Here is a 139,441-nt window from a genome sequence, read left to right as displayed (position 1 = left end):
ATGTATAATTAAGAAATACAGGTAGTAGTTAGTCATCTATAATGACCAAACTTGTAGTCATATTAGGTATGTTTTCAAGGTTAAACATAAATACTTAGACGATCCTTAAACACTTCAAAGACCTACAGAATATGGCATTTAAAATGTTTTAATATAAGGCTTTTCTTGACAATGGGACACGTCAGCTCCTGGTGGTGTCAATTCACCTCAGAGACGAAACTCATATGGAGTTTGCTTTCTTTATGGCAAAAGCTAGCCACTGGGTAAAAATACTGCCCTTGCCCCAATTGCTGACAGTATGCCATCCAATCTGAACCAGCAGGATGAAAAAGAAAGTGACTTTCAAACTTTGCAAGACAAGTTAGGATAGTCCTTCAAAATTCTCTGCTTGTCAGAAATATATCAGATATACTAGGTTTATAGGCCAAAGATGGATGCCCCAACATTACAAAAGAACTTTGGGTGACTGTCCAGGCAGCCAGATGTCCCCATCATTAGGTAATATTATAGTCTTCTGCGGTCTTTAATGGAGTTAAAGATTAAATAATTAAAGTTAAGAGTTTTCCTTAGTAATGATAAAAATAAATTAGGTATAAAACTTTAGACTCACCAAAATAAGACAGATAATAGAATATTTTCTCTAAATTTGCCAAATACAAATGAACTGGATATTATAGCTATAATTCTTTTTGGGGGGATGATTTTTGAGACAGGGTTCCTCTATTCTGGAATGAGCTCTGTAGAGCAGGCTGGCCTCAAATTAATAGAGATCTGCTTGCTTCTGCCCCTACCCCGAGTGCTGGGATTAAAGGTGTGCACCACTACCTCCCACCTTTATAATTCTTACTTGATAACAGTTTTTGTTGTATATAACTTTACTATGTTAAAGTTAAAACTTTCCTTTTTTAATTAGACAAAAAAAGGGGAAGTGCTAAGGAACAATTTTTTGTACACTGTGAATATTTGTTGTTCTCATCGATTTTAATAAAAACTAACTGATCAATAGTTAGGCAGGAAGAGGTTAGGTGGGAGAGTCAAACAGAGGATACTGGGAAGAGGGGCGGGGTCATCAGGAGTCACCAGCATGATGCAGAGAAAGCAGAAAATGAATAAACCATACTGGAAAACAGTACTGCCACGTGGTAGAGTGTAGAGAAGAAATTTTAATTTAAGATGTAAGGACTAGTTAGTAAGAAGCCTCAGCTATCAGGTGAGCATTTATAATTAATAGATCTCTGTGTTGTTATTTGGGAGCAGGCTGGCAGGACAGAGCTGACTGCAGGACACCGTGAAAGTCCACCAACACCCCATTGTGGGTGCTTAGGTTCAAACTCTGGTTCTCTGAGAAAGCAGTAAGTGCTCTTCACTGCTGAGCATCTCTCTGTCCCTGGGTCGGGCTTCTTTTTCTCAATGTAACATTTTCATGTCGTTTTCTGTTGTCAAGGCTGAGCATGGAAATTTTGTATCTTGTACATGAAGGAAACTTGGGAGGGGGAGGGTACCAACTTTGACAGTGATCCTAAAAGTTTATCTGATGTTACTAAAACAAACTGAAGTGTCATTATAAATTTTGTGAAGCTAGCAATAGGGATAAAAAAAACCACCAAAAATATAAAGATTAAAGACTGGGTTATCTCCAAGAGAAATATTATGAAATCATTTTCATCTTAAAGGGTGATTCATTTTGAAAAATTATAGCAATATACAGTGATCCATTTCAGTCATCCACTTGTCCCACAGGTATCTTTCCCTGCTGACTATGCTTTGAACCGAGGCTGCCAACAGGGCAGTAAATAGGGGTAAGCTATCTATGACAGCAGTGTTCTCAGCATAAGACGGAGCAGGCCTCGAACACACATTATCTGTATCAACGGCTACTTTTCTTAATGCAGTTATGAAATATCTGACACAAGCAATTTAAATAAGAAGGTAGGGCTGGAGAGGTGGCTCAGTGGCTAAGAGCACTCACTGCTCTTCCAGAGGACCCGAGTTCAATTCCCAGCATCCACATCAGGTGGCTCACAACCACCTGGAGCTCCAGCTCCATGGGGATCTCACACCACTTGTCTCTGCCCTCATACACATACTTAGACAATACACATAATTAAAAAATAATAATTAAAAGAAAGAAAGAGGTAAGGGTTTCTTTTCGGCTCATCGTTGGTTGGTACAATCCACCATGCCGGGGACTGAGTGAAGACAGGTGTGTGAGGCAGTTGGTCACATTTCTTCCTTAGTCAGTAATAGAGACAAATACCATACCCATGTTCAACTCGCTTTCACTTTATTTTACTTTATTATTCAGCACAGGACACGCATCTAGGTTAGAGAGATGGCTCATCAGTTAAGAGTACTTGCTCTTCACTCTTAAAAACCAGAAACATCAAAAGGCAGGCACCCCAGGGCTTAGCAGAAGCTGGACTATTTCCTAGATTCTGCCTTCCTTCTCCTCGTGATCCAGGATGGCTTATCAGCCTCCGTTGTCATACTCCCATTCCATCCAACAGAAAGGACAAAGTAACACTTCAACAAAGAACACTTCATGGAGAGTTGGAGAGATGACTCAGTGGTTAAGAGCACTTGCTACTTTTCCAGAGGACCCAGGTTCAATTCTTAGCACCCGCATGGCAGCTCACAACTGTAACTCCAGTTCCAGATTTTCTGGCACCCTCACACAGACATAGGTGCAAACAAAACATCAATGCACATAAAATAATAAAAAAGAGACACTTTGCAGATGTTGTACATATTTATTCCTTACAACAGACTGTCTGGAAGAATTCAGACATTATGATACTCAGTTACAAAGCAGGAGGAGGAGGGCTGAAAAAACATAGTGTTTATTCTCTGCAACTACATATCCAAATGAAATCACTTCTTTATTTTTTTTTTCAGGTAGGAGCACTGAAAGTTACTGAAGTCCTTGCACTCTAAGAAATTATACCTAAACTGAATACATAAAAGTCAGCTGTGCAAAGCAGGAAGAGAGCATATTCCAGACAGAGAAGAGGTGCGAAGGGTCTTGGTGAGCTCCACACAATCGGATGATTATAAAGAGAAGGCTATGAGCCAGGAGCAGTGTGTGCACTGTAATCCCAGAGCTCCGAGACTGACACAGGGTGACTGCCGCAAGTGTGAGGCCAGCTTGGGTGACCTAGTGAACTCTGTCTCAGAACCCAACACAGACACCAGACCAGATGATGGAGAAGATTAGAGATGAATTAGTATAGTGCTGTATGAAAAATGTGGGGAAATGAGATTGATTCATGGTTTTAGCTGCGTTTGTTTTGGCTTTTTGAGACAGGGTTTTTCTATACAGCCTGGCTGGCCTCTAATTTACAGAGACCCATCTGCATCCCCATCCTGTGTGCTGGGATTAAGGGCTTGTGCCACCATGTCTGACAGTTGAATTTTGATATTTTGAAGGGAAGTGGTACCCGTAGAAACAGTAAGTAGATAGATTACAAATTTAGTTGGAAAGCAGGATTGAGGGCAAGTGAGAGGGCTCAGCAGTTAGTTACAGGCTCTTGCTTTGCAACCCTAATGTCCTGAGTTTGAGTCCCCAATGCACCTAAAGGTGGGAGGAGAGAACTGACACCACAAAACTGTCTAATAACACACACACACACACACACACACACACACACACACACACACACACCATCCACACACAAGACTAATAAATTAAAAGCATAGAAATAGAGATTTAGAGTTGAGAATGTAGCTTAGTTGGTAGAGTGTTTACCTAGCATGTATAAAATCCTGAGTTGGATTCTAGCACCATATTAACCAAGTATGATGGCACAAACCTACAATCCCAGCACTCAAGAGGTGGGCGAAGGAGGCTCAGAAGTTCAAGGTCATTGTCTGCCACACAGCCACTCTAAGACCAGCTTGTGCTACATAAGTCTCCCATCCCATTTTTTTAAAAAGTAAATAACTAAATAAAAGCAAAGCAAGGCTTACAAAATGGACACAGAAAAAAGCATTAGGAAGTAAAATCTAAGGAGCTGGCATGAACAGTTGATTTTGTGAGGCTGTTGACCAAGGAATGGGACACAGGGGCAGCCTGGGTTTACAAGACTTAATAGAAGTACGTGTTTGATAAGATTAAATTTTGAGCCGTCCAAGTGTGTGGCCTTGGAGTGGACGTGTTGAGATTAGAATTGAGATAAAGATCTGGAAAGCAGAAGATAAATCTTGTGTGTAGAGATAAATTTGACATCTGAAGCTGGGCAAGTGAATAAAATGACCTGGGAGGAAGACAAAGCTGGCGGGTTGGCAGATGCCTGCCATTCAAGCCCAGTGCCCGGGAAGTAGAAACAGGATCAGGAGCTGAAGACCATCAGCAGTTCTATAGCAAGTTCAAGGCCAGTCTGGGATGTGTGGGGCACCGTCACAAAAGCCTGAAATAAATGAACCATTGTCGAGTTCACAGACAATCACTGTAGGAAATGTTTGACAGTTTTTGTTTTGTTTTGTTTTTAATCTAATTACTTAGCTGGGTGTAACATGAGGGGCCGGCTTGTTGGGGTTTCTTGTCCTGCCCGGTACCCCCACAGCCGGCAAGTCCCAAAGAAAATTACACACAAGACTCCATAATATTATAAACTGATTGGCCCATTAGGTCAGGCTACTTATTAGCTCTTATAACTTATGTTACCCCATTATCCTTATCTACATTAGCCACATGGCTCTGTACCTTTCTCAGCTGGGCAAGTTACATGCTGCCGCTTCGGTGGTCTGCACAGGAATGGCAGAGGAACCTCCCTGCTTCCCAGAATTCTCCTGTTCTCATTGCATCACCTCTACTTCCTGTCTGGTTTTCCCGCCTATACTGCCTGCCTGGCCAATCAGCGTTTTATTAAAATATGATTGACAGAATACAGACAATTCTCCCGCATCAGCTGGGCATGGTGGTGCACACCTTTAATTCCCGCACTTGGGAGGCAGATACAGGAAGATCCCTGAGTTTGAGGCCAGGCTGTTCTACAAAGTGAGTTCCAGGAAAGGCAAGGCTACACAGAAAAAAACCCTATGTCAACAAACAAAAACCGAAACCAAAACCAAAATCCAAGCACTGAGAAGAAAGAGGCAGGAGGATTGATTCAAGTCATCCTTTGCCCCATGAAGAATTTGAAGCAAGTATGGGCTACATGAGACTCTATCTAAGAGAAAAAAAAAAAGAGCAAATGGGAGAAAGAAAATAGCTCTAATCTGAAAACCATCAAAAATGTGCCTAAGAGGTAACATGGAAGATCATGAATATTCAGTATTAAGAACTCTTCTCTTTTTCCAAGGCTAAGACTGGCTGTGAACTAACTGTGTGACTAGGCTAGTGTCAAACTCAGAGCAATCTTCCTGATTCAGTTTCCTGAACGTGAGCCACTGCTCCTGGGTGGGACAATTATTATTACTATTATTAGAATATGTGCATATCTAGTGTATATTAATGTGTGTGTGAACACATATGCTACAATGCAGATGTGGCAATCGGAAGACTGCTTTATGGAGTTGTTTCTTTCACCTTTATGTAACTTCCAGGGATAAAACTCAGGTCACCAGGTTTGCTTCCCAAGTACATTTAGCCTGCAGAGCAGTTTTGCCTGCCCTGGAACAATTATGGGTAAAGCAACAACTTGGGGGACTCTCAAGACATGGTGTGGAATGAGAGCCAAGTTCCAAAGATATCCCCTGAGTTCTTTGATTTATAAAATTTTCTCAAAATGACAGATTTTAAATTATATTTTATTTCTTCTGTGCACTGAGGGAATGTGTTTGGGTCAGAGAAGAACACACAGAATTTGCCTCTCCCCTTTCACAGTGTGGGTCCTGGGGGTTGAGCTCTTCCATTCAGGATTGGCAAGCGCCTTTATCTGCTGATTCTCCTCAAATGACAAAGTTTAGAGATGGAAAGTGGATCTATCATTTAATGCCTATTGTATTTACGTTAAGTTGAACTAAATGAGCTTGTTTGTAATTCCAGATAATTAAATATTAAAACATAGTGTAGTTAAATATACTGGTAAAGCTGAAACCTATTTGAGGATGGAATAGCAGGTAGACAGAGTTTTCCATCTAGACTGCCCAATCAGCCTTGTCCCACCAGCCACTCCCCAAATAACCACACAGAGAATTATAAATTCCTAGCCAATAGCTCAGGCTTATTTTTAGCTAGCTCTTATAACCTAAACCTTTCTATTCATCTATGTGCTGCCCCAAGGCTCACTTCTACAGATTTCTCTTCCTGCTTACTCTGCTTCTCGTGGCATCTCCCCCAACTCTACCCTTCTTCCCCCAGCATTTTCTCTTCCCAAAAATCCTGCCTATCCATCAGCCAATCAGCTTCTTTATTAACAATGAGAGCAGCACATCTTCACAGCGTACAGAAGAATTGGTCCACAGCAGTAGCAGCTGTTCTTCCCCTTGCTGTGGTCTAACACCTGACTGAAAGCAGCTTAGGGAGACAGGATTTACTGTGGCTCACTGTAAGAGGGATTATAGGCAGTCTACCAGGACAGGAAGGCATGGTGGCAGGAACATGAGGTGCCTACTCACACTGTATCCACAAACAGAAAAGAGAAATGAAGGTTGGAACTCAGTGTGCTTGCTTTTCATATACTCAGTGTAGGACCCCAGCCTATGAGATGGTGCCATCCACATGGGAAAAAATACACATCAAGGTTTAGAATAGTGACTGCCCCAAAGGAGAGAGAAAAATGCGCTTAGACTTCCAGTAGATCCACAACTGAAAATAAGCACAGACTTATTTTAATTATATTAAAATAATTAATTATATTTTAATTATTTAATTATAAGATTTATGAGAAAGACTACATCCTACTTGTACACTGAGGAGGAAATCTAATAAAGATGAGACCAGATATAGAAGATCTAATAGACGGTAGGGCTGAGAATGGAGAAGTAGGAAAATCATTAAGAGATAGGAATTAGTCCAAAGGCAAGGTGCCATCCAGTGTGAATAACTGCACAAGCAAAAATGAAAAAAAAAACTCACAATCAAGGCAAATAAATAGTAAAACACTGGATATACAAATAAACATTGACCAAACCAAATACGACAATAGATTGTTGAATCACCTCTGCGGCAATTGGTCCAAGAGGGTTAGGAATTCTGTCAGTGATCTTGAGTCATCCATTCAAATTCAAAGACAAGACCAAACTAAATAAGCTCTCCATGCCAACCATGTAAGATGGCTCACTTCTACTCATCCTAGATCCAGCCTTCTCACATTCTCTGAATCTGATGTTTAATCCCATGACACCTAATGCCTTCTCTGCTCTCACTAGATAATTTCCTGCTCTCCTTTCAGCCTCTACCAAAAGCAAGTGGTGACAACCAACTAGCGTGACAGACGCTGTGTGCAGTAAATGGCCTCTGTTCTCATTCAAACAAGCTTCATTTACTTCCAGATGAGAATGGTTGAATTCAGGGTTTTGAAGGCAGACCTAGAGAGGACCCTATGAGGAGATGCAGAGGTGAAATGTGGTGGTTTGTTTGAAGATGGAAGAGGTTAAGAACTTGGAATCAGGCCAGGCGGTGGTGGCACATGCCTTTAATCCCAGCACTTGGGAGACAGAGACAGGTGGATCTCTGTGAGTTTGAGGCCAGCCTAGTCTACAGAGCAAGTTCCAGGACAACCAGGACCATCCCACAGAGAAACCCTGTCTCGAAAAATAAAACAAACAAACAAAACTCTGGAATCAGAAGTTGTGGGGTGGGAGGTAAATAGAATTAGAAAATTATGAAGGAAAGCATCTTTAAAAAGATTTCCAGGTAGTAACTTTGACAAGAGACAGTTGTGGAATATTTATACACTGTGTGAAGGTGTATTGCTGTGATTGGTGTAATATAAAACTGAATGGCCAATAGCTAGGCAGGAAGTATGTGTGGGATTTCCAGGGAGAGAAAAGAAGGAGGAGGAGGAATCTAGGTATGTGTGTGGAAGATGCCAGGAGACACAGAGAGGGAACAAGAGGTGCAAGATAGAAGAGAGGTAACGCCATGTGATAGAATATAGATCAATATAATTGGGTTAAGTTATAGGAGCTAGTTAGGAACAAGCCTAAGTTATAGGCCAAGCTTTCATAATTAACATGAAGTTTCTGTGTCATTATTTGGGAGCTGGCTGGTAGGACAGAAAAGACTCATTACAAGAGACTCTCCTGAAATCCCAGCATGCATAAAGGCCAGCCATTCCAACCTTATATAGAACATTGTGAACCTGGGTTTTGGTGGCACACACCCGTAATCTCAGTATTCAGTTGGCTGGATCTCAAATGTGAAGACAGCCTGGAATACAAAGTGAGTTCCAGATCACCATGGATACATGTGGACCCTGTTTTTTTTTTTTTTTTAAAAAAAGGAAGGTGCTGGAGAGATGGCTCAGTAGTTAAACACACATGTTTTTTGCAAGGACCCTGCTTTAGCTCCCATTATTCACGTGATGGTTCATGATAGTCCAAAACACCAATTCCAGGGGGTCCAACACCCTCTTCTGACCTCTGTGGCATGCACATGGTGCACACACAAAACATTCATATACATAAAATAAAAATAAATATAAAAACCAAATAAGTGTCAGGGATAAGACTTGACAAAAATACTTCTTGCCAGGGTAGAAGCGTTGGGATTAGAAATATAGTAAAGAATATGAAGACTCAAAAGAAAATAATAAAATGGAGAAACATATAGGATAGTATCAGGAGGGAATTCCAGTGAGTACTGAAATTCGCCCATGTTTAATTTCCAATTGCTTTAAATATCCCTGACCCCTAAAGGGAGTAAGACAAAAATTATACATTAACATGATACAAGGAAATGAACAGACCAGTTGAAGGTCATGGGCTACATCCATAGTTAAACATTCTGTTGCTAGAACAAAATAAGTCACACCCCAGATCAAAACATTCTGTAGGCAAACCTCTATCCTTAAAGGAACTGGAACTGAGTTGGATCCATAGACTTTTGTTTGAGGTAGGAGCATCCCTACTTTTCTATTCCTGGAGTATAAGGTCTGGCTAATAGTCACACCTGTTGATGACAATAATCTTGAGAGAGCAGAACTCTCTGACCTACATCTAGGTGGGACCTTTGCTTGAGGTAGAAGCACAATAATCTTGAAGGAACTAGAGGTAAGTTCCAACTCTCTGACCTTTGAACAACGTGAAAATAGGCTCACATTTTTGGGCCTCCACAAATAAGTTGATCTCACTCAAACGAGGATTATATCAGGTATTTAAAAATAACAGTTGGCTATTATGATTATTTTGTATATAATTTGTTTTGCTTATATCTTATTCATTTCTGAGACAGGAGAACCCAGGAGAGGATGACCTTGAATTTCTGATCATCCTATTTCCGCCTCTCAAGTGCAGGCATGTTCTCCCACATTTGGTTTTACATGTTGCTTGGAATTGAACCCAAGGCTTCCTGTGTGCTAGACAAACATTTTACCAACTGAACTACATCACCAGCCCTTATTTATTTGAGGCTTATTTATTTATATGCAGAGTGGACTGCATGTCATGTAGTCCACTCTGACCTCAAACTTGCTGTGTAGCTGAGGCTGATCTGATCCTCCTTTCTTTACCTCCTAAAAGCTAGGATTACAGGTATGCACCACCATGCCTGATGTCTGTGATACTGGAGATTAAACCCAGAGCTTTGTACATGTCAGGCAATTATTTGGTTAATTAAGTTATATCATCAAAGGTTGGAGAGATACCTCAGAAGTTAAGTGCATTGGCTGCTCTTCTAGAGGTCCTGAGTTCAATTCCCAGTAACCATAAGGTGGTTCACAACCATCTGTAGTGAGATCAGCTGTCCTCTTCTGGTGTGCAGGTGTACATACAGATTGAGTACTCATAAGCATAAAATAAATAAATAAATTTTTTAAAGTTTTATTATCAGCTCCCTTAAATTTTTTTTGTGTGTGTGTGTGTCCCAGGTGATGGTGGCACACACCTTTAATCCCAGCACTCCAGAGGCAGAGACAAGCAAATCTCTGTGAATTCAAGGCCAGCCTGGTCTACAAGAGCTAGTTCCAGAATAGGCTTCAACGCTACAAAAACAAAACAAAACAAAACAAAAAAAACCTTGTCTGAAAAAAATAAAAACAAACAAACAAAAGCCAAAAAAAAAAAAAAAAAACCCTTTTCCTTGGTGGGTGAGAAGAGTCGCCATAAAGACGAGAGTCAGGACTCACATGGACTCACATGGTAGGAGAAAGCTGTCTTCTAAAAGTCGTCCTCTGACTCAGCACATGTACATACTAAACAACAAATAAGTGTAAGCTGGACATCATGGCGCATGCCTTTAATCCCAGCACTAGGCAGAGGCAGGCGGGTCTCTGTGAGTTTGGTGCTAGTATAGTTCACAGAGTGAGTTCCAGGCCAGGCAGGGTTACACAGTGAATCCCTGTCTCAAAACAAGCAAACAAAAGCAAAAATAAATGCAAAAAGATTAACAACAACAAAAAACTGCCCCTAGCGGGGCGGTGGTGGTGCACACCTTTAATCCCAGCACTTGGGAGGCAGAGGCAGGCAGATCTCTGTGAGCTGGTGTCCAGCCTGGTCTACAAGAGCTAGTTCCAGGACAGGTTCCAAAGCTACAGAGAAACCCTGTCTCGAAAAACAAAAACAAAAACAAACAAACAAAAAAACAACGAAAAAAACCTCTGCCCTGATCAATTTGGATATGTCTACAGTTCACTGTGACATGTATAGTCATAGATATTGGAATGCTCTACCATTCCAAAATAAGTACCATATCTTTGAAAACTCCTTTTCTCTCTTGGCTGACAGTTCTTCTAGTGATTTATTTTACTTTATGTGTTAAGGGTATTTGCCTACACGTAAGTATGTGTACTACGTGTGTATATGTACTATAGGTACATATGGGTACTACATGTATGTATGGGTACTACATGTAGGTATGTGTATTACACATATGTATGTGTACTACGTGTGTATATGTACTACAGGTACATATGGGTACTACAAGTATGTACTACATGTAGGTATGTGTATTACACGTATGTATGTGTACTACATTATGCAGTACTTTCAGTTCTCCTGAAACTGGAGTTACAGAAGGTTGTGAGTCTGACACCATGTGGATGTTGGGAATGGAACCTTGGTCCCCTGAGTGTTCTTAACTCCAGCCCTATCTGTCCAGTCCTAGCTGATGTTGCTATATAGGGAAAGTAAGAGTGTATAGACGCCTGCAGGAAGAAACTTGGTGGTATTTTCCTGAGGCAGTAACATTCACTTTGTGTCCTGTGTGATGTGTAGGAAGGAATGCTTCTCATTGTTTCTTTCTCTTTCTTTCTTTCTTTCTTTCTTTCTTTCTTTCTTTCTTTCTTTTCTTCCAAGACAGAGTTTCTCTGTAGCTTTGGAACCTGTCCTGGAACTTACTCTGTAGACCAGGCTGGTCTCGAACTCACAGAGACTGGCCTGTTTCTGCCTCCCGAGTGTTAGGATTAGAGGCATGCACCACCACCGCCTGGCAGTTTCCCACTGTTTTAAATTGACTTCTGTACCCAAGATCATATTGGCTTGTGTGTCTGTTGGAGGGAAAAGGGAGTGGGGGCAGTGAGTGGGGATGAATTCATTTTGGCTGCATGGGAGCTGCAAGGTTGAAGGCGTGCATCTCACGATGATCTTCTTGCTGGCAGAGTCTTAAGCACAGGACATTGCACAATGAAAGATAGGAAGTAAACAGGTCTATGTTGTGAGCATCTTAACTAGTGCTGGGGATGGAACTCAGGAGTGTGTGCTTAGGATGCAAGAAACTTTACAATAGGTCTTTCTTGTTAAAGTCCTTTTTTTCTTCTCTCTCTGAAAGACATGGTCTCACTATGTAGCTCTAGCTGGCCTGAACCTCATAGAAATCCAATTCTCTTTGCTTCATGCCGATAATATCAGCACTTAGGAGGCTGAGCAGGAGTTTGAGGCCAACCTGGGCTACACAGTGAGTTTCAGGTTAGCGTGGGCTACAGAGAAAGATCTTGTGGTGCGGGAGAATTATCTGTATTCTGTCAATCATATTTTAATAAAACACTGATTGGCCAGGCAGGAAGTATAGGCGGGAAAGCTAGACAGGAAGTAGGGGTGGAGCAAAGAGACCAGGAGTATTCTGGGAAGCAGGAAGTTCTCTGCATTCCTGCCCAGATCACCGAAGAAGCAATATGTGAGCTGACAGCTGGAAAAGGTACTGAGCCATGTGGCTAACATAGATAAGGATAATGGGGTAATATGTGTTATAAGAGCTAATAAGTAGCCAGAGCTAAGAGCCAAACAGTTTATAATCTTATGGAGTCCTGTGTGTGTCATTTTCTTTGGGGCTTGCCAACTTGTTGGGGTACTGGGAGGGACAGAAACCCCAACAAGCAGGCCCTTCATGTTACAACCTTGTCTCAATGTGCTTTCTCCAAAACAGTGTTGGTCAAAGGAGGGTAATAGGGAAAACCACAGATAATTTTGCTCAACAGAATTAGAGAAAGGGTTTGCTTTTAAAGAAAGGTCAACCGAGTAGGGAACAGATATATTCTTAGGGTTTACTAATAGCTAACAGAAGAACAATGATGACGTAGAAAGTGGGGGCACCGGGGAGAAGGCAGGCATTTACCCAATATCAGCAATAATGAAAGCAACAATGCTGACCCAAGGAGGCACAGAAAGGGGAATCTGTGAGGGACAGGGCAGGGAAAGGAAGGAGAAGGAAGAACCACAGTAAGAGTGGCTAAGAGGGTGGTGGGACGGCTGTCCATGGCTGCCCTGTGGAGAAGTCTCCTTTTCCGTAGAGTGATTTCCCACTGAGGCTGAGGAGAAGTGGATCTGTTTGGGTTTCTAAGAGCTGGAACTAAGAAAAGAAAATTCGACATAGCAGCAAGGGTTATAGTTTGGTTCATTGACTAGCACACAGGACCTGGGTTCAGTTCCCAACATAGCGCATAAAGCAGATGAGATGATGCCCACCTGGAAAGCCAGGGCTCAGGAGGGACAGGCAGTAGGAGCAGAAGCTCACAGCTGTTCTCATCTACAGAGCAAATGTGAGGCTAGTCTGGGCTACGAGAGACCCTGTCTCAGTACTGTATTTATTTATTTATTAACGGATTGATCGACCGAGACAGGATGTCTCTTTGTAGTTGCCCTGGCTGTTCTGGAACTTGCTTTGTAGACTAGGCTGTCTGTCTCAGTATTAAAAAAAAAAATCTGAGCAGTGGTGGTGCATACCTTTAATCCCAGCACTCGGGAGGCAGAGGCAGGCAGATCTCTGTGAGTTCAAAGCCCGCCTGGTCTACAGAGCGAGTTCCTGGACAGACTCCGAAGCTACAATGAGAAACCCTGTCTCCAAAAAACCAAAAACCAAAACAAAACATGAAACAAAAGAGAGAGAGAGAGAGAGAGAGAGAGAGAGAGAGAGAGAGAAGGAAAGGAGTAGGGGTGATGTTGGCTCCAAAATCTATCAGTTATGGAACATCTGACAACCCTCTTGCAACAGGTTTAAAGTTCTGACTTTCGCCTTAGAGCCGTCGGGACTTGGGGTTGCTAAGAGTCACCCTCTGGGTTCTTGCCTCTTACCTCACACACCTCACAGAAGCCTTCAGGACTTCATGCTTATAGCTTCTGGGAATAGCAAGGCACTGTCACTGACTGACTGATGTGCTTGGCCTGCAAAAGGTGTCACCTTGAGTACTGCCTAAGTGACAGCTGAGATTTTGCCCTAGCCTGCTTCTTTGAGGGCAGGGTGCCAGTGGGCCAGAAGCTGCTGCTCTGGTGGATGAGCCAAAGACAGTAGGAGCTCAGATGGCTGTCAGAGTATCTTCAAGACAGTCTCCAACTGTACAATTCCACCTGCACGCAAAATGACACACCCTCTAGTACTAGGCCAGTTGCCATGGTTACCATCAGACTCACAAACACAGTGGAAGGATACAAAGTCCAAATTCCCAGAGCAATATCCACTGAACCTAGTGTAGGCATGACTATTCCCTCCAGTTATTGGCATATTCCTTCCAAAAAATATTTTTTCTTTCTTTTCTTTTCTTTTTTTTTTTTCTTTTGGTTTTTCAAGATAGGGTTTCTCTGTAGTTTTGGAGCCTGTCCTGGAATTAGCTCTTGTAGACAAGGCTGGTCTCAGGTCTCAGAACTCACAGAGATTCACCTGCCTCTGCTTCCCGAGGGCTGGGATTAAAGGTGTGTGCCACCACTGCCCAACTCCAAAAAGTATTTTGCTCTGCATTCATTAACCCTGAAGCACTAAAAGCTGGGGAGTTGATTTTTTTTCTCCCTCTCACCCCTCCCAAAAGGATTTCTCTGTGTAACATTCAGCATTATCTATGCCACCTACGCCAGGTCCAGGAAGTTGAGTTTGAAGTGTGTCGTTTAGTCGTGTTCCTGGTGAAGCATGAAAGCCTCCTTCACTGTGTTCACCTGCCCCCTCATCTTGTTACTGGTTCCACAATTCTGAGAGGCAAAAAGAATCAGGTCACTCTGGGGGTTTGTCCCCATGGACTGCCCTAGTCACCCTCTTTCCAGGCTATATCAGGTACCCCCAAAGAATCACAGGCTCAGTGGACAAAAACAACAATTTAGTCTACAGATCTGCTGGACAGTGGCGGCGCAGGCCTTCATCCCAGCACTCTGGAGGCAGAGACAGACGGATCTCTGTGAGTCTGAGCTGGCCTGGTTTGCAGAGTGAGTTCCAGAACAGGCGCCAAAGCTACAGAGACACCTTGCCTTGAAAAAAAAAGTTAGTGTACAGGTCATTCTTGACTTTATTTACCATTCTGGAGTAAGGCTACACTTTCTTTCCCAAACACACAGTAAGTGAGTGGTGCTGTCAGCTGTAATACTAGCTTCTCCAGAAGCCCAGGGGGAAGAATTGAAAGTTCAGGTCTTCCCAGACCACAGAGCGGTTCTTCGCCTCAACATTAAAAATAAATAAATAAATAAATAATAGGAAGGCTAGGAATATAGCTCAGTGACAGAGGACTTACCTAACATGCCCAAGACCTGTGTTCACACTCCAGTGCCAAGTACAAAAGAAGGAAATCAGCATTCCCAGGGCCTAACCAAAGGACCTGACGAAAAGAGGAACTGAGTGTGGACTGCCATGACCGCCATTTCAAAGTTAGCCACGGTTCTTAGCAGGCCAGTGGAAACTGGCCTGTTTGGAAATTCTGGCCATTCTCTCTACAATCCAGACTTCTCAGGAGGTTTGATGGAAGACTGATGAGCTTTTTTTGGTTTTGGGGATTTTGTTTGTTTGTTTTTGTTTTTGAGACAGGGCTTCTCTGTGTAGTCCTGGCTGTCCTGGAACTTACCCTGCAGAGCAGACTGGCCTCAGACTCAGAATCTGCCTTCCTCTGCCTCTTGAGTGCTGAGGTCAAAGGTATGGGCAGCCACTGCCTGGCCTTTTTCACCTTTTCTTTTCCTTGAGATGAGATCTTGTTATATAGCTCAGACTGCCTTGAACTCACTACGCAACTCAGACTGGCCTGGAACTGGGGGCAGTCTTCTTGCCTTAGGCTTCCCAGAAGTTGGCATGAGTGACCCTGTTTTGGTTTTTCATTTGGTTTGTCAAGAAGCTTACTCTAAAACAAGGTACTGAGGCAGGGTCTCAGTACCAAGGCTGGCCTTGAACTCCTGATCCTCTTGCCTGCACCTCCCTGGTGCTGGAATGACAGGTGTCTCGACTTTAATTTAAAGACATTATTTCTGACCTTGTTCTTCACAAAGTCATCAGACACCGACTTACCCAAACAGCAGCCTCTCAAGGACACCACTGAAATAAAGAGGTGGAGCTCCAAGGTTGCCTGTTCCAGATTCTGGAGAGTTCAGCAGTTAAGAGTGCTTTGTGTTCTTTTAGCAGCCGAGAGTTCAGCCCTGAGCATCCACTTCAGGAGGCTCACAACCACCTGTAACTCCAGCTCTGGGAGATGCTACACCTCTGCTGGCTGTGGCAATCACCAGCACACATGTATGCAAACACACACACACACACACAAACGTAAAGAAAATAAAAAAAAAACTATCTCACAAAAGTGCAGAGAATGGCATTACTACTGATCTACCAATTGCACTTCTAAGAATTTGTCCTAAATAAATGCACACACTAAATCCCACATGTACGCAAAGACTTGAGAAAGAGAGAAGGCGCTGGGCATAGTAACCCCAGCACAGAAAGCGAGACAGGAGAATCAGGAGTTTCAAGTCATCCTCTGGTACACAATGAGCTTGAGGACATCCTGGGCTGCATGAGGTCCTGATTTTATAATTAATTACTATATAGAGTATATCTTAATTATTTTACGTGCACTGGTGTTTTCCAGCATGTATGCCTGTATGAGTGTGTCAGATCCTCCGAAGAGTTGTAAACTGCCATGTGGGGTCTGGGAATTGAACCCAGGGCCTCTGGAAGAGCAGCCAGTGCTCTTAACCATTGAGCCTTCTCTCCAGCCCATGTACAAGAGGACATTTTTCTGTGGATTTTTTTTTCCTGAATTTGGAAAATGAGCTACCTCTTTGAGTTTCAGGAGCATATACCATTAGTACATGAATATGTTTGTTCCTGGGCCTCAGATTATAGAAGGATGGTGGTAACTTTCTCTCCTTCTTGCTTGCATTGATCCTCTAACCAGATTCAGAAGTCTTCCCATCTTATTTATGTATTTAAATATGTATCTTATTTGGAGTGTAGGCATGGAGGCCAGAGCAGGTAGGGACTGGAGCCCACAGAGCCAGGTCTCTCCTTCAGCCTCCTAAGCCGGCTGGCCTCATCTGTCTTCAGTTAGGCTCCTATGCGGCCCTCTCCTCCATACCACTTTCCGTCCTAGTTTGATGACATATGCACCCTTTCCTTTTCGCCCTCTTGCATTGCTCAGACGTCTCCTTCAGCATCACCCCGAAAGGGGGACAAAGAAGTGAAATGTTAGGATAGTGTGTATGCCATATTTTAAATAAAATTATTCTTAATTCTGAAGTTCATGAGTAACGAACCATTGTCTTTTGTGGAGAAGTTTAATTCATTCTGACTCACAAGGTTTTGCTCTCCTTTTTTTCTCCCTTTGAAAGATTTTCACCTCCCCCTTCCACCTTTCCTTTTACCCAGTGTTTAGAAAATTTCGACTGGGTAATACCAGGAAGGGACAATCAGAACTGTCAAGAATTCAAGCCGAGCTTGGGCTACATAGTGAATTTTAGGTCAGCCTGGCCTATAGAGGGAGATCATGCTAAGAAAAAAAAAAAGTAACAACAACCCCTCCCACTCCTGTAATAAAATTTTAAGATCTATTTTTTTTTTTCCCCTCAAGACACTTTCATTCCTAAAACAATTTTGTCCCTGAGGTTCCTGAGATAGGTTTCATGTAGCGCACGCTGGCCTCCAATTCTTTGTGTCCCTGAGGATGACTCAGGTACTTCTGATCCTCCTGCCTCCACTTCCCAGAGTGCTGACACTGCAACTGTGTGCCTCCACACTCAATTATGTGGTGGTGGGGGGCTCTACTGGGTGCTGAGTGAAGGCTAGACCCTCACTCTACCAGTGGCGCTGAGCCCAGCCCATTCCCTCCTTTCTCTTTCTCTCTTTGTCAAGTCTCTCTCTGTATCCCTGCCCCTTTTCTTTTCCTCCTTACAGAATGTGAGTACGCGGGTGTAAAATCTTACCTGCAAGGATATAAACTTACTTTTCAAATTTTTTGCTCTGCTCCCTGGATTATTTTTGCTATCTCTAAAATCTTTTTGCCTCCTCCAGCTTGTTTGTTTTTGTGTCCATCTTTATTGTTGGAAGCTTTCCTGTAAGCCTTGGAGGCCTGTTGATCCGTGGCTGTTTGTTCTGGCTCTTAGTGGACTTGTTGCGAATCTGATTGGAGGCTGGGTGTGAGGGGGCAGGCTTGCTGCTTGTGAGTTTTTTTTTTTTTTAGGTGGAAGAGGTAGCTAAGCAGCTTGAGTGGGGGTGTTCCCGCACGTGCTTGTGTCTGTAGGTATTTTCTCTCTAGCAATTTAGATTCGGGAAAGAGAGTCACTTATCTCCTGCCAGGAAGAATAACCCCGACTTCTGGTGCTGCGGCCCAGAGAAAGGAAGGAAGAGAATATTTAGGGATCTGCCCACCCTGCCTCAGGCCAGACAGATAAAGGACTTGTGGGGAGGGAAGCAGGGCCCTCTCTCCCTCACATCCTCTTCCTCTCTCCCTCTTCTCTCCATCTGCCCCTCTTTACCACTCTCCCAGGCTTCTTTTCTGCACCCCCTTCCTTTTGTAACTTATTATGTAGTCCAGGCTATCCTCAAACTTTCAATCCTTGTGCCCCAGTCTCCCCAGAGTTGCGGTACAGTGTACCCCCCCATGTCCAGCTTACCCTTCCTGTTTGCAGGGTCTCATTCCTAATAGAGTCTTCCAGCATTCAGTTGCTGAGTCTTCCCAGGACGCGTGGTTTTCCTCGGCCCTCCTAGCAGTTGCCTTCCTCTGTCTTCGTGTTCATGTGGTGTAGGCTTGTGGGTACAGGCGTCTCCTGGTTTTACAGAAAGGAGGTTTGTTTCCGTTTGTTTTGGGGTAGTGTTTTAAAGAGAAGGTTAGAGCCAGTGTGATGATCCAGTGGATAAAATACTTGCCACCAACCCTGTGACTCAAGTTCGATCCCCAGGATCTCATGGCGTTAACTCTTCTTTAAAGTCTGATAGGCTGTCCTGGAACTCACTGTGTAGGTCAAACTGGTGATGAACTTAAGGCAATGTTTGTGTCTCAGCCTACTCGGTGTGAGCCACACCATCCAACATGACTGAAATGAAAATGTGAGTATGTGTTAATAAACATGGATATAAGTCATCATTTCTTGTCACTAAGAGGGACTAGGAATGGGGAGGCCTTGTAGCAATGAGCACACTTGGTGCCCAGATCTTGGCTCCTCAACGCTACTCTTTAACTAAAAGAACTGGGAGTGCCTTGGAGAAGTACTTGATTCTAGGCTGGGACATACTGAACCTGAAATGTCTTGCGGTACCAGGAAATAAAGACATGCTTGAAAAGAGAAGTGGAAATATCAAAAGGACTCATGAACTAATGACCTTTTCACTTCCAACTGCCAAACTTGGAACGATTTGAGAAACAAAATAAATAAAGAATTATAATGTACAGCATGAAGTCAATGTCCATCATAATTATATTGATGTCCATCCCAAATAAATGGGAGTAAGGAAAATGCATTGGCCTCTGGGTTCCAATTAATAGATGCAAAATGAATGAGGGATGTAGAGATTAACAGTGCTCTTCCTGAGGCAGACGCAGCAGGAGGAAGCGTTGGAGGCAAGAGCTGGTGATGCAGGCTCACATCAGGGGCTGCAACAGTGAAGAGAACACATTTGCATACTACTAAAGTATTGCACATGTATGAGTCTGCCACAAGGAAACCTACTATTTTGTACAACAAATGTATGTTAATAAAATAAATAAAATGTCTTAACCAAGCTAGATACTACCAATGCAACAGAAAAAACAGTGCCTTTACTGTCTGGCTTAAACCAGCTCACTGCTTCCATCAAGACTAATGTCACCAGTAGTAAGATATTGATAACATGCATTGAGAAAACAGGCTCTCTTAAATGGTGTTTTTGCCAAAAATCCATAATTTCAATCAAGTGATGGAAAAAATACAAGAGCAACTAAATTCAGAGACGGTCCACATAGTGAGTGTAGATGACCCTCAGTTTATAAGGGGTTACATTTGGATTAAAGCCGCCTGTGATGCTTCATTTAGGGTGTCACCCTGATTAGATTGTAGGACGTCTAGAGAGTTGCTAAAGTATATGTTTCCAGAGAACATTGGCGTGTGGATTAGCCCTCTGTGGTTAGTTAGACCCTCAACGTGATGAGTGTGATCCAGTTGGCTAGGCCCCACACGGAAGAGGAAGGATCAAGAAATGTATCCATGGTCTCTGACTCTTGGTAAAGTGGGCCAGGCCTTCTGGGCCATGCTCCCAGACATCAGACCCTAGGTTCTTCAGCTTCAAACTGTGCTTGCACTAGCAGGCCTCGTTGGCCCCTTTCACCTTTGGTCTCAGGCTGGGGCTGCATGACCAGCTTTCCTTGTTCTGAGACTTTTTGTTTCTTGGGGTAAACAATTTCTCTGGCACTCCAGTTCTCTGTGGCCATTGGAAAATATTCAGCCTCTCTGCGTGAGCCTGTCCCCCAATAAACAACAACAACAACAACAACACACACACACACACACACACACACACACCCCTTCTATGTACCATTATAAGTTGAAAACACAGCAACCTAAAAATGTGTTTATCTGAGGGCTGGAGCGATGGCTCAGAGGTTAGGAGCACTGGCTGCTCTTCCAGAGGTCACGATTTCAATTCCCAGCAACCACATGGTGGCTCACAACCATCTAGAATGTGATTTGGTGTCCTCTTCTGCCTGCAGACACACATTACAGAACACTGTACATAATAAATAAATACTTATATTAAATGAACTTATGTTTACTTATTTGATGAGTATGTTGTATGTTTGTTATATGGAGGTCAGAGTGGCAACTTGTGGAATTGGTTCTCTCTCTTTCACCATTCTTCAGGGATTGGACTTAGGTTACCTTTACCTGCTGAATCATCCTGCCTGCTCTGAGAAATATTTAATATATCTAAGCTATGGAACATCTTAGTTGACAAGACAGAACACTGTAGAATGTCTGGTTTTGTGCCGCTTAGTGTCATAGAACGGTTTCCTACCACATACCACCAGCCCCAAATTAAAATTTTACATCCTCTTCAAATTAAGAGCTGTAAATTGAGCCTTTAATCCCAGCACTCAGGAAAAAGAGGCAGGCAGATCTCTGTGAGTTTGAAGCCAGTCTGGTCTACAGAGCAAGTTCTAGGACAGCCAGGACTGTTTCACAGAAAAACCAGGTCTCGAAGGAAAAATAAAAATTATAAATTGAGCTCTTGTAAATTGGGGACTGTTCAAACCCTGATCAAATGTGCCAAGATCATGAGAGATCAAAGGAGCTATCATAGATGGAAGGAGACTAAGGACATATGACTAAGTGCAGTGTGGGATTCTGGAGCAGAAAAGAGAACATTAGGAGGAAAGGTGGCTACGTTCTGGTCAAGTGCAGTTGTTTGGAGAATTCTGAAAGTTCTCCCTTATGCGTATGTGTTGAAGATATGGTCACCAGCTGGTGGCACTATTTTGAGAAAACTTTAAGAGGGAGGCCTCGCTGGAAGAAGTCAGTCACCTGGGATGTGTCCTTGGAGACTCTTTCTCCTCCCAGACTCCTCTCTGTGCCCCTTCTCATCTTGTTGGCCGTCATGAGGTAAGTAGCCACTTCCACACAGTCCCCATGCCCTGATGTCTTATCTCAGACCCTGAGTGAGGAGCCAGTGTCTAGAACTGAACTTGTGAAAGAAGGCTGGGGAGATGGCACAGATGTTAAGAGCACTGGCTGGTTGCTCTCCCAGGGACCTGGGCTTGCTCCTTAGCATCCACACGGTGGCTCACAACTGTCTATAGTCTCATAGGATCTGATATCCCCTGCTGGTATACAGATATACATGCAGACAAAACACCCATACACATAGAATACATTTTTTTTTAAAGGAACTTTTGGCAGAGACAGATAGATCTCTGAGTTTGAGGCCAGCGTGGTCTACAGAGTGAGTTCAAGGACAGGCAAATACATAAATAAATAAATAAATAAATAAATAAATAAATAAATAAATAAATGGAACTTGTGAAAGAAAGAGTGAGGCAAAATAAACCTTCAGTTCCAACTTTTCCTCTTCGGCTTCTGCCACGGTGTTGCCGTGTCTAGAGCAACAGTGTTGGGTAGTTATTACTGCCTAATAGTACTACCCAATTATTACCCATTAACAAGCCGGTTCTGAGGGCTGTGCTCATGCAAGCTGGAAGTTTGTAACTTCGCTGTCTGTGGGAAATTATCTCAAAAAGTAAAGGCTGTGGATGTTGCTACAGAGAGCTTCCTTAGTATGAACAAAACCCCTGTACTGTATAAAGTATGTGTAGTGGTATGTCAGAACTTGATCCAAGAATGGAGTCATGTAAGAGATTTCTGAGTGATTGTGAGAAAACGCCAAGAAACCAAAACAAGAGTCTTGTGACTTCGGTTTCTTCCAAAACACAGAATTGCTCTTGCATCATGCTTCTGTACCCCTCCCAGCATATCAGCTATGAATGAGTTTACTTCAGATTATTCTTTACAATTGCCTATTGTTACTTGTTTCTATACCTCTATGGAAAAACATGTTTTTGCCATGTGTGGCTTTCAGCTACATGTGGCTTGCCCTTATGATTGTACGTTTTACTCATGTGACTCCTCTTAACCCTATGAGTATAAATTATCTGTTGCTATGAATGAAGTTGACTATGCATGAGATTTTAGTCCACCTCCCAGGTACCACTGCCTCTACATTGGTAAACAGTGGTATGCACTTGTGATCCCAGCACTCAGGAGAGGGAGGTAGGAGGATCAGAAGTTCAAGGATATCCTCAGTTCTGAACTGAGTTTGAGGCAACTGCTCATATTGAGCAATATGAGACCATCTCAAAGGAAAAGGGGGGCAGATGAAGAGGGGAGATCCAGATGAAAATCTGGATACCAAGGAAAGAGCAGGTCCTGGAGGAATGATGCCCCTCCCTCAGAAGGGTTGGCATAAAGTCTGAGTGGTTGTGGGGGGCACACTTACTGACTTGGTGGTGGAGGGCTGATCCAGTTCAAGAGCAGACTACAGCTGTACCCTCAATGCCAACTCAAAGGCTCTTCCATTGAGTCCAGAATCAAGTGATGTTTATTGACTGTGTTTGTGTGTGAGTCATTACTACGATATGATTCAATCGTTAGTTCTAGCTGTGTGGCCTTAGGACAATTACTTACTCTGTCTGAACTTTAATGTCCTCTGAAAATGGAGATAATTATTCCAAGTGTCGAGGAAGAGATTACTATGTATTTGATAAAAATCTGTCTCCATTATGGTAACATAACTAGATAATGTTTGCCTCTTCTAAGTAGAGTTGCCACATAAATGACTGGAGCTCAAGTTGCTATTCATCTGTGCTTGACGTCTTGAAGAAAGAATAGAACCGTTGACATTCAGGTACCCTACCGAAACAAACTTTGATTGGTGATTAAGTCTTGTTGTTCTTGTTTTGCACAGATTCTTACACTGTAGCGTCCTGGAAGATATCATCTAGCCCAAGCTGACCTCAAACCCACCTTGGTTGGTCTGCCTGTCTTAGTCTTCCAAGTGCTGGATTGTCCAGGCTGGCTTTGAACTCACTCTGCATCTCAGGCATGTCTGAACTTGTGTTCCTTCCGTCCCGGCCTCCCATGTACCTTGGATTACATGCCTTTGACACTAGACCTGGCTCTTCCCTTTTTTCATGCATTCCTTTCTTCTTTTTTCCTGGGAAAAAATCTCTAAATTAGCCCATGTTGGCCTCTAACTTGCAATCCTACCTCAGCCTCCCAAGTGCTGGCATTGCAAGTGTGTACCGACACCCCCAGCATTAGGTTTTTCTCCTCTTTACCGAGCTGAACTCTTATTGAGTCACACAGGTGGTTACAACCCAACAGAAAAGTCCCACCACCCAGCTTGTCAGGAAAGATGAGTTGAGTTGAGAACCTATGAGGCTTGCCTTACTTAGCTTCTCTTAGTCTTTGGCCAAGAATAAAGGACATGGTTTGTTTTACATAGAACTCTACTTAGAAGAGGCAAACATTATCTAGTTATGTTACCATAAGAAATAGAGACAGATTTTTATCAAATACATAGTAATCTCTTCCTCGACACTTGGAATAATTATCTCCATTTTCAGAGGAAATTAAAGTTCAGACAGAGTAAGTAATTGTCCTAAGGCCACACAGCTAGAACTAATGACTAATCTTTTCCGAGTTAGGATCCACAAAGAAAAAATTATGTATTCCTAATTTCCTCTCATTGGATAGAACTGTAGGAAAATGATAACCGAGGAAAAATTTTGCTGGCATGGTTTCTTTCTTCACCCCCTTAACTAGTCCGAAGACAGGAAACTAGGAGAAGCAGTGTAACGACGGGTTGTGATTAGAAAATGGAAAAATTGAACCCCAGCTAATAAAAACCTACTACAAGATTGAGTCTTGTAGGGTTGTAGGAACTTGGATTAAGCTATCATGGCTCAGATTCCAAACCTGAACTTCTCTGATTCAATAATTTTTTTTTAAATTCAGTTCAACAAATACGTTGCATGAATCTGTGGTTTTTTTAATATTGTAAACCAGACTATTGATTTATTATAATAAGAATATAAAGCAGGGGAAGTAGAAAAAGACAAGATCTCCTGAGTAAATTTGGAGAATGGGGACCTTGGGAGAGGGTTGAAGGGGATGAGAGAGGCAGGGAGGGGAGCAGAGAAAAATGTAGCGCTCAACAAAAATCAATAAAAAAAAATATAAAGCAGTTTGCTTATTTACCACCTACTTGAGACACTCTTCTTTTGCAGGAAAATCTTCAAGGGAAGCCTAATCATAGACTATTTTCTGATTAATGGCAAGCTGGAGCAAGATGACCAAACTAGGGTGAGCAAATTATGCCCCTACAGCTGGCACACCAATGTCTTAGTCAAAATGAGAGGAAACCATATAATCAGGCTCTCCCAAGATGCCTTCAGTTCCTAAGTATCATATGGGACCACACAAAACTGAAGGTAACAATCTTTCTAATGAGGATAGAGTTTCTAAGAAATGCTTTGTTTTTCTTTTTTATTCTTTCTCTCTCTCTTTGAGACAAAGTCTCTGATAGCTGGCTTATCTCAAATTTGACCTGTAGCCAAGGTTACAAGGCTAGCCTTGAACCATTGCTCTTCCCGCCTCCACCTCTCAAGTGCTGGAATTATACATGGTGAACTGGTTCTTCTCTGTGATATTATCTTTCCTGGGAGTTGAAATTCTAGCTTTTTGCTACCTCCTCACTGATCCCAATTGAGGGGAAAGAGAGGCTTACCAAATTGACAGACTTTGGAAAAGCAATCTAGGCCTACAGGTCTCAACTCTTCTTTCTCTTGAGTGAATCTACTATCAGGGGTACACGATTCCTCCAGTGTCCAGAGGTCACCAGAGCCAACTTCTTCATCACCTAGACTGCTGGTGACTGGTTCTGCCCAGAGAGTTCCCTGAGAGCCTACCTTTTTTTTTTTTTGTTTGTTTGTTTGTTTTTGTTTTTGTTTTGTTTTTCGAGATAGGGTTTCTCTGTAGCTTTGGAGCCTGTCCTGCTGGAACTAGCTTTGTAGACCAGGCTGACCTCGAACTCAAAGAGATCCGCCTGCCTCTGCCTCCCGAGTGCTGGGATGAAGGTGTGCACCACCACCGCTCTTATATCGGCTGGAGTCACATTTCCTAGCCCCAGCTCTGGGAATTGTGTCTGCCTACAGTGGGAGTTTGTACCCAGTGCCGGCTGCTCAACTGCTTGGCTGTACAGTAGGGTCTTTTTTATTCAAAGAGTCACGCCTTTGTACACTGAGCCTACCCGGGGGAGCACTTTCTCCGACCCTGTGTGGATAGTCCAGCCTCCACATTGGACACCATATGTACTGAGTCTTTCTCTGTCCTGCCAGCTCCCAAATAATGACATGGAGACTTCTTATTAATTATAGAAGTTCAGCTTATAGCTTAGGCTTGTGCTTAACTAGCTCTTATAACTTAAATTTATCCATTTGTATTGATCTACATTCTACCATGTGCATTATTGCTCTTATATCTTGCACCTCCTGTGTCTCCTGCCCACCCAGATTCCTCCTCTTCTTCCTTTCTCTCTTCACCCGGAAGTCCTGCCTACACCTCCTGCCTACCTATTGACCATTTATTTGTATTTTTTTACACCAAGTCACAGCAATATATCTTCCCACAGTTTACAAATAATCTCACAACAATACAGTTTCCTTCCTGGTTAAAGGATACACACATCATTATTATTCTTGGTGGTGGTGGTGGTGGTGGTGCACATATTAAGCCCCCGTCAAGATTTGAAAATTCATAGTGATGTGAAACAGCTGATATAATCATAGCATGTTTCCAATCTGGGCTATGGCTTACCAGAGAGTCTTCACAAAAATACAGAGCTTATCCCAGAAATAAGGACACTGTCCTTGGAACTGCCTAGTTGTGGTTTTTTTCTTTTAAGAATCTTTACCAATTCCATTTCTCTCCTTTCAAGTTTAGTGTTTGCTGCAGGCTTGTCTATGTCAAGAAACTGGATAAAACAAAGGTCTGCTTCTCAAGAGTGCCTCTTCCAGCTCCATTTCTGCAAGAGTGGCTGGCTCATCATCATTGTCATGTTTCTGGGGACTGACCCCACGGTCTCATGCATCCTAGGCGAGTGCTCTACCTCTAACCTGCATTTCCAGCCTTCTTCATTGCTTTCGATATTGTGAGACAGGGCCCATGAAGAAGCCTAGGCTGCTTTGGGGTTAAGATCCTTCTGTCTCAGCCTTCCCAATAGCTGGGGTTTCAGGCCTATGTTGACAGGCTGGCCTAAGTAGCAGGGTTTGGAAGCATGGACTGTCAAATGCATAGATAAATGTTTCCTCCTATAGAATAAATATGATCTGAATATATCCTGAGACACTTGTCGTTAATTTGACTACTTACTTGTAGTCAAGTAAGTTTGGAGGTATTTAGTATTACAACACTCTCTTAAAACTCATTATCACATGTGTATCCTAGAGGCTCTGTGAACTTAACAGGAAAAGCACAGAGCTAAAAAGAGCCCTTCAGATTAACACACAAATACTATTTACTCTGTTTTTTCATAACTTTTTTTTAGAGAAAGCCTAATTTTTTTCCCTTTTTTTTTTTTTTTTTTTGGTGGTTTTTCGAGACAAGGTTTCTCTGTGGCTTTGGAGCCTGTCCCAGAACTAGCTCTTGTAGACCAGGCTGGTCTCAAACTCACAGAAATCTGCCTGGCTCTGCCTCCGAGTGCTGGGATTAAAGGTGTGCACTACCACTGCCTGGTGAAAGAAAGCCTATGTTTTAATCACCCCTTATTTTGTTTGTTTGTTTATTTATTTATTTATTTATTTATTTATTTAGCTTTTCGAAACAGGGTTTCTCTGTGGCTTTGGTGCCTGTCCTGGAACTAGCTCTTGTAGACCAGGCTGGCCTTGAACTCACAGAGCTCCACCTGCCTCTGCCTCCTGAGTGCTGGGATTAAAGGCGTGTGCCACCACTGCCCGGTAATTACCCCTTATTCTAATTTCCTTATTACCCTCTGTGTATTTTCTCACAGCTTTGAGGAAAGCTAGCATAGTGGTGAGCGCTATGTTTCTGAGAGAAGAGACAGACTAAGTCTCACTCATGCCAGTTCTCCTTATTGCTAACAGTTATCTTCTCTGGCTATGTGGGCAAGTCTATGCTTGTGACTGCCACACTCAGGGGGTTGAGACAGAGGACCATGAATTCCAGGCATACTTGAGTTAATTATTGAGAATCTATCTTAAAATTAAGACAAACACAGGGGGCTGGAGAGATGGCTCATTGGCTGAAGAGGGCTTAGTGCTTTCCAAAGGACTCAAATTTGGTTCCCAGAATCATGTTGGATGACTCACAACCCTGTAACTTCAGTTCTTGGAGTCCAACACCAGCTTCTGACCTCTGAGAGTACTTGCATGCATTCTGACATATACAAATACAAACAAAGGGTGCATGTTGTTAATTCCAGCATTCGGGAGGCAGAAGCAGATGGATCTCTGTAAATTTGAGGCCAGCCTGGTCTACAAAGTGAGTTCCAGGACAGATAGGGCTACACAGAGAGACCTTATCTCGAAAAACAAAACAAGCTGGGCAGTGGTGGCACACGCCTTTAATCCCAGCACTTGGGAGACAGAGACAGGCAGATCTCTGTGAGTTTTAGGCCAGGCTGGTCTACAGAGCAAGTGCCAGGACAGGCTCCAAAGTTACACAGAGAAACCCTGTCTCAAAAGACAAAATAAAAACAGCCCCGAAAGGAAATAAATAAAAAAATAAACAAGAAAACAAAGTCTCACTAGTAGTACTCAGCTCTTCACTCAGGGGTGTGTGTGGTGGGCATGTGTACATGCAGGACCGAAACTGCCCTTGATCACTCACTCTGTTTAACTGAGCTTTTGAATCCAGAACTCAGCTGGGCTAGTCTGATGTGGGAGTCCCCTCTGCATGCTATGAATATGCTTTATTACCATTGGTTAATAAGAAGCTGCTTTGGCCTATGGCAGGGCAGAATATAGATAGCTAGGCGGGAAAACTAAACTGAATGCAAGAAGAATGAAGGAGAAAGCAGGCAGATGTCACGTAGCTGATGAAGAAGGACTCCAGAACCCTACCAGTAAACCATGAACCTCAAGGTCAAAATATAAAATAACAGAAATGGGCTAAGATGTAAGAGCTAACTAGGAATATACCTGAGCAGTTGGCCAGGCAGTGCTGTAATTAATATGATTTCTGTATGTTTATTTGGGTCCAGGTACAGTCTATGATTATACTGTCTGGCCTGCGAGTACTGGACCACAGGGACGCCACATCCACCCAACTTTTATATAGGTTTTGGGAACCTGAACTCCATTCTTTATGATGGCACAGCAACCACTTTGTCTGTTCAGCCATCTTCTGCCTGTTTACTGAATTTTCAAAGTGAATTTCATAGGTTAGGATATAAAGTAATGGGTTTCATCATGGTCTTTCCTGATTTGCATATGTGCTGGTATGCATGTTTGTTGCTAGAAGCTGACACGGGGCACTTTCATTCCACTCCACTGTCTGTGTTAAGGCAGGATCTCTCTCTTGAACCTAGAGCTCGCTGATGTGGCTATTTGCAGGAGAGATCATTTCTCCACCTTCCAAGTGATCAGATTATAGGGAGGCTGTCACATCTGCCATTTATCTATGTCCTAGGGCTCTGAAATCTGGTCCTCACACTTCCATGGCAAACACTTTACCCATTGAGCCATGTATGTTCCCAACCCCTGACAACTTTAAGTGATTCTACCTACCTTTTATAGATAATTGTAGAAAATTAGATTTTCTTCATGACTGAGCCCACTCATATCTATAATTTATTGAGCTTCTAACGTGTTCATTATTTAATCAGAGAGCAGATACCATGAGTGGCAACTGAAAGATAAGGAGAGTTTGGAATACTGAAGCAATTCTCCGAGGCCACAAAACTACCATTGTCTGGATGTGGTAAAGAAGTCTGGCACGAAACCACTAGAACTTATTTACTTTAGATAACAGCAGTGGCATCTACTATTGCTTCCATAGGACTTGCTTAGTCTTCATAGTGCTGAGGCTTCACACGCTAAGCAAGCGCAGGGTGCTGTAACTGACCTACAACCCCAGTCCTTTTGAGACCTGAAACAAGACACAGGATTTCAGTGTATGTTCTACTTCCTTTTAATAACATTCTAGCAACAACTCAAAGTGTAATTGGGAATGAAAACAATCGATAAGCTATCGTGTAAGAAAAAAACCCAGACAGATTTCCTTTTGATCTGCCATCGGCTGTCACAGGTATGGTTTCTCACTTAGCACATTTGCTTATGTTGTACAAGTATCTGAGTTGGGCACTGGGGAATACAAGGCTGGGTGGAAACAACCTATCTTCCAGGAACTGATAACCCAGTAAGGGAGAACACACATACAGAAGTAACTGGAATCAACCAGAATGCTGTAAATTGGAATCAAAGGCAGAGGAGTATAAAGGTCCTACATATTACTTTTTGTCGGCATGAAATTCTCCTTAGGTTCTCAAGGCAAATATAAACAAGCAGGTTTAGAATTTACCCATTACATACGTTCAAAGTGGCTCTAGAGAGAGTAATAGAATTGTGGTGCCTTGGCAATTCTATTCACAAAAATCAATGTCATTTTTCAAAACATTTACCAATTTCAACCATTTCCTTAAAGGTTAGTCTCGACTAAAATTTGAGGACTTACCTCATCAATAAAGGTACTAGCTAGTAGGCATTTTGCCTACTTCTTCACATTTACTTGGTATTTTAAATAATATTACTTTCACATAATTAATTATAACCAATTATACTAGAGTCAATTGAAGACTGCAGAGGGTGGATCCTGAGTAGAACCCATCAGGAATTCAAAAGTCTTACATTTCTTCTTTGAAACTACAGGACACATGAGCTTGAAAGAGAATGTGATAAACAATCCATTTATTCCAATGCTGTCTTCCCCCTTTGAAAGATGTGTTGTACTTTTCCTATTGGCTTAGAATGGGAACCAATAAGGAACCAGGAGCCTTGTAGCTATTCATAAAGCAAGCCTGGCATTGTGAAAGCTGGTAAAGATTGCTTTGTTCTTTGCGTCTGACTTTCAGAATTTTATGGGGTTGACATTTTTCTTTTGAATAGTAAGCAAAAAAATAATTCAGCTTGGGTGGTGTTTGCCTTGAAATATATTCTCTAATGTTAACTCCTTTTTTATTGTTTAGACTTAAGATGTGAAAATCTTTAACAGATGTTCAAAAGAAAATCAAGAACTTAAATATAAGTTTATTATCATGTCGAACATACTCCAGGTGAACAAAATTAATATAAATTTGCTAGATTTGTTTGAAGTGTATAATTATTAAGGTTCTTTCATTTCAAAAGTGGTATAATTAGTTATAAGTCTCCTAATAGCTGCCTAGAAGCAGAGTTAATGTTAGGTTCTCAGCAATAGCTATGTATGCTTGGGATTCTGGATTATTACAATTTTTGTTTATGATAGTATTTAGAAAAAGCCTGGTAGGTGTTTGAGTAGTAATTTTTCTAAACACTGAAACTCAAGATCTCTAAAAAGACAAAAAGAAAATAAAAATAATTTTTCCTTTAAAATCTTTTCTGTGTGGGAGATTTTTCAGAAAATTTACCATCCTAAATCTCTGCTGAAATGTTCTAGTTTCTAGAAAAAAACCCACTAGACTTTTTTTCTTTGAGTGTGAGAGCGTTCAAACCAGACTTAAAAGGGATTTTTTAAAACTTGTATTCTGTCCAAATTTACATTCAGTTTAAGTAATTGCCGTAACAGCATTGACAGATAATCTGTATCTTTGATGTACATGAATACTTTATCATGAGGTTAGTTTACTGCTGCGGGGATAGGGGGGTGGGGCCGTGAACAAATACAAAGTAATTGCAAAGAGAGAGGAAACTCCTGAAGAAAACAGAAAAAGCGAACCGGTCAGTACCATCATTAATCAGAAGGCTAGTGTAAGACACTTTTGTACTCTGAAAGCACTGACCGTTGCATGGTCAGGACAGAACAAATTAAACAGGGAAGAACAGGAGAGTCCAGCAAGAAAAACATGGAGCGGGTTTAGGGGACGGGCTAATAATCCAGGATCCTAAGAGGGAAGGGAACACTGTTGCTTTTTCTTGGCACCTGAAAACTCCAGCTCCACGGGGGCAAAGGCCGCAGCTCTTTTGGGCTCGGGCCAGCGTGTGCCGACCGCACGTTGGCGGCGCGGGCCGGGTGCCGGCAGCCTCCGTCCGGGTCGCTGCGGCCGCGGGGTCCTTTGTTTCCCGCGGGGCGCCGCCGCCTGTCTGCCCCGAGCGAGCGGGGGCCCCCGTGGGGGACAGCGCGGGCCCCATCGCCTCGCCCCTCCGACCTCGCAGCTGCAGCCCGGCCCGCCCCAGCTCCCAGTTCCTCCCTCGCTGCCCGGGCCAAAAAAACGACCTTGTTTTGCTTTTCGGGAGAGAGGTGAGGGCTTGACCCGGCCGCGGCTCCCCGGGGCGTTTACTCGGGCTCCGCGTCACTGCGAAGGGACCCGCGCCTGCCTTCCCCGGTGCCCGAGGGGACGAAGGAAGCGCAGCAAGCTTCCGGGAGAGAGAGCCCTCGGGGCCGCGGGTCCCGGGCTGCGCTGCCCGCCAGGCCCGGGACTCACTTCTCTAAAGGGAGCCGGCGAGGTGCCAGCACCGGTGGGCTGGGGTCTGCGGGACGGCGCTCCGCCGTGGGCTGACACACCCAGGACGGGCCCCGCAGGGATTGGGGCGGTGTGGCCGAGGTCACGGCCCTGAGCCGGGGCGGGGGCGGAGGGCGGCGATCCACCTGGCTACGTGGCAGCCATTGCGGCGGCCGCGAGACCCCTCCCCACGCGGCCGCCCACCCGCCCTCTCGCGGCGGGCTCCTGCGCGCGGCGGGCTCCGGCGAGGCTGCTCTTCCCGGGTCGGACGGAGAGCGGCAGTGTGTCCCCGCTCCGCACGCTTGCGGCTGCGTCTTTTTCCCCCCCGCGGCCACAGCTGCTCGCCAGCCCCGCGCCGCGCCGGAGAGAGCGCAGTGGCGGCGGCGGGAAAGGGTTGCGGACCCGCGGCGCTCGCTCACTCGACGACGCGGCCCGGGCCTCGACGTCCCCGCTCCCGCGGCAGGTAAAGACGGAGGGTCGGGGAAGACAGGCGACAGGACCCGGGGAGAAGAGGGCCGGAGGGGAGAAAGAGGAGGAAGGAGGAGGTGGGGGAGATCCCGGGAGCGCGGAGCCCTCAGTGGAGGGCCTGAGGCCGGCGGCGAGCGACGCGGAGACCCGGGCAGGCGCGGGCCGAGCTCCGGGCGGAAGGGGAGTGAGGCGTCGCGGGAGGCGGGCCCTGGCGCGCGGCCCGAGGCCGAGAGAAGGCGGGCGCCGCGGCCGCTTCCCGGGCCTCCAGCGCCTGGCGGGCCTCCAGGCCGCGACACACCCCTCCCGCCCCCGGGACTCTCCCGGTGCCTTCTCGCCCCGACTTGACCCCGCGCCCCCGCGAGCGCTCCGCCGGTTCCCAGGCCGAGCCTTCTGGGAACTTGGGCCGCCTGCCCGGGCACGTAGTGCTAGTAGAGGTGTTTATTTACTCACTCCCGGAGCACACACGCACGCTCGCTCGCTAGCCGCCCGCGGGCTCGCCTCCCTCCGGGAGTGTGCGCCTGCCACCCGGGCCCCTTCCCAGCCCGAACTTTCTCTCCCGCCCTCCGAGACCCAGTGCGAGCTCCCTGGACATCGGGCTTCGAGAGAATGAGTCATACCGAGGGCAGAGTTTATCCCTTTGGCGCTTTTGGTTACGACTCTTTGATTCCCCCCGCAGAAAAAGAGAGCGGAGGAATTTATTATTATTTTAAGTCGGAGCCACATCTGAGCTAGGGCCCGCAGGCTTTAGGGAATCCTTCCGCAACTGTCTTAAGGAGTAGCAGCTGAAATTTGCTGCACCGACAGGTTTGTACACATTCCTGCCATGCAGTGGTTGTAATGTCTCCATAGCACAGTTCTGACGCGGGAGGGATTGGCTGCTTTTTCTACTCCAGGCCGCCGAGCCAATCAGGGAGCGCGGCTTGCCTGGAGACTGGTTAACTCTGAAAAGGTGGGGATTGGTTGAGCTCTGAGAAGAAAATCCCTGCGATAACCTGGCCTTTTAGAAAACAATGACTTGATTTGCCGCTGCCTCCCCCGTTCCCACTTATTTGTTTATTTTAATACGTTATCCTTTGGTAACAGTATTCGCTCTTTCAGTCCTTTAAGGAAATCGCTTCCACTGTTGTCTTTCAAATTAGCTCTCGACTGCAACTCGTTTGAACTCCAATGGCTCAGTTTTCACAGAGATAATTTTTAGAAATATAAACATGCGTTTTGTGCATTGGTAAGTGCGGTTCGGTTTTCGTTCAGCGGATTTTTGTTGTTGTTATTGTTAATGGTCAGAATTGAAGTCAGTTTTCAGTTACTATGCCAACGTATTATTTAAATGTTCTGCGAGGATGGGGCGGGGGGGGGGGGGGAGAACTACAGTGGTGGAGGTGGTGTGAAGAAGTAAAAGAAATGGCTGTTGCTCCTCTGCAGAGAGATGGCGATTTAGTTAACAAGTGAAGACAAAACAAAAAAACAACAAAAACGAATAAATACCCCAACCTGGAAAGGCTTAAGAGACCTGCCTCTTCTGCAGATCAGCCTGTACTCAGCGGGTCTGTGCACCTGTTGACTTTAGTCGCTGTGAAGCGGAGACAGTGGCAGTACTGAACTTCGTAGAAAAACGGGCTTAAGTTATGGTAAAGGCATGTATCTTGTATACAGTTTGAGGGTAACTACTATCACTGTAGATGTGGTTTTTTTAAAAAAAATTCTTTTAAAACCTTCATCATTAATCCTGATATACAAAGGAAGCTTAATTTTATTTTTTGAGATAGGGTCAACCTTTGCTGGCCTGGAACGTCCTTTATAGTTCAGGTTGGCCTCATCCGGAAGATTGCCTGCCTTTGCTGGGCGCTTAACTGTATGGGCCATAGGCCCAGGGGGCAGTTTACTAGTCAGCTTTCAACCTTTCATATGCAAAATAATGTAAGTTTGGGGAAGAGCCACCTGTCAGGTCAAGTAGTGAATAGCGACATACATCTCTTAAATTCTGTTGAAAATGGTTTATGTAGGAGTTGAGATCAAAGTTCTTTTGATACTCCCTGTGCTAGGCAGAGTAATGAATTATTTATTCCCTTTACTGTCTTCACCTTCATGGCAATCAAATCACACATACTGATGCCAGGTACTGTTTTAAGTAATTTTTTATGCATAGTATTCACATTTAGTTCACCTTACTATGAAATTTGCATGCGGTGTTTTCAGTTTTGTTTTACAGTCAAGAAGAGACTGGGAACTATTCAAACTGCTCAAAGTCACCCAAGCAAGGTATACATGAGGGTTCAGGGAAACCTAGGTTTTTATGATTCTAACCTTTCTCTTAACACATTTCCATGGGCCTTTGAAACTAGAACTTAGGATTGCTTTTTATCTGAGATAGAGTCTGAGCTCTCTTATGTATACGATGCTGGCCCAAACTCATAGAAATCTACCTGCCTCTACCTCCCAAGCTAGGATTAAAAGCGAATCCTACCATGTCTGGCTTAAATCTTTGATACCCAGAAAATAACTACATTTTCAAAAATCCATTCAACCTATCAATTATAAAATATGCTTACCATTTGTATGTGCCAGTATAATAAATTATTCCAGGTGAGCTGACGTGTCATTGATTGTAGGGTCCACTACCAGTATGTATGTAATGTACAAATGTGTCTTAGGTGGATGAACTAAGATGCATTGGATTCTCACCTAGACGTTTTCCTTCTGTCACTTTAGTTTCCTGGTGTATAAGGATTTTTAAAATGGTTAAGGACTTTGGTTATTGGATTTACTTGTATCTGCCTACCTGTCCTCAGAAGGTCTTCTGCCTAGGGTAGGTTTTGAGGCGGTTAGAAGGAAGGCCTTTCAGAGCTGGGAGCAGTTTCCTTCTTAGCTCAGAGCTCATTGCCTTCCAGCAATTATTAATACACCTAGATTACAGTTAATCGATTCTATCTGAACACACAGAACTTAACAAATTAAAAGAATACCTCATTGATGAGTCAGCTGGATTTTTATGACTACTAATCAATGGAATAACTAGTCAGAAATTCCATATTGTTGCTCCTACTGAAACTGGTTAGTGCATGCCAGGTTCACTAAAAAACCTGATGGTCAGCAGTTCATTGTTTATTTTTTATTTTTTTGACACAGTGTCATGTAGTCCAGACTGAGCTTGAATTTAGTATGTGGCTAAGAATGATTGGGTCTTGCTGGTAAAAGCTGCATTGTCTTAAATGTATACCTGCCACAGTCCCAATAGATGATGAAAGAACTGCAGGAGAACTCCAGAAATAATTCTGTTGCAGAACTTAAATGTAATTCAAATAGGGTTTCTAAACCCAGAAACAAGCAGAGAGTGGTGGTTTTCACCTGTAATCTCAGGACTTGGGAAACTGAGCCAGGAAGACTGCCATAAATAAGTTCAGGATTAGCCTGGGCTACATAATGAGTTTCAGGCAAGTCTGAGCTAGAAATCCTACCTCAAAAAGCCAAAAAGTATGTGTGTGGGGTGGGTGAGGGGGTGCTGGAAAGATAGCTCAACAGTTAAGAGCACTGGGTCCTCTTCCAGAGGTCTTGGGTTTTATTCCCAGCACCCAGATGGCTAGCATCCTCCTTTCTCCTCCATGGGCACCAAATATACATGTGTGCAGACATACATACAGGCAAAATATCCATAGACACTTAAAAAAGAAAAGAAAGGAAGAATAAGTGGGCAGAAGGAGAAAGGCAACATACTCTGATTATCAGGTTTTTATTTTTTTTTTGGCAGTGTCTCTTCACATAGTCTGACTGCCCTGGAACTCAGCTGTCCATCCAGGTGGCCTCAAGCTCACAAAAATTTCTCCTGCCTCTGCTTCCTAAGTGCTGGGGTTAAAGGTGTGCACCATCATGCCTGGTCCTCAATCCAGCTTTTTTTTTTTAAAAGTATTTATTTATTTATTTATTGTGTATACAATATTCTGTCTGTGTGTATGCCTGCAGGCCAGAAGAGGGCACCAGACCTCATTACAGATGGTTGTGAGCCACCATGTGGTTGCCGGGAATTGAACTCAGGACCTTTGGTAGAGCAGGCAATGCTCTTAACCACTGAGCCATCTCTCCAGCCCCCCCTCAATCCAGTCTTGAGTAGGACATTTAATAAATGCTTCCTGTTAATTAAATTTAAGAATTATTTGGGAGAGTGACATGAATAGGACTTAAGTTTTTGCTGTTGTTTTTGCTTTTCTAGATGGGCATGGTGTCTCAGTCCTATAATCCTAGTACTGGGGAAGCTGAGGCAGGGGAATCACTGCAAGTTCAAGACCAGTCTGGTTTGCATAGTGATTTCAACTCTAGCTAGGGCTCTTTTGTGAGATCCTGTCTCAAAAAAAACCCACAATAGCAAAAGAACCTCCGCTTACTGTCGTCTTTCCCCGTACGTTCTCCTGACACAGCTCTGAGATGTCATGTTACTTACTGTAAAGGCATCTTCAGTCCTTCCCATACTACTGTATTGAGTAACATTCTCAATAATCAAAAGCTAGGATTGCTGAAAGGCTGGTATTGAATTTTAGTATTTTTGGCTTAATACCATTTCCAACATCCTAGACCAGTGGTTCTGAACCTTCTTAATGCTGTGATCCTTGAATACAGTTACTTAAATTTTTTTTTAAGATTCATTTATTTACTTTATGTGTATGAGTGCTTTACCCGCAAGTACACTTTTATGCCAGAAGAGGACATCAAGTCCTTCTATAGATGGTTGTGAGCCACCATGTGGTTGCTGGGAACTGAACTCAAGACCTCTGAAAGAGCAGCCAGCACTCTTAACCACTGAGCCACCTCTCCAGCCCTTCATACAGTTACTTATGTTATAGTGACCCCCCCAACCATAAAATTTCGTTTTGATTTTATAACTGATTTTGTTACTGTTACCAATTTTAGTGAAAATGTCTAAGATGCAGGGTATCTGATGTGCGACCCACAGGTTGAGGACAACTCCCCTGGAAGAATGTGGGTATTAAATAACTTTTAGTATGAACGACAGAAACTTGATTTTTTTGTTTGTTTTTTGTTTTTTTTCCAGATAGTTTCTTTGTGTAGCAGTCCTGACTGTCCTGGAACTCACTTTGTAGACCAGGCTGTCAGAGATCTATCTGCCTCTACCTTCTGAGTGCTGGGATTAAAAGCAAGCTCTACCACTGCTAGACCAGTATTTTCTGCTGTTACCATGTACTTGCTGATAATTGTGTAAATCGTTAGCTCAAAAGCTCTTTTCCAGCACCTGAACATCTGTCTTAATGACATGCCCGTTGGATGTTCTTTGACATGATTCATACTCTACATATCCCGAAGCTGTAATCAACAGCTGTCCTATCCTCAAACCAAAAAAGTACACAGGACTGTCTCTTTTCTGCCTCATCTCTCTGGGAAGATTAAACTAGGTAGTGCATATGTGTCTACTCTGCTTGGCAGAAATATAAGCTGTTCTTTGTATCCCTTTTCATTTTGCTTGTGATTGACCAATGGACCTCATTGGATATTTCTCAGATAATCTCTTGGGTATATTTCTTTATCCTTAATGTTGCCATGTGTTCCATAGTTAACATCATCACAGCCTGTTTGCTTGAATAACTTCTTCACTAGTCATCCGTTGGTTTGTGTGCTTTCCCTGTAGCCAGAGTCATTGTTCTAATACATTTGAGCTGAGCAGGTAACTTGGGTATGGAATTTGTTTGTTTGTTTGTTTGTTTTTGTTTTTTGAGACAAGTCTCTCTCTGTGTAGCCCTGGTTGTCCTGGCGCTTGCTCTCTAGACCAGGCTGGCCTGAACTCAGGAGATCTGCTTGTCTCTGCCTTCTGAGTGCTGGGAATAAAGATGTACACCACTACTGTCGTGATGGTTGTGGGATTTAAAAAAAAAATTTTTTTCCTCTTCATTGCTTCATAAGCTAGATTTGGCTTTCAGGATCCTTGTGATTGGACTCGAGACTAATTTGATCCTCCTGTGCCTTCCCCTTTCCCTTCAGCAAGCGAGTCTTACGTAGTTCCCTTGCATTTTTCCTTTACCATGCTGAGTTCTTTCAGCCTAAGCATTATTAGAGGCCTTTTTCTGTCCTGATTGCCTCCTTATTTCCTTGGTTACCACCACTTTTGTTTGCTAAGTCATACTTGTCTGCCATGTCTCAGTGTGGGCGGTAGTCTACCAAAGAGCTCTTTGACACAAGCCTGGGGAACACAGGCCCCGTGTTTCCTTGGCACTCTGTGTTCTCATAATCACACTGTGATTGCTTGCTTGTTTGTCATTTCACCATGTGCTAGGTTAAGGTATAACAAAATGCCTGAAAAATATGATCTGAGTTGCACTGAAATATTATAGGAAAAGCAATTAAATAGTAATTTGGGAGCTTACTTAGTAGAAAAAGAACAGAGAGAGACATTGGTTCTGATAGATGAAAATTTTCTAATCTGGAATGTAAAATAGTCTCTGACATCTAATTTCCATCTATTTGGTTTTCTTGTTATTAGTTAGGACATTTTGGAGTTCAGGTTCTGGAAGTGTCCTGTAGGGGCGGGTGTTATTGGCTCATGTGACAATATACTAGAAATTGTTTGATGAAGGAGTCTATGAGGGTGGGAACTTGACCATGGCTGGAACTTTCCTGTACTTAAAATACATACGGACTTCATTTCTCCTTCTGCTAAGGGTGGGACCTGGTTCCTAACAGCTCAGGCTTATTTACTTAGTGTCTCGTGCTAGTGGCTCTCTGTGTTATTTGATGACATTTCTATAGCCTATGTTCTCTTAGTAGGAAGCTGACCCCCAGTGAAGGAAGGGATGGGGAAGATAGAAAGCTTGTCCAATGCCATTCTTAGTTACTTGTCTGTATGAACTGGTTTTTGTAGGAAAGATGTTCTATATTATGGACCTGAGTATTCCAGGTGCTGAGATGGTAAGTCTGCTGTTTGAAAGAACTAGCAGCATTTTTGGCTTATACTGGTATACAGGATATTTATTGAGTTTTTGTTTGCTAAATAATACACATCTGTTTTCATAGTAGTAGTCTAAAGTAGACACAGAGGTGTCAAGATAAAGGCATGCCTAGGATGTACTGATTGAGTTGAAATCAGGCTTTGGGAGAGTGGATGACTTTTCTGGAAGAAAGTTAATTGAGCTAGGAAGTATCATTTTGGTGGGGTGGTGTAGTGGGATCTCTGGGTTGAGCACGTATGAGGCAGAGATACTTGGTACTTCCTGACAGAAGCAAGTGCGCAGGTACAGATGGAATAGAGAACGTGTGAACTAGGGGAAGAAGGTGCCCCTATTATTGTGAGGGAGCAGGTCATAAGAGTCCCTGAATGCATTACCAGCTTGATGGAACTTGATGTTGAAAAGCAGAGAATCATGAAAATTTTACGTTGAAGTAGCCATAGAATATTCACAAGGCAGTTAGCTATAGAAATTGGGAGAGAATTCCTTAATAGGATCAGTTATAGCTGTTGAAGCCGTGAGCTTGGATGAGCCTAGACAAAGTGAGTAGAGCCAAAGGCTGGCGATGCGACACAGCCGAGGAATAGTGGCATGAAACGGGCAGAAGAAAAGACGTCTGTGCATGAGGCCGAGTACCACTAAAGAACACCAGTGGCGTAATCCCCGTTGTGCACCGGGGGTGTATTCTAAGACCCTAAATGGAAGCCTGAAACTGCGTAGAGCACCAAACTGTTTATGTATTTTGTTTATCTTTTTCTTCACTCCAGATTTATTAAAAGGTTCCCATGTAGAAAGCACTCTACTAATGTTTTGTTGTGTATAAAATATGCTTTGTTTTCATCTCAAAGTCTAAATAGGGAATGAATAATGGGTGAATAAGAAGAAAGGGGCCAGCCAGGAAGATGGTTTAGGGGGAAAGGACTCGCTGTCAAGGCTGATGACTTGAGTTTAATACCCAGATATTTACATGATGGAAAAAGAGAAGAGATTGCTTTAAGTTGTCTTCTGACCCCACCCACATGCACAGCATGGAATACACATGTCCACATACATACACATGAAATAAATAAATAGAAACAAATCTTGAAAGACAGGAGAAAGCAAGAAGTTGGAGATGTGATGTGAAGGCGACAGTAGGGATAGAGGTGAAGGAAATAAGAATACATCCATGAGAGAGGATAAGGTTAAGTGATAGCTTCAAAGAGGATCACAGTCAATGAAAATAAGGAATCACAGGGTGGTGATACACGCCTTTAATCCTAGCACTCTGGAGGCAGAGGCCAGCCTGGTCTACAGGGCTATTTCCAGGATAGCCATAGCTACACAAAGAAACTCTGTCTTAAACTCCCCCCCGCCCCCCCGCAAAGAAAGGAATCAAGGATTATTTTTGCTAAATATATGGCTTGAGCCATTGGGGAGTGGAAGTACTTCATGAGATTGAGAATATTATTGAAGGCAGAGGTGTAAACTATGCATTGTGAAACATAAACTCTGGGATAGTTTTAGATATGTAGTACATTGGGAATATAACTGGAGGTGAGGCATTATGACATGCATGTGGAATCCCTTCCAGCACTTGGGAGGTGGAGGCAGAAGGATCCTCTTTGCTACATAGCAAGTTTTAGGCCAGCCTGAAGTACATAAAACATCAGAGAGGGAAAAAGAGAGAGAACAAGAGTGCGTATCTGAGTTGTGGGTTCAATACTCAGTACTACTGAAAATAAAAACAAAATCCCAAGTTGAAATATAAGTATAGACATAGTAGAAATAATACATGCTGTACAAGAGAAAAGGACTTGGATTGGAGGTCTGCCGCTGTGGTAGAATACCTCCGAGCATGCTTTTTCCTGTATATAGAAAACTTATACTGTGAATTAGGCACAGCAAGGGATGAACAACAGCAGTGAATAATTAAATAGGAAATGGTAGAACAATTCTAACAATATACTGGAATAAAAGGTATATGAAGCCAACCTGGTCTACAGAGTGAGTTCCAGGATGGCCAGGATTACACAGAGAAACCCTGTCTTGAAAAACAAACAGCAGCAACAACAAAAAGGCTATATGAATGTGGTGTTTTAAATTATACTGTTGGGGCTGGAGCGATGGCTCAGTGGTTAAGAACACTGGCTGCACTTCCAGAGAACCTAGGTTCAATTCCCAGCACCCACATATCCACTCACAACCATCTGTGACTCCAGTTCCAGGAGATCCAGTGCCCTTTTGGGGCCTCTGTGGGTATCAGACATTCATGTGGTACACAGACATACATAAAGGCAAAGCACTCATACACATAAAAAAGTGATTGAAGGATCACAGTGCCTTAGGGGTGAGATGAGGTGAGGTGGCGGAGCAGTAGCTACTGCTTCCTTCCACTCAGTGGTGAAGAGCTGTTCTTTAATACTTTTTTTTTTTTTTGAGACAGGGTCTTGCTATGCAGCCCTGGATTGTTTGACACTATTTTTTATCATTTTGACTTCAAACTTGCAGTGATCCTCCTGCCTCTGTCTCTGAGTGCCAGGATTAGAGATGTACAATGTCATTTCTGGCTTCCAGAGGACCGTTGTGAGTAGGGAGGAAGGGTTTATCATGTTTGGCTCATGGTTTCCAAGATTTAGCTGGCCCAGTTGCTCTGGCCTGTGATAAGGCCTGGCATCATGGCGGCTGTAGAATGGGGCAGAGTGTAGTTCCCTTCATGTCAGCCAGCAGGCAGAGAGAGATGGAGGGGGCTAGAGGGGCCTAGGGACAAGATGCCTCCAGTGACTTACCTGCTTCCTTTGGCCAGGCACTGCCTCCTAAAGTTTCTGTCACCTCCCAAAAATAGGACCAGCAGGGGACCAACCCTTCCACATGTGAACCCACGGGTATAGTTTCTATTCAAAACCCTGATACTCCTACTTTTTTTTTTTTTTTTGAGTTTTGTGGTAATGGAGATCAAATTTAGGTCTTGTACATGCTAGGTAAACACTACCACTAAGCCACTTGAAATTATATTATGGTGAATAGTACCTAAAATGTAATGTATCATTCTGTCGTTTTAACACCTCTCCTCCCTTTTCATGCATGGAGATTTGAGATAGTCTCATCATGTAACCCAGTCTCGCCTCAGATTTGCTATGAAGCTCAGGCTGGTTTCAGACATTGACACTGCCTTAGCCTCCTGTGTTCTGGGATTATAGGCGTGAGAACCACCACACTTGGCTATACAAGCTCAATGTCTATCAACCTTTCACCTAACAATGGTTTTTAGTATCAATTAGTGATTTTTTTTTAAGGTTTTTTGTTTTGTTTTGTTTTTTCTTGTTAAATAAGAAATGGGCTTAAAAAGTAAAGATAGGCTGGAGTAGTGGCCAGTGCTCAGGGCACTTGGCACTCTTGCAGAAGACCTGGGCTTTGTTTGCAGCACCCACACAGCTCACAACCATCTGTAATTCCAGCTTTAGGGGATCTGATGCCCTCTTCTAGTTTCTGTGGGCACCAGGTATGCATATGATGGACAGACATATACATAGGAAAAACACTCATGCACATAAAATAGAAATTAAAGGCAAATTAATATTTTAAAGTAAAAACTGTCATAAATTTAAAATAATTTGTTTGATTTGCTCTTGTTTTGTTTTTAGTATCTTGACTACTGTAACGACAGTAGTCATGGATAGGCATGGGGGGTAGGCTGGACTGGATAGCTAGAGCGAGGGTAGATGAGGAGCCAGAGAAGGGAAGGAACCTCGGGCAGTCAAGACCGTTACTTGGACCAAGGAATATTTCAGCTCAAACTCTAACAAGCCAAGTAAATCATTGACTGCTTTTTGCTCTTATTACTGCTAATCTGTGAGAGTGTTCTACTAGAATAAATGCTTAGTTCTTGCTTCAGCATTTTCAAACTGTAGTAGTTGCTTCTAGTGGAGTCAAATGAGTCTTCTATAGCTTTCTTTTAACAATGTCACGTATTTCTAAATGTTAGTCTACTTTGGATTTTGTTTTGTGGTGAGGGGATAGTTTTTGGGACAGGTTTTGTCTGTGTAACAGTTCTGGCTGTGGCAGGGGGTGGGTATTGGAACTCTCTCTGTAGACCAGGCTGGCTTCAAACTCAAGAGATCCACCTGCCTCTGCCTCCCGAGTGCTGGGATTAGAGGCATATACCAGCAGGCGAGCGGTGGTGAGGTATGCCTTTAATTTCAACACTCGAAAGGCAGAGGCAGGTGGATCTCTGTGAGTTCAAGACCAGCCTAGTTTACAAAGCGAGTTCCAGGACAGGCTCCAAAGCTATAGAGAAAACCCTGTCTTGAAAAACAAAAGCAAACAAACAAATAAGCAAAAAACCCAACCAAACCAAACAGCAACAAAAAATGCACTACCACTACCCTGTTATTATTTTGGATTTTTATTCCACTTAAAATTATAATTTGAATGCTGGTCATGGCGATGCACACATGCCTTTAATCCCAGCACTTGGGAGACAGAGGCAGATAGATCTCTGAGTCCCAGGCCCACCTAGAATAATAAGATTTGGGGCTACATAGTGAGACCTCCATGCCCCTCCATAAACGAGATTATAATTTGGTATGAATGCCTTATAAAGTGTATCTAACGTTGCATTTATTATGTTTTCCAGTAAGAAGACAGCTTTAGAGTTGCAGATGTCAACTGTGGCCTTCCTGAGCACATTGGTATTGTCGGTGCCTGCCAGACAGTAAGTACTACTAAAATCATAGGTGATGCATATTTTACACGTAAGTTTTCAAGCTTTCATGTACGTATTTGAGTGATTAAAAGAAAAAATCAAGACAAAGTAGGTATGAGAAATTTTGTTACTAGAAAATGTGTAAGGGGCGTTGGTGTTGTGAAATAGTGTTGACTTCAACAACTGCATTATGGCTCCAGTTTTTCCATTTAATGAGTGTTTTAGTATCTCTTTCCCTAAAATTTCACTTTTTGATGTTTCATATTTTATATATTATTAGCTATCTACATATATCTATCATATGTCTGTTTTATGTATGGAACCATGTTGTGAGTTTTAGATCATGATCCATGTTCTCAGAACACACTTATCAGGGAGATCAGCATCTCCAAATGAAACTGAAAGTCACCTTTTGCATGGATACCCTGGTCAGTCACTTTCTCCAGATTCTGTCCAAGTGGCACAGGGCACATAGTGCCACATACGATGTGATACAGTCCTTTTCCAGTGTTGAGCACAGTGGATTCCTCCAGCCTCTCTGGGCTCTGCAGGACAGTGACGGAGAAGACGGATCATGTATAAAACACGTCTGAAAATACTGCAGAGAATACAAGTTGGTGAACTAGCAATGGAAAGCCCTAAAACAAACAGATGAATATTGCAGGAAGTAGGAAAGAACTGCAGAAAATGTTGGAGGATTGTAGAGAGGTTTACCTTCTGTCTGTTTTTAGAAAAGAGCCACGTGCTGCTCAGCGCTGGCTTTACCTTAGCAGGCTGCCTCAGAGCTCTCTGGTTTCTCCAGAATACTGTATTCTTTTTCATTGCTGCAGAATACTTAAAGGGTATAGTTTTTATGCTATGTAGATACATGTTAAAGATAATTAGTTTTATTTTCTATAAATACTGTCTGTTTTGGTGAGATAACCCTGGCATTTCCACGAGACTTTAGTATCTACCTTATCCCTAATCATATTGCATACATACTCTTTAAGAAAGGATTCGCTAGGTAGTCCAGGCTGGGTTTGAGTTCACAATTTCCTGCCTAAGCTTTAAGTGATGGGATTACAGGTATATGTCGTCTAGTATGCTTGAAATCATCTTTTATCTTTTAGGTGACATAATCTTAAAGAGTGTATTTGTTCTTGTTTTTGCTTTTGTTTTCTGAGACAGGACCTCACTATGTAGATCCGGCTGTCTTGGAACTTGCTCTGTAGATCAGGCTGGCCTTGAACTCACAGAGATCTCTGGAAGACTGGGACTAAAGGCATGCACCACCATGCCCAGTGAACTCCTGATGTTCTGGCCTTTACCTCTCCAGTGCTGGGGTTGCATCACACCCAGTGCTATAGAGTGCTAGGCACCAGACCCAGAGTCTTGTGCATGCTCAGTGAGGACTCTCGGCTGAGCTCCATCCTTAGTCCCAGGATCTTAGCTCTTTAAAATCATTTTAAAAAGGGTCATTTGAGAGTCTGATATAGGATGATGTAAATTCAAGGCCAGCTTAGTCTACACAATAAATTCAAGACTAAACCTACATAGTGAGACCCTGTGACACACAAAGATAATCGGATTCAAATTGAATATTAAGGTAGAAGTTTGGGGTGCGTATATATGCAATTTGTGTTTATAGTGTTATTAATAATTGGTTTTTTTTTATTTTTGAGACAGGGTTTCTTTGTGTAACAGCTCTGGCTGTCCTGGAACTTGCTTTATAGACCAGACTGACCTTAGAACTCACAGAACTCCTTCTCCCGAGTACTGGGGTTAAAGGCATGGGACATCACCACCCAGCAATTGTTTATTTGGAAAAGCCAATCTTTTCACATTTACCCATAACACATCAAACCTTATCTATCCCTATCCCTATATTATGTATCTTTTTAGAATATTTTCTCTTATTTAAGAGAGCTGTTTGCAAAGAAACTTCAACTTGCTTAAATGCATGTCTTTTAAAGGCTCTCATGAAGAAAGAAGATGAGATATACAAGATTGAATGCTAAATTGGTGAACTATCAGTCACTTATAGTACAATAAATGAGACTGATGTAAATTGAATACATAAAGTAAAGCTGATAGTTGAGATATTTTGTTGTTTTTATACATCAGAATTTCCCAATTGTACTAAATATTGTTTGGACATTCAATCTTCTTATGTGATGATGTTTTTCATATATCTGCACACAAAGAAGAAGAAGAGGTGGTTTGTAAACTGGATAAGTATAGAGGGAAGATAAGATTTACTTTTATATGAGATAGTAACCCCCATTCTGAAAAACAATGCATATATTATATTTGAAAAATGTAAAAGTAATGCATAAAAAGTAGCATATAAACTATAGAACCACTTGTAATTCTTTGCCCTTCTTTATTCTCATTCTAATCCCGTTCTGTTTGTGTGGCTGTATAGATGACTTTTAGTTTGCATCTTGTTTTCTTTTTTAACATTATATCTTTAAAAATCAAAACAAACAACCTTCTTTAATATTATCTAAAATCTGGACTCCACCAGCTTGGGAGACCAAAGTAGGAGGATTGAAGTTCAAGGCCTCCTCTACTTAAATGACTTTAAGACCAGCTTGGGAAATTTAATGAGGCTCTGTCTCAAAATAAGAAAAGTAAAAAGAGGCCTGAGAATATGTGAGGCCCTAGGTTCCATTCTTAGTACTACAGAAATAAAATTTATCCTTAGCCCTGACTGTTCTGGAACTCTGTAGATCAGGCTGGCCCTGAGTTCAGAGATCCACCTGCCTCTGCCTCCCCAGTGCTGGGAATAAAGGTGTGTCTCACCACCACCTGGTTTATTCTTTAAATTAAAAAAAAATTGCTTTAAGTAGTTTCTTGCTGTGTTGCGCATGCAGGTCTTGAACTCGTGTCCTTGAGCAGTCCTTGTGCTCTGTGCCCACAATCGTCTGGACTAGAGCTACACTCTTGCACATTCAGCACAAAATGGAGTTTTTAGTGGCTGCCTACTTAGTCACTGTCCTGTTGTTGTGAACAAACACCATGACCAAGGCAACTCTTATAAAAGAAACCATTTAACTGGGAACTTTACAGTTTCAGAGACTTAGTTTATTTTCATTTCAAAGAGCATGGCTTTGGGCAAGGGTGGTGATGGAGATTGAACCTGTGCAGGTGCATTCTTATTCAGACCATACTGCCTAAAATTCTGTCTTTCTGAGTAGAGTGAGAGCCTCGTTTCTCCTTAGCAGTAAAACAACTCAATTTTAGAAGGAACAAGTAATGAAAATAGATGTTTCTTCAAAGATATGCAAGTGGTAATGTACATATAACCTTAGCCACATTAAACCTTAGGGAAATGCAAATCAAAACTCGTTAGTCAGACTGGATAAATCTAAATAAACTTGCTATAATTAAAAAGAAGAACAATAACAGGTATTGATTGAGAGTGTAGTGAAATTGGAGCGCTTGTACATTGTTAGTGGGAATTACAGCGATGCACCTCCAGGAAAAATAGTCTAGTGGTTCCTCAAAGGGCTGCACAGTTACTGTATGACTTAGAATTCCATTTTAAGAAATATGAAAACATGTATCTATAAAAAGCCCATTCAGGACCATTTAGAACGGGACTGGAGAGATGACTCAGTGGTTAGAAGCACTGGCTGCTCTTCAGAGGACTCAAATTCAATTCCAAGTACCCACGTGTTGGCTCACAACTGTTTTTAATTCCAATTCCAGAGGATCCAGTGTTCTCTTCTGGCCTCCTTGGGCACTGCACACATGTGGTGCACGTACATACATGCAGGCAAAATGCACGTAAAATAAAAGTTAAAAAGAAGGCTTAGAGTAAGATTATGTATTATAATCAAAAAGTAGATATTCAAATTTCCATCATTTGGAAAGTTGTTAAATAAGAAACATTCTCTTTGTACTGTAGCCTGTTGCTCAGCAACAGAGTGAGTGAGGCCCAGCTGTTGTAGGCTGCAACTAAGGTGAAGTTTGAAACTGTTCAGGGAAGCAAAGCAAAAGCATGATAAAAAGCCGTATTGCATGGCTCCATTTATACAGTGTCCCTGAATAGGGAGTCTTCATAAACAGAGATTTGTGATTGCCAGGAATTAGAGGAGGGGAATGAGATTAAGTATTCATGGATGAGGATATGGTAGGAATTTTCTGGAGTTATATTGTGGTGATAGTTGTACAGTTCTGTAAATACACTGAAAAACCTCTGAATTATATGCTTCAAAATGGTGACTATAGACTAAGGGGTGCTGGCCGAGTGGGAGACCACTTGCCTAGTATACGTGAGGCCTTGGTTTTAATCCTTTGTACCACAAACACCAAAAAAAAAAAAAAAACTCCCCTCCCCCCCAAAAAACCTAAAGAATAAATAAGAACTAAAAAGAAGAAAGGCTGCAGAGGTGTAGCTCGGCTGTTAGGAACAGTTGCTCTCGCAGAGGACCTGGGTTTGGCTCCTCGCTCCCATTCTGTGCAGTTTACAGACAGCCACCTGTATCTCTAGTTTGAGGAACTCCGACACACTCTTCTGGCTTCTGAGGGCACTTGTACTTGTGCGGTGCACACATAGACAACCAGGCATAAACACACATACATAGATATAAAGAAAGAAAGATGTGTTTCTCAACCTGTGAATTGTGACCCCTTTGGGGTATTGAATGACCCTTTTACACAGGGGTCATCTTAGACCATTGGAAAACACAGATATTTACATAAGATTAATAACAGCCAGGATTGTCAACAGAGAAACCCTGTCTCAAAAACAAACAAAAAATCATAACAGTAGTAAAATTATACTTATGAAGTAGCAACTAAAATAATTTTATGGTTGGGAGTCACTACAGCATGAGGAACTGTATTAAAGGGTTGTAGCATTAGGGAGATCGAGAACCACTAGATAGTGAATTTCATGGTGTGTGTATTCTGTTTTAATAAAGATGATATAATAATAGATAATTGGGAACCCACATATTTAAAATTATGTCCAGATGGTAACCACTGTGCCCAGCTACCAAACATTTTGAATTTGAACTAACAGGTTTTGCAAAGTGCTGAAGATATGAGTTGTAAGGGAGAAGGAAGTCAAGAGCTGCTCATGTGGTCTAGCTTCCAGTCCCCGCACTCTGCTAGGGGAAGCCAGCTGAGCCTTTTGCAAGGACAGCAAAATAGCTATTACACTTTTGGTTTCAGCAACTGGAAGTTGCCCTCAGCTAAGATTTACCCATGCTTGGCTTGGATGTGTGTGGTGCGCTGTGTATCTCTGAACAAGCACTGAAGGGAAGAACTGAAGGGGGAAGGATTTATGCAGCTCCTTGTTTCGGAGGTTTCTATCAGTACATTGACTCCTTTGCTTCTGGACCTCAGAGTGAAGCAGAGCACCATGCTGGGAGCAGTTTCCTGCCTTGAGCAGGGAAGTCAGATAGAGAGACAGGAAGAACCAGGGCCAGACACTCTGGTAGAGTGATCTACTTCTAAACCAAACAAGTTTTACCTCCAGGTTCCTACCTCTACCAGTTCAGTCATTAGTTTGTCCGTGTATTAATCTTGCCTAGGTCAGAACTCTGATAATCCAATCACATCTCACCGATCAGATCTACCAGCTGAAGATGAAGCTCAGTGGGGGCTTTGATGTCACGGCCGGGCAGGAATTGCTTGTTAAATTAGAACGTGTTAATTTGTTAGCATGTTGTCTGTCTCATCTACTCTTCTACTCTTTGGTGGTTTCATTCAACCTAATTGCTTGAAACCCAAGCAAGAAACCACCAAAGAGTAGATGAAGACAGACAAAAAGAAGTCTTAAGACTAAATAAGCCCTGGATATGCCATTGTTTCAAGGCGAGAGATAGTGGTAGTGTCCTCAAGAGACTAAGGTCTCGGGATGAGTTGCTCAGCTGTGAGAGGTAAGGACTGAGAAGTGGACTTGAGATTGAGATTTTTCTGACTCGTCCCCTCTGCTCACGCCTCTCTCCTCCTTCCCCACTTGGGTACCTGAGGTAGCTCATGCTTACTGGATACGTGTTGTACCACTGAGCTGTATCCCTAGCTAAATTCACTTTCTACTGGTTGCTAATATACAGAACTATAGATAGGACCGGGGTAGAATTTTATGATGCAAGCCCGGAGGCCTGAATTTGATCTGTGGGACTCATTCATATAAAGGTGGAGGGAGATAAACATCTAACTGCACAGTCTTCTGACCTCTACATAACAACAGTAACTATTAATACATGCCTGGCTAAATTACCTGATGAATTCAGTACTTCATAATGATAGTTCTGTACATATAGTTCTTTATCTTAGAACATTCTTATTTTTCCTGGCTTTTTGAGACACAGCCTGACGGTCCTGGGACTCACAGTGCAGACCAGGCTGGCCTGGAACTTAAAGAGGTCTGGTCTCTCGCACCTGGCTTTTCTCCTCTAGAACTTTTATCTCCTTTTCTAACCTGACGTACATGCTGAGTGACCTCTGGTACAGTGTAGTGGAGAAGTGACTGTGGCACGAATCCGCTCTTCTGTTGCAGCCGTCAGCAGTTTACACTCAGTCTGGGGCGTTTTAATGCCTTCAGCAGCTCCTTTCTATTTCCAGTTTGTTCTCGTTAGCATGAGTACCTGTTGTGGTGATTGTATCAGTTTCTCTCTCTTTTTTCTTTCTTTCTTTTTTTCTTTTTGGTTTTTTGAGACAGGGTTTCTCTAGCTTTGGAGCCTGTCCTGTAACTAGCTCTGTATACCTGGCTGGCCTCGAACTCACCGAGATCTGCCTGCCTCTGCCTCTGGCTTTTGTTTTGTTAATACTAGGAATTTTATTGATTAATTTTTCAAACATTTAAAAATGACATAGTCTTAATACATTGATGCATTGCATTTTTATGTAACTAATGTATGTACCTTAAGTGGTTAAAGTTTACATATGAAGTGTCCAGAGGGCTCTGTGTTGGGTTTAGCTGGTGGACATAGACTTTGAGAGGTGATTAGCTCACAAGGGCTTTGTCGTAATCAATGGATCAGTTCGCTGGTCAGTTCATAATTTGGCATTAACTAAAGAGGGTGGAAACTAGGAAGTGGGTCATGGTTGGAGGAAGTAGGTGCTAAGTAGGAAGGCAGCATCCGATTCCTGGCACTGCTCAGTTCCTCGCTCCAGGAGCTGGCAGGAAGCATCTCTCTGTCGCTGTTGCTGCAGTCTGTGCCTCACCATAGCGGATAGCTATGGAGCCACTCATCCACAAACTAGAACTTGAAACCATGACTCAGATAATTCCTCTCTTAGTTTATTGCAAGTATTTTTCACAGTGTCAAAAAAGTGGACCTTATCTCTTACTTTTTAATATACGCTTGCATTCATGAGATATTCCTATAATTGACAAATGTAGTGTTTACAGGTTTTGTTTTCATGGCTTGGCTCTCTGACCAGTGAGCCCCAGGGCTTTCCCATCTCTTTCCTTCTCTGCTCTAGGATTATAAGCAGCTGTACTATGGCTAGCTTTATGGGGTTCTGGAGACTGAAGTTAGGTTCTTATGCTGGTGCCCCAAGCTTTTTACAGATTGACCTATCTCTCCAGTTCCAAGACTTGGTCTTTTTGATCTGTGGATCAGTTAAAAGTATGTTGCTTAGTTTCCAAGTGTTTAAAGATTTTCCTCTGTCTTTTACGGACTTCTAGTTTGTCCCTTTGCAGTTGGAGGCATACATACTTTGTATGCTCTCAATTCTTTGAAGGTCGTTAAGACTTGTTATATCATGTAGGCTATGGTTTATCATGGTAAACCATGCAGTTGAAGGGAATGTCTGTTCTGCCACTGTGGAGAGGAATGTTCCATGAATGTTGACTAGATCCCTAAATGTTGGTGTTGTGTTCTGTCTTCTTGGGTATTGTCTAGTTGCTCTACAAATTGCTGTCGGAGTATTGAGATCTGGACTGAAGTGAAATTTGTGTACTTTCCCTTTTAGTTCTGTCAGTTCTCTTTTTCCTGTTTGTAGTTACGTTTTTGATGCAGAGATATTTAGTGTTATATTTTTTTCTGGTATACTGGCCCTTATGATTACACAATGACCTCTTATTTCCCACTGATAATCTTTTCTCTGAATTCTACTTCTATCTGATATAATATAAAAAGTAATTTTTAATTTTAATTAATTTAAATTTAGGCACATGTGGCTCGTGGCTGTCATTACTGGAAGGTGGAGGGAGCTATGACACAGTTTAATTAAAGGTAAATTTTATAGTATGTTAAAAGATGTTAAGAACAATGGGGGTTAGCTAGAAATGGGAGACTGAGACAGAGCGAGTGGGATATGTGACTGAATTGGATAGTCAGGGAAGAAATTCTTCACTATGACACTGAAGAGGGAACAGAATTTCAGAATGAGAATTATTCGAGCTAATTCCTTGTGAAGAGAATATATCAAGGGCTGGCAGGAAGACAGGTCATTGTATGAACCTGAGCTTTACTCAGAACGGCCTGGAAAACTACTTGAGAACTTAGAGCAGCCCCTGAGCCAAGCTGACTTTGGCTCTGTAAAGATTACTGTGGCTGATGTGTTGAAAATAGACTCTAGGGGACTGTGGTGCAGTGGTGACAAGTTAGGGGATAGGAATGGAGGAGCAAGATAATGGCTGCCAGACCGAGTAGTTAGGTAGATTTTGGGAAAAATATCAAGGCCTTTAATTTCAGAGGTTATCATCTCTTTAAAACATCTGAAATTAAAGGTGATTAATTTTAGAGATGTTAAGTTGGAGATGTTTATTAGACATACCCAAGCAGAGAAAACAAGTAGAGTGTGGATGTACTGCAGATCCACAGGTCCCACCCCCTTGTGGAACTTACATCGTCCTGGATATGGATAGTAGACACATTGGTGAATAAACACAGTGAGTGAGTAACGTACTAGAGATAACAAACAGGGAGAAAACCCAAGTAAGAAATGAAGGATGTTTTTTGAGGAGAGTATGGTTGCTGCTCATTTAGTAGAGTGCTTGCCTAGCATACATGAAGCCCTGGGTTTTGATCTTGGCACCACATAAAGCTGGAAGTGGAAGCAGGAGGATCAGAAGTGTAGAGTCATACTTGGATACATAGGGAGTTCAAGGTCACCTGGACTACTGAAAAGATTTTCTTGTACTGAATTAACTGTATGGTCCCATTTGAGTAATAATAAGGTGGTGAGAAACTCTGTCTTACAGATATCTGTTAGAAAACTAGACAGAGGGAGCCAGAGTGTGAAGGGTCCCAGGTGGAGCGTGGCTGAAATGCTTGAAGAGAGTGGAAGAGCCAGGAGGCTAGATGTGCTTCCAGTGCCAAGACCAAGGGAACAGTTAGGGGCAGCTAGTACCATGATGGCAAGGGTCTGGGTGATGGCTATTTTAATGGTGCTCTGTCCTGAGTGAGGCGGAATGGAAAATTAGGGACAGTTTAGCAGACGAGAAGGTCATCCAACCTGTGGATTAGCTGTCACTGCTTGTGGTAAGTAGATTGGAAGAAAAAGATGGAAGCAGGGGATTGGTTAGTGCAGTCTAGTAGAAAGTCTGTGAGAGTTAATCAGGGGTGATGGCAGGAGAGGGGATAAGGAGGACACTTTAGGAATTGCATTGCCAGGTTGTCTTTCCACTTGGATGAGAGGCAAGGATAATTCCAAGATTCTGACCTGAGCATCTAGAAGGTAGAGTTGTATTAACTGAGATGGAAATAGGAGAACAGGTTGACGGGAGTGATCGGGTACAGTCTTAGGTATGTTAAGTTTAGGATGCCTATTAGATATCTGAGTATAGGTTGTTCGGTAGGCATTCTGGTAATGCTTATGGGCCCTTTTATGCTTTAAAATTAAGTAAAGATATTAAAACAGTACATTTATTATTTAGAAATATGTTATACTATATTGTTATTTTAATTTTTAACATGTTCAAATCCTGACAGCTGGAGTGTTTTGGAGATAAATTGATTTGTTTTTGGCTTTGCTGTCAGAGTGGTACTAAGAGTTAGTTACACATAGATGTTCCATCTTAGAAGTGGAAGTATAATTATGTAGTCTGAGTGTTTTTACTTGCTTTCTATTTTAGGTCCTATTACTACTGGATTTGCAAGATTTTTAATATGATTTTTTTCTTTGAATTATGATTTAAATGTCAAAAATCTTTAAATTTTTTTAAAAAGGGAAATATTTTAGTTTTGGAAGTCATAATGCCAAGGAAAAGGAAAAATCTTGGGGGAAATCCTTTGCGGAAGACTGCAAACTCTCAGGAAATTGTCGTATCCCGTGTTGCTAGTCATGAGGAGCCTACCACTACTCTCCCTTCCATGTGTGAGACAAAAATTGCTCAGGAAGAACTCTTCACCAGTATCTCAGAGATGTTTTCTGCTCTGGATCCTGATGTAGTGTATTTGATGCTTTCTGAATGTGATTTTAAAGGTGAGAAAAGTTTAGTTTGAATCCTTTGCATCTTATAAGAAGACTTCATGTTCTATACCATGATGAATAGCAATGCAGAAAAATGATATTCTTATTTTGTTTGTCATGTGTTAAGTATCTCCCATGGACAAAGGTACTAAGTTTGGTATCACTAGAGATGTGTAGATAAAGATGCCTTCTACTTTAAAGAAATGTACAGTTATAGATGTAAGATGCATGAATACAAATATGTTCTACATTTTATTCTCTCTTACCTCCTCTAGTCAAGTTGGTGTTCTTGAAATCTTTAAGTTTGTTTTCCCAAGTTGTTATTGAAAAATAATAGTATGTATTGTATAGGGTAAGACTTTTTTGGTGAGGATTGAAGATTTGTTTTGTTGTTTGATAAAGACTTCAGTATAGTATGCTATAAATTACCTGTAATAAGTTGTTTAGAAGTATGTTTGCAGGCAAAGAGAATACTTAGTTGTCTGGGTAGATAAAAGTTAATATTTTTGGCTGTGGTTGTAAGATAAAATTGTTGTAGATTTGCAGGTTTTGCACATGCCTGGTAAGCTTACATTCTAAGTTACTGTGTGAGCTGTGATGTGAGCATTTCTCTCCTGTTATGATATGTACCAGAGCCCAGGTTTCATTGGTGCTCGGAAATAACACAGGGAAGCGTGCTGTAAGTGACTAGCACTCCTGTTTCCTAATTTTGTTGTCTTTAAGTTTGATTTCTTGAACATACATGTAGAACATAGTTGGGAATTGCAGCCATGTTATCCTGTGACCTAACAAACTCATTTCTCTTTTTCAGAATCTCCCGTAGACCTTTTTTATAAACACTTGATGTTATGAGTACTTTGAATAATAGCATTGATGGCATCTTATGTTCTGCTTTTTAAAACTCAATATAATGGGAAAGTTTTCATTGCTCTTACATATTTCTCTTTATAACAAGCTTTATGTATTCTCTTTGGTGGTTTCTTAATGCTCCAGTGAGTTGTATTCTAATTTATTTATTTCTATCTAAGTTTCTCATTAATCATCATTATTACAAAGAACATTTCAGTGAAAGTTGCCTTTTGTTTCGTTTGGCTTTTCCTTTTAGCCCCAAAACTTTACTTCTTGCAGCACAGGTTAAGAATCGTTTTCTGGGCCTGGAGAGATGGCTCAGTGGTTAAGAGCAACAGCTGCTCTTCCAGAGACCCAGGTCCAGTTCCCAGCACCCACACGGCAGCTCACAACAGTCTGTAGCTCCAGTTCCAGGGGACCTGACACCCGTGGCAAAATATCAATACACATAAGATAAAAATAAATAAATTAGAAAAAGAATAATTTCATGGTCTTGGAACTATACCGCTAAATTAGCAACCAGTGAGGTATGCCAGAGTGTAACACTACCACAGCCTTCTCAGCCTTGTGAATAATTATTTTAAGGTTTCAGTAGTAATAAGATTGTGCCTTTTCTTAACTTTTTAAAATAAAGAGTAGAGTTGAACATTTGTATATTTAAGGTTTTCTCATATTCTATTAATCATTTAGTTTTAAGGTCATTTTTATATCATGGTTTTAATTTTTCCAGCAGTCTTTTTAATGATAATTATCTCTGTATCTTGGTTTATTACTTTATACTGCTTTTCATTATAAATATGCTAGTTCTCTAGTTGATTGCTTTCGGTTTATCTACCATGTATTTTTTTATTTTTTATTTTTTTCTCTTCTGTTTGCTTTTTCCCCTATACTTTGTTTTAGTGTTTAGGGCTTCTTGTCTTTGTAGTTTTTCTATGTTCTCCTAACTGACCTCTCTGCCAGGCTTGCCCCTCCAACCCCTCTTTGTTTTTCTCTTAAGGGAACATTAATTGGGTGCTTACTAGGTGCCAGTCCTTGTGCACAGCACTTTTCATGGATTTTCTCATTTAATCCCCACAACATCCTATGAGGTAGGTACTTTTATTATCCCCTCTTACAAACAAGAAAGTCAGTTTAGGGAAGTTAGCTAGCTTGTTTGAAGTATCATGTCAAGCATATAGAGATTTCAATCGTGATGTCAGTGTTCTGACTCCAGAACAGAGCTGTGTCCTATGTGCTGTGCCTTTTCCATGTTTAGCTTCCTTAAGACAAAACAATATAAAACGGAAACATAAAATAGAAAGGACCTCCAAGTTTCAAATGCTTAAAAACGACTTTCTTTTCTTGTGGTGCTAATGTCAGACCCAGGACCGCAAGCGTTTTACCCAGGCTCTCTGCCACTGAGCCCCGCCCCTAGCTCTCACGTGTTTGAAACCTAATGGCTCTCTTATCCGTGTTGCAGCAAGAGCTCAGCACTGGAGTCAGACACACCGGCCCTGGCTCTGTTACTGTGTGACTGGGGTCCAGTTTGTAATACTTTTTTGAGCTTCATTTTCTTGATTCTTTCTAGGATGATAGGTTTTAAATTATTGATTGAAGACTCAGTGAGGTGATCTGTTTAGTGCTCCTAGCCAAGTGCTGAGGCTGGTAGTTTCTCTTCCTCACATGGCATTCAGGACCCTCTTAGTGGTACCCAGTCTCCTCCAGTTTTATCTTCCTCCTTTATCCATTGCACAGAACCCTATGAGCTAACTCTCCAACCAACTTCTCTGAATACTTGAAACAAGTTTTATATTTTCTTTACATTGAGACAGGCTCACTATATAGCCCTGGCTGTCCTGGATCCCACTATGCAGACCAGGCTGGCTCTGAACTCAAAGAGTTTATCTACCTGCTTCTGCCTCCTGAGTGCTTAGATTAAAGGCAGTTTTGTATTTTCAAACTTGGCTTTAACTTTTGCCCCGTTTGGCAACTTGATTTTTAATCTTTTAAGTGCCAGATCATATACTATTTTATGTGAAATCTTTCCTTATTCTATCACTATAGTATTTCTACGTTATTAAAAGTACACATTGTTTATATTATGATGTAATTATATTTTAATGTAGATGTCTTTATAGTCCATTTAAGCCTTATAAAATCATTTGTATTAAAATATGTCTTAATTTTTGTAGCAAGTATTTCTGATGCATTTTTTATATTGTGAAAAACAGAGTGAACCATGTAAATGGATAGGTTTACTAAGAGAACACATACTTAAAATTCTTTATCCTTAGTAGGATATCCAGTAGGTAAATAATTGTTGGGTGACTCAACTGACTTTAGAAACTTTATAAATGACCCTAATATATATAGTCTGTTTATCAGAAATTTTTAATTGGTAGTAGTTTATTAGTTTGAAAGAACACCGTTCCATGGCTCTGTCGCTGATATTTCTCTAATGTAGATTTTGATTTGTTAGAATAGTTAATTTTGAAAAGATTGATACATTTTCAGTGTGTATATGTATTTTGTTGTTGCTGTTATTGTTCTCAATGCAGTTGAAAATGCTATGGACTGTCTACTAGAATTATCTGCCACTGATGCCAAGATGGAAGAATCACCTTCACAAACTTCTGTTGCTTGTGAGGAGAAGCCAGTTGCATCAGGAAGTGCAGCAATAGACATGCGTCCTCCTGAAGAAGACAATGAAGATTCAAAACTGGATTCATTTTTGGATATGCAGCTAACTGAAGACTTGGATTCCTTAATACAGAATGCTTTCGAGAAATTGAACTCCTCTCCTGATGACCAAGTATATTCATTTTTGCCTTTGCAAGATGCTAAGAGTTTTAATGACCCTTGTACCTTTATGAATTCAGATTCCAGTGGTATGACTTCTGTTCTTTCTGTGCAGAACACGGGCTCAAACAGTGAAATTCTCCAGAATTCTGCTGCTTCACTAGGTTCAAACCCACTGACTTCACCTTCAGTTTTGAATGAGTCTGAAAGTTTTACCAAGGGTAACACGCTGGCAGTAGACGGTGGCTTCTCAGAAGATTCTCCTCTCAGTAGCTCTTTAAATCCAACAGATGACTCTGTTGTAGGTTGTGGCAATTTTAGCCAAAGACAGAAAGATCTTTTAGAACCCAAGTGTCCTAGTACACAGTGTCCTCAAGCCCTTGTAGATTTGGGTACCAGTGAACCTCAGGTTCCTTCAAATCTTCCTCTACAAAATCCAGGACTTGTACCAGGTACAGATGGGGACCGGAAATCCGCTTCCGTGCCTGATGTTTTTGTGCCCTCTGAAGGGTTCAGTTTCAAGCCACACAAGCATCCTGAACTGCCGCCAAAAGGGAAGGATATGAATTACTGCCCAGTTCTTGCCCCTCTCCCTTTACTCCTTCCTCCTCCACCACCTCCACCAATTTGGAATCCCATGATTCCTGCTTTTGACCTCTTTCAAGGAAATCATGGCTTCGTAGCACCTGTTGTGACCACAGCCGCACACTGGAGACCTGTCAACTATACATTTCCACCCTCCATCATCTCCCATACTTCTCCAACAAAAGCATGGAGAAACAGTGAAGGGACAAGTGCTTACCAAGTGCAAGAGGCCCCAGTGTCCCAGCCTGCCAGGAAGAAGACCACATCTTACGTTGGCTTAGTTCTTGTGCTTCTCAGAGGGCTGCCGGGCTCAGGGAAGTCCTTTCTGGCAAGGTATGAGGATTTATTGGCATTTTAAAGGAAATACAATGCATAAATTTGTATTGCTAATATGAATGTACAGAATACTTTGCTAAATAGGTGGTTAATAACTCAAGTTATTTACTGTTTTTTTCTTTTAAGATAATAATATTCAATAGCTGGGTAGTGGTAGCACACACTTGCAGTCACAGGGGGTCATAGGGTCAAACCCAGGACCCTGCGCATGGTAGGAAAGCGTTCTGCCAATCGAGCTACATCTCTTGCCCCAGTAATAGCAATATAAAGTAATTCAATGTTACTTATGTTTTATATTGAAAGTATTCATATAAAATCAGTTGCAGCAGTTGTTTGGGAAATGAATGGGAATAGAAGTAGTACTTTAAAAGGTGATCGATTGTACAGCTAGGTTTCAGGATCAATGCCAAAGTCTAGTTTTGAGAGTGGGAATAGAAGGTTTTTTGCCACAAAACAGGAGCTGTTTGTGGAAATAAGTGGGAGTCTGGTCCATAACGTTACGTTAGCAGAGGTTAGGAATTGATTCTGAAAGACAAAGAAGTTGAGAAAAGCTGAAAGGGACCCATAGTGTAGTTTCACCTTTTTTTCTTATGTACGTATGTATTTACATAAGTATAGGCGGCCCATGTGTATTTGCAGGTACATGTGTGGGCATGTTTGGAGGCCCAAGGTTGATTTTGGGTGTCTTCCTCAATTGCTTTCCGCCTTTTTCATTGAGTCAGGGTCTCTCAATTGAACTCAGAGCTTGCTCTGGCAAGTCTGGCTAGCTAGCTTGCTGTGGGTATCTCCTGACTCCACCTTCCAAGCACTGGAATTTCTAGGGGCTGCCATACCCACACAGCAGTTTTCCATATGTCCTGGACATCTGAATACTCTTCATGCTTACATGACAAGTAGTTTCTACTTGTGCATTAGCCATCATCTCCCCAGCCTATGGTTACAGCTTTATTTGAAGATAACTCAGGTAGGTGCATGTTTAGACCAGGTGTGCTGGTCATGTGCGTGTCTCAGTTCTTGAGAGGTGAAGACTGCAAGACCAAATGTTCAAGGTCACCCTTAGTTAGTTTGAGGCCAGCCTGGGCTGCATGAGATCCTGTTTCATAAAACAAAACCAAATTGTATTTCTGAATAATTTGTATAAAGCAAAATAGATCTATCTTGGCTTAGGTGTTTTTTTTTTTTCCTCGAAGAGTTGAACTTTTGCTTAAGACAATTTCCAATGTAATTTATTTGAATTTTATTGCTCCTTTAAATATTATTACTTGCGTTTTTATTTGAAGTATGACTATAAAAGAAGAGAGAATTCTGGAAAGAAAAGTAATGAAAACAATCCCTTTTGTCATTCTTAGGACTTTGCAAGAGGATAACCCAGGTGGAGTCATTCTTAGTACTGATGATTACTTTTATATAAATGGACAGTACCAGTTTGATGTAAAGTACTTAGGAGAAGCCCACGAATGGAATCAGAATCGAGGTAAGAATAGGTGTGAGGGTCTGCATACTGTTAAAGTAGTAGAAAGAGAAAGTTTTTTTTTAGGATTTGTTTTTTGAGAGACATAGCACTTTAAAGAACTTTGTTTACTTATGTTTTGTGTTGCTTACTCATACCACACAAGTGTGCTGCGCTGAGCTGTAGCCAGAGGTAGAGGCAGGAGGATCTCTGAGAGTTCGAGACCAGCCTGGTCTGGCCTATAGAGTGAATTCCAGGAGAGCCAATGGCTATCCAGAGAAACTCTGCTTTGAAAAACAAGACAAACAAAAATGATTTGTAATTAAGATAAATCAGGATAATTCCAGCATTTGGGAGGCAGAGACAGGTGGTTATGAGCTTGAGACCAGCCTGGTTTACAGAGTGAGTTCCAGGACAGCCAGGGCTACACAAAGAAACCCTGCCTTGAACAAACAATAAAGAGTTTGTAATTTTAATAAATATTTAGTTGTTTATGCGTATGAGTGCGCTGTTTGCATGTATGCCTGCATGACAGAAGAGGGCATCAGTCATCAGATCCCATTACAGATGGCTGTGAGCCCCCATGTGGTTTCTGGGAATGGAACTCAGGACCTCTGGAGTAGGTGGTTCAGCTCTTAACCACTGAACCATCTCTCCAGCCTGAGTTTGTAATTTTTTTTTTTTTTTTTGTAATTCTTATGTTACAATAAGAGGTAAGTGAGAATTTAAAGTTACGTTTTGGGGCACAAGAACATGTGTTCAATTCCCATCCCCCTCAGATAAGTCAGACAAGGCAGTGTGTGCTTGTAATCTTAGTGCTGGGGAGGTAGGGACAAGGAGGGTCCCTGGGCCAGCCAGTCTGGCCAGATTGGTGAGTTCCAGGTTTATCGAGAGACCCTGCCTCAAAAGTAAGGTAGAGCTATTAACGACAGCACCTAAACTGGGCAAGGTGGCACTTGCTATTAATCTCAGCACTAGCACTGGGAGGCAGAAACAGGCAGATTTCTGTGAGTTGGAGGCCAGCCTAGTCTACAGAGTGAGTTCCAGGACAGCCAGAGCTGTTACACAGAGAAACCCTGTCTCAAAAAAATATAAAGTCCAACATGGTCTCCCCTCCCCTTCCTCCTTTCCTCTCCCTTCCCCTTCCTTCCCCTCTTCTCCCCTCCCTTGTCCTCCCTTCCCCTTTCTCCCCTTTCTTCCCTTTTCTTCTCCCCTCCTTTTTCTCCTCTCTCTTTTCTCTGTCCCCACTTCTCTTTCTGTCTCATTCCTTTCTTTGAGTCAAAGTCTTGCTGGGAATCTAGACTGACTTTAAACTATTTCTCTCTTGCGTCATCATCCCTGTCCTATTTCTGAAATGGAACTTGACTTGTTAAATACTGGTCTTCCCTAGATTGATTCCATCTGACCATTCATTTCCCTCCCTCCCTCCCTTCCTCCCTCCCTCCCTCCCTCCCTCCCTCCCTCCCTCCCTCTCTCCCTCTCTCCCTCTCTCCCTTTTCTTTTCTTAACTGGGTTGGACCCTGTACCATAACTTGTGAGGCAGGCTCCGTGTATTACTAAGAGCAGTAGAGGAAGACCCTGAAGTCTTGCTTTGGCTTCCTCATGAGTGCATGAGTATGCACATGCACACTTATCTGCCTCTGCCACATAGACTACATACACATACACACACACACACACACACACACACACACACCCATCTGTCCGTCTGTCCATCCATCCATATACACGTGCACACAAAATAAAAAGTGTTATTTTGTGGTCAAATAATGAAGTATCACATCTGTGACTTTTAACTATGAAATTAAGATTAGATTTTTTAATAGAGATTATACTTAATATTATTTTTGTTTTTTGAGACAGGATCTCTATTGTGTAGCTCTGATGGTTCTGGAACTTGCTTCAAATACAGTCTAGGGATCTTGGTTGGAATTGTTTCCTCTGCCTGTTAAAGAATAAAAAGGCAGAAAAATCTGAAGTGCCACAGACTGCAGCAGAGACTCCTCAAGCACCCAGCAGAAAGGTGTTTATTAATGGTAACTACAGGCACACGTAGAAAAAGATCTCTGCAAAGCCGAGAGGGGTCACTGGAAGCAGAAAAATCCATCTCTTTAGGACTGGGGTTGTCAAGGACTCTGAAGAGTTTTTCTCCCCTAACTTAGGGTTGATCAGTTTGAAGAAAGCCAGGATAGTTGGTTGACTCAGAACTGTCCTGAACAGGCCTTGAACTGGTTGAACCAGTCCATCAGCAGGGGCCTACTGGTGGCAGACAAAAGTCTACAAAACTTGGTTTTAAGCTGTCAGGCTTTTGTCTCAACTCAGGAGGGTGAGGAAGAAGCTGGCCATCTTGGAAATTCATCTTTATTACCTAGCCATGACCTCTTTCTCTTTTTGTCTTTCTTCGGGGAGTCTAACTCCTTGACTCTGACCACCATGCCCATCTATTTAATATTAAAATGATGTCATTTTGTATTGTATTTTTCAGCAAAAGAAGCATTTGAGAAGAAGGTATCTCCAGTTATCATAGATAATACAAACCTCCAAGCATGGGAAATGAAGCCATATGTTGCTTTGGTTTGTACCATAAGTTTGTATTATTGGGTTTGGAATCATTGAGGGAATGTCAGTCTCACAGGTGAATCTCTAACACTCCAGAATGTCTTGGTTTGCCTTGAACCGAGTCTTGGTCTTTGGTGGCATGGGAAGAGTAAGACAGCCAGACTGAGCTTCTCTTTGAAGCTAAGTTTACTCAGCTTTAAGATTCTGATGTTCAAATGTTGTCCTCTCTTTTCCTCTCCTCCCTACTATTGAATCTTCTAGGTATAGCACTGTGCTTGGTTTATAGTAACATTATTGACTAAATCTGATAAATGAAGCTTTTGTGACAGTCTTTATTTATTTATTTATTCATTCATTCATTCATTCATTTATGAGCGGTGTGTGTATGTGTGTGTGTCCTCCATTACTAGCACATGCCTTGCAATTGGAAGAACTTATGCATATTGGAGTTTCCTTTACATCCTCAACACATCCAGATTGCTATTTATCTCGTTTAGTTTACTAAAGGGTCTGCAGTCACTTAGAGATTTGCCAGTCTCACAGTTAATAAATTTTAACAAAAAAAGAAAGACTTTATTAAATATTGTCCAGGACCATGGATACTGGCCAGGTCCATACCTAAGTCTCATGCTTAGAATGCAGCTCCAAATTACATTAGTCAGGTTTATAAAGGCAAAATTCACAAGGCTACTTCCTGCCTTCATGCAATCAGAGGTAAGATACATCCCTTGTACCTCCTGCCTATATAAGGCACACATCCTGTGCAGTTGGTCCAACTAACCTTGTTTATAGATGTAAAAACACACGGCTTGATATCTTATGTGAACATCAGCCCCCAGCATTTTAGGAAGTTACCTTGGGCAAGTGGGGCTTACAGGTTAGAGGCATTTTTGTTTTATAGATCTTTTAGCATAGTAATTTAAACTTAAAAATGTAACATTAACCATCACGTTTAGTGCACTTGAACTGTTTTTTAAGTGCAATTCTTCACCTTTCTGGGGAAAATGTGTTGAAAGCTGTGCATGGTGCTGAAACACCTTTAATCCCAATGCTAAAGGAGGCAGAGGCAGGTAGATCACTGAGTTCAAGACCAGCCTGGTCAACATAGGGAACTGCAGGAGAACCAGGGCTATAGAGAGAGACTGTCTCAAACATTCTTGCACTCCCAGTGTGTTTTCACTATAGGAGCAGTGGATTTGATTTTAGTTTGTTGGAAGCAGAAATATACTCTGTTTTCTAGCTGCCTACTAAGATGCTCTGTGTTGGGATAGACTCACCAGACTGCTCTGTAGTCTTCCCATGTTTTCTGTAGTCCTCTTAGAAAGTTTTGTGATGTTGTCTTTCTGTATTTATTTATGCTTGTCTACATTCATGTGAAGCATCTGTGTGCAGCAGGCTACAGAGTCCAGAAGAGGGCATTGGATCCATGGCACTGGGGTTACAAGTGGTTGTGAGCCACTGTGTGTGTACTGAATTGAACCTCTGTCATCTCCAGTTCTCTTAGCTGCTGAGCCATTGATCCAGCCCCAACACTTAATTTTTTTAAGTAGAAAATAAAGGGTTTCAATTGCTTTGTTTCTGATGTCCCAATTCTTTTTATCTTCTGTATTTTTTTTTTTTTTGGATAGGTTATCAGTTCATAACCCAGGCAGCCTTGAACTATTTTGTTTGTTTTAGCCTCTTGTGTACTGGAATTACAGGTGTGCTTTGCTGTAGAGCAGGCTGGCCTTGAACTTAGATCTGCCTGCCTCTGCTTCCTGAGTGCTGGGATTAAATTTGTGTGCCACCATTGTCTAGCTTCCTTTTTTCTTTTATAATTGAAAATATAAAACCACTTTTTCATGCTGGGCATTACACAGAGAAACCCTGTTGCAAAAAAGCCAAAACAAAACAAAACAAAAAACATTCTTTTCCAGTATTTATTTCTTGGCTTTTCTTAACTGTACTCAGAAGTGTATAAGAGACCCTGCTTCTCACAGAGTGTCAAGTCAGACTCATTTGTTTCCTTATAAAGACTTGGATACAAGAAGATGAGGCTAGGTCTGGAGTGTTAGACAAAAGACCAATTCATAGACACTGCATTCTGAGCAGAGGCATGGCTGAAAAGGACAGTCTAGTACCACAAAACAAAGAAATAAAGAAAATAAAAACTGGTAATAGTCTTTTCTTTTTGTTCATTAAAACAGGGTTTCTCTGTATAGCCCTGACTGTTGTGGAATTCACTCTCTAGACCCAAGCTGCCTTTGAACTCACAGAGATCCACCTGCCTCTGAAAATAGCTGGGATTAAAGGCCTATGCCATGACCTCTTGGCCACAGACTTTTTTCTTCCTTCCTTCTTTCTTTCTTTCTTTCTTTCTTTCTTTCTTTCTTTCTTTCTTTCTTTCTAAACAAAAGGGATCTGGTAAATAGCTGGTACATGGAAAGTAGAATATGATGAGACAAATAAGTGGATGGAATTAATTCAAAGGAAGAAAAGGTGCACAGTGTCTGAGGGAATTGCCTAAATCAGTTATTCCTGAGGGAGGATTAGTTAAGTGTAAAAGTGCGGTGGTTGATATGTGTACCACAGCCACACTAGAGCTCTGGAACATGGAATAAGCTGTTGTTGGCAGCAGGTTTTAAATTATACTGACATTGAATGAAAATGAGGACATTATCCCTCCATGGGGTGGTTGAGGAGAAGGTTGCATCGTCTATGAGGGAGAGAACAGTCTGAGGCACCTGGAAAAGTTCAGACTGAACTGGGCCAGCAGAATAGACAGGACCATGAGAGGAGAAGAAGCCAAGAGGACCAAGAGAGTGAATGGGAACCAAGAGGGCACCTACGCAAAATGGCAGAGTCATATAGGGAGGCCAAGCCTCTTGGTTGGAGAGGTTTAGGATGGGGGCAGGGTAAGAATTGCTGGGAGGAACCACAGATACTGAGTGAGACTTGTCCTAGTTTCTTTGGAACCTGACAGGCGTGTACATATTTGATAAATATCCAAACTTTAAAACAGTGCCTAAAGTTCTTTTCCTAGAGAGAAGTACCTTTAATAGTGTTTTTGAGAATCTTTCCAGATGTTTTTCATGCATGGCCAAATTTGTGAATAATTTATTTTCTCCCAAGTGAGAATTGTTTGGCTTACTTTCTTATCAGTTTATTTTAAGGGATTTTTCTCATTCTCTCATTTAATATAGGATTTTAAAAATCATGTGTTTGTGGCTTGGAGAGATGGATCAGCAGTTTAAGAGCACTTGACTGCTCTTCCAGAGGTTCTGAGTTCAATTCCAGCAACCACATGGTGGCTCACAACCATCTGTAATGGGACCTTTCCCCCTCTTCTGATGTGCATGAAGACAGTACACTCATATACATAAAATATACAATATAATTGTATATATACATATACATATAATATACAAATAAGTCTTTAAGCCAGATTGGTGGTGGCACCTGCCTTTAGTCCCAGCATTTAGGAACCAGAGTCAGGTGGATCTCCGAGTTTGAGGCCAGCCTGATCTACAAAGTAAGTTCTAGGTCAGACAGGGCTATAAGAGAAACTCCGTCTTGAAACAAAACAAGATTTTATTTTATGTTTATATAATTTATTTAGATAAATCCATATCAGTAACCAGACCTTTTCTGTTCTTTTGCTATTACAAATAATAGTGAACTAAATATCTTGGCATACACATGTTATGTTTATATCTATCCATGTTTGTTCTGTTTATACAACTATCAGTAACATAAAGTTTTGGAACTAAATTGCTGAGTCAAGGAGATTGTGTAAAATTGCATTTCCCCATTACAATTTATTCCAGTTTCTTACTTCTGACCCACTTAAACCTTCTAAGGTAGTATCTTAGTGTGTGTTTCTGTTGCGGTGAAGTGAAGGACACCATGAGCACGGCTGCTCTTACAAAGGAAAACATTTAATTGAGGTGGTATCTTACAATTAAAAGGTTCAGTCCATTATTGTCATGGTGGGGAATATGGTGGTCTGCATGCAGACATGGTATTGGAGAAGTAGCTGAGAGTCCTACATCTTGCAGGCAACAGGAACTGAACTGAGACACTGGGCGGTATCTTGAGCATATATGAGACCTCAAAGCCCGCCTCCACAGTGACACTTCCTCCAGTGAGACCACACCTACCCCGACAAGGCCACACCTCTTAATAGTGCCACTCCCTGTGGGGGCCATTTTCCTTGAAACCCCCACAGGTAGCCCAGGGCTGTAGAGTGAGCCAGGAAGCCTAGCAAAAGGATAAAAGTTCAGCTAAAGGAGAGAGAACCACTCAGAGCCTGATGTTGTGGTGCTTACTTGTAATTCCAGTTTTTTTTACAAAGCAAGTTGAAGCTACTTGAGGCTTTATCTCAAAACAAACACCCCCAAAACAAGAGCAGCGTAAACCCTCCCAATTATCCTTGCTGTCTCTCTAAGACAGCAGACTTTTTAAAAAGATTTGTTTGCTTGTTTGTTTGTTTGTTTATTTAATGTATACTGCATGTATGTTTGTGCAAGGATGCCAGATCTCTTGGAATTGAGGTTACAGACAGCTGTGAGCTGCTCTATGGGTGCTGGGAATTCAATCTGGGTTGTTTGGAAGAACAGCCAGTGTTCTCAACTGCAAAGCCATCTCTCCAGCCCCAGCAGATAGATTTTTGATCTCCTGACCAGGTCATCTGTGAGGGTTTTCGTTTCTAAGGTGATACAGTTTGCAAACATTGCATTTAAATTTATGGAAAAATTATATACATTGTTTTTTGTTTTTTCCATATGCAGTCTCAGAAGCATAAATATAAGGTCCTTTTCCGGGAACCGGACACATGGTGGAAGTTCAAACCAAAGGAGCTTGCAAGGTAAAACTTGTAGGTTTTTTGACATGGCCTTTTATCCCACAACAGTGATTGAAAGTTTATTGTGATTGTTTTTTTCCTTTATAAATGACGAGTGAAACAAACATTAGATTTTGGCTTGACCAGTTAAAAATTGGTAAGATTTTATATTATGTATGTTTTATCTTATTTAAAAATAATTATTTTAAAGATCTTTGTGTGTGTGTGTGTGTGTGTGTGTGTGTGTATATATGAATGGGTGCAAGCACTCATGTGTCACATCACTTGTTCAAGGTCAGAGGAGAACTCTGGAGTTAGTTCTACTCCAGGGACAAAAAAATTATCATCAGACCTTCAAGCAAGTGCCTGTGTCCACTGAGCCATCTTGGTGGCCCTTATCCCAAGTTTTATGAAAAGTTGGGAGATTTATAATACACGGCCAAAAAATTCCCAGTTGTCTTACATTGTCAGTTGTGTCCTTCCTTGTAATAATCTAAATCTAGAACAGACCCTGGAGTTGGTACACTTGAGCCACGTACTTGGAACGTCTAGAATTCTTAAAGTAGGAGGAGAAGGTTGCAGATATTTCGGTCTCCTACCCCAACTCGTTATCTGGGTGCTTGTCTTGAATTAAAAATATGTTATTTAAGAGGTGAACATTCACATTCGCTGGTGTTGGTGGTAAACTCCTTTAATCCCAGCACTTGGGAGGCAGAAGCAGATGGATCTCTGTGAGTTCCAGGTCAGCCTGGTCTACAGAGTGAGTTCTAGGACAACCAGGGCTCTGTTGCACAGAGAAACCTGCCTCAAAAAACCAAAAAGAAAAAAAAAAAAGATGAGCATTCTTTTTTTTCTTCTGTGCTGTGTATTCTTTTAGAAGATTTTATGTAATTTTAGTATGGTTTTTTTTGTAATAATTTTCATGCTAACTAAAAGACAGTCTGACCTTAATATATTCACGTTGTATGACCATCACTACTGTTTAATTCTGAAATTCCTTCCTTCCTTCCTTCCTTCCTTCCTTCCTTCCTTCCTTCCTTCCTTCCTTCCTTCCTTCCTTCCTTCCTTCCTTCCTTTTTTCCGCAGTTCCTTCTCTGGCAACCCCTGCTGTGTTTTTTCCCTAGGGTTTTCCTGCTCTGGACCCTGTATTTATAATGAATACATGGAGTCTTTTTGTCTAGCGTCTTGCACTTACAATGTTGCCACGGTTTATCTATGTTGCATCTTGTCATACTCAGTTTCTTTTTATTATCTTTTGATACATTAGTGGATCTGGTTTCCTGTGTTTGTTTAGAATTTTTGCATCCATATGGATGAATGGGGTTAGCGAGCAGTGTTCCCCTCCCTGACCGGCCTTGCCTGATTTTGGTATTGTAAACTAATTGAGAAGTATTTCCTCTCAATTGGAATTTTCCCTGTCTCACTCGTTCTGGCAACCCTGGAACTGCATAGATCTGCCTACCTTTGCCTCCTAAGCCCTGGGGTTTGAAACCTGTGTAACCACAACCAGCCCCAACTGTCACTTATTAAATGTTCATTCTTGCTTAATGAACATGTGTACTGGAGGCTTGTGAAAAGTTCAGTAGGCAAAGGCACCTGCAACCAAGCTTGAGGACTTGAGTTTGATCCCCTGGTTCACATGGTAGAAGGAGAGAACCAACTCCTGTAAGTTGTCCTCTGACTTCCACATGTGTGCTGTGGCATGTGTGCATTCATACACATACAGACACATGCATACAAAACCCCGCCGTGTACTGGTGATGTGTTAATACGCTTAGTAAGTCATACTTAGCAGTTCTGCTGTGTGTTCTGTAGCTTTCTGTGCTTGCTGTTCTTTTGGTTGGTCTTGTGGGGTGATTTTTGGCGATGGCTGGTGAACTCTTCCAATGTGAAAGAGTGTGTGGAACGTCTGTTCTATTGCCCATCGGTTTCTATCCGTCGCCCTACCTGTTTTTGCTTTATTTATTTGGAAGTTAGTTGTTGAAATTCCTAAGAGATTAGCATTTTTGATGTTACCCTAATTAACAAGACTTTATCCTTTCTGCTGATTTTTCTTTTGTCTTTAAGAATAACTTTTGCTGTGAAGTCTGGTTTGTCTAATTAATAGAACTCTGCTGGCATCCTTTTAGTTACTTGTGAGAATTTTTCTTTTCATACTTTTACTTTCAATGTTTTAATATCCTTAATGCTTATATATTTAGTGTACCTAGCATGGCTGGTTTTTAAAATATTTTCTGTCTACCTTGGTTTTTTTCTTGTGTATGTGTGTGTGTGTGGGGGAGGGTAGGTCAAGGGTTTGGAGGGGGTCTTCTGTAGCCCAGGCTAACCTTGAATTCCTGATCCTCCTGCCTCCGCCTAGCCAGTGTTAGGATTTCAGGCAAATACCGTAGTGCTCAGTCCTGTTTTGGCTTCAAATGATGAAGCAGCTCTTTCATGGGTGTTTTGTTACTTATACCATTGGCCACTTTCTGTGTCACTGTGCTTTAGTTTGTTTTTTGAGACAAGGTCTCACTACGTAGCCTTGGATGACCTGGAACTCACTTTGTAGACCAGGCTGTCCTCAAACTCCCAGAGATACACCTGCTTCTGCTAACCAAGAGATGGGATTAAAGCCATGTGCCACCATGCCTGGCTTCTATGATTGTTGTTATTTAAAAAAAAATTATTCTTGTTCAGTTTTTCTCTCATCATGTTTTAGAAATTTTGGATGAAATTTAAGTCTGTTTTCTTCTATAGTAATTGCTAAATTATAAATGCTTTGTTGACATTCTTTTAGTGGCCACCTTACATGTTTCATTATTTAAAGCTCAAGCCTAAGTTAAACCATTTTTAACCTTCTTCCTCACAAACACAAGGACCTTAAAACAACTTCCTGTGATAGTACCCATTTGCTTCCATGGTATCACTATGCGCTTTATACACAAGTGTTGATTTTTGCTCAAGTATTTCCTTTGTGCTTTCTTTCCCATTGCAACACAGATCTTTTTTAATCTGAAAGTTTGTCTGCCTGGTGTTTACTTTTCTTTTTCTTTAAAGTAAGGGTCTGTTTGTGTGAAACTATTGCTTTTTAAGTTTTCATTCAGAAATCTTTTCATTATCCTCATTCTTATAAGACACTTGTTCTATATATTCTGGGATGTCAGCAAGTGTCAGTTATTGAAGGTAACATTTATGTTTTGTTTCTATTACTATGTTACGTCTTCTCATTCTAATCATTAGCTCCTATTTGTATGACTAGCTTTTTAAAAATTTTTTTAGCCTAATGTCATCTCTTTTGGTGTGTGACAATTTTAGCATATATTTCTAGTTGTGGATTTCTTATGCTGTTATCTTGTTTGACTCCTGAAATCAGGACATTTGTGTCATTCATCAGTTCTAGAAAATTCTCAGAATTTATCTTTAAATTACTTTTGTTCATCCCTTTCTTCTCTTCTTCAGACTTCAATCAGTGGTATACGAGACCAGTTTTTTTTGCTCTGGCCTCTTTGTCAATGTTTCTTAACCTCTCTCATATTTTCTATCTCTTTGCTTCTCTGTGATATGAAAACCAGACAAGATCGAGGTAGGTAAATATGAAAGCCAGATTTACTCAAGAGGCAAACATAAATATTAGCCCTGCAATTCAGACGTAAAGCCTTGAATCTAGACCAAGTTAAAAGAGTTACAACTGAGATATTTTTATTAAGAAAGCAACCCAAGAGGGACTAAAGCTAATACCCTATCTCCTGGCAGTGCAAATCCAGAAAGCACCCTCAGTTTGAGACCTAAAGATTCCCATGTTAGGGTTAACTAACTGTGAGTTCAATAATAAAAATATACAAGTAAGCAAGGAAGACTGGAAACACAGATAATAAACTTCATGATTGGATATCCAGAGACTTAATATGCTAGGAATTTAAAAATATTGTTTGAACTGGGATCTGTTTTATTCTAACAGGAAGGTACTTTGGGACATTTACTCAGAGTCACTATAGTAGGATACTTACTACTTAATTAAAATCTTTGAAATGACAGTCATTGTTTTATGAGACTTCCTTATTTCATATTTATTTATCTATTTATTTATTTATTGCAGAGCTTTAGGAGAACTCTTTTAAGGTTATTGAAGCTTTATTTCTCCTGCATTCATAAAAGATATCTGGGGAAACTGTATAGGATGATTGATAAAATGGCAATGCATTTTATCAAACAGGTGTGGCTAGGCTGGGTGTGGTGGTGGCATTCCAACACCCAAAAGTCTGAGGCAGGAGGATCCCAGGTTTCAGGTCAGCAGCCCAGGCTTCATAGCAAGACCACATCTTAAAATGAAAACAGACCTCTAGAAACAAAATGAAACTAAAGGGAAATTAGGGTTAGATAGTACATATCATGTAAAAACAGGCTTTGCTGTTCTTACATCACCACACCGTAGAAGTGTGCCATAATGGTGCTAGGGATGTAGCTCAGTGGTCAAGTGTCTACCTCATGTGCACAAGACCTTGAGTTCAATCCCCAGTACCAAATAAAATGAAAAGAAATGTACTATTCTCTTGGACTTTGTTTGTTCTTGTTTTTTCCCCTTGGTTGCCTGTAACATTCTTCCCACCTTTCTGCTCCCTGGAATTTTCAGGCGTAACATTCATGGAGTGAGCAAAGAGAAAATAGCGAGAATGTTGGAGCACTACCAGCGCTTTGTGTCCGTGCCGATCATCATGAGTTCTTCAGACCCAGAGAGGACGGAGCGCATCGCGTTGTGTGCATACGCTTGTGAGGACCAGAGTTCTGGGTAGGCTGAGTCTGCTGACAAAACCTCAGTTTGCAACTGTTCATTGTTTTTAATGATATTTTTGGAGATGTTTGATGTCAGCTGAGGATGTTAGCAAGAGAGGTAAAAGTTCATGTGAAAGATGAGTTTTTTCCCTTGGAGCTGAGGGTTTGTGAGTCTCTGCCTATATAGCAAATACACCTGTCTTTTTATTTTAGCTTTTCCCTTTTCTCTTAATTGTTTTTGTATATATCCATACTACTTTTAGTTTGTTAGGTTTTAGTGAAGGTACTCCCATAAAGAGTTTCGTTAATGTTAGGTGTGATTTCATTTGGGAAAGCTTAATGGGAGAGCTGGGACTTTGAGGATCCCTGATATAAAGAAAGATGAGTTGACAAACTGAATAAGAAGTCATGAAAGTTGAAAGTGTGATGTTGAATTAAAAATGAATATCTATTTAACAAATGACATCTTAAATGAGAGCTTCCTTATCTGTTTCTTTAGTGTCTCTCTCCCCCCTCCCCTCCCCTCCCCTCCCCTCCCCTCCCCTCCCCTCCCCTCCCCTCCGAAATTACCTGGTACTACGGAGAAGGAAACATGGAACACCGCTTAGGAGTTTATTAGAGGGGGCGTGTACAGGTGTGGGGAAGTCTGCATGCAGAGAGAGAAAGAGACAGAGACAGAGAGAAAGATGGCGCGTCCAGCTTTTAAAAGCTGCCTAGTGCATGTGCACAGGGTTTTGACATGACTATGTATGATGGGGTTCATGCATGCTGCCAAGGGCTTAGCTGAGTCATACCTGGATGATGCAACCACACAGGCATGTGGGTCACATGGCCCCGGGCCTTTAGGCACTTCTACCTGAGGGCTTGTCTGCATGTGCATGGCCCTTTAGAACCTGGAAATGTCAGCCTTATTGTGGCTGAAATTACACCCTATCCTCCCTCCCTCCCTCCCTGCCTGCCTCCCTCCCTCCTTCCCTCCCTTTTTCATTCCCTTCTTGCCTCCCTCTCTTCTTCCCTCCTTTTCCCTCCCTTTCTCCTTTCCTTCCCTTCCCTTTTCTCTTCCTTTCCCTTCTCTTTTCTCCCGCCTTCTCTCTCTCTCTTTCTTTTCTTTTCTTTCTTTTTTTTTTTTTTTTCCAAACAGGGTTTCTTTGTGTAACAGTCCTGGCTGTTCTGGAACTTGCTTTGTAGACCAGGCTGGTCTTGAACTGCTGAGATCCTGCCTCTGCCTCCCTAATGCTGAGATTAAAGGTGTGCACCACCATCACCTGACTCGTTGTTTTTAATTTTGTTTTTCTTCCCAGACAGACTTTGTCTGTGTATACCTGACTTTCCTGGAACTCTGTAGAGCAGGCAGACTAGGCTGGCCTCGAGCTCAAGAGATCCACTTGCCTCTGCTGGGACTAAAGCAGAGTTGAGCATGAGTGCCACCACACCTAGCTTTAGTGGTTTGTTTTGTTTTGTTTTGTTTTGTTTTTTTACTCACGCAAATTATGTTGTATTACTGTTGTTGGTGGTGGCGTGGACCTGGGAGAGCAGAGCCTACAAATAGGTAGACTAAAGTCTCATGCAGTAACCAGCTTTCTTCAGGGCATCAGACAGTTTATCTTCTGAGGACATTCTGAGGGTTTAGCAAGGTCATGTGAGCAAAGTTCACTTTAGTTTAAGTTGGATATAGATAGGCACAAGGACAAGGTTACATGAGTTAGGTTGTACACAGTCAAGAGGACAGCCTGTGTTGGGAGACATCATGTGAATAGCTATAGTAACGGCTGGGGAATCTGAAGTATTTACACCTAGGAGGGCATGGAGCACATTCCAAGATCAACCCGTGTGATGGAGGAACAGAGGATACAGGACACTTGTCTTGTATACTTGGTGTTTTCTCACAGTGTCTCAGAAATCTCATATAGCTTCATTCATGGACCGTATCTGACAGTGTTGGTTCTGTGTTCCTGTAAAGCATTGGTTCCCAATCTTCATAATTCTGTGAACTCTTTAATACAGTTCCTCATGTTGTGGTGACTACCACACCATAAAATTATTTTCATTGATACTTCATAACTATAATTTTGCTAGTGTTATGGATTGCAATGTAAATATTTGTGTTTTCTGATGGTCTTCGGTGACCTCTCTGAAAGGGTTGTTTGACCCCCAAAGGGCTCATGACCCACAGATTGAGAAACAATTCTGTAAATGAAGTTTCTTCTGTACTAAATGGCAGGTGGACATAGAGTAGGTCTATGTGCTGTAGCATATGCCAACCTGTGGGTGTGAAAGAAGCCAGCACGGTGATGTCCTCTCGTGTGAGCACATTGACAACCTTCGTTGTCATAGTCAACACATAGCACCTTGTCTGACAACCACAGGTTACTGTCCAACTCAGAGTCTGCTCTGTGGATGCTGCACTGCGTGCCAGGTGTAGGACTCACAGTAAAGAATGTGTTTATGATATTTTAGGGACAGCCTAAGATTAGCTTTTAAAACATTTCTTCTACTAGTCCGGGAAAGTACCCTGCCTCTGAGCTATACTACTGACTTATATCCCCATCCCAGCTTTGGTAGTTTTTGTGTAATTTATTTTTTAGTTTTTAGAATAAATGGTAAATGCTGTCTGATTGCATGCTTCATTAATTTAAATCACAGTATTAATGGTACTGTGAAGAGACTTTCTTACCATACTTCAAAAAATGTCTTGTAGCCCAAGAGACAATGAAGCTTTTACCTCTGAAAAAGAAGAGAATGTCTTATCCACATCTGTGAAGCATTTAGAGTTACCCGAGGAGAAGACCCCTGAAGTGGCCAAAGAAGCAGTGTTCCCCGAGGGCACGTCCCCCCTCCCTCGTGCCAGTTTAAACAGAGGAAGAAAGGAGATGAGCTCCGTGGGTCATGGTGTACACAGCAGCCCTTTCTTGCGGGAAGCCCCAAACACCTGTTTTTCTCACTCTGAAAGCAAAGTTCAAGCCACAGACAAGAGTGAGAAAGAGCAAGAGCCAAAGACGTCAAAAGAGCGTGCTGAAGCAGATGCTTGGAGTCCTGCAGAGGGAGCATCTCCAAGTAGTTACTGTGCTGAGGACAGTCAAGAAGCTGGTGAGCTTGCAAGTGCTGGGACCCTTCAAAGTGAAAACCCCCCACCTCCTGAAATACTGGAAGAAAGAACAACAGGAAAGAAAAAGGTCACTGGAAAACAAAAAAACAAATCATCTTTGGAAAAGTTCCCAAAACACGAACCATCAAATTTTGTTGGTGACTGGCCAGTTGATAAGACAATCAGCCAGAGGACCAAAAGGAACCGGAAAGCTGAAAAAGGTTTATCTGTACAAAATGACAAGAAGTGTAATCGCCCTCAGTCACAGAAAGTATTTGATACTAGAGTATCTATGAATACGGATCATGTCCAGCAGCGAGGCTCTCCACATGGAAACGATGATCTTTCAGAAGTGCCCAGTAGCTGTCAATATGATCCTTACAAAAGTACTGAGCAAACCTCCTTCAGTATTGTGGGCGACTGGCCCTCACCTGCTTCGTTAGCTCAGAGAGAGCACAGATCGAGAGTACCAAAAGCTGGCTTAAATGAAACCAATTTAGAATTTGGAGCCAGTGACAGTGTGGGTGAAATACCCTTGTACCCCACACATGAGGCCTATTGGGGCACAAGCCCTGAAGAACTGAAATCGCTGGGCTCCACCCTTCGGAGTTCTGAAATGCTGCCTAGTAAAACAAGTCATGGGGATCAAACTTCCCTGAGTAAAATGACTCCTAGCCAGCACACACTGCCCCTTCCCTTTCCCAGTAGTGCAGCTGCCCTTCCTGGAGTTGTGGGGCCTCCTCGGTCTCTAGCAGTGGGGGTGTCTGGGATTGTCTCTGGAGTAGATACAAGCACATGTGCCCAGACTGAGCCCCAAGATTTTGCTCTTTTGTGGAAATTAGAAAAGAATAAAATCAGTGTTTCAGATTCTGTCAGAGTGCTAACAGGAAAACTAGATGGGTTTAAGCCAAAAGATTTTACTATTAATACGAAATTAAATGTTCATGAAGCAATTCCATACAGAGTAATGCATGATAAAAGTACGTATGTTGAAGAAAGTGAGCTTACCAGTGCCGATGAGTCTGAAAATCTTAATATCCTTTGTAAACTATTTGGATCATTTTCCTTAGAAGCCCTGAAAGATTTATATGAGAGATGTAATAAAGATATTATTTGGGCCACAAGCCTTTTGTTGGATTCTGAGACTAAATTATGTGAGGATACTGAGGTTGAGAATCCCCCCAAATCATATGACGAGTCACAAGTTGGACCATTTTCTATGGGGCTGGATTTGAAGGAAATTATTGGCCAGAGAGGAACCTCAGAAGATCCTAAGTGTTGTATGTCAGAATTTAACCCTGGGGTTGGTATCAGGAATGCTAATGCACAGTCTGCTGGTGTTGCAGAAAAGGGAAACTTGAAGCAGGAAGAGATAAGAGCTGTAAATCCTGAAAACCCTGAGCTCATAGCCAGAATATTTCCTAATGCTGCTGTAAACATAAAAAGTAATACTGCAGTAGCTCCTAGCACTCGGGCTGACGTGGCGGGTGCACACAGCTTTAAGCGGCCTCTTCCACTTACTCCAAAACCTAATGTCCTTAAAGATGTTAGTGAAATGGAGAAAAATCTAGTAGCCACAGAGACTGGCGGCAATATTCACTCTTTTTTAAATTTATCTGATCTTATCAACTCTGCAACAAGCACTTCAAATCCTGAATTAAATGAAGTTTATCTTACTAGCTCTTTGGAAGTAAAGAAAAATGAGAATCTTCCTAAGGATTATATGAAATTTGGAAACATGGAAGAATTTATCAATGAAGATAAACAGGAAATGGAGACAATTCTAATGCCAGGAACTGGTTTGTCAGCCGGAGTTAGTGAAGAGGATAAAACCGAGGTATTGAATCCCACACCAGCGATGGCCAAGTCTCTGACCATAGACTGTCTGGAGCTGGCACTGCCCCCTGAGTTGGCTTTCCAACTTAATGAATTATTTGGCCCAGTTGGTATTGATTCAGGTAAGGAAAAAGTGTGTGCGCGCGCGTGTGTGCACGAGCGAGTGCCAGCATGTGTGTAAATAAACAGCATATATAGTTTTTGATTCAGTGGCAGTCATTTCATTGGCTGAATGTGTCCGTAAGTTATATCACATGATTTTACTTAGTGCCTTATATTTGGCATAACATGTTTTTAAAGGATTCAAAACAATTAATTTGAAGTAGAGAATATTTATGTAGAATTTTCTGTCAGTATATCCATTAATATGTTGGAAGTTTTCTCCAGTATTCACTTCACATTTATTTGCAGAAGTGATCTTTGTGCCTTTTGGTCTTATTTCAGATAGATTTAAGGCAGGAAGTAATTTCCTAGAACACAGTTATGGAAATCTCAGCTAAAGGAATGTATGGAGCTGAGAGGAACCTAAGTAGATTTGTCACGAAGCTTTGTGTGTGTACCAGCTACATATGAAAACAATGACAGAACATAAAAACACGATGTAAATGGGGATGTGGTAGTGATGGTGACAATATTTGGTTTATGCGTATGATAGTTGAGTGTGTTCTCTGCAAATGTATGATGAGTAACGGTTGTGTTTTTCTCTTTTTCTTCCCTTCACAAGGCTCTCTAACAGTTGAGGATTGTGTGGTTCATATAGATCTGAATCTGGCTAAAGTGATTCATGAGAAATGGAGAGATTCTGTAATGGTTGGTAGCTTCCTTGTATGAAGAGCTGGCTCCCTGTGTTTATTTTGCACATATGCAGACTTAAATATATGTACCCACATGCAGATTTAAATACATGCACGAAATTTTTAAAAACAGTGAAAATCTTAAAAATCAGAGATTTATATACATGTAGCTATTCTTAGTAATTTCACTTATATAGTTTTATTGTTTTACTTAATTTTAATAACGACTTATAGTGCATGAGAAGAACTGATTTCTAGAGAAAGCTGCTATAACTTTGTAGCTTTGTTTCCCAGTGCCCCGCCCTTTGCCAATCTTTGCTCTGCCTTTGTGTGCAGGAGCGGCAGAGACAGGAGGAGGTGTCTTGTGGCAAGTGCGTGCAAGGTAAAGTACATATTCTGGCTTTCACTTTGTCTTGAAGTTGAAATATGGAGTGTACCGTTTTGTTTCGTTTTGTCTTTTAAGACAGGTTTCTCTGTGTAAACACTGGCTGTCCTGGAACTCCCTCTGTAGACCAGGCTGGCCTTGAATTTGGAGATCTGCCTACTTTTGTCTCCCAGTTCTGGGATTAAAAGTGTGCTCTACCACCACTGACTCAAGTGTGCATGCATGTCTTAGCTCATTTTCAATGTGCTTCCACAAAATAGGGTACCCAAGGATTTCTAAAATTATATCAAAAAAGTTTTGTGTGTGTGATGGTGTATGTGTGTGTGATGTGTGTGCATGATGGTGTGTGTGTATGTATGTATGTATACAGTTCAGAGGACAGTTTGTAGGTGTCTCTACCATGGGTCCTGGGGCTTGAACTCAGGTTGTTAGGTTTGGCAGTGGGTACCTTTACTCACTGAACTCAGGACCTTTGGAAGAGCAGCCAGTGCTCTTAACCATTGAGCCATCTCTCCAGTCCCCTCCAGATGGCTTCTTAAACAGTCTCGTCTCCAGTGGTGTCTGTCATGGCAGGTTTGGTGAGAAGGCTTCCTTTTATCATGAAGCACTGTTAGTGCTTCTGTTGTGCACTCTGCCCTGCAACAAGGCGGGAAGCTTCCGGTTGAAGACCTTGGGCTCCACTTTTTTTCAGACCTGGGACATGCAGCTTCAAGAGAGAACACTGGCCACACCCCTAAGAGTATAGGCCTCTCTTGTAAGGGTTGTGGACTTTAAAAAAGTGAAAGACATAAAGTTTGGTCCATCTGGGATGGGGAGTGGGTCTTGGATGAGATGGGGGAGGCGGGTGAATATGATCTAAACAATCTATGAAATTTTCAAAGAATTAATACAAATATTTAAAAAGAGATAAAGCTGACTGAAGGTAGAAGTTACTAAACTATAGTGTAGTTGAATAATGGAAGTGCCTGCAGCAACTACAGTTTCTTCACTGCCCAGAGAGACAACACTGGAGTAGAGAGAGTGTGTCTGTACCCCGGAGAGATGGGGCTGGAGCAGAGTGTGTCTGTACCCCGGAGAGATGGGGCTGGAGCAGAGTGTGTCTGTACCCCGGAGAGACGGAGAGATGGGGCTGGAGCAGAGTGTGTCTGTACCCTGGAGAGACGGGGCTGGAGCAGAGTGTGTCTGTACCCCGGAGAGATGGGGCTGGAGCAGAGTGTCTGTACCCTGGAGATGTTGAAGGGTTAGTTGGTGACGCCTATCACTATGAACTTTGTGGATTGTCCCTTATTTTCAGCATAATTTGCTCCGTATTTATAATATGCCTCTGGTCTGTTAATATTTGTCAGCATATTGCTTTTCTGAGGTCTTTGAACAGAAGAGCGGGCTTAAGCGGAGCTCTCCCAGTTGCTCACTACCCAGCATTTACGCTTCCAGCACTGTTTTGCTGAGGAGGGAGGGAGTCAAAGTGACAGAAAAGAATGGGAAGCACTGAGCTGATTTCTAGTTACACCTCGATCATTGCTCATTTGAAATATTCCTATATTATCATTTCTTGCTTGTAGTTATATGAAGATTTATTTTGAAATTTCAGTCGTATTATATTTAGAAGCTGAAAAGGATTTCAAAATCTCATGTTTCTTTTGTCTTGTGACTAATATTTAATTTGTACATCAATTGCTGAAAATATTACACCACTTTATTATTCTTATAGATCCTTTGCTGACTGGACCTGCTGTTCTTGATAATTCTGAACAAAAATCATCTCAGAAAACTGGCAAAAAGTTATTGAAGACTTTAGCGGCACCCGAAACACCGGATCCCTGGAACACTCAGACAAAAAAAGTTTCACTGCGAGAAATAATGTCAGAAGAAATCGCCTTACAGGAGAAACATGATTTGGTATGGGTTGGCACGATACTAATCTGTGGTCTCTGCGGTGTTGTTTAGCATGTGATTTTCATTTAATTCTGTGTCTCCTGCTCTGGACTTCATATTTAACCTGTCTCAAGCCAGTATTAAAACTGAAAAATATTTTAAGTAGAATCTGGGTGAGGCTTTGTTTCCTGCTAGTTAGTACTCTGACATACACAGGTCTTCTATGCTAAGTATGAGTTTGCAAGCTCTATTATTGTTAGTTTTTAACATTTACTTCTGTAATCTTATACTTATAGAAAAATATGAAATCTTTCACTTTGAGATGGTGTCATACATTATTTAGTAACAATAATTGTATCGCTTTTTAAGGATGTGCCTATCTTTAAATTTTAAAATAATAAAATTTAGAGAAAAAATTCAGAAGCTTCAGAATTTGTATTACAATTCAGTTTTCTTCCTTCTACTCTTCAACTAGAGTTCAAATAGAAATTTTATTTTAAATCTGATTTACTTTTTGCTCTTTACTTCAGTGTACTTATTTGAAGCCATTGGTTTATTTGATTCTTTCATATTTCTTTTCAACTTTTCATATTTCTTTTCTTTTTTAATTTTGAAAGTGAGAACTAAAGAATTTAAAAAGTAAAATACTTAGTCCAGTTAAAAAATACTTAGTCCAGTTAAGGGCAAAGTGATTCTTAAGTGGGGACCAAGGTGTATTCCCACTTCATTGTGTGTCTGGCTGCAGTGCACAGCACTAGGTGCCGGAGCAGCGAAGGTGTTCTTTGTAAGTTCCTGCCATCACACCCGTGTGTAAAGTAGCTTCAAGTAGTATCTTACAGTTTTACTGTGGTTTCAGATAGCCTTCTTAATTTATGTGTAGTAGGCTGGAGAAATGGATTCTCTATGTATAGTGTTCTGTTGGCATGTGTGCCTGCATGCCAGAAGGGGGCACCAGACCCCATTACAGATGGCTGTGAGCCACCATGTGATTGCTGGGAATTGAACTCAGGACCCCCGAAAGAGCAGCCAGTGCTCTTAACCTCTGAGCCATCTCTTAAAAGAAATAGGAAAGCCTGATTTTAGGCTTGAATAATGTAATAGTTTTGCTGGAATGCCATTTCTATCACTGAAACTTACCTTTTGTTTCTGACCTGCCTCATAATCTTTTTAGTAGTTAACAAATGAATGTCTTTTGACTTTACAATTTAATGCATTTTTTTTCTGTCAGTAATTTTTCCTTTCCTTTTTTTAAACAAATTGGGTAACAGAAAGTAGACAAGAACTGGGTGGCAGTGGCACACACCTTTAATTCTGGCACTCTAGGAGGCAGAGGCAGGCGTATCTCTGAGTTCAAGGACAGCCTTGTCTACAGTGTGAGTTCTAGGACAGCCAGAGCTATGTGAGAAAAGTAGACAACTTGGTCCAAAGAATATTTTTTTAGGAATCCTCACTTTAGATGAAGCCTCAGTAAGGGAATTTCTTGATGTTTTCTTTTCACTATTCCAAGGAAAAAACACTTTTTTGTATAGCTCTAGAAAAAAGAAATAACAAAGCAGACATCATATATATTAAGGACTAAAACATGAACATTAATTGTAGGATGATGAGATCTTAAGTTTATAGTTCATTGATGTTAGAACTCATAGTTTCTGTTAGAACTCTTGGTTTTTTGAGACAGGGTTTCTCTGTAGCTTTAGGGCCTGTCCTGAAACTAACCCTTGTAGACCAGACTGGCCTGAAACTCACAAAGATACACCTGCCTCTGCCTCCCAAGTGCTAGAATTAAAGGCATGCACCATTATTCCCTGGCTAATTTAAGAATCTTTATCATAATCTTAGTTTAGAATTTGGAAGAATTCTAGGGACTAGGAAGATGGTTCATTGAGTAAGAATATTTGCTGCCAAGCATGAATACTTGAGTTCTTATCTCCCAACACCGTTGTAAAGAGTTCTTTAAAATTTTAGTGTGCTAGGACCTGCTTTTGGGGGTGGAGATAGGAAGATCACTGTGAAGAGCCTGTCTAAACGGAAGAGGTAGAAAGAGAGAAGCATGCAGTGCATTCCGTAGATGGGGTGGGCGGGCAGAGAAAGAATGGATTTTAGAAAGTTTATTTAGTCTGACAGTTTTATTTATTTATTTATTTATTTATTTATATTTTAACTTTTTGTGCTAGGATCTCAACATACAGCCCAGACTGTCCTTGAACTCCCAGTGTTATAGGTGTGTGCAGCTCTACCTGGCTGGAGTACTGCTCTGGGTAGCAGCTTCATGGATTGTGAAAAATACTAATACACATCGGTTATTTTTGAGTAAATGTATTTGTGAAAAAGTTTTAAGTAATTAGGAGCTATAAGGTTTCCTGTCAACCTGAACTTACAACATTTATACATTGTAGTTTCTGCCCATTGAGGAGAATGTATTTGTGAGGACGTTCACAGCAGCACACAGTATTCCTTAATGAGGACTCAGGGGAGACATTTCTCTCAGGTTTCAGTACCAGAAAGCTGTACTTCTCCTGAGTAACTGGTTTGTTTTAAATTTATGGACACTGAGAACGTTTCTTTCCCTTTTGCTTTGGCCACTAAGGGGGCTCAGAACTAAATTTGTAGCAACTCTACAGGATTTTATGGCATGGATTTATATACTAATTTTCTTTGCTAGCTTTATCCTGTATTCTTGCCTTTATTTTCTCTAATCTTTGACTTCATTTATTTATATCCTATTTTTTAATAGACAGTTATACTGATTAATGATGAATAATGTCCCAAATAAGCATCATTAGGTGACTGGTTGTATGGATATCATAGTGTATTTACACCAGCCTAGATGGCCTTAAGCTGTATGGTACAGCATATACCAATCAATATGAGGGTCCTCATTTACTGAAGCACCGTTACATGGTTCATGGCTGTATATGTAGCTTCTCCTTGTTATATCATATAGTGGACTGTTTTGAGATTGTGTATGTATCTGAATATATGGAACTATGTGTCTTTCTGAGCACCTTTGAATATTTGGCAAAAATGGGATATAAATAAGTAGTGTAAGAATACTTACATTACTAACTTCCGCCTCTGATCGGTGAGGAAAGGCTGTGATTGCTTATAAATTGTTGGTGTTTTTGCAGCAAACTAATTAGACTTTTGTTCAGTATTATCTGGCTTATAAATTTCATCTTCAGGGTGATTTCTTTTCTGTTTCGTTTTAGAAAAGGGAGACACTTATGTTTGAAAAAGACTGTGCCACTAAACTAAAGGAGAAGCAGCTCTTTAAAATATTTCCAGCCATTAACCAAAATTTCCTGATGGACATTTTCAAAGATCACAAGTGAGTGCTAGATGGACTGACTGTGATTTTTACTCTAATGACTGGAAGTGTATCCCAAACAATCTCGTGTTTATTTTTCTGATTAAATAATTATTAGATTTAATATATACAGAAAGTGAAAATTTCTAGCCATTTGTATTCCTTGTTCTTTTTTCCTTAATTTTTTTGTTACCTTTTCACCATGAGAAACCTGCTCAGATAACATGGGACTGGAGCAGACGGTTCTTTGCTTTCATTTTTAAACTAGAACCTCTTGGTGCTCAGTTTGTTACAATATAAATATGGGCATGGGGGTGTTTTATCTGTGTTTGATTTTGGAAGGAAATTGAAACTTTATAATTCCCCAAAAGATTTATGGGGATATAGATGATAAAAAAAAAGAAACAATGCAGCTAATATGCCTCAGATAAATCCAGGAACTCAGCATGGAGGCTACAGGCATGCACTATATAAGCCTGGCTCCAGAATAAATAATTCAAAGAAACTGAGTTATCATGTTACCACCTCCCTCCTCCTACTTTGATATTAGGGATTGAATCCAGGACCTTACACATCTTTTTTTTTTTTAAATTAAAATCTACTAATGGTCTCATGCATCCCCAGGCTATCATTAAATTTGCCATATAGCTAAGGATGACCTTGAACTTCTGACCTTTTTCTGATTACAGGTATCTGCCTTCATGGCCAGTTCTAAACAATTCCAGGGATGAAACCCAGGACTTCCTGCATGTTAGACAAGTGCTCTACTAACTGGGCCACATCCCCAGCTCAGTTAATTTTGACTGGTATATAAACACAAAAATGTGCATATTAATGAGTCATAGATTGTTTTTATGAATGTGTGTACTGTGTAGTGTTTAATTAGGTTAAACATATTTTTTCTAAATACCTGAGTTTTTTGCTTATTCATTCATTCAGTTATTTATTGTGTATGCAAGCAGTAAGTGTGAAGGTCAGAAGGTCATGTGTGAGTCGTGGCTCTTTCTTTTCAACATGTGAATCCTGGGAATCAAACTCAGGGCATCAGGTGTGGCAGAAAGAATCTTTGTCTGTTGATCTATTGTACCTGCCCATTATTATTATTATTATTAAAAACTTTGCAAGTTGTGGACTAGAGATATGACTCAGTGGTAAGAGCTGTACTTCTGAGGACCAGGGTTTGGTTGGTAACACCCACATGGTGGCTCTCAACATCCACACGGTGGGTGACTTCAGTTCCAGGAAACCCAATGCTCCACGCAGGCACCAGGCATGCATGTGGTGCACAGACACATGCAAATAAAATAAAAAAGATCCTTAGTATTATTTATTATCCTTAGTATTATTTAAAATTTTTTTTGACAGCATTAAGGAGGCAGAGGTAGGCAAATCTCTGAGTTCAGGTCAGCCTGGTCTTTGTAGCAAGTTCCAAAGCAACCAGGGCTATATTGTGAGATCTATCTTTTAAAAAAAAAAATAGGACACAATTATTATTTTTATGAGATTTCCTAGAGGTTCTTCTTGAATCTTCAAGTACATTAGGTTTCAATATTAAAAACTTAAAATAAGGCAATTTCTTACACTTTAAAATTTTTTTTAAAAAATATTTTTTATGTATCTGAGTGTTTGCCTATATGTATACTCCTTGTGTGTCTGATGCTCACAGAAGGCTTAGAAGGCATTAGCTCCTCTGGAACTAAAGTTGCATGCTGTTTTGAAAACCTGGGTTCTCCTCAGAAGCAGCAAGTGCTCTTAACCACTGAGCCATCTCTCCAGCCCATTTTTTATATTTTTAGAAATTGCTTGAATTTATACCACAGAACTTTCATTTTCTTTTATTAACATTATATTTAAACAGCTATTCACTGGAACACACAGTACAGTTTCTAAACTGTGTTCTTGAAGGAGACCCTGTGAAAACAGTTGTCGCTCAAGAATGCGGTCACCAAAATGAGAATATCACTTCTCATACTGCACTGAAATCAAAAGAGAAGAAGGTATGGAGGAATTGGATCTTGTGCTCTTTTGGCAAATAAATTTATATGAAAATATGATTTGTTGCCGTGTGGTGGTGGCTCATGCCTTTAGTCCCAGCACTTGGGAAACAGAGGCTGGTGGATCTCTGAGTATGTTTTCAAGACAGGGTTTCTCTGTGTAACTCTGGCTAGCCTGGAACTCTCTATGTAGATCATTCTGGCTTTAAACTCAGAGATCTGAATGTCTCTGGGATTGAAGGTGTGGGCCGCCATGCCTGACTCATAATTAAATTTTTGAAGAACATGGTGATGTCTGTTTCAACTCTCTGCAGTCTCAGGGTCTAAGCAAAATATTAGTGAGGAAATTATATAACCAACTGTTAATTATGTATTGATCAGTTTTTGCAAACCTTTCTTTCCTTATTTTTATCAATTAGAGATTATATGTGTGTTATATAATTCATATACTATTTTGTAGTATTGTTGACTGAGGTTTCTGTCCTGTCTGGTTCCCGCAGTCGTTAAGTCCTGAAGAAATCACACAGAGGTCTACATTAGTTATAAACTGATTGGCCCATTAGCTCAGGCTTCTTATTAACTCTTATAACTTATATTAGCCCATTATTCTTGTCTATGTTAGCTACGTGGCTTGGTACCTTTTTCGGTGAGGTAGTCACATCTTGCTTGCTCTGTGGCCAGATCAGGACTGTAGACCAAGCTTTCTTCTTCCTAGAATTCTCCTGTTCTCATTTTCCACCTCTACTTCCTGTCTGGTTGTCTCACTTATACTACCTGCCTGGCTACTGACCAATCAACATTTTATTAAAATACAATTGACAGGCTACAGACTATTGTCCCACAGCATAGTATTACTATAAATAAGTGGTAGACTTTAAGATTTTAAACCTATGTGACACTGTAGATTGTTTTATAGAGTACATTATAAATACAATTCTTGGTAATATTTCTAAGCGAAATGATAATTTCCACGTTGTTACATTCTAGTAAGTAACCTCAATCAAATAATTATATTAATAAAAGCATTTTTTAGAGTATTGAAAATTATGGTTTTGTTTAGTTTTCATTTTGAATACACATAAAATGTTTACTAACTTACATAGTAGGACATGTATGACATAATACTTTTAAAGTTTCAAAAGAAGCGAATTGAAACCTATATCTCTTAAGATAGAGCTAAGACGCTAGGGGTGGCACATGTCTTTAATCTGAACACTCAGGAAGCAGAGATAGGAGGATCTTTGTGAGTTCGAGGCCAGCCTGGTCTACAGAGCGATTTCCAGGATGGCCAGGGATACATAGAGAAACTGTGTCTTGAAAAAAAAAAACAAACAAGGAAAACAAAACAAAAAACAAACAAAAGAGATAAATCTAAGACGTAGATCACTATTTGCAAACAGTGAAGAAAGGAATCTGTGAAGACTGAGTTGGCTTAGAGATCTCTGTGTTTCATTTGTTAAACATTAGTTTTTGATATTCTAAAGACATTTGAATATACTGAGAATATTATCTTAAAAAATAGTTTTCTTCCTTAATGGAAAACATATAGGCAGTTTGAATAATTATTATTTTCATTATCTTGTATTTTGCATTAGAAACTTCTTTAAGGATCTGTTGGATAATTACATCACATGCACATGTGGGTGTATACATTACAAACACACTTTGTTGCCATGTTTGGATTCTGAGAGCGGATCTCACTAAATAGCTTATACTGTTATCAGTAAAATTGCTTGGCCTCCATGCTATTGAGATTATAGGTACAGGGTTTTTTTCTAAAAGGTTACTGGATTTTTCTAACTGACCACAGTGGCTCACGGTAGGTTGAAACTGACTCATATTTATGATTTTTACTATTGGTCATGCCAACTACATGAGGTATTCTTTCCTCTTCCTCCTTCTTCTCCTCCTCTGTTGTCGTCGTTTCTTCTTCCTCTTCCTCCTCTCCTCCCCCTCCTTTTTTAATGGGTTTGGGTTATCTCACTCAGGATGGCTTTTTCTAGTTCCATCCATTTGCCTGCAAATTTCAAGATGTCATTGTTTTTTTACCACTGAGTAGTACTCCATTGTGTAAATGTACTACATTTTCCTTAACCATTCTTTGGTTGAGGGACATCTAAGTTGTTTCTAGGTTCTGGCTATTACAAATAATGCTGCTATGAACATAGTTGAGCAAATGTCCTTGTGGTATGAGTGTACATCCTTTGGGTATATGCCCAAGAGTGGTATTATTAGGTCTTGATGTAGATTGATTCCCAATTTTCTAAGAAATCCCTACACTGATTTCCACAGCTCTACAAGTTTGCACTCCTATCATCAATGGGGGAGTGTTCCCCTTACTCCACATCCTCTCCTGCATAAGCTATCATTGGAGTTTTTGAACTTGGCCATTTTGACAGGTATAAAATTATAAATGAAAGTTTCTCTCCCACCTTGGTCTTTCAGTCACAAAGAAATACACAGAGTCTTATAATAACTATAAACTGTTCGGCTTATTATCATAGTCTTATTATTAACTAGCTCTTACAACTTCTCTTAACCCATAATTCTTGTCTATGCTTAGCCAAGTGACTTGGTATCTTTTCTCAGTGCAGCATTTTCTTTTTCTTTTTCTTTAAAGGGCATTTATTACATAAATTCAATACAGCACTGGGACTGGGGAGAGAGTACTCTTTGTTCTTTAGCTGGATCAATCCCCAGAGGATTTCTTGCTTTTTTAAAAAATGTATTTAAAGAAACTATCATTTCACTTCCTCCCCTCCTCCCGTTCCCTCCATCATCACTTCTCATAGAGGGTAAGGCTTCCCATGGGGAGTCAACAAAGTCTAGCATATTGCTTTGAGGAAGGATCAAGGCCCTCCCCACTATATCTTGGCTGAGCAAGGTATCTCTCCAAAGAGAATGGGTTCCATAAAGCTAGTACAAGCAGTAGGTATAAGTCCTGGTCCCACTGCTAGTGGCCCCACAATCTGCCCCAGCCATACAACTGTCACCCACATTCAGAGGGCCTAGTTTGGTCCTATGCTGGTTCCTTCCCTGTCATGCCAGAATTGATGAACTCCCATTAGGTCAGGTAAGCTGTTTCAGTGAGTATTTCCATCATGGTTTTGACCTCTTTGCTCATATTTTCACTCCTCCCACTCTTCGATTGGACTTTGGTTTTGCTTCCTCTGTGTCTGGGTGGCAACTGAACCTTTCCTCTTCCCAGAATTCTCCTAGTTGGGTTGCCCCGCCTATAGTTGGGTTGTCCTGCCTGGCTACTAGCCAGTCAGTGGTCTTTTAAATCAGTGCAAGTTGTAGATCTTTACAGGGACAAGACCATTATCCCACAGTGCTTCCTCTTTTTTTCTTTTCAAAACAAGAACTGTGAATCTAATTTCCTTTGTTTAGCTTTTTTCCTGTTATCCATAACACCTGATGGTATCTCAGAGTTGTTTTGATTTGCATTTCTCTGATGACTAAGGTTGTTGAACATTTCCTTAAGTGTCTTTCAGCCATTTTAGATTCCTCTGTTGAGAGTTCTCTCTTTAGATCTGTACCTCATTTTTAAAATTGGATTATTTGGTCATTTGATGTCTAGTTACTTGAGTTCTTTGTATAATTTGGAGATCAGTCTTCTCTTAGATGTGGGTTTGGTGATGATCTTTTCTCATTCTGTAGGCTGCCGTTTTGTCTTGTTGACCATGTCCTTTGCTTTACAGAAGCTTCTCAGTTTCAGGAGGTCCCTTGTATTAATTGTTGCTCTCAGTGTCTGTGATACTGATGTTACATTTAAGAAGTGGTCTCCTGTGCCACTGCATTCAAGGCTGCTTTCCAATTTCTCTTCCACAAAGTTCAGTGTAGCTGGCTTTATGTTGAGGTCTTTGATCCATTTGGGCTTGAGCTTTGTACTTGGCAATAGATGTGGATCTGTTTGCATTCTTCTACATGTTGATATCCGGTTATGCCGGCACTATTTGTTAAAGATGCTTTCTTTTTTCCACTTTATAGTTTTAGCTTCTTTGTTAAAAAAAATCTGGTGTTCATAGGTGTGTGGATTGATATCAGGGTCTTCTATTCAATTCCATTGGTTCCCCTGTCTGTTTTTGTGCCAATTCCAAGCTGTTTTCATTACTATAGCTCTATAGTTGAGCTTGAAGTCAGGAATTACGATGCCTTCAGAAGTTCCTGTATTGTACAGGATTGTTTTGGCTATCCTGGGATTTTTGTTTTTCTATATGAAGTTGAGTACTGTCCTTTCAAGCTCTGTGAAGAATTTTGCTGGGTATTGCATTGAATCTGTAGATTACTTTTGGTAAGACTGCCATTTTTACTATGTTAATTCAAGAGATTGCCTATCCAAGAGAATGGGAGATCTTTCTGTGTTCTGATGTTTTCTTCAGTTTCTTTCTTCAAAGACTTAAAGGCAAAACCATCAGGTCTTTAACTTGTTTGATTAGAGTTACCCCAAGATATTTTATGTTATTTGTGGCTATTGTAAAGGGTGACGCTTCTCTGATTTCTTTCTCAACCCTTTTATCATCTGTATATAGAAAGGCTACTGATTTTTTTGGGGGGGAGGGGTCACTTATGTATAGTATCATATCATCAGCAAATAGCAAAAGTTTGACTTCTTTTCAATTTGTATCTCCTTGATCTCCCTTTGTTGTCTTATTGCTCTAACTAGAATTTCGAGTACTATATTGAATAGATATGGAGAAAATGGACAGCCTTCTTTTGTTCCTGATTTCAGTGGGATTGCTTTGAGTTTCTCTCCATTTAGTTTGATGTTGGCTGTTTTCTTGCTGTATATTGCCTTTATTATGTTCCTTATATCCCTGCTCTTGTAGTAATAAGGAGCAGCGGGCCTAACTTTACCCACAATAATTACACAGAAACTGTATTCATTTAAACACTGCCTGGCCAATTACCTCCAGCCTCTTATTGGCTAACTCTCACATATTGATTCAACCCATTTCTAATAATCTGTATCTCACCACGAGGTCGTGGCTTACCCGAAAAGATTCAGCATGTCTGACCTGGCGACTGGCTGCATGGTGTCTGCTCTCTATTTCTTTCTCCCACAATTCTGTTCTGTCTTCCCAGTCTACCTATGTTCTGACCTACCAGGCCAAGCAGTTTTCTTTATTAATTAACCAATGAAAGCAACAGATAAATAGAAGACTCTCCTACATCATGCTCTCTTGAAGACCTTTATCATGATGGGGTGTTGAATTTTGTCAAAGGCTTTCAACATCTAATGAGATGTTTATGTGATTTTTTTTTTTTTTTGGTGTAACAGTTCTGGCTTTCCTGGAACTCACTCTGTAGACCAGGCTGGCCTTGAACTTAAGATATGTGCCTGCCTCTGCCTCCCAAATTCTAGGATTAAAGGTGTGCACTACCACCTCCAGGCTGTGTTTTTTTCTTTCACTTTGTTTATGTGGTATATTACATTGGCAGATTTTCATATGTTCAACTATCCCTGCATCTCTGGGTTGAAACTTGCTTGGCTGTGGTGGATGATTTTTCAGATTTTTATTTAATATTTTTGCGTTGATGTTCATGAGGGAGATTGGACTGTAATTCTCTTATCTTCGTTGTGTCTTTGTGTGATTTGAGTATCAAGGTAACTGTAGCCTCGTATAAATAGTTTGTCAATGTTCCTTTTGTTTCTATTGTGTGGAATAATCTGAGGACTATTGGTATTAGCTCTTCTTTGAAATTCTGGTATAATTATGCACTGAAACCATCTGGCCCTGGACCTTTTTTTGGTTGGGAGACGTTTGATGACTTTATATTTCCATAGGAGTTATAGGTCTATTTAAATTATTTATCTAGTCTTGATTTAATTTTGGTATGTGGTACTTATCCAGAAAATTTGTCCATTTTCTTTAAATTTTCCAATTTAGTAGAGTATAGGTTTAAGTATGACCTGATGTTTCTCTGGATTTCCTCAGTGTCTGTTGTTATAGCTCCCTTTCCATTTCTGATGTTGTTAATTTGGATATTCTTTCTCTGTCTTTTGGTTAGTTTGGATAAAGGTTTGTTTATCTTGTAGATTTTCTTGAAGAACCAGCTCTTTGTCTCATTGATTCTTCATTTCTATTTTATTGATTCCAGCCCTCAATTTGATTTCCAGCCTTGATTCCTGCTGGTTGATTTTGCTTCTTTTTGTTCTAGAACTTTCAGGTATGCTGTTAATTTTACTAGCGTGGGATTTCTCTGGTTTCTTTATATAGATATTTAGTGTTACTGATTTCCCTCTTATTATGCTTTCATTGTGTCTCTTAAGTTTGGGTATGTTATGCTATCATTTTCATTGAATTTTAGGAAGTCTTTAATTTCTTTCTTTATTTCTTTTGTGACTCCCTGGTGATTCAGTTGAGCATTGTTCAATTTCCATGGGTTTGTAGACTTTCTGAAATTAGTATTGTTGTTGAATTCTAACTTTAAGCTGTGGTGATCTGATAAGATACAAAGGGTTATTTCAATTTTTTTTTTTTTGTATTTGTTGAGGTTTGTCTTGTTACCGAGTATGTGGTCGATTTTAGAGAAGGTCCCATGGGGTGTTGAGAAGCAGGTATATTCTTTTGCGTTTGAATAGAATGTTCTGTAGATGTCTGTTAAGCTCATTTGAGTCATAACATCTGTTAGATCCTTTATTTCTCTGTTAAGTCTGTCTGGCAGACCTGTCCAGTGGTAAGAGCTGGGTGTTGAAGTCTCCCACAGTAGTGTTTGGGACTTAATGTATGATTTAAGTTTTAGTAGTGTTTATTTTCTAAGTGAGTTTGCCCCTGTATTTGGGGGCATAGATGTTCAGAATTGATACTTCATCTTGATGGATATTTCCTGCGACAAATATGAAATGACCTTCTTCATCTCTTTTGACTAATTTCAATTTGAATTCTTATTTTGTTAGATATTAAGATAGCTACACCAGCTTGTTTCTTAGGTCCATTTGGCTGGAAAATCATTTCCCAACCCTTTATTCTGTTATAATGTCTGTCTTTGAGGTTGAGATATGTTTATTGTATGCAGCAGAAGGATGGATTCTGTTTTCGTATCCAGTCTATTAGCCTGTGTCTTTCTATAGGCGAATTGAGTCCATTGATATTAAGGGATAATAATGACCAGTGATTGCTATTTCCTGGTTTTGTGGGTTTTTTTTGGTTTTGTTTTTGTTTGTGGTTGTTGTTGTTGGTGGTGGTATTGTGCGTTTGTTTCTCTTTTTAGGGATTTGCTGATATGGGATTATCTATTGCCTGTGTTTTTGTCAATGCAGCTAACTTCTTTGGGTTGGAGTTTTCCTTCTAGTACTTTGTGTCAGGCTAGATTTGTGGATAGGTATTGTTTAAATCTGGTTTTGTCATGGAATATTTTGTGTTTTTTCCATCTATGGTAATTAAAAGCTTTGCTGGGTGTAGTAGTTTGGGCTTGCATTCATGATCTCCTAATGTCTGCATAATGCCTGTCCAGGACTTTCTGGCTTTCAGTGTTTCCATTGAGAAGTCAGGTGTAATTCTGATAGATCTGTTTTTATATGTTACTTGGTTTTTTTTTCCTTTGCAGCTCTTAATATTCTTTCTTTATTCTGTACATTTAGTATTTTGATTATTATATGGCAAGGGAACTTTTGTTTTTTGTTCAGTCTGTTTGGTATGTTCTGTAAACTTTTTGTATTTTCATAGACATGTCCTTGTTTATGTTCAGAAAGTTTTCTTCTGTGATTTTGTTGAATATATTTTCTGTGTTTTTGAGCTGGAGTTCTTCTTCTATCCCTATCATTCTTAGGTTCATTCTTTTCATGGTGTTCCAGATTTCCTGGATATTTTGTGTTAATATTCGTTGAATTTAACATTTTCTTTGATCAATGACTCCTTTTTCCTTTATTGTATCTTCAGTGCCTGAGAATCTCTTTTCCATCTCTTGTAATCTGTTTATGGTTGCATCAGTAGTTCTGATTGTTTGCCCATATTTTCCATTTCCAGAGTTCCCTTGGTTTGTGTTTTCTTTATCGCCTCTATTGTTTTATCTATCTATCTATCTATCTATCTATCTATCTATCTATCTATCTATCTATCTATCTACCTACCTACCTACCTACCTACCTACCTACCTACCTACCTACCTATCTATCTATCTATCTATCTATCTATCTATCTATCTATCTATGAGACAGGGTTTCTCTGTGTAATAGCCCTAGCTGTCCTAGAACTAGTTTTTGTAGACCAGACCCACCTGCCTTTGCCTTCCAAGTGCCGAGATTAAAGGTGTGTACTACCACCGCCCAGCTTCTATTTCAATTTTTAAGTCTTTAACGATTTCCTTCACCTATTTGGTTGCCTTTTCTTGGTTTTAAGGGATTTGTTGATCTCTTCCAATTTTTTGTTTGTCTTTTTCTTCCATTTCTTTTAGGAGAATTTTTCAATTCCTCTATAAGGGTCTCAGTCATTTTCATAATGTTCTTTTAAGTATTTGGTTTCATCTGTGTTGGGATGTTCAGGTCTTGCTGCTGTAGAAGCACTTGTTTCTGGTGGTGCTGTGCTGCTCTTTGTGTGGTTGAGTGTGTTCTAACCTTCTTGTCTACCTGTCTCTTCCTCCAGTTGGTTTGGGTGGAACCTGTGCTTCAGGAGATCTCTTTTCCTTCAGTTGGTGTGGCTTGGGACTGTGGCTCAGTTGAATGCTCCTTCAGTTGCAGGCAGGGCTGAGCCTCTGGTGATTGTTCCTCCAGGTGTAAATGGGCCCAAGACTCAGATGTTGTCTTCAAGATGCAGGCAGGTGCAGGCAGGTGGTCACTCCTCCAGGTGCAGATAGAACTGTGTCTCCAGCGATCACTGGTCCCGGTGCAGGTGGGGCTGAGGCTGAGGCTGAGGCTGAGGCTCCACTGGTTGGATAGTTTCTGGAGGCCCTTGCTATTACCACAATCCACTGGGCCCACAGCGAGTGGTGATGCTGTCTCCTGGCATGGCACAGACCCAAGGGGGCGGTAAAACTGTACCCCTGAGTGACTTCTCTCTCTCTCTCTCTCTCTCTTTCTCTCTAATTATTTGTTTTTAATTGGCTTTTAAAAATCATAAGTTGAAAATTCTCATTGTTACATTGAAACTTTTTGTTTCTTTAAAGCAAGACATGTATATCTAGCTGACTTATACTCCTACGTAGTCAAGAATGAACTCGAACCCTTGCCTCTGCCATTGAGTGCTGAGAGGAGGGTGTGCAACACTATCTAAGACTTTGGAACCTTTGGAATAGGCTTAACCACAAACTAAAACTTGGATTTCTGTGCTGATTGCATTCCTACAACTCTCTATCTTACCTTCTATCTTTTGGCTTGATTTATGTCCTGATTACATTTTAATGATTTTGAAGAACATTTCAGTGTTTCCTAAAAGTGATTAAAGAAGGGGTAATGTTCCTGACATGAAAGCTAATGGTAGTACACGCTTGGCTTACAATGTAGACACTGAGGAAATCTCTTTGGAGAAAAAAGATGTCTAGTTGTTCATTTTGTTTCTTTTTTCTGCTTTTCTTTCTCTCTCTCCTCCTCCCCCCTTCCTCTCTCCCCTTTTTGGAACTCTCCATAGACCAGGCTGGATTGTATTGGCCTTGAACTGAGAGATTTGACTCTCTGCCACCCAGGAGTGCTAGGATTTAAGGTGTGCACCACCATGCCTGGCCAATTTTACTTTTGTTCAGTCTCATGTACAGACTGCCTCCAGTTACTGTGTAGCCAAGCGTGTCCTGATGGTCCTCCCTGTTTATGACCATACCACCCTCGACACATCTGATTGTTTGATTTTCTTGCTTTTGCTTCCCAGCTAATTTAGGATTACAGGCTTTTACCATCAAGACTGCCTCACACATATGTGCATTTTCTGGTGATAGGCATCCATTTTGCAATTTTATTTGTGTATTACGTGTTGTGTTCTTCTAGGCAAAGAGACTGAGAGAGACTGATGATACGGCAGGGGACTCGTCTTTCCAGGATTTTGAGTACCCCGAGTATGATGACTACAGGGCGGAGGCTTTCCTGCACCAGCAGAAGAGGATGGAGTGCTACAGCAAGGCCAAGGAAGCCTACCGCATGGGCAAGAAGAATGTGGCCACCTTTTATGCCCAGCAGGTGAGGTGGAAACCTGATGACAGTTTGTTTACCAGTTCAAGTAGTCTGAACTACTGATACTTACCCTAAGTTTTGGGAAGGAATGTAGAGAGTATAAAGTGGGCTGATAGGAAAGAGTCCTGCTTTGCTTCGTCCTGTCATTGCTTGTGTATGTGTAGCTTCATGGGCTGCAGCCACTCTCCAGTCACCAGTGTGAGCTTGCTCTCATCCAGCCCTCTATTTTGCTTTTTCTTCTTTTTTTTTCTTTATCTTTTATTTTGAGACTGAGTCTCACAAAATTATCCAGCCTGGCCTTGAACTGTGATTCTTGTGCCTTAGGTTTCCAAGTTCCTGAGAGGATGGCCATTTACCTCTAGGCTGGGGAATTATGACTTGTTCTCTTTTTCTTTAGATTAAATCAGATTATCTAGTGATCTCTTGAGCAGTTTGTTATTCAGTAGTATGTCTGAACATGAAGTTTCCTGAAGGAAAGAAAGCAGAAAAGTTTGTTTTAGACTGGAATCACATGAGTCTTCTTACATTGTCTATAATGTTTGGATTTTAAATAAGGCATTTTATTTGCTTACTTATTTGTGTGTGTGTGTTGTGTTTTTTGTGTATGTATTTGGTATGAGCACAGGAGTGTTTGAATGCATATTCCTGTGCATACAGACGCCAGAGGAGGACACCAGGTATCTTCTATTATCAGTTTCCATTTATTACTGTAAGACAGGGTGAACTAGAGGCTTGCCCTTTGAGCTCCGGAATCTACTCTTCCCCTAGTGCTGTGATTAAGACAAATACGCGTATGCCCAACTTTTTACGTTGATACATTGACATGAACTCTTGTCTTCAAGCTTGCTGTGCAAGCAAAATTAACCATGTGAGCCGTCCCCCTAGCCTCCAACCATCACTTTTATGTTCACAAAGAGGAAAGGATATTAATATTTTTCAAGAGAATAAAATTTCTGGGCTGGGCTTGTTTTGCATGGTAATGTAAGAAGTATCCTTTTCATTTTTGTGGCTTCACACGCTTACTCTTTTGTTGACTAGAAGGTGTCAAATTCGTATAACCCTTTGAAGCCTGGCAGCAGACCTTGTGGGGCGGATAGAAGAAGGTGTTGGAAGGGAGCATCAAGTTGTGGCCCAGGATTATCAAAGAATACACTTTATTAATCAAGCATTAAACCATTTGGTTCTTTTTTGAGCTAAATATTGTTAAGTTTCCTTTTATTATTTTTGTTTAAGAATTTTTTATTTTTACTTTACAAACTGCAGTGGAGTAGTTTAAGAACCATATTATTTAGTTACTGAATTTTCCCAAAGTTTGGTTCAACTTTGTCCTTTGGCTTGTTACATCAAGATGTTAGATGTTCTGTTTTTTTTATTTAGGGCACAGTTCTCAACCTATGTATCACGAATTGAAATGTGCATATCAGATATTTACATTATGATTCATAACAGTAGTAAAATCATAGTCATGAAGTAGCAAAAAAATTATTTTATGGTTAGGGGTCACCACAACATGAGAAAGTCTGTTAAAAGGGTTACAGCATTAGGAAGGTTAAGATCCACTCGACTAAGTGATAGTTACCATAAGTGGCTATTGGTGATGTATTATGATTAAAGGGCAGTCTTCACGAGCAGAAGATGAAAGAAGCCAATCACCTTGCTGCTGTGGAGATCTTCGAGAAAGTCAATGCCTCTCTGCTGCCGCAGAATGTCTTAGACTTGCATGGGCTGCATGTGGATGAAGCTATAGAGCACCTGACGGCAGTTTTACAGCAGAAAACAGAAGGTAGGAATGTGCTCATGACTTAGTGTTGATAGACTTGCCGCATGCAGAGGATCTGTCTGTGCAGACGGGTTATCTGTGATGTTAAGATTTCCTTCTCGGAATTATTTATATCCCTTTGTTATATCTCTTAAAGAATAGGGTACAGTGTAATGTGGGAATCCTCTGTGACTTATAAATGGGACTTGTCTTGACTATTGTCTGCAGTAGAGTTTGTTCAATACAAAAGTAAGTAGTAAGGAGATAGGGTTTTTGCTCCCACAGACAGGCAGACTATGTGCCTGCAGTGTCCCTGCTCCTTTCTTCCACTGGTGTCTAGTCACACAGGTCAGGAGGAAAGGTTCCACCTGTAATTTCATAAATCCTGCATCTTTCCATGATCTTCAGCTAGAGATCTTTTTCCAGACTCCATTCAGTGTCCTGGATTGAAGTGTCATGTTAGTATAACATCTTGCTTCATTTTCATCATCAGTTGGTAGTGCTTCATAGAAGGCTCAATCTATTTGAGTTATCTCAGACACTAATACTGGAAGTCATCTGTTTGTCATTACTGGAGAAATTTCGAATTATAGAGATGCCCTGCATTGTCATACTTTATCTATACATTTATCAATTCAGTACCTACCACTTGTGACGAAGTAGGATTGATATATAAGATTAAAAATTCATCAAATTATTCTGAGACATTGCAACTATGTTGAAGAGGTTACAGAATAATATAAGAAATGCCCGCAGACCAATGAATCCCGTAACAAGTGCAGGCATTTTACTGTTTCTCGTTTTTAGAATGCTTTCTATTAGACTTTTCTCAATCTCTTTCTCTTCCTTTCTTTTCTAATGGAAATCAACATCATAAAATTTATTCTGTATCCTTCCTATCCATTAAAATATCTCCTCTATATATGCACATACCTCTCTGTTCAGTATATACAATTCCTTTTCTGTTTTGTCCATCTTATTTTTTGAGATGGGCTTTCTTACCAAACTAGGACCTTGTTGATTTCCCTGGACTGAATAGCCAGCAAATCGAGGGACCCTTCTGTCTGCATTTTCCCAGTGCTGCCATTACAGTCAGGCACCGCTCACTGCTCTGAGCTTTACATGGATACTGGGTATTGACTTCAGGTCTTTGTGTTTGTGTGACAGTTCTGTATTTTACTTTTTAAAGATTTATTTATTCTTACTTTATGTGAATTAATGTTTTGTTTGCATGTATATCTGTGTAAGGGTGTCATACCCCCCTGGAACTGGAATTACAGACAGTTGTAAGCTGCCATGTAGGTACTGGGAATTGAACCAGTATTCTCTGGAAAAGCAGCCAGTACTCTTTACTCTTAACTGCTGAACTGTCCATCAGCCATCCATCTCTCCAGCCCCAAAAACTTTTTTTTTTTTAAGACAGGGTTTCTCTGTCTAGGTCTCCCTGTCCTGGACTCTCTATGTAGACCAGACTGTCCTTGAACTCACAGAGATCCACCCGTCTCTGCCTTTGAATGAAGTGCTAGGATTAAAGGTGTGCACACTACCCCCAGTAGTAGCAGGATTTTGAAACAGCTCTCTCCCCACCCCCTGAAGGGGGGCTTTTTTGCTGGGTCATTTGGAAATAAGTTGTAGATGTTGTGTGGTTTAACTTTAAATACCTCAGCAGCTGTATCTCTTAAGGATGATTCATTCTCCTGGCTAGCCATTACGCTCTTATTTTTAAGACATTAAACATCACAAGTAACATTGTCTAACACACAGGCCATACTAGTTTTTCTACCTTTTGTACATCCTGTCCTACATAGCTGTGCCTTTCCTTCCTCTTTCTCTACAGGATCTAGTCAAGTATAGCACGGTTTAGTTGATTATCCTATATACTTTGCTATAATGTAGAATAGTTTGTTTCTCTTTTTCTTTTTTTCTTCAGTGTCATTTGTAGCATGAAGGGGCCAGCTTGTTGGGGTTTCTGTCCCACCTAGTACCCCACAGCCGGCAAGCCACAATCAAAATCATACACAGAACTCCATAAGATTATAAACTGATTGGCCTATTAGCTCTGGCTTCTTGTTAACTAATTCTTACATCTTACAGTAACCCATAATTCTTATCTGTGTTAGCCATATGGCTTGACCTTTTTCAGCTGTCAGCTCACATGTTGCTTCTTCGGTGGTCTGGGAAGGAATGGAGGAATGGACTTCCTCCTTCCTAGCCTTCTCCTGTTCTCATCGCCCCGCCTATACTTCCTGTCTGGTTGACCCGCCTATACTTCCTGCCTGGCCACTCAGCGTTTTATTAAAATACTTGATTGGCAGAATACAGATAATTCTCCCACACCAGCCATTGACATTTATGCATGCTCCAGTTTATGCCCTACATTTCAAATGTGCATAATTATTTCCTTTTCTTTAGACAATTCAGTTTTAATTTAATTAAAAGACTTTTATATACTACATGGGTGACTGGAGAGGCTACCCTAGGTTACATTGTAAGATTTCTTTAAAAACTATATTGGTTACATTGGTAATGTGTCAGCTGTTCTTGGTGAATAGATCAGGGGACAGTCACGGCCATTTTGTTCTAATATTGAAGAGGTTGTTGGATGCCTTAGTTAAATGAGGACTTCTATCAGATACCTCTGTGGCTGAAATACACCTTTAACTTGTTGCAGTTACTTAGTAGTCTTCTGTGGTTGATACTCTGTGACTCATAATCACGGTTCTCAGAATACTTTATCTAATGATTTTAGCATCTGTTGATGGCCCTTGGCCAAGTAAATTATTGCATTGGTGATTACATGATGGAGTTACAATCTTGCGTTTGTTTTGTTTTGTTTTCTCTCTGGGTAGCTGTGTTGTCCTGGAACTCTCTCTAGATCATACTGTCTGCAAACTCAGAGATCCACCTGCTTTTGCCTCCCAAGGGCTAGGATTAAAGGCGTGTGCCACCATATCCATCAAGTTATAATTGTTTTTAAATTCTGTATTTGTTTGCTGAAATTGTTTTGTAGTCTTCTTACCTCAGTACCTAAATATTTTAAAATTTATTTTATGTATATGAGTATTTTGCTTGCACAAATATGTGTACTATTTGTTTGCCTGGTCAGAAGAGGGTGTTGGATCCCCTTGAGTCAGAGTTATGGGTAGTGGTAAGCCTCTGTGTGTGCTGGAGCTGAACCTGGGTCCTCTGTAAGAGCAGCAAGTGCTTGTAACTGCTGAGCCATTGCTCCAGTCCAGTACCCCAGTACTTTTAATAACTAGAATCTTGGCGTTGGGAGATGGTGTTGTGTGACTCCGGGAGATAAAAACAAATGCTCAGCCCAGATAGAGAATCCATGACAGAAAAGCTACCACCTCCACCAAGGCTTACTTGGTGAATTAGTGAGTTTATTGGGGTTACTTACAGAAGTATGGATGAGGTGGCCCCTCTCTCCTCATATATTTTGAGTCTACAATTAGTGGAACTGTTTGGGAAGGAATAGGAGATGTAGTCTTATTGAAGGAGGTGTGTCTGTAGGGGTAGGCGTTAATGTTTCAAGCCCAGACCATTCCTAGTTAGCTCTCTGGCTCTTACTGTTGGATAATGATGGAAGCCCTCAGCTACTGCTCAGCACTGTGTCTGTGCTTACTGTCATGGTGGTCATGGCTGTAAGTTCTGAAGCTGTAAACTCCCAATAAACTTTCTTCCATAAGTTGCCATGGTTACAGTGTCTCTGTCCAGTGGATAGAAAAGTAAGACAATGAGTGGGTGAGGGGTTACTTTAAGAGCAAAGCAGATGCCATGGTATGATGACTTATCTGTCACAGTGTAGCGATGTTGATAGCTGTCACGCTGTACTTTAGATCTCAGAACTCATTCCTGCAGTTGAGAAGTTATGCCTTTTGTTTGGCCCACATTCTGTTTCTTGTTCGGCCTTGAACCGCTCTACTATCTTTCTAGTTTGACCTTTCAGATTCCACATGGAACTGACCTCATATACAGTCTTTCCTTTTAGTCTTAGCGAAATGCCTTCTAGGTTCAAGCATGTTTTTTTTCTTCTTCCCTCCCTCCCTCCCTTCCTGCGTCCCTCCCTCCCTCCCTCCTTTCCTCCCTTCCTATGTGCGTGCATGTGTGTATGTAAACAGAATGTAGTAGATCTGTTTAAAGGGGTTTTACTTGTCCATGAAGATGAAGTTCTCATACATGGATGCACTTCTAAGAATGCTGTATAAAAGAAGACCAGTACAAAAAGTGACATTTATATGAAATGTCCTTAGAGACAGAAATATTAGTGATTGCTTGGGCTGGAACTGGTAATATGAAGTAACTGCTCACAGTCACATGGTTTTCTTTTGAGAGGAGGGAGTACTGGAAGCAACAATGTTGATTGTGTAGCTGTAGCATTGTTGATATGCTTAAAAACCAAAAACGGCAAACACTACCGAATAAGAGGTTTTTATTTTGTTTTGAGACAAGATGTCACTAAGTTGTCCAGGCTGGTGTAGTTGAGGTTGACCTTGTACTTTTGAACATCCTGCTTCAGCCACCCAAGTACATGCAACTAAGGCATTCATCACTAGGCCCAGCTGAACTGTAAAGTTTGAAAATGAAGAATATTATGTTATGTGAATTTTATATCAATAAAAATTTATAGGAGAAAAGAGACTTCAGTAACTTGCCCAGGGTAGTGTTTGTTCAGATCCAAGGTGCAAATAGTTTTCTGAAGCCAAAGCCATCTGTGTATGCTTGTGCATGTCCATCCCTTACCACCAGATGGCAGGATTGCTGAGTAGAACTGTCTGGGGCTGGGGAGGAGTCTGGGGGTATCTTTGCATTAGTTTTAGCCATCATATAAAAGCACTTAATAAACTGCGGATGAATAGAAACATCTGTGTCCTGTGTGCCTTGTGAGTGAAGTCCTACCCACCTGTGAAGTTTTTCTACCCTCGCATAAACTGGAAAGTTGAGAGTCTGGATACAGTTAGTAATAGGGATTCATGGGGAAGAGGAACAAGAACATTACCATGAAATACAGTCAGCAAAATAAAGACTGGAAATCTCAGATAAAGAACTCTAATTTTTAAAATTAAAAGTAAAGAAAAATAAAGGGAAGGAAAACCTTTGGATTTATAGCTACTTAAACATAGATCAGATTGGCACAGTGGTGCATACCTTTAGTCCCAGCACTCAGAAGGCAGAGACAGGCGGATCTCTGAGTTTGAGGATGCCTGGTCTACATAGCGAGTTCCAAGTCAGCTAGAGCTGTATAGTAAGATTCTGTCTGAAAATAAAAGAAGCAAACATATCAAGTGGGACATGGTGGCTCATACCTGTAATCTCAGCTCTTGATAGGGTGGAGAATCACCATGAATTCAAAGCCAGCCAGGGCCTAAATGAGAAAAAACAAACAAAACAAACCTGAAATGTAAATCAGCTGAATGAAATGTTATTTCAACTGTAATTTAAAAAAAAAATCGCAGCCGGGCAGTGGTGGTGCACACCTTTTATCTCAGCACTCGGGAAGCAGAGACAGGTGGCTGGATCTCTCTGAGTTTGAAGCCAGCCTGGTCTACAAGAGCTAGTTCCAGGACAGGCTCCAAAGATACAGAGAAATCCTGTCTCAACCAAAAACAAAACAAAACAAAAAGATTGCTCCATGACATGTTTCAGGTAATTGGAGAACTGTGATTAATAAGATGAAAATTGTGTGGGTTTTTTTTTTTTGAGACAGAGTTTTTCTGAATGGTCTGGAACTCACTAGGTAGATCAAGCTGGCCTCAACCTCACAGAGATCTTCCTGCCTCTGCCTCCCAGGTGGTAGGATTAAAGGTGTGCACCACTGCTTGGCCTTTTATAATTCTTTCGAGGAGTTCTTTTTTGGGAATCATTTGAGCATTTTTAATTTAAAGTTATTAGCAATCTGGAATGTACTTAAGACTAAGTTAAAGAGTTGTTTCAGGGTGATAAATATCAGAAACAGTCTGTATTCTAGACAGTAAGCATGTACATTAGCTAGACAAGTCTCTTTTGAGCTGCTCCAAAAGGGTTTGAAGTTTGTGAATCACCTGAAGAGCATTTTCAGAGCAGCTGTGAACTGTTAGTAGAGAGGTGATGGGGACTGACCTGCCTGCTGAGGCAGAAGTGAAAGTGATGAGAATGGGTTCAAGAAAATTAAAACGAAAGCTTTCATTTTGTTTCAAGATAGGCCCTTCTTGTGTAGGCAGCTCAGGCTGGCTTTGAACTCATAACTCTCCTGTCCTAACAGCATAGCCTTTTAAAATCCGAGCTAGTTGGGTCTGGTGGTCCAGACTGATCATTGTAAGTTACAAGACAGCCTGGTGTTCACAGTGAATTCCATGTCAGTCAGGGCAATACGGTGAGACCCTGTCTCAAATACGTAAATAAATAAATAAAATTATAAGCCAAGTATTCCCTGTATATAATGAGACTTGAAAAATAATATTTTGGTTCTATTTTATTAAAGTAACGTAATGAACAGAATGTGAAATGTTCATAATGTTATTATGAACATTATTTAGTATAATATATATATTATACTAAAGATAAAACTTCGACTATGAATGAGAAACAAATTTATTATATTAAGTACTTTATTATTAATAGGACTTTTTGGTTTTGTTGTTGATATTCTATAGGGCTGTTGTTGATTTCAGAATTTATATATTTACCTTCCCAGGGTTAAATATGAAGTAGCTACTGCATTCTTTAAAAGATCAGTGTCACTGGGCAGTGGTGCATACCTTTAATCCTAGCATTCAGGAGGCAGAGGCAGGTGGATCTCTGAGATTGAGGCCAGCATGGTCTACAGAGTGAGTTCCAGGACATCATGGTCTACAGAGTGAGTTCCAGGACATCCAGGGCTACAAAGAGAAACACTGTTTCAAAAAAACAGAGAGAGAGAGAGAGAGAGAGAGAGAGAGAGAGAGAGACAGACAGACAGACAGACAGACAGACAGTCAGTATTTTAAAAAGTTCTCTTTTGGGAAGAATATAACAGTGGATTATCTTTGATAGTAGGGCTATGTTAAAATTAGATTTGCTAATAGCCAGCTGTACCTGGAAGATAATCTGTAAAGTAATGGCTGTTATTATCTCCCTTTCCTAATGTGAAGAAGAAACAGGCACCAAGAAACCAACTAATTTGCCCATGGCCATACACAGTTAATTTGTGGCAGAACTGTGTTTCATACAGAAGCTGGTTTGGTTGGCTTTAAAGTATTTCATTAATAAGGTTGTTAGGGAGATTCTAATTCACAAAAATATGTCTTGTAAAGCATTGTCTGAGTCCATGTGTGTAATAACTTTTAGATATAATTAATATTGTTGTCATTATTATTCAGAAAGACTTGTAGAGGATGGAAATTGCTCTCCTAACTTGAGCTTACTATTTTTCTTTCTTGGTAGAGTCTCACTGTGTAGTGATTTCAAACTCATCTTGTACTCTGGCTGCCTCCAAGTCTACAACCTATGTCTCTCAGCCTCTGCTGTCAAGTGTGTGCTGCTAGGCCTAGTCCTTACGTCTTTCAGTGATAAGCTGCTTTGGGTCTCTCTGTGCTTTAAAAACAAAATTTTAATCTCCTGAAACACCATGAAAGTAATTTCACATGCTTTTGAGTAGATTTTGCACTGAGAATGTAGAAAATTATTTTAACTGTACCAATTCCTATTTTAATAGAATTTAAGCAGAATGGTGGTAAGCCTTACCTTTCTGTGATTACGGGGCGAGGAAACCACAGCCAGGGAGGAGTTGCTCGCATCAAGCCAGCTGTCATTAAATACCTCACAAGTCACAGTTTCAGGTGAGTGCAGACTTCTACTGTCCTTATATTCAAAGTTATTAAAGTAGCTACTTAGTCCAGCTATTTGATTTCAGTCACAGATCAATAATTAAAGGATAGCTTTTCTTGCTAGGTTTGTTTTGTCTGGTAAATGAGAAATCAAAGGAAAATAAGACTTTTGTCAGTGATGATCTGCTAAGACTTTCTGTCATTTTATAATCTAAAATTAGAAAAACGAAATCTTCTTGCTGTCCTTTGTAATGTCCTACCCCACAGAACTAGATACGTGAGAGAGTCTTAAGACTTGCTCATTTTGAAAGACAGAGTGTATCTGTGGGACGTTGGCTGAAATAGTTATAATTTGGGTATGTTTAAACTTTAGCAGAAGTTCTAAGTGAATGATATGTCCTCATAAGGTAAATGCATTGATATTTTTTATTGACAGATATGAAGTGTTCCTTTTCCCTTGTAGTCTATAATAGAAACTGACAAGAAAAATAATAAGTTTAGATTCTTTGAGAATACCACTTCCTAAGTCTCTTCCCTTTCTTCCAGTCTTCCAATTTCAATTAGTGTGAGACTTTGTATGTGTCGTGCAATGAGATATTACTTGATGAAAGTTAGAAGTCTCTTGGGGCTAGTTCTGAACTTGAGTTGGTTAGCCTAGAGCTGTGTCATGTTAACAACTGTCTCAGCTACTGGTGTGCCTCTTGAGGTTGACACAGGACAGTTTACAGCCTTGCATGGCCAGACGAATGAGACTTGTCTGCTGTATCAGAGAGCTCTCCTTGGTGTGTTCTTGATGCCCAGAAACAATGGAATACACCATCTTCTCTTACAGACAGCAGGCTCTTCCTCGTGAAGGTCAGATTCAGGATTGAGAAGTTTTGAAAAATTGTAAGTTATATTGACCAGTGATCTAGGAATAACCCGCAGCTTTAGGATTGTATTTGCTTTGCCCATAAATCATGGGGATCGCAAACACAGATATAGGTCTTGATGTTAATGAAAGACACAGTGTTAGTAATAAGTTTAAGTATAGGTCATTTGAATTGATTAAAAGATATGTTTTTTTTAAAGAAGTTTGAAATGTTTACATTTTAAATAACTCTTTTCTCATTTCCACAGGTTCTCTGAAATTAAGCCAGGGTGCTTGAAGGTCATGCTAAAGTAAAATTTAAAAGCCCTGACTTAGAGGCATGAAGATTTATAGGCTGAAATTGGTTTTATCTGAAGTAATTCAGTCAATTCTACTCTCAAATGTGTTTTATTAGGAATATAAAACAAGAAAAAGGTTTCTCAGAATCCAAGGAAGTTTTCTTACTGTATCAAATGCCAATCTGTTACTTGTTAAAACATTAAAAAGAATTTTTATTGATTTTAATATGTCTAAGAAATTATCGCCTGCAGTTTAAAAGTCTTAAGTACTCTAGTTTGTTTTTAGGAGAAAACACAAAGCAACAAGAACAACGGAAACGCTGCCTTTGTGTTAACCGTTTCCTATTAGAGAAGTCCTGTAGACACCTTTGAGGGGCACTGTGCTTTTGAAACCTGGTTCCTGGCTCTCAAAGTACTGTGTTCAAAATAGTAAAGGGGGAAGATGATCAGCAGAACACGGATTCTTTCTGCCACGAAGCCTGTCACACAGAGTCACTTGACGTTGCTGTACTGTGCAGATGGGCGGACACTCGGTTATCCTTTCCTCTGTGTCTGTGATCTTGATCCCTTCCCTTCTGTGCTGTTCTGTGCTGTGCATTTCCTGGGAGGAAAGCGGGGTCTGAGACTAAGCTGCATTCTCAGTGCAGAGGAGGAGATTGCTTACAGGACTGCTTGTGGACCCATCTGTGCGTTACTCCAGACAGTGCTAAGTGGCTGTGTTTTATACTTGTGATGTCATTTCTAAGCTTCGTGAGTTAAAAATCCTATTGACATAAGTGTGAAAACATTCTTTGGTATAACTGTAAAAGAAACTCTTGTAATTAGAAAGATTTTTTTACCTTTATTTTGAAAAGGAGCCAATTTTCTGAAAGAAAAGTCTCATTGGCTTCTGTTGGGCCAGTGTCCTGTTAGTATGTAAATTCTGGTTTCCTTTATACAAACTTAGTATGGTGAAGTGTAATTTTTCTATAATGAGATAGTAGTTAAAATAAATTTAACTTTGGATATACAGAGTATTTTCAACATATACAGTGTTTGCAAACAATTATGTTGCTTTTTATTTGGCTTACAAAATCACCTTCATCAGGAATGCGGCATCGCCCTGCACTGAAAGAATATTAACAGACAGAATGAGCCCCCAAAGAACAGATATGTTAACGAGAGTAAAACTCAAAACCACATTCTTATATCTTGTGAATCATGCTTTTAAAATAAGAGCCTTACCATTGAATTTTATTGCCATAAAAACAAAAATCCATGTTTATTACCTACAAATGGTTAGTGATTACTGATATTCAAGTAGTTATATTTTTAGACTTGTAATAATTTGTTTTAAAAATTGCAGTAGTGTCTCATACTGTTTTTGGTAATGCTCAGAGGTGTTATATATATTAAAAAAGCAGTTCCCTTTTATAACTTAGTACAAAAACCATAATCAGTTAATGAAGGAAGCTTATTTCTGTTTTCAGGTTAATACGATTTAAACAGTGAGAAACAGTATTAAACCTGTGGTTATTGGAGTGTGTGCAGCTACATACTCTTTTTCTGTGTTTTATATTCTTCATCTTTAAAAAAAACTCACATTTGAGTACTTGAGATAGTCTTATTATATTACTGTGATTATAATTAATAAGGGAGCAATGAAGAGAAGTACAAGCCTGGCGCACTGTGGTTGGAGGCCAAGGGGAAGCAGCTGTCTTGATGCTGTGCACGGCCTGATTCTGAGAAGTTCAGCCGTGGTTCTGTGTGATGGAGTGACCTAATAGAGACCTTGATGTCACTACGCACAGCAAGTCAGCCACAAACTCACAATCCTTCTGCCTTACCTGCCTAAATGTTAAGATTCTAGGTGTGCTTTGCCATGCTTGGCTTCATATTCCTTAGTTATTATCTATAAATACACAAAGCTTGAAATATATATATTTGTAGTCCCAAAATTTCTCCCCACCCCTACTATCTGGTATTGTTTAAGCAGTTAAAATTATGAAAGAACATTTTCTGATCTTCCTTTTGACAATCTCTGAATCTCATGTCCCAGCCAAAGGTAGATATTTTGGGGATCATCAGATTTTTTTTTCCCCACTTCTAAATTTTGTATGTCAGAGATAAAGATGGTTTAGAAATAATCCAGGTTAGAAGAACCCTTTGTAAACCTAGTATTTTAAAGCATTTTAAAAGTACAGGATTTCTTCCAAAAATTGGAAGATCTCGGTAGCAGTTATATACATCTAATAGTCTGTTATTGGTGTCAGCCCCATGTGAGAAGAGACTTGACAGGGCACCGCTGTGAGAACGCAGCGGGGCCAGGGCCTAGGGACCGTCCAGCTCGTTCCTGACTACTGGGAGACAACTTGAGCATGTCTTCTGACATTCATTAGCTCTTCACATGTTGCTGTTATTTTCGAGTTGAAGTTTTCTTCTGTTTATTAGTATTCCCGCACTACTTTTAGTCCTGTTTTTAATACCATCCATATTACATGGGGGAACCTGGAGCTGAAATGACTGTACTCTAACATGTATGGAGAAGGAAAGCTTCCAGTTCCTTTGGGTGGTTTCCTGCCCTTTGCTTGTTCTTTTTCTCTTTAAATTCAAGTGTTCTGCTTGCTTTAGAAGGACACGAGTGATGACCAGGTTAGTTATTTCTGAGCTGGCAATTGGAAACTTTTGAAACTCAAGAAATTGTTCTGACAGTGTTTTAGCTGCTCTCAAGAAAATGTTTGAAACAGACAAAAATAATGTGTGCTGTTTTTTCCGAGTGCTTTTCCGTTGTGCAATGAAGTGACATTTGATAATGCTCTGTGCTGTGCTTAAATGTTGCTTATTTTTAATTACTTGTAAGAAAACAGATTTAAATGTCTGTGTGGCCAAAACCAAGTGCCATTTAAAAGGAAAAGTAAGGTGATGTAGAATGTATGTTAATGGTGCTTATTTTTTTAAAGTGTAATTTAAGTTTACAGTGTTACTTGGGAATAGAGAAGCAAGGCTAGAACCTCTGTCCTAAGGCCTCATGACCTCAGTTAGATGGCGACGACGTTCATTCATGTGTCCTCACAGCTGAGCGGTGGCTTCTGTGGTCAGATGATGAACCTGTTGTTACTGTTGAGTTTACCCCAGACGTCTCATTACTGTGCCACACTGCAGCTAGCGGTTGGAGATAGACAATAAGCTGCTCAGACAGTATATAGCAGAAGCAATGTTTTTGTTTGTACTATAAAAACGTGATTTTTGCTGTCAACTCTGTACTTTTTATTGAACATGTTTATAACTTTGCTTTTAAAATTTCTTATGAAACCATTTGCAAATTACACACTTAATTTAATAAAATGCTTTAGTCACAGTCTAATGTGAGGAAATCTTTCGTTTGATGTGGTAGCTTTAGTGGCTTTTATATTAAAGAATATTTTTGCATGTATCTTTGTGATTCTCTGGGAACAGTGTCATAAAGTTTCCATTTCTGTACAACTGTGCCAGCTTGTGTTGCTTTTGTGAGAGGGTTGGTTCACGTTTAGCCTAGAGAAGCAGCTCAGCCTTCCCGTGTTACACCCTTGCATCGTCTGACATCAAAATTAGGAGCTAATATTTATGCCTGTTAGGAACACAAATAATATTCTTTACATCAGCTTTATTCAGCTCAAAAAGCAGAGTAATTTATCAATTATCAAGGATGTTAAAATATTTATTCAGTGAGTATTTATTGAACACTTGTTCTGAAGATACAGTGTAAGACAGTGTCTACCCTTTGGTTTCTCATGTTCTCACCACCAGTTAGTGTGTGCATGTGACTTACAGTGCCTAACATGTTCACACATGTTTACTTATGGGTCTCTAGGGGCTCTTCTTACATAGATGGTATTACCCCAGTTCAAATGATAGAGACACACAGGACCTGAAGAGTTAACTGATCCCTAGTGTGTAACAGCTGCATATGTCCTAAAAAAAGAAAAGTGAGGTAGTTATGGTGATCACACCTTTAAATCCCAGCAGTCAGGATGCATCATAGGCAGGTGAATCTGCATGATTCCAAGGTTAGCCTGGTCCCCATAGCTCGTTTCAGAAGAGACACCTGTGGTGAGACCCTGTCTCAAGAATAATTAAGAAAAAAAAACAACAACAAGAGGGCAGGGTGGCTGGTTAGCATGTTTGAAAATCTCCCATTTATGAAGTTGCCTTTGTCCTTTATCTACAGAAAGCCAGCGTTTAGGGGGCACCAAGTACTACAGACACAACATCATGACTTATTTCTCTCTTGATGTTAGATGCCAGCAATAAAGACCCAGGAGTGGTGTGAGCTCTCTCTTCCATGAGGCTTTCTGGAGGATTCGAGTCCTTGTAGTTTTCTGCCATACTGGGGCCTCCAGCCACTTTCATTTGAAGAACAGGAAAGTGCAGTAGGCAGCACCAGCATTCTGGAAGGTTGTTTTTGGAAGCTGCTGTAGGACATCTGTTTGCATCTTATTAGCCAGAATGTAGTCATGTGGTCACATGTACCTTCAAGAAAGGCTGAGAAGGCACCCATTTCAGACTGCCTGCCCTATAGTCAGCTAAGTTTTGAGCGTTTTCTTGGAAGAAATAAAATGAAATTGAAGGAATGAGTAGTCTCTGCCTTGTCATTTTTACTATGATACATAAATATGTAGACATTAGTTCTCAATGTGTTGTTTCTTTAGCAAGCAGTTGATAATTGCTAAATACTGAAGAGTAATAAGGAAAACCCACAATGTTAATCTGTTTTGATTTTAAGTATTTTGGTAATTTTAATAATATATCTGAGGAAATAGCTTTGGGGTTCATAATTTAACTGCTAACAGGATCACTTTTGATTTGACAACATAGTAGCGACTAGGTGAGGCCTGTAGGTTATTTCTTGTGATAATGCTTAATCCATTTGCATATTACCTTGTGCCTCCCCTGTTAATTACATCCATGTCCAAAAGCTCAGTATTTAGTGCACGCGATTTGCAGCAAGTCCTACAGGCTAGGCAATGGGACCTCCAGGGGCTGCCTAGAAAGAAGGGACTGTGCAGGGAGGAAGTTCGCTGCTGGGCAGATGGCGGGTGAACTTAACAGTTCTCCTGCTTAAAGTGTCTAATGATACATCCTTCTGTAAGGAAATGGTTGAAACGTTTGGAAAGTCTGTATCTCAGTCCACGTTCAGTGAGTTCAGCCTTTGTTCCTCGCCTTTGCTGAGGTTCTGGAGCACCCATGGCAAGCTCAGCTTCTTGAATTTGTTAGAAATTATTTAGTTTTAGCAACTAAAGAATTAGTAGTTCTTTAATATTACTGAGGTTTCACACGGTAAGCGTATTTATTACATAAGGAGTGGAACAACGCTGGGCCATGACCCACCAGTGGTTTCTCTCCTGACAGACGCAGGGACAGCCGCAGGCTGTGGCAGGAGGTGATAGAGTGGCCATGTGTTTAGAAGGCAGTGTAAGATAGTACTGAATATGCTTTCTTTCCCCTGGCATCAGATAAACGTGTCACAAGAAGCTGTGAAAACATGTCTAAGAAGCCCATTTGCTTTTGAACACCTTGTCTTTAAGTGTGTGTCTCGCATTTTCATTCTGTCAATGGTCTAGCTAGTGACATTCTATTAGGAATGACATTCTATCTAAAGTGTTCACATTTTTTAAAAAAAAGCCTAAGAAATCTAGGATGCCCTCTAAAGAAAATGAGAAATATTAATAGCTTTTAACTGTGGGAGTAAGTCCTGCTCTCTTCATGAGAGGACTTGAGGCCTGCAGCCTTGTGGGCTTCCTTAGGGAAAGACTTAGTGACTTGGCTTTCAGTCCATGCTCCTTGAAGGGTTCTTAAGCCTAATCATGTTTCTGGGATCGCTACAGCAGCCTGACCTGTCTAATATGAGAGATATGTACATGTTTTGTATATACTTGGACTTCACATTGGGGGATTGGGGACGACTACAGATCTGAGTGAAAGTATTAGCTCTAAAACATGGCATAGTTGGCAAGTGGTTAGGGTTCTGCCAGAACTGGGTGCAAATACCCTTTCATTCGGTGCCTCTGATCACAACTCAGTTTGAACTTGGGGTCTGAGACTGACAACAAAGCCCAGAATACTTGGGATTAATAAGAGACACCCTCAAAAAACTAGCACCCTAAAGGACTTTATCCCTGAAGGGATGAGAATAAATGACATACTTTTGTCTTCCCACTCCAGAAGGATGCAAGGAAGATCGTCTTGGCCATGAGCAGAAGTTTTAATCCTTGGTTTTCACATATCAGTAGCCTAAAGACATAGAACCCATGATAGTCAAAAAGCAACACCCCTCACCCACCCTCCGCCCCCCAGTAGCTGTGTTCTGAGTTTAAGTGTGTGTGTGTGTGTGTGTGTGTGTGTGTGCACGTGCGCACACACAAAAGCGAGAGGAGGAGTATCTGTTACTTTCCACCTTTCTTTTTGACACGGGGTCTTAGCTTGGCTGTCCGGCCAGAAAGTTCCTAAGATCCCCATCTCTGCCCCTAGTGCTTGGGTTATAGGCGGTGATAGACCAGGATTGATACCAACATGGGAATAAAAGAGGAGACTGACCTCTTCCGAAGCAGTTTGTCCTTTAATCAGAACAATGAAGGGCAGAGGGGCCTTGAGGGGCTTATAGGGCAGAAAAGGGAACTTTGGGGCTGGAAGATTCCCTCTGCTGGTCTGTCCCCACCTGTCTCAAGGTGGTTGGCATGCTGATCTACCAGAAGCTCCCTGGATCCTAACAGCCTGAAGGTGTTCTCAATCAAGTCAACTTTCTCACCCCTGCTGGGCCTTAGATCACTAACCCTTTTCAGGCACGCACATACTTGCTTGGCCGACGTGGGTCCTGGGAATGCAAACCTAGGCCTTCATGCCTGCACAACAAGCGTTCTTACCCATTGAGCCATCTCTCCAGCCCCTACCCCCATTTTTAAGTCTTCAGTTTTATTAAGGTAATGACAAAAAAAAATGTGCCTAAGGCATAAACTTTGTGTTTTGATGTATGCATGCACTAAATGTGTACATTATATACACATATGTATATTCCCTACCACAACCAACCTAATTAGCATATCTGTTTCTCCCCCTGGATCACCTCCTGACATGAGACAAAAGCCTGGTAGCTTAAAACAAACCTAGTTAGTAAGCTTTTGTTCCTATCCAATCCCCTTGAAAAGTTCAAAGCCAGGTCAGGGCATGTTTACCCTAAGTTAGGGGACAAAGACCCCTCAAAGACTCTTAAGACCTCCAGCCCTCATGGACCTGGGCTCCTGGAGCACCTGCCTTGCCGATGGCCTTTCTGTCCGACAAAAGCCTTTCTTTACTGGTTCACTCTGCTGTGTCTGAAGATTTCCCCTGCTATTGCCTTCAAGATTTTTTTTTTTTTTCTGCCTTTTGCTTCTTTAACTGGCAAGGAAAACAAACCCAACCCGACCAGTCCCCATGGATTAACAGCTTTGTAAGTCTGCCTGCTTTTCTGAATTGCCCAGAAAAGCCCAACTTTCCCTTTGAAGCATGATTTCCCTAATGCTTGGACTGCCACCGCACTGCTTGCTGCTGGTCCACCATACAGCTGACCTCCACGCTGGCTTAAGATGGCATAGTTTTGACCCGCCTCCTCCACTCTCCTTTGTGAAGCTGCCAAGGTTTACAGTTTACTGCCCTGGGAGTTTTCCCCTAAATGCTAATAAAAGTGTCCTCAAGCTTGAGCTTCTGTTTGAGTCCGTTCTTAAGTTATTTTATCAGTGAGCTAAAACCCCAGGAAGGGACCCTGTTTCTAAACAAAGTGTCATCTGCTAAACAAGGGATTTCCCTCCAAACTCCAATAATAGGAGCAATTCAGGGGGCTGTATGTCTGAGGGTGAAGTGGCTGGCTGAAATCAATTCAGGGTGCTGTATGTCTGAGGGTGAAGCAGCTGGCAGAAATCTGGACTGGGCAAGGAACCAAATGGGATACAGGGAAACGGAAGTTGAGTCCTGAAGAAGAACAACCCCAGAAAGGCAGAATCTGAAGGAAAGTGGAAGGAGGTGGGAAGGGAGAGAATTCCAGAGTTTGAAGTATTAGCGACGAGGACACTTCTGTTCTCAACAGTTTGATTTGTGACATATCCCAGAGATGGCTGCCATCAGAGCAGAGAAGGTCAGAGAACCAATCTCAGATTTCTGGGTCACTCACTCTCTACACATTTTTCAGAACGGTGACAGACAGTGTGGCCAAGTGCAAGATTGAAAGCCTGCTGGGAGGATGGGTGAATTAAAAGATGCTTTCTTTATTCGTACGGTCCCCATCTTTCACATTGATTGAATCTGGCTCAATGCAGTGGCGCTTGGAGGAAGGGTTTGTTGGGATCTTTCTGTACTCGACTGTTGTGTGTTCACTGAAGAGCGAGGGGAAGCTGGCAGAGCATGAGAAATGGATGCACTCCAGTTCTTTGAATCACTTTGCAGTGGGGCGTCACTGTTTGAAGTTCCTTTTTTTTCCTGTTTCTTTTCCCATCTGAGTTTAATGAAAAAAATAAAAAATATATACTTTAAAAAAGACACTATGACTCAGTGTGCAAAGACACTTGCTGACCCATAATGCAAGCCTGGTGACCTGAGTTTGATTTCTGGAACCCACTTCACAAAGTATCCTCTCACCTTGACACATGAGCCCCTCCGTTCTCCATATCATACATACATGCACATGCGTGCGCACGCGTGCGCGCACACACATACACACTTTAAAAGCTGATGCACATCTTTGCAATGCTGCAGTTTTACTGAGGATTCAGGTTGGCTCCCGTTAGTCTCTGTGCTAAGATTTGGAAGTGGTTGAGTCCACAGCAAGAAGTCACTAGCGTTTTAGGCTCAGGGACAGTTTGGCTCTGTATTTCATTTATCATTGGTGTGTGGGACATTCCACAACATACATGTGGGGGCCAGAGGACAGCTTTTGGTTGTGGGTTCTCTCCTAGCTTGTGGAGTTGGGCTACCATTTCTGCTGCTCTGCTGCTTACCTCAGGCTAGCCCACCATCTTTGAGCTGCTATGCAGTCCTCCTATCTCAAGTAGGGGTGCTGGGATTACAGGTGTGAGCCACCATGAATGGCTTTTTGTGGGTCCCAGGGATTGAACCTGGATTATTAGACTTAGGTAGCCTTCTTACCCACTCAGACCTGGTCTTTTTTATTTTATTTATTTATTTTTTGCAAAATTAATTTCTTTCCCTTAAAATTAGTTTCCAGCAGTTAGCACTTGGGAATCTGTTTTAAAGTACCTTGTTAATTTTGTATTATACTCATGGAATTATTAGCTACAATTTCTGAGTACAGTTTCTCCCTTGGCTCTTTTATGTCTTCCTATCCTTGGAGTCTGAAGTCACAGCCTTTGATTTTATTTAAGCTAACTCCAATCTCCCCCCCCCTTTCTTTCTTGGAAGTAGGCAGCTGGAACATCTATGTTTTTGAAAGGAATAGAAGCAAGGCTGGGGAGATGGCTCAGTGTGTAAAACCCTTCCTATGCAAGCATGAAGACCAAAATTCAGATTTCCAAAACTCCTAGAAAAGCTGGGCATCCAGGTCAGCTGCCTGGATGCCTGTACTTAGGAGGCAGAGACAGTGCATCTCCAAGGCAAACCCCAGGCTCAGCAGGAGACCCCATCTCAGTAAATAAAGTGCAAGGCAATCGGAAGACACCCAAGGCCAACTTCAGGCCTTCATGTGTGTAAGTGTACACACATTGTGCCAGCACACGCACATGTGTAACCAGAGGCTGCTTGTTCATTTCCTGGCTGCCCAGACCCAAATAATCACACAGAAACTATATTAATTACAACACTGTTTGGCCAATGACTCCAGTGTATTCCTATCTAGTTCTTACATCTTAAATTAACCCACTTCTATCCATCTGTGTATCGCTATGAGGCTGTGGCCTACTGGTAAGGTTCATAAAGTTCTGGTGTGTTCTCCTTTGGCAACTACATGGCGTCTCCCTGATTCTGCCTACTCTATATCTCTGGGTTTCCTGCCTGGCTTTACTTGGCTAAGCTATTGGCTCAGAAAGCTTTATTCATCAACCAATAAAAGCAACACATATACAGGACATCCTACATCACACATGCAAAAAAAAAAAAAAGCAAGATGCAAAAGACAACTCACAATGTGATCCCATTTTTAAGACAAATATGGGAGCAGGGGTCTGGAGAGATTGCTCAGTGGTTAGAGCAGGGTCTGGGAGATGGCTCAGTGGTTAGAACATTTGCTATTCTTCCAGAGGACCAGAACTCAAGTCCCAGCACCACATCAGATAATTCACAGCCATTTGTAACCCCAGCTCCCGGAAATGCAATGCCCCAGACTTCTACAGGCAGCTACACTCATATGCACACATCCATGTGCATGCACACACACATATCTACACTTATTTAAAACTAATAAAAATAAATCTTTAAAGAACAAAAAATATGTAAGTACATATTCTAAAAAGTAGGTATTGTAGATGTATATTTTGACATATAACAAGAAATACTAAAATTGTCTAGTACACAAATCATGTATTTTTCTGAAATAAATTCTATTTATTTATTCATTTATTTATTTATTTATTTGAGACAAACTTTCTCTGTAAAACCCTGGATGTCCTGAAACTCACTCTGAAGACCAGGCTGGCCTTGAACTCAAAGATCTGCCTGCTTCTGTCTCCTTGCTGGGATTAAAGCTGTGCACCACCACCACCCAGCTAAATACATTTTATTTCTAATGGGTCTACATGGTGAGTATACATATTTATAGAGTACACATGCTGGGACCAGGGTAAATTGTATTGCATTTCATTCTACTCCAGGATGCTTTATAGCATCACACATCAGCTAATTGGGCTAGTGTCTGAAAAGATGCAGTATTTTCAGGCAGGGCATCATCTCTCTTCCAGTGTTTATCTGAGACTGGAACTGCTGCTAGTGAAGGGAAGACAGGCAGGTCCTGAGAGCCAAGAGTCGCAGCTGTCCCAGGGGAATAAGGGAAAATCCAGACTTGATAGAAGCATGTTTTCTGAGCTGAATAAAACCTTGCACTCACAGATTGTGTTTATTCAATTCTAGGCAGGACTGATGGGAGAAAAGTACACGTATAAACATTTTGGCAAAATTTCTGCCTGTCAGAGAAAAATCTCATGTTTCCAGATTGGAGAAATAAAGGGCATCAAATAGTGGAATCATAGCGCTAAATCTAAGCCAGGAAGTAACTCAAAGAGTCTTTCCCCACTTAGTTAGGGTTTCTATTGCTATGAAGAGACACCATGACCCCAGCAAATCTTATAAAGAAAAACATTTAACTATAGTGGCTTGCTTACAGTTCAGAGGTTTAGTGCCATTCATTATTCATGGCAGGAAGCAAAGCAATATGCAGACAGACATGTTTCTGGAGAAGAAGCTGAGAGTTCTTACATCTTGACCCACAGGCAGCAGGAAGTGGTCTGAGACACTGGGTGGTATCTTGAGCATATGAGACCTCAAAGCCTGCCTCCACAGTGACACACTTCCTCCAACAAGACCACACCTACTCCAACAAGGTCACACCTCCCAATAGTGTCACTCCCTTTAGGGGCATTTTCTTTTAAACCACCGCACTCAGTGAAGCATCATTCACCTGTCTGTGAATGACAGAAATGAAAAGATTCTAAGAACAGTCATACACACTTGCCCATATGAAGAAAGGGTGAAAAGTCTCTGGCCAAACAGCAGATTATGAGAAAGGCAAAGGATGAGTAGCAATGAGACTTGGAATTTTATGTGCATATGTGTGCATGAATACATATTGTCCTAGTGAGGGTTTCTATTGCTGTGAAGAGACATCATGACCATGGCAACTCTTGTAAAGGAAACCATTTAATTGGGGTGACTTACGGTTTCAGAGGTTTAGTCCGTTGTCATCATGATGCCACCTGGTGGTGTGCAGGAAGACATGGTACTGAAGATGTACTTAAGTGTCCTACATCTTGACTTGCAAGGAACAGGAAGTGGTCCGAGACGCTGGGTGTGTCTTGAGCATATATGAGACCTCAATGCTCACCCTCACTATGGCAGACTTTCTTCAACAAGTCCACACCCACTCCAACAAAGCCACACCTCCTAATAATGCCACTCCCTTAGGGGGGCATTTTTTTTCAAACCACCACGCACACCTACATAATACATATAAACATGCACACAAATATAAATGCACACACATTATATGCAATGTATTATACACAGATGATGTTGATTCAATGACTAGAAATATACATTATACATGTTAAAGAAAAATTCTTATGATAATTGAGACTTAGGGAAAACCTGGAAGTAAAAGTTGCAGAATTTCTCCGCAAAATCCAAGAGGTAGAGTTACTGGAAGGGATTTAAGAAAAAACATTCTAGGGGGCTGGCTAAGAGAGCTTGCTGTGTAATCATTAAGACCTGGGTCTGGATCCCAGGACCTGGCATTCTTTACCAAGTAGTATTTCTTTAAGGATGTGTATTGCAATAATTAACGTTCACAGCACAAGAATTGGAAACAAGGGGCATCCTCAATTGAGCTGTGTTATAGTCTTACTAAAGAATATTGTACAGTCACTTGAAAGTATGAACTAATTCTATTCCAGTTATCTATTGCATGTAATAAAGTTCCCAATAACTTACTGTCATAAAATAAACGTTTTATTGTGTTCATAGCTTCCATGTGTCTGGAATTTGGAGGAGACACAGATTGCAAGCACAGTGGGAGCTGTCTGTTCTCTATGATGACTGAGGCCTCATGGGAAAACTGAGGGTTTGAGGCAGGATCTGGAGTTACCTGATGAGTCACATGACAGAAAAGTCTAGCACTTGGCCCAAGATCTTAGCTCAAGCCATCTTCCAGCGCTCCCATACCTGGGTGCCCATGGTAGCCAGGTTCCCTCACAACATGGTAGCTGGAAAAAAATGAGAGAATGTAATAGAACTGTTTTTTCTAATATGGTCACCCCAGTTTCTGCCACATTCTCTCTGCATTGATGATAACTGAAGGTTCCAGGCAACTTGATTCTACATGCTTGTGGGAATGTGACTGATTTCTGAAGGATGTGGAAACATGGTGATTGTGTCTGGACATAGACACTCCTGTAGATCTGGACATAGACAGACACTCCTGTAGATCTGGACATAGACACTCCTGTAGATCTGGACATAGACACTCCTGTAGATCTGGACATAGACAGACACTCCTGTAGATCTGGACATAGACACTCCTGTATACCTGGACATAGACACTCCTGTAGATCTGGACATAGACACTCCTGTAGATCTGGACATAGACACTCCTGTAGATCTGGACGTAGACACTCCTGTAGCTCTGGACATAGACACTCCTGTAGATCTGGACATAGACAGACACTCCTGTAGATCTGGATCAGTTCACTTGAGAGCATTACAGGGTGCATTTGTGTTAAGTTAATGAACACACCGAAGTTCAAAAAAATACACCCAGTGATGTTTTGTAGAACAAGCAGTAGAACAATCAGTGGCAACTCTGATAAATATGTGTGTTCATGACTTTAAAAAGAGGCTGAAAGGTCCGTAGAGGTAAACGGCAGGTAAGTAACACGGGCTAAGGGTGTCTACAGGCCAGAGGACAGTGTTGGGCATGAAGATGAGGGGACGCTGTGCAGAAGTCTCTTCTCCCTTTCACCATGGGGTTCCAGGTATTAGACTTTAGTCACAAATGCTTATGCTCACTGAGACACTTATTGTCTACTTCCTTTATTTCTTGAGATAGGGTTTCATGTAATCCAGGCTTGCCTCAAACTCATTGTCTAGCCAAGGACAGCCTTAAACTTTTGGTCCTCCTGCCTTCACCTCCTGAGGACTGGATTATAGGCATGCACCACCCATCCCGTTTATGAGGCACTGGCGATCAAACCCAGGCCTTCGTGCATGCTAGGCAAACACTATGCCAGCTACACCCTTTGTTCCCAGGCCTTAGCTCTTAGGCTGTCTTGGTCCCTTTAGCAAATCCATCCAAGCCACAAGACTAGGGCATGTTCTCATAATGATGGGGACAGTCTACATGTAAGCAAGTCAGAAAAGCAGTTTCATGTTATCTGATGAAATCTGGGCTTAGCTTCAGGTTATCTCTTAACTGTGGGTGGTGATGAAGGGTAGGGTTCTGTGTCTCCTCACGTTCCTCTAACATCCAAATGCTGTGGAATTCTAACAGCATGTTAGAATGCGATAGAACTCAGGCAAGGTTAGTTTAGGGCCCTGTGCGCTCACCGGGGGAGCTCGGACTGCACGCTAAGTATCTTGCCCATCACCTATGCTTCCCTCAGCATTAACTGTCTCCTCTCTCTTCCTTCTTCCTTCCCTTTCATCTTTTCTCATTCCTTCTTTCCTTTCTCCAGAAACGGGGACAAAATATACACAGCACAGATTTGTGGTTTTGAGCCATCAACTTCTTCGCTTCTTTGATTTCAGAAGCAATAGATTGTGAGGTAAACCGTTGAATAGTACAAAAATACCAGGAATCTGGGTGTGGTGGTGCACACCTATAATCCCAGCACTTGAGAAGCTGAGGCAGGAGGATCTGAAGTTCCAGGCAGTCAAAACCATATAGTGAGAACCTGTCCCCAAACCAAATCAAATAATGCCTTCCCTATTGCTTCAGAAGGAAAAGGAATAATGAGGGTGGAAGAGGGCGAGACGAAGGGAAGTGTAGTAGGGAGGTAACGGGCTGCGTCCCGCCGCCCAGCTAGCTTACACCCGAAATAACCACACAGAAATTGTATTAATTAAATTACTGCCTGGCTCATTATCTCTAGCCTCTTATCGACTAACTCTCACATCTTGATTAAACCCATTTCTAATAATCTGTATCTCCACTTGACTATGGCTTACCAGCATGAGTCTAACCAGCATCCGTCTCTGGCAGGAGAACCATGGTATCTGCCATACTACCCTTCTTCCCAGCATTCTGTTCTGTCTTCCCTACCTAAGTTCTGCCCTATCAAAAGGCCAAGGCAATTTCTTTATTCAACCAATGAAAGCAACATAAATACAGAAGGACATCCTACACCAGGGAAGCCCTAGGATACCACTTGTGGGTAGTAGATCTGGCCAGTCATTAAGGAAAACAGCCATAGGCATCTAAAGGAAATTAAAATGTTATTCCCACAGGATCCAGCTATCCCTCTGACTTCTGGGCATATCCCCAAAACCAATGAGATCACTGCTTTGCCAAGACATCTGCACTCCCATCTCACTGCAGTGCTGGCTAACATATGGGAACGATCTAAGTGTCCATCAACAAATGAAAATGGAGACACAGAAAAAAAATTGTAAATGTACAACACAACATTATACAATGTTCTAAAAAGAGGAGCCCTTTGCCACAGCACAGGTGAACCTGGAGGCCCTCAGGCTAAATGAAACAGACCAGGCATGGAAAGGAAAACACTGTACCATCTCAGTTACAGTATGAAGTTAATGGGGGGAAAGTGAGATTGATAGAGACAGAGAATAAAACAGTGTTGCCATGGATGGGGTGGCGGGAGGGAGAGGAGATATACAGGCCAAAGGACACAAACCACAGAAATACAGGGTGAGCCTCTCCAGCAAAGGAGCAGCACGAGTCTGTGGCTATTAGCAGTGTGATATGATCAGAATAAAACCCCTGAGTCCGTGCTTAGTGTCTTGCTTCACATTTTTGCGCATATAGTGTTTTATTTTTAATAGTAAATAATTAAAAGTGTTAATATTAACTTATTGGATGCAATTGTCTTTACTTTTGCAATGAGGATTAAATAATATATTTAATTGCGCGTGTGTGTGTGTGTGTGTGTGTGTGATATGTTGCATGGGTGCACTCAGAGTCAGAGGACCACTTTGGGGTCAGTTCCCTCCTTCACCTTTACATGGATTCCGGGAAAAGAGCTCAGGTCATCATAACTGTGTTTACCGGCTGAACCATCTTACTGTCCCTACACGCTCTCTTCTGATGCTCGCAAAAGTGATTATAATGGTTACAAATATCCTCTATTACATGTATCATAATGCACGAGCTGGTTTGGGGTCATCAGAGATACCTCCATGAGGTCCAGCTGTGGTGCTTAGTTAGCGATCGATGGGAGGAGGCCCCGTCCATGATGGGTGGTGCCATCCCTGGGCTGGTGGTCCTGGGTTTTATAAGAAAGCAGGCTGAGTAAGCCACATGGAGCAAGCCAGTAAGCAGCTCCCCTCCATGACCTCTGAATCAGCTCCTGCCTCCAGGTTCCTGCCCTGCTTGAGTTCCTGTTCTGACTTTCCTTTGACGATGGAGTGTGATCTGGAAGTGTAAGTCAACTAAACCCTCTCCTCCGCAGCTTGCTTTGTGGTCATGGTGTTTTGTCACAGCAGCAGAACCCTGACTAAGACACTTAACATCGCTTCCTTATTGCTGAACAATCTTGCTGAGTCGCGTTCTTGTCATTGGTAATGTGTAGATTCCTTCTTATGTTTACATGTCTTTTCCTTTGTTTGGATCATTGTTCAGCATCTAAGCGGTGAGAGCATGAAGCTCTAAAAACAGCACTGCCAAGGCCAATCTAAAATCTCAACTCCCTCTCCTCAACTCCAGTTAAGGACAGAAGAATTCATCAATGAATCACTGCAATGGCCGGCAGACGACACGGGTGGGAACGTCATAAAGGCCCGAGTAATTAAGATTTCACGTTTTCCCCTACAGAGTGAGTGAGATTTTTGAGTTCTCTGGGGAAAAGGCGTGCATTTAAAATTCCCAGTCAGTGTGGATGCTACACTGTGTTTAGGCCGCAGACCACAGGGCAGGCTGACCCTCTTCTCTGCCTCCCAGAATTTTTCTCTAAAATCAGTCTGGTTGGGAGGAGGGGGTCTGGGCAATGTCTAGCTAATGCTCAGTGTTGAGAGTAGTACTTCTTAGGCGTGTTGGTTATGGAAGGAAGCAAACCAGTGGGGACTTTGGGGAGATGGAGTAGGTGACTGTGCAGAGCGTGGAAAGGGAAGGAAGGAAGGAGGGGGAAGGCAGTTTTTTTTGTTGCTTTGTTTTTTAAGAATTCTTGTTCAATGAGAGCAAGGCTCGATGAGGGAATATACGGTGTGTGTGTGTGTGTATGCGTGCATGCACGCGGGCCAGAGAATAGCCTTCATGATCATTCCTCAGATGCTGTCCAGCTTGTTTTGTTTTTGTGAGACAGGGTTTCTCACTGCCCTAGACCTCACCAGGTAGACTAGGCTGGCTGGCCAGTGACCCCTCAGGGATCTACCCAGCACTGGGGATTACAAGCACATGCCACATTGCTTGACTGTTGGTGGTGGTTTTTTAAGACAGGGTCTCCTTATGTCTCCCTGGCTGTTCTGAGATTCACTGTATAGACCAGGCTGGTCTCAAGCTCACAGAGACCCATCTGTCTGTACCTTTTGAAAACAGGGATCAAAGGTGTGTGCCGCTGTATTGGGCAATGCTTGGCCTTTCTACATAGGTTCTTAATATCAAATTCAGGTCTTTATGCTTGCATGGTAAGCAGTTTACTGGTAGAACTGCCTCACCAGCTTCCTGTGCTGGCTAATCGCTCGTACGTGCTGGCTAATCGCTCGTACTTCCTCGCCTTGAGTTCTTATGGCAAAGGCTAGGACAGCGTTCTCTCTAAGGAGGCCCTCAGCATTGTCTCCGCTTCCCTCCAGCATCTGATGCAGAGAGCAGCTCGCCTTCAAAGGCCTTACATAGCATTGCTGTTTGCTAGGATCCATTTGTCCTTTGAGATTCAAATCAATTGCCTCAATTAAGTGCTTTACAATGAACTGAGAAGGGGGAAGACAATAATTAAGCATTTAGCTTATAGACGTTTATAGACAACTTGTAATAAAAGAATACAAAGTATAATACAAAGTAATGTGGGCTGAGTTATTTGTTCAGAAATATGTACAACTGTTGGGCCCGATGTAGGTCAGGAGATTGAGGCAGGAGGATCACAAGTTTGAGGCATGGGCTGTGTCGTGAATTTAAGCCCAGTCTGGGTAACTTGGGGAAACTCTGTTAAGAAGATCCAGAAAAAGACCACGTGAACAAAAACAACTGAGAAAAGTCATAATCTGCTGTTTACTCGACTCTCTTTGGGGGCCTCCACCCAGCTCCCAAAGAAGTCACATACAGAGGCCTATTCTTAGTTATTAAGTGCCTGGCCTTAGCTTGGCTTGTTTCTAGCCAGCTTTATTTTAAGTTAAACCTTAACTTAAAGTAACCTGTTAACTTTTGCCTCTGGGCTTTGTCTTTCTCTTACTTCTGTATATTTATCTTTCCTTCTTACTCCGTGGCTTGCTGTGTAGCTGGGTGGCTGTGTGGCTGTGTGGCTGTGTGGCTGTGTAGCTGTGTAGCTGGGTGACTGTGTATCTGGGTGGCTGTGTGGCTGTGTAGTTGGGTGACTGGGTGGCTGTGTGGCTGTGTGGCTGTGGCTGGCCCCTGATGTCCTCCTCTGCTTGTTCTCTTGCTCTTCTTCCTCCCTTCCAGATTTCTTCAGTTTATCCTCTGCTGGCCAGCTCTGCCTATCCTTTCTCCGGCCCCACTATTGGTCATCCAGTTCTTTATTAGACCATCAGGTGTTTAGACAGGCAAAGAATCACAGCTTCACAGAGCTAAACAAATGCAGCATAAACAAAAGCAACACACCTGAAAATGATGTTCTACAAACAAAAACCTGTCTCAAAACAAAACAAAACAAAAACCTCCAAAACCTAAACCTCCCAGCTTTCTGTCCAAGAAAGGCCCAACACTTTGGGAGAGCTCGAAGAACTAAGTTGAAGAACTCATGGTTCTGATGGCAGGGTGCGCTTTCTGATGGGTTTCAATGATTGTTACCATGACACGGACACATTTCCTCATCGAGAAAACAATGAGCCATCTTCCTGTGCTGCTGTCGCTCCACAAGGACCGAGTGAGTGCTTGGGTGAACAGCATAAAGTCACCCAAGACGAACCTCAGGTTTGTAGAGGTCAACGGGGCCTCCAGGGCTGGGAGCCCATGACTGCTAACAGGGGCAGCAGATTTGTATGAGGTGGGGTCAGACAGGTTTGCTCAGTTGCTGCTTGGGAGTGCTGTGGGGCAAGGCTTATTATGAAGGCCCAGAATCCTCTGCTTGTGATCTTCTATTTGCTTGCAGGCTGTTGACGGTCTGCAGCTGGCTCTTGGGTTTGATTTCCTGTGTGCTCCTCCTCCCTTCTCATTTGCTGCCTTCGGTTCTCTGTCATCAGACGGGGAGTTTCCTATCTAGTGAGGTGGGCAGGTGATGGGAGACTTAAGCTCGTCTGGAAGGGTTGTGTACATGAAGTGAGGGACTCGGTCATGGGTTCTTTAAATGCAAAAGCATTTTGAACAACTGTCCTTAAAATCACCAAAATAGCAGCTCAAACAGTAGAGCTAGAAATACTGGCTTGCAAAGGGGGTGGCTGGTATGCACTAATTCATTAATCCTCTCAGTAATGTGTCAGGTACCCATTTACCACTTGAGGAAACCAAGGCATGTAAATAAAAGGAACATTCTAGAGGTTTCTACAGGAATACTTCTCGTGCACAATTCCATTCAAGTGTTACACTGTTTTCTACAAGTCTAGTGCTTCCTACCAGCCAGAAGCTGAGCTGACATCAAGGTAGACCAGGTCGGTGAATTCAACTTTCCCCACCGTGAGACACCTACGATGCCCCTCAAAGGGTGACCGAATTTGTTTCCCAGAACCGGAACAATATCTGCTCTGTACCCACCGGTTAAAATAAAATAAAACCAGACTGAAAAACAATGTGTGTTGTATGATTCTTTTTCTGGAATAGAGGAAACACTGTGTGCAAAAACAGACGTGGCATGGGCCCTAGGGACTGCACTTGCCTTGTTCTCTGTATTCTTAAGTATAATTGTGGTTTTTCACTTCATGGTCCGAGGTCTTTGCCCAAACTTGACCTCCAAAGGAGAATGGCTGGAAGGGGAGAACAGTCCTGACAGTGACTTGGTGGGGAGGTGGTGGGAGGAGTGGGGGAGGTTGCCAGGGGTGGAGGAAGTGGATAGGGTGGGGGTGGGATGTGTTCCTTACTGACTGTTATAATTCCAGACTTGTGCCACATGGCAGCTTCACCCTGAGCTCTATGCGGTTGGTTAAAAATAATGTTCTATGATTAAGAAAGGGAGTTAAAATGTACATGAGAGCATGGGTACTTTCTTCTTAAACTGCGCATTTGGTGAGACTCTGTTTTGCTAATATGATTGATTACTATTACTGTGATTAATTTGTTCATCTGTCCACTGAATGTCCAATATTCACAATTTAAAATAGAGCAGTGCAGTTGATACTTGAAACAGTCCTTGTCACCACAGCGTCGGGAAGGGCTCTTCACCCTGGGCGCCAGGCCTTGTGGTGCCACAGCCTCGGGAACAGCTCTTCACCCTGGGCGCCAGGCCTTCTTTGCTGTCACATAAGGCCACTTTGATGTTGGAGCTTTTGTCAGGGTCCTCAAGAATTCTCTGCATCGTGTTATTTCTCACGGTCTCGTATGGTGCGTCAACCTTTGGCGTCTGAGTAGTTTGTGGACAGGATAAATCCAGAAGTGTTCCTTGCTCAGTGTTAGGAATTCTTGGTCCTCCAGGGGATGCCGATGGCCTCGGCTCACTTTCCTGGGTTCTCACCATCCACAGAAGGGCAGGACATCCTTCTAGTGGGTGCTGTCCCGAACTGCCTTTCTTTAATATTGCTGTATTAATAATTGGTAGAGAAACTGGGTCATCACCTCCTTTGCCCCTGAGTCTTCCAACATGATCTGTATGTTCATGGTGTGTTTGGTCATATCATTAACTGTCCCTTCATCAGGATTCCACAACTTACTCAAAGGCATGGCTCTTGGTCTCAAGAAGGTGGGAGGTTGGAAGCTGACGGGAGCAAGGTGGCATGCATGCAAGAGGAGACAGGCAGAGGATTGGTTGCTGTTAATTGATTTTAAATTGATGCATAAACTATTTAAAATATGCATGTTAATAAGTACCATGCAGTACTCCAACACATGCACACAATTGCACTAACTATACGAATAAGCATGTATCATTTCTTTATGATGAAAATGTTCAGAACCTTTTCTTCTAGCGTTTGAATTGCTCTGAAATCAAGGTCTTTTAAACTGTGCCAGGAGCCTGCACAGAGGAAGGAAGAGCGTGTTTGAAGCAGCTGGGATAGGACGTGTGGTGGAGGACCAAGCTGAAAGCATGGGCTGAGGAGTTTGCCATGGTTGTAGACAGGAGGGAGTGAAACGCTTTCTTAAATTTGATAAAAATTCTTGCAGGGATTTAAAGAGGAATTTCTTTCTGTCCAGCAGAGCTACTTTTTGTTTTGGTTTGTTTTGGTTTGGTTAGTTGTTTGGGACAGGCTATCATTCTGTAGTCCAGGCTGGCCTAGAATTCACTATATAGCCCAGGCAGGTCATGAACTTATGGTGATCCTGCTGCCTCAGCTGGGATTATAGGCGGGAGCCATCATGCCCAGTTATCTGAGACTTTTCAATGTGAGAATGCAGCCGCTGTGGCGGCTGAACGAGCACGGTGCAGTCAATCCCAGCTCCCCCAGTTTCTTTAGCAGTTCTGAAAGTGCTGGGAAACAGTCTCAGTCCTGCTTCCTTTTCCTCCTCTTTCCACGTCGTCTCCCTTCCCAAGCAGCTCTTATTAGGCATATGATTTTCTTAACTATCGTGAAGTTTTTATTATTATTTATGATTATCTGTGGTGCTCAGAGCCTAACCCAGGGGTCTTGCCCATGTTAGTCAAGCTCAGTAGTTCAGAGCTTACCTAACTGTACTACTCAGCACCTTACTATTCTGTTTAAATGCTTACACATGGGCTGGGGATGTAGCTCAGTTGGAGGGCTTGCCTAGAATACACAAAATCCTGGGTTCAATCCCCAACAATAGATCAAATCAGCTGAACTGGCACTTGAATGTAATTCCAGTGCTCAGGGGTAGAGGCAGGAAGATCAGAAGTTCAAGGCCATTCTTGGCTATGAGTTCAAGGTCAGCCTCAGGTACAGGAGACCCTGACTCAAAACGAAACAACCAAACCTGTACAATGACCTAGTAAAAGAATCCAGCCATTTCTAAACATCATTCTACATTGTTGGTTATTTAGGTTGGGGTTTGGCTAAGTTCTTATTTCTTTTTTAAAGTTTTATTTAATTTAATTAGCGTTTTTCATTTATTTTATTCTTATATCTTTTATAAGATATTGGTAGCATTGACTTCAAACCTTCCTTATTTGTTTTTTTGTTGTTGTTAGTTTTGCTATTATAAGTACATAATTAAAAGGAATTCAGTTTCAGTTATGAGAACAAGGAAACATGACTTCGATAATCGAGCCATTTTGTCATCTCAGATACAAAAAGTATCAGAAGTGGCACACAGGTCAGCAATGCTAGGCTTCTTCTGGGTCTCTACAGTTCTTTTGTCTCGCTAGTCCTTGGAACCCCACATCTCACGTAGCCCTCCTAGCAAGACAACAAAATGACAGGGCCTTCTGCTCACACCCCCTGGGTTCTACTGGTTGGGAAGCAAGCAAGAAGATTTCTCCAACATTGACCCTCCTAGCTGCAAAGGAAGCTGGGAAACCAAGGAGTAAAAGATTCTTTTTTATCATCTTTAACTGAACAACATGATTCATCTCCTGGTATGGGGCACTTTTTTACATCTCCAAAGGGAGTTTTTGTTAACAAGGAAAAGAAGAAATGAGTCTGGCAAGTGGTATTCTGTGTTAAACATTTAGATGGTGTAGAAATGATGAGAACCACAGAATGGATTTTTGGGGTCGAGTTCTCAAAACCTACCGTATATGCTACGGGAACCAGAATGGAAAAACACATTCTATAAATACTGCCCTGGGCTTATCACACAGGAGGTTTTAAAAAAAAATATTTAGTTTTCTCTGCATGTGTGTCTGTGTGAAGGTGTCGGATTGCCCGGAATTGGAGTTAGAGGCTGGTTGAGCTGCCACATGGGGGCTGGGAATTGAACTCAGATCCTCTGGGAGAGTAGTCAGTGCTCTTAACCATTGAGCCATCTCTAGCCCCTAGTTTTGCTCTGTTTTTTTTTTATCCTTCCTTCCTTTCTTTCTTTCTTCTTTCTTTCTTTCTTTCTTTCTTTCTTTCTTTCTTTCTTTCTTTCTTTTTTCCCTTTTCTTCTTTTTTTTTTTTTTACATTGAAACCACATCTATTTTTTTAAAAAAAAATAATAAAATTTCCAGGTTGAGGTGGCAGGGACACCCCACAAAGCAAAACCAAAAACAAAACAAACAAGCAAACAAACAAACAAAAGAGAAGTGACAAAAAAATGCAGTAGATAATCCGGAGAGAGAACACGGGAGATGTGGACAGCATTAAACACGGGCTCTACCATTCATCTGTCTTGTCATAGAGTTTGTTCTCAGTAGTTCACTTAGAATGTCCAGAGTCCACAAAACCAAGGAGAAAAATGAGAGGAATTATCCTCAACTCACCTATTGCTATTCTATATAATTATTCTTAGCCTTCAGACATATAGATATGTTTTTATTTCCATCTATAGTTGGGAACTGGGGGCTGGAGAGATGGCTCAACAGTTGTGAGCGTGTGCTGTTCGTCCATGCCTGTTCTGCTGTTCTGCCTGACCCCACCTCACTGGGAGCCAATGCCTCTTCTGGGCTCTGTGGGCACTCACATCCACACCCCCCAACACCCACAGGCACGCGTGTATGCGTGCACACACACGCAAATAAAAAATCAAAATAAATCTTTAAAAAAATTTGGATTTTACTGAACAGATAACTTCATAACTTACCTTTATATAGTAAGTCTATGACCTCTGTTGAAGAGGTTGAAGGTCAATTTGCACCCCTCTTTTCCATTTAGTTGGCCTCTCACTACAAAGAGCTAATGTGGAAGAGTTGTTTGGTTTGGGGGAGGGCAAACTCGATAGGAGTCAAGTGGTCTCCGCAGTCTTCTCTCTCTGGCTGGGTGGTCTTGTGTAAGTTGCTCAGCCTCTCTGAGGTTCAGATTTTTCATTTACAAAATAAAGACCAAAGGATATAATGTTTTTCTCTAGTTTATGGTGTTCTTGTCAGGTTTCTAAAAGTGACCTCTAAATTGAGAAGTAAAGTTTTAAAGGACGCTAAAAGAAAACTTAGGGATGTTAATATAATCCCATCAAGGGACTTTTTAAGAAACATAAGATATTTTATAATTAAAAGATGAAAAGATAGGAATTAGTGAAATCCACTATATTTTGAATAATGAGCATCGCAACGATGGGTTGTTCAAATGGTAAAAACTCATGTATTTTTGGTACACGTTTAAGAAATGAAAAGTCTTATTTGGAAAAACTATTTTAATAGCAATTTCAAAAAGATTTATGCAGTTAAAGAAATAAAGTGGACAGGTATTTATGTAGTCTTGAAATTCCAAGTGCAATTTAAACAGTGCCCATTTATGAGAATTACCGAGTACTGCTTTTCCTTCTACTCATGAAGTGTACACATCCACAGTAGCTTAGGTAATGATAATAAGTCAGAGGCGGGCTAAGTCTGCAACCCTGTCGTGCTATCGTTGACTGCACCTGCCACAAACATGTTTTCTCTCAATGAGCATCAAGCATTTCCCACTACCTCTTTCTTTCTGAGCTCAGACACCGAATTAGTTTTCTGGAAACCCCACTCTTTTGTTTCTGAATGCTTCTTCGTCTTCCCAGAAGAAGATAACGGGCAGACAGCCCAGGAGAGTTTTCCAGCCTTGACTGCCACCCGAAGGGAACTCTCAGGCAGGATTTCCAACAGATTTAACCCCTGAACCTCTGGCATTTCCCACGGAGGGAGGATCTGTCTGAGGGCTGCCATTCACATCTGGTTGGAACCATGTGACCCCGGGGAGGCCGAAAGAACGGGAAGATGACTTTGCTGGACTCCGCTGTGGTTCAGTGATTTTCCTCGGAGAATCAACCGCTCTAAAATCACTAACTGTTACGCAAAGCACAGTGGGGATGAAGCAACGCTAAGGGTTTACAGAAGAAACTTAGGTAGACTTGCTCAATGGAGTTATAAAGAATAAAAAAGGCTTAGTGGGCGTTCATTTCCGTGAACAGTAAGGACGTTGTGTGTACACACACCCCTGTCACTAACGATTCTGTGATTTACTGGGTCGATATTGTCTTCCTGGGAGTGAGGTAATAGCATAGAGACTGAGATCAGCGTCTTCCAGAAGAAAGTAGAGGCCACGAGGGACTCGGTCCTTGAGCCCTTGGCGCTCCCCAGAAGTGATGTCAGCTGGATGACATGCTCCTCTGTTTTACTTGGTTATGTATTTTATCTACAGGCTGAATTGCGATTATAAAAATGTACAGATATTCTGGTGCATACTTCCCTCCACAGTGGCTATAGCAGCAAGAAAGAGACCAGAATTCCCAAGATGATTCAACATGGATCATTTATATTAAGCAAATGGGAGTCTCCAGGGAAAAAAAGCTAATTAGGGGAGCAGGATGTAGCTCGGTGTTTGCCTTGTATGCACAAGGCCTTGGGTTCAATTCCCAGCACCAATTTTTAAAAAGCAAACTGATTAAAAATAAAAATAAAAGTCGGGTGGTGGTGGAGCACACATTTAATTCCAGCACTCAAGAGACAGAGGAAGGAGGATTTCTGTGAGTCTGAGGTTAGCATGGTCTACAAAACAAGTTCCAGGACAGCCAAGACCGTTACACAAAAAAACCCTGTCTCCGTAAAAAATAAAATAAAAATGAAAAGAATGGGTAGGTTGATCTGAACTCAGTTTTCTGAAGCTCCAGACGGTTCCAGATTCACCAGTGGGTCAGACAGAAACTCTTTCCTGAAGCAAACAGAGCTGAAGGAGTCAATTGCCTGCCAGGGTGAAGAGTTAGCAAGCGAGTTAGCAAGCATTCTAATTTGGTGAATGGAATCTGTAAAGACACAGCCTACATTCAGGCAGGGCCTGAAATCTATATGACTTTTTGACTATAGCACATGTTATAATCTATAACACTTTTGACTTGCTACACGTAATTAAAATACTACCTACTGTTCAGCCAGGTGTGGTGGCGCACACCTTCAATCCCAGGACTCAGGAGCCCGAGGCTGGTGGGGCTCTGTGAGTTCGAGGCCAGCCTGGTCTACATATCAAATTCCGGCACAGCTAGGAACACACAGAGAAAACCTGTCTTAAACAAACAAAAAAACATACACACAACAGCAAACCAAGTAAAAATACTGTTGTAAACTCAGGATGTGCTCTGATTTTCTTGTGTTTTAGCTTATAAATAAATACAGACTTCCCTTTTTGGAGGTTGCATGTATAAAAAAGCGAATTCATATTTTTATCTAAGTGATTCAATATTTATCATTTATATTGACTAAGTGGGCATTTCTTTTATTTAAAATTTATTTTTATATTATTTATGCGTGTGTAACCGTGCATACGTGTGTGTGTGTGTGTGTGTGTTGTGTGTGTGCCCAAGAGACCAGAAGAGGGCATCATATCCCTTGGCGCTGTAGTTACAGGTGGTTGAGCTGCTCAGTGCTCGCCTGGCACTGGGCACCGAACTCAGAACCTCTGGAAGAGCAGTCAGTGCTCTAAACCACTGATCCATCTCTCCAGCTGCCGGCTAGTGGATATTTCTAAGACAAGAGCTTAACCTGGGGCAGGAGATTCATACAAGACGCATTTTACCCTCAAGAGCTCTACCTGTTCAGATTAGGAGTCGACAGTCCACAGCAATTCTACTTTTGTGTGACTTTTAGAAGGCGGTGGTGTGCCTTGTGTGTGAACCAATGCATGCCTGTAAGCTTCCAGAACTTTCAGAGAGAGCAAATGAAGGGCGTCGTCACACAGCAGAAGTACTCGGTCATAGGCGACACTCCTCTTGCTTTGTTGTAAAGTGACAACAGCTCATCAGAAAAGCACCCCAAACTGAGTATCTCTGCAAGTAGTGCTCTGTGTGCTTGAGCAGGAAGTGAGAGGCATTCGGGTGGGGGAGAGGGAGGGAGAGAGCCTGTTTAAAGGACCAATGGGAACTTGCTCTCAGTGATGACAATAGTGGGGTTTTTGTTGTTGTTGTTATTATTATTATTATTATTTTTGAGACAGGGCTTTGTTGTGTAGTCCACATTGGCTTCAAATTCGCCATCCTCCTGCCTCAACCTTTTTAGTCTTGGGATTGCAGGCATGAAGTGGGCATATAATAGTAGTTTTAAAGTTTAAAACTGATCCTCATTTTTGAATACAGGATGAGACAAATTTGAGAGGTGGGATCCCCATCTAATGTGAGAGAATTCGCAATATTTAATGGATATGGCTGTATCCTGTAGTCAAAGGTATTACAGATTATAGACAAATTCAAATGGCTGTCATCGTGAAGCAGTGCAAACAGGCTGTGCCACATTGTATCTGTGACCCTAAGCAAGATACCTAAGCTCCCTATTCCTCGGTTTCTTCCTTTGTGAAGATGGAAAACTCCGATACGGTCCCCATTCATAGCTGTCAGGGTGATTAAGTAGGGAAATTCATGGAAAGTGCATAACTCACACTGGTTAGGTACTTAACAAACAGCACAGCAGTGGCCACTCATACTAATCTAAGAGACAGCGTCTAGCAAGCTGAAGAAGAAAATAGCCTTGTGACCCTGGCTGGGATTTGCTCACTAGGCACCCGAAGCCTTGCTCTAGTTCCTCTAAACTAGGTGAAAGCCAGCAGTCTCTTAATGGAAAAAGACTTGGGTATTCGGAGAAGAGATAAAAGAAAGGCTCAGAAACGTGAAGGGCTACGGGAGTTCAGAGGAGGGCTGGCACTGTGGGGTGAACATGAGTTGGGGCCCCTGCTGCTGAGGAAGGGCTGCTATTCATGGCTGAGGGGTCAGGGGACATGGCAGGCGAGGAGCCCAGTTCCTGGTGGCATGTGGAAAGCTAGGACCCAGCCATGAACGTTACAGCTAACTTAGGGATCACTGCTGATGTCAAAGGTCCGCCTACACGGAAAAGGGCACACACAAGATGGCTCCAAAAAGCCTTTGCCTTCTTCCCCACAAGGACTCTCTTGGCTGCCCGGTTGGCACGTGCAACCTCTTCCCTTTCCATGCTTGCTTTATTCTCCGCCCTAGTCATCATCACACTGTAGCATAAAAGCGTCCTTGAATTACGGGTGTCTGCGGCTGCCCTTGCCCGTAGACAAACTCAGAAGATGTGGTTGAACTTTGCTGGTGACGGTGAATGCTGACTCCCTAGTGTCTAACACAGTGTCCGATAAACAGTAAAGCGAAATAGTCAAGCAAATATTCGCCCAATGAGAGAGAACAGTATCCAAAGCATTTATAGTGCGCTGACATCAGGAGATAGTCTGAAATGTTCCGTGATGTTCAGAGTATGTATAAGAGATTTCATCACTGCATTACTAAAAGTTAATCTGAGCGTTTCTGGGCCCCTTTACCTTTAGCCCGTGGACAGTAGATTTGCAACATTACGGTTTTGTTTGTGATGTGGAGCCCTGTGTGAGTTTATTTATCCTCACCAGAATTTAGGAACCGCCAAAATTTCTCTGATCCTGCAATTCAACAGCTGATGTTTAAGCTGGGGTAAAGACACGAGTCAAAGGACAAGAGTGGCCGTAGCAGCAGCGCCCACTGAGTGTGCAGCCCCGCTGGAGGGTGCAGCCCTGCATCCCAAGAACTATATAGCTTTAGCTAGTTACTTTGTTACGAGATGGGTCTCACCACGTAAATAAGGGCCTCAGCTTGAACTACCCACATCAGCCTTCCTATTGCTGGGATTTGGCGGTTGGAGGCATTGCTCACTGAACCAGGCTAGGCATATTTTTTATTTTGTGTTTTTACACAGTCCGTCCAGGTTTGCTAAGAATTTACCTGTTTTGCTGCTGGATGGTCAGGACTTGTTCTTCGTGTGGAGTTGAGATTTAGAATGTGTCTGGTTTGAACCCAAGTTTACCCTTCTCTTCGCTTCCCAACTGCCCTTATGCATACTTCAAGCTGTTCCCTCCAGAACCGCACCAAGATCAGTCACTCTGAGACTGGCAAGTAAGTGGTGTGCCCTGGAACCACAAGGCTTGCACCCCATGTTCTGAACAGATGTGCCGGGTTGCAGTTCTCCTGTGATGTCTGTGCCCAAACTGAAGATCCCTATCAAGGCAACGAGTTCAGTCGGAGCGAGCGTGAGAAGAGGCAGAGGAGGCCTCCTTGCCGTCTTCCTCCTGCTGAGACAAATCCAACCGACGATGTGGGGCATGCGTTTGCAGTAGCGCCTTAGGCGTTCATGCACTGGATCCCAAAGGCTTCTCTTAACTCCCCTCACGGTTCACTTTTGTCTCTTGTGGATTTGCTCTCAGAGCCCACGGCCCCTTCTTTAAAAACGTCGCCAGTCTTCACTTTTATAGATGGGATTTGACTTTCCCAGTCATGAGCCACTCTATCCCGTGAGTAAGGTGGGTGAGCAATTGGCTATTTTGTGTCAAAAACAAGTAGTGCATAGAACGTAGAGATCCTGGCTTCGTCTGAGGCCTGTCGAGCTGTCCCTGAAGGGTTTTGCAAGGGCTCTAAGACTGTTGATTACTATCTGCAGTGGGGAAGGAGAGGGCATCCGGGGCTGCCTGGAAGAGAAGCGGTCTCACAGAAAGAGGCTAACCCTGACTGTGGAGCCCTAGCCCGAGCAACCCTTCTGGGTGCCTTCATCTTCTGCAACTGACTGCATTGCGATGAGGAGAGCTCTGCAAACAAAAGACCCACGATGTAAATATTTGCTCGATAAACACAGATAGATGAGGCAAACCGACTGGAGCAAAAAATGGCAGCTCGGTGTCCTGAGAACCCAGTATTCACAGCAACAAAACAGCAATATGCTATGTTCCGCTAAAATCTTAAAATAAAAACAGATGATGAACATAGCAGCAGGGGAAACGCTGGGTTTATGGTTATGCCTGTAAGAGGGAAACGAGACAGTGTTTGAAATGGTATTCTTATCTGGTCAGGGAGCCCGTGGTTTGTCACGAGTTAGAAATTGCACGGAGGAAGCCATTCGTGAGATTTCTAGCCTACGGTATTTCAAGATATTTTTAATACTTAGAATTTTAAAGAGTATTTTGTGTGAGTATAATTTTATGCTGAAAATGACATATCACAATTCAGATCTTTTCTTTTAAGTAGAGCTAACATTTTATAAGCCCTGTCATGAAAATCTCCCACTCAGAAGGAATGGGTATTTTTGTCTTAATACTGTCACCTATGGAGCTTTGTTTGGACAGTACCAGGATGGCCAATGCCCAGGTTGGAAACTGGGTTCGTGAAAACAAGATTCTGTGTGTATTCCCCACCTCCAGAAAGCTGTTTCACCAAGTGGCACTTCACAAGCATCATTTGGTGTGAACGAACACTCCCCGCTGAACCAAAATAATTTTGGGTAATGCAGTCATGCTAGGAAAAAGAGGTGTTATACAAACACAGGGTCAGAATAGCTCAGTAAATGACTCCTACTGAAGGTTTCCAAAATCTACCGTTCTTCACAAACGACGGTTGTTACATACAAGAGGCCTTTCTTTCTATGACAGCTGGCAGCAAGCCTGTGCCAGACCACACTTACGAGTCCAGAATGCAGAGTCAGACGGCACATTATTTAAAATTGCAGTGAAAGAGGCTCTCACGCTTGGAGGCCTCTGAAGAAACACTGAGACCCCTTTGGCCCTGTCAGAGAACATTGAAAATCAACTGAAGGTGTTTTTGAGAAAGTCTTTGGCTTTTTTTTTTTCTTTCAGGGGCTTGTGTATCTCAGGCTGGCTATGAGCTCATTGTGCAATTGAGGATGACTCTGAAATGTTTTTCGTTTAAATTAACTATTTCATTTTTACTATTTGTTTAGCAGGTATGTGTAGTGGTGGACACATGTATGGAGGTCTGTGTGGTGGTGGGCACATGTATGCAGATACATGTATGGAGGTCTGTGTGGTGGTCTGCTTATTTATGGAGGTCAGAGGACAACATGCAGGGGTCAGTTCTCTCCTTTAACCATGTGGATCTTGGAGTCAAATTTAGCTGCCAGCATTGGTGGCGGGTGTCTACCTGCTCGACCATTTCACTGGCCCAAGTCTTTGCTTCTTCACTGTACCACTTAGGGTATTTGTCTAGGAATCTCAGGGAAGGGATACTTGATGCCTAAGAGAATGGACCATTGGCCTTGTATTACTGACCGCCCCTCCTTCCCCACTGTGGCCCAGTTCTGCCTGAGTGAAATATTTCTTTCTCTCCTGTCACTCTGAGCCCCTAGTGCGTCCCCTACCTCTGTCTCCAGGCTGGACTGAAGCATGAGAAGTGATGCCCAGAGACAGCGGCTGTGTGTGTGTATGTGTCCGTTATCTGTACTTGTACGTTTCCGGCTTCCTCCTTATCAGTCACATTTAACTCCGTTAAAAGAGCAGAAAGAAGAGAAAGAGAGACAGTAACACTGCTCCAGGCAGGGAGAGCAGGCCTTTCAGAGAGGAAGTGTGGTCAGTCAAGGAGTCCAGGGATGGGAAAGAGGAACCTTGCAGCCGGATGCGGCAAGGGCTTCCCAGTTCCTTCCAGGCTGGGTACATCTGGTACACCCTCAACCCTGCCTGACCTGGGGCCATGGCCACGTTTGTGAAGGCCCTGTGCAGGGGATGAAGCCTAGGGCTTCCAGGTTCTGCTGCGGTACATCTTGCCCACATCTTCTGGAGAAGGAGAGGTGGTCCATGGGGGTAGCTGCCACTGTCCTGTTCCTCTTACCTCCCAAGAGGTGGCACATCTCACTGGTAACCCGAGAAAAACCACTGTTCCCTCCTCCTCCCCCATAGGTGGATCGTTTTGAACTCTTATGCTTTGGAGTATCAAAGCTTTTAGAAACTGGGTGAGAAAAACCATTGGTGATGCCTTTCTTAAAGCACAGTTGAAGTTCATCTTCGTTTCTGGATTGAACTGGAGCCGCCCGATGAGATACACTTGGTATATCAGTGGTCTGTCATGGCTGTCCCTGTGGGCTCCCTAAGGTGTCGAGATGAAGTCAGCCTGGCCTGAGAGAGCCTTGAGGAGTCAACCCACAAAACTTGTGCTGGCTGTTTAAGGATGGTGATTTCCTTCCTCTGTGACATCGTCTCCTCCATAACCCAGAGGCACAGTATCTGTGTAGTCTCAGCACCTGGGAGGTAGGGGACCATCATCCCCAGCTAGGTATCTAGTTTTGCTGATTTGCTTTTGTGTTTTGGAAACATTGTTACTCTGCAGCCCAGGCTGGCCTTGAACTCTCTCTCTGGCCTCAGCATCTGGAGTGCTGGGCTTGCTGTCTGGAGCATGGTTTTACATGCACATTTTCATCCAGAGACTGCTGAGTTCTCTGTGTGTGTTTCTCTGCTTCATATTGACTGCCATAATGCTTAGAGCCACTTTGCAGACACTTTCTGTTTTATCCTAACCAACCCCTTGTTGAAGCTTAATTTTCGTATTTGGTTTCTCCTGGCCTCACTTCAGCACCCGTACATTTCTTTATTTAACTTTGAAACAGGGTCTTTTAAACCGGACTGGCTTAGAAATGTTCTGTGTACCCCAAGCTGGCCACGAATTCCTGATCCTTCTACTTCACCCTCCTGAGAGACATCTTGTTTCCGACTCATTTCACCTGGTGAAGGTGATTGTGTCTGGAGGAGCTGCTCTCAGCCTTAGACTCACAAACTCGGGGGGCAAAGAAGGAACTATCCACAAACCATTGCGTTTTGCCTGCCTAATAATATCCCTGTGGTGACCAAGCTTCCCACAGGGCATTTTCTGGGCAGAGATCATGTGTTC

At 41.6% G+C, this 139,441-nt stretch overlaps 1 protein-coding gene across 13 annotated transcripts; it reads left to right on the top strand.

The window, feature by feature from the left end:
- Positions 1–31,534: 31,534 nt before the first annotated feature.
- On the top strand, positions 31,535–110,072 carry N4bp2 (NEDD4 binding protein 2). 13 transcript variants are annotated; one of them, XM_085691845.2, is made up of 20 exons: positions 32,291–32,414; positions 43,979–44,056; positions 52,166–52,230; positions 54,075–54,424; positions 57,799–58,052; positions 58,155–58,957; positions 60,310–60,434; positions 62,896–62,984; positions 67,739–67,815; positions 72,401–72,556; positions 75,239–77,583; positions 78,186–78,271; positions 78,592–78,637; positions 80,352–80,539; positions 83,725–83,843; positions 85,681–85,819; positions 95,733–95,921; positions 97,530–97,698; positions 105,350–105,473; positions 106,581–110,072. In XM_085691845.2, exons 4-20 carry the CDS (start codon positions 54,196–54,198, stop codon positions 106,624–106,626), a joined length of 5,184 nt encoding a protein of 1,727 aa, XP_085547971.2. In that variant the 5' UTR covers positions 32,291–32,414; positions 43,979–44,056; positions 52,166–52,230; positions 54,075–54,195; the 3' UTR covers positions 106,627–110,072. The 13 variants fall into 13 exon arrangements, with proteins under 13 accessions (XP_085547970.2, XP_085547977.2, XP_085547971.2 ...); XM_085691844.2 differs by lacking the exon at positions 32,291–32,414 and adding an exon at positions 31,535–31,749 and having other exon boundaries at positions 57,799–58,957; XM_085691843.2 differs by having other exon boundaries at positions 54,169–54,424; positions 57,799–58,957.
- Positions 110,073–139,441: the final 29,369 nt, after the last annotated feature.

The sequence above is a fragment of the Myodes glareolus genome, chromosome 8 (assembly GCF_982192425.1).
Source record: "Myodes glareolus chromosome 8, mMyoGla1.1, whole genome shotgun sequence".
NCBI lineage: Eukaryota > Metazoa > Chordata > Mammalia > Rodentia > Cricetidae > Myodes > Myodes glareolus.
The sequence above is the reverse complement of the archived record's forward strand: the minus strand, read 5'-3'. Positions and strand labels throughout refer to the sequence as shown.

What these genes read in the sequence shown, in the direction of transcription:
- N4bp2 (XM_085691844.2), top strand. Translation starts at nt 54,196, where the DNA reads ATGCCAAGGAAAAGGAAAAATCTTGGGGGAAATCCTTTGCGGAAGACT. An exon ending in AATGGAGAGATTCTGTAATG is followed by an intron (nt 78,272 to 78,591) that starts GTTGGTAGCTTC and finishes CTTTGTGTGCAG; the next exon opens with GAGCGGCAGAGACAGGAGGA. An exon ending in TGAAATCAAAAGAGAAGAAG is followed by an intron (nt 85,820 to 95,732) that starts GTATGGAGGAAT and finishes GTGTTCTTCTAG; the next exon opens with GCAAAGAGACTGAGAGAGAC.